This window comes from Lampetra fluviatilis, chromosome 6 (assembly GCF_964198595.1).
Source record: "Lampetra fluviatilis chromosome 6, kcLamFluv1.1, whole genome shotgun sequence".
In the NCBI taxonomy this organism is placed as follows: Eukaryota; Metazoa; Chordata; class Hyperoartia; order Petromyzontiformes; family Petromyzontidae; genus Lampetra; species Lampetra fluviatilis.
Window position 1 is genome coordinate 12,784,617 of NC_136280.1, and position 144,179 is coordinate 12,928,795.

The window sequence follows — 144,179 nt, forward strand, 5'->3', positions numbered from 1 at the left end:
TTAGGTCTAATATGCCTAATTTACAACGAGTCAACGCCTGCAAAGAAATTGCAACGACCCACCAACAAATTAAGTGGCAAAAGAAATGAACGAGATTGTGCAAAAAACACCATTTGAAGATGTTATTGCTAATTTTGCAATGAAAAACATCTTGAGATGTTCATCTCCAGCATTCATTTTTCTCACCTTATGAAAATAAACGATTGACATGACTCTGCCTCTTTTTATATACACTGTGCCTACCCTTACTATGTAAATATATTTATTGAAGAAGATATCTTGGTTAAAACATTTTTATCATACATACAAACAAAAATAACATGACTGCAGGGATTCATCTTCTTGGTTTTTTCGGTGAAGTCACGTAGAAGGGAAGTAATAAAATAATAAAAATAAAAATAAAACATAATAAAATAATTCTCACGACGTTTCGGCCACAACGCAAGCAGCCGTCTTCAGGTGAAGAATGAGACACTGCCAAGCTTGGGGCTTATATATAAGCTGGGTTGGAAGAAGAGCGCCTTAACAAAAGAATGTGCATATCAAGAGGAATTTAGCATTTTCCATGAATATGCAAAATTCCTCTTGATATGCACATTCTTTTGTTAAGGCGCTCTTCTTCCAACCCAGCTTATATATAAGCTCCAAGCTTGGCAGTGTCTCATTCTTCACCTGAAGACGGCTGCTTGCGTTGTGGCCGAAACGTCGTGAGAATTATTTTATTATGTTTTATTTTTATTATTTTATTACTTCCCTTCTACGTGACTTTACCGAAAAAACCAAGAAGAAAAATAACATGGTCAAAATTTGTTTGTGCAGGTCCTTTAATTTTCGTAGGCCCCAGGCACGGTGCCGACTGTTCCTATTGGATAATACGGCCCTGCCACTGCCATTCGTTCAGCTCGATTGGGACGAATCAAGGAGACGAGGGCACACTGTTCCACGCCGACCTGGACAGAAAAAAAATATATAAATTTAATAGGTCCTTGTCAATCCACCGCTGGATAAAGACCTCACAACATGCCGATTATAGGGGTTGTTTGAACATATTTCACCATGCTGGTGAGTGCGGGTTGGTAAAGCGGGCGCGCGCCCAGGTCTTGTGTAGATATCACTACTGACGTGAGCCATGGCGGAGAACTCGATCTCATGTGACCAGGTTTACAGCACTATGTAATCACCACTGCGGATAGCGGGACTTGATTGTTCCAAGAACACACGCTCCCGGAAGTTCTTCCCTGGAAATCCCAATCTCCCATCACGCCCCTGCTTTTATCCCCTTGATTACCCTCTTCGTGAACCTTCCAGAAGGGTTGCCTAGTTCACCTCCTCTTAACCAACCCCCTTCTCTCATCCTCTATCGCCTCTAACCACCCTTCACTTCTCCATCTCATTTTCCGACTCTTTTCCCTTAAAAAGAATAAACTCCGCCAATTTGGTGCGCCCTGTCAGCTGTCCGTACGACAGCGATATTTCTTTTATGAGTTCATGAGTTCTTTAACTTACTGACGGTACATGAATGGTCCCAGAGCAAGTTTTGGTGTGACTACACACGGTATTTTAAACTAGCTGGATGGGCACCACGTGATACGTTTTCTCCCTCACTTTGCATATACATAATTAGCATATTCTCGCTATTGATAAGGGGCCGTCCATAAATGACGTCATGCACCTAGAGGGGGGGGGGGGGGTCAGACATTTGTGACGATGTGTGACGAGGGGGGGGGGGGTGATAAATGTGATGTCACATCAAAATGCGCAACTTTAAATATATATAGACAACACGTTCTACTTAATTTAATAGACGTTTAAATAAATGTTTTCTCCTACAACATCAGAGTGCAGCGCCACATTAAATACGCACTACAATGACAATAGTTTAAATCGATTTGAAGCATGTTTAATATTTTTTGGGGGAGGGGGTGGGCAGAGCTTTGTGAGGTCATATTTGAGGGGGGGGGGGGTCTGACTTTTTGTGACGTCGTGTGACGAAGGGGGGGGGGTCAAAAATCCTTCAAAATCGCGTGACGTCATTTATGGACGGCCGCTAGGGTGGAATTTCCCCTGGTTCATTTGGTCCCACTCCCCCCACGTACATTTAGAAACGTATTTCCATATAGCTACAATACATTCACACGCTATGATATACGCCACTTCGATGAGCTATTATGCGTGACCAGGTCACCTCTGAAAAATAGCTAACAGTTCAGCGGACTTTACTTGATCAATTAAAGTTGACTTTTTAAAATGATGAAGTATTGACGAATAAACGTCTTTAAGAGGCAACACGCCGTTTATTGCTATTACTACAAGGTCCCTATTGCGAAGGGTATCTCGGTCCCTTCACCCGATACCTCGGGAGTTATGGCCTCCGGACTCTACGGCCTAACACTGGCTTCCTATCGTCCTCCGTCACGAGCCTCAGGGAGGCTATCTGACCCGGACCCCCCTGGTCCGTGGGTCCTGACCACTGGCCTCGCTGAGCTCGGCCCTTAGAAGGGCTCTAGATCTTGGGGCCCAGGGTCCTCTCTTCCAGCTCGGTCTTCTGTCCTCAGTGTGCAGATAACTGAGCCAGAGCTGTGAGCGCTCTGGCTTATATGTAGTGGTGATACGCGCTGGGTGTGTACGTCATGTGCCAGCGCGTATGTACGTGTGTGTGTGGTGACGCGCGCTGACGGGGAGGAGCAGGCGTCAGTGCGCGGGTGGGGGTAGTGCTGCTGATTGGCTGTGTGCCGGTGACGCGCTGAGAGGGAGTGATCGGGTGGCAGCGCGGTGTGATTGGTCGAGGAGTGGAAACACGCGCTGGGCGGAAACGGATCGTAGAGATAGCGCGTGGTGATTGGGTAACTGAGGAGCGGTGCCGACGTTGAGGTCCGCATCCGCTCCGTCTCCCGGGAGGAAGAGATATATAAGATGATGCACAGAGGAGTAGAGGGCAGAAGTGGAACCATCTAAGAATGAAGACGAAGGTGCAGAGATAGAGCCCGGAGAGGAGAGTAATGGAGAGTAGAGGAGAGTAAGGTATAAGTGTGTAGCCAGAGAGAGAGAACGGTCTACACGAGCTGAGTAATGTATAGTGTGTAGCCAGAGAGAGAGAAAGGTCTACACGAGCTGAGCGATGTATAGTGTGTAGCCAGAGAGAGAGAAAGGTCTACACGAGCTGAGCGATGTATAGTGTGTAGCCAGAGAGAGAGAAAGGTCTACACGAGCCGAGTATGCATACGGTGTAGCCAGAGAGAGAGAAAGGTCTACACGAGCCGAGTATGCATACGGTGTAGCCAGAGAGAGATGTAAAGTCTACACGAGACGAGTAAAGAGTGTAGCAGAGGCGTAAGGTCTACACGAGACGAGAGAAGAGTGTAGCCGAGGCGCGGAGTCTACACGAGGCACAGAGAGCCAGCAGCACAGAATCTACGAGAGTCAAGAGAAGCGTAGGGCGGAGAGAAGAGGTCACGAGTTGTACCGTTGTATGGTGACCGCATTGTGAAGAAGAGAGGCCACGCGTTGTATCGTTACAAGTCAAGATTTAATAAAAGAAGTGTGTTCCCGTCAAGGAGTTTCCTGCCGTCATTTCCAATACTTCATATATACCCGTTCGTGGCTAGCTCCGTCCTAGCCACGCCCTCTTTCTGGAACCCTCTGGGCCATCCTGGAAGGTGACGTCATTCCCCCCGGTTCCCCCCCCCCCCGTTACTAGGATCCGCCGTTGCCCTCTGTCTGACCCCACGGCATTTGCCCTGGCGAGGTGACGCCGCTGCATCCTATCGACAATCAGTAGTACTGCAGGGCTGTGGGATGTTGAGTGACAACCACTCCCACAATATGTAAATGCGTTATAAAAACCTCGTGCTGTTCCAAGAGTTGTTACTCAATATTGAGTCTCAGTTGTGAAAAAAAATGTTATTGGAGTTTGTGTTTCCTGTGTTCTGCTTTGTTTTTTTGTACACGTTTGGAAGCAGTTTTGCTGTACAGGGTGGTCCAGATGCATTGTGACCCCGATTTAAAAATTATCTAAATCTTTACACATATTCTTGAAAGGTTTATTTAGAACAGAAAATTAAAATACAAAGGGAAACAAATGTTAGGGGTCAATTAATTGGGGGTCACAAGACACCTGGGCCACGTTGTACAGCACAGTACTTTGTTTAAACCCTTGAAAAATACTCCTGGTGTCAATTACTCCTCCCTGTTTATGAACTTAAAACTGCCACAACTACAAACAACAACAACAGAGCCAATGAGGGCAATAACGTTGGCCAACTTGGTCAAGAGTCAAACAACAAGAAAACCCTGGCTGCCCGGATCATGATGTGATCTGCAATGCGCAACATAAGCCCACTTATTAAACCGCACACAAAGATCCCCCATATAGCCTTAACAGACTGTAGGGGCAAGTGCTGTTAGCGAGCACCTATGAAGGCCGGAACGGTACACGAGGGGGTGGGTGGCCAGCACCACGCTCGACCGCCTTTGTCTCCCTAGTGGCAATGTTTACACACCGCACCAGGTACTCATTTGAGGCTGAGTCGACCTAGGAGAGGCCCGGGACCGGTTCAGATAATCGTCACTGGTGTTGGCCGTGAGCGGGAATTGGAACTCGTGTCGCCGGGTTCATAGCGCAGCGCGCTAACCACTACACTACCGCACACACACACACGTACACATTTTAGTTAAAATCGCGCATACATGTCGTGGTGGAACATTGTGTGGTCGAACATTTCAGTATATCGTAAACAACTCTAGCTGGGGAGCACAAAACCTGTTTCTTCGCTGTAACTGACCCAGCAGGTCATGGATAACCGTATTCTCCTTGCTCAGCGACATTGCCATCTGGAGGTGCTGCAGTTTTGCCCGACCACGAACACGCACGAATTCGCAACGGGGGAAATGGCGCACAGACTCATCCAGAAAGACACCGAAGAAGAATTTGGTTGTATTTCTCAAATCCCCACGTGCGGTTGCACACATGCAACTGTGCTTTGAGTGCACAAGAGCGATATTCAGTGTCGAGTGTGACCCTCGTGTAAGATGGTATTCAATGTGTACATGGACAGAGAAAAAGCCAGTTTTCCAGGAGACTCCATGAAGTAATTTCAACGAGGTAATGTCCACGTCGTGCAGTTTCGATGGGCAAGGGGCCGTCCATAAATGACGTCACGCACCTGGGGGGGGGGTAAGACATTTGTGACGATGTGTGACAAGGGGGGGGGGGGGTTGAGAAATGTGACGTCACATCAAAATGCGCAACTTTAAATCAATATAGACGTTATACTTAACTAAATAGACTTCTTAATAAATGTTTTCTCCTACAACATCAGAGTGCAGCGCCAAATTAAATACGCACTACAATGACACTAGTTTAAAGCGATTTGAAGCATGTTAAATTTTTTTGGGGGGGGGCACAGCTTTCTGACGTCATATTTGAGAGGGGGGGTCTGGCTTTCTGTTACGCCGTGTGACGATGGGGGGGGGGGGGTCAAAAATCGTCCAAAATCGCGTGACGTCATTTATTGACGGCCCCCAAACCTATCGCCAGTATCACGTTCGTTGGCACTGTCATGGGCAGTGAGGTCGGGCTGCATAGTCGTGGGAGCATAGAGGTAGAGTACAACAACAGATGTCGCTGCACCGGCAGCAGCCCCACAGCGGCGTTGCTGTGCCTTGGTGGTCACCCACAACAAACACTGTCCAGGCTCAACACGGCGTAGATTTCTGGAAGGATAAAACTATTTTCCTTTTATGTTTATTTTTACCAGGTAAGGCCCGCTGAGATGTTACAGCTATTTTTTTTTTGCAGAAGCGACGACCTGGCCACAAACGATAGCTCAACAAAGTGGCCGATCGTGGGATAAACCAGAGGACCCGGAAAAAAAATCCACTCGACTCCAGGGAGAGCATGCAAATTCCAAATGTTATAGAGCAAGAGTCCATAGCTGCCAACCCATACGTGTTAACCCGTATTATTGCACAGGGAAATTGAGTTGTCAGGCCCATGCGGCGTACAGCCGTTTCAATACGGGCAAAAAAACATGTGTGTTGTCTGTTTCTCCTTTGTGATGAGCCTTTGCAGGATGAACGTTGAGATTTATAAGGGCCACGGGGTGACCAATACGGTCTGAATTGGCCTGTAACAAGATAGGCAACTGATAAGGGGTTGACCAGGTATGGGAATCAGGGATCGGGATCGAGCCCCACGGCCTCCTGCATAGCAGACGAGGGAGTGAACATCTCGCCACCGTGTCGCGCCCTCAATTATGATCATTATGATAATGATGTGAAGCGGACGTGTCATGCCCAATCGGGCTACCCTGGGCGTGTGCGCGTGGTCGCGTAAAGCGGTTACGGGACACTCGTTCCTCTGTTTCAGGGACTCGATCTGTCGCATCGCAGGGACATCGCGCATTCTACTTTGTCGGGGACAAAGTTCCCCCGTTTCTCTTGAGCTCTCCTTGGGGGTTGAGTCGCCGCTGCTGCGGCTTGGGCTGAGAGTTGTCTCAGCCACAGCCGTTCAGCAGTAAACGGTGGCCGTAGCAAGAGTGGGTCACGCGCGCAGTGACGGGCGACAATAAGTTACTGCAACGGCAGCGACAAACAAAAGAAGAAGTTGTGGCTTACGTCAACCGCAGCGGGGGGGGGGGTAACAACGACACAAGTGACAGCGCTCGGTCAGTTGGCCCCAGAAGTGTGTGAGCAATGGGTCTCCGCTCGACGCTGGTCCGGCGATGTCAACTGCTGATCGTCTTGCTCGCCCTGTCCCTGCTGATGACCGCGATTCCGCACCACCAGATATTCGCGAGCCTCAACGAGCTGCTGTGGAAGCACGCGGGACGTTTGCCGCAGCCCAGCGTCAACGCGGTTGCAGGTGGTGACGGTGGCGACGTGGGAGTCGATGGTGGTGGTGCCGATGATGATGATCGACGTGCTTTTGACGTCGGCCAATTGCACGCCGTTCGCGGCGACAGCGGCAGGGAACCGTCGACGAACATCCCCGAGTTTCGGTACCTGCTCAACGAGCCCGACACGTGCCGGCCTCGTGCACCCTTCCTCGTCGTCCTCGTCGCCTCCGAGTCTACCGAGTTCGAGGCCCGCGAGGCCATCCGCGAGACGTGGGCCAGCGAGAGCGTGGCGCTGCGCGGCGTCTCCTTCAGGCGCCTCTTCCTCCTCGGCACCGCGAACCCCGCGAGCGACGCGCAGCGGCGCATCGAGGAGGAGAGCCGACGGCACGGAGATCTCATCCAGCAGAACTTCACGGACGTCTACCACAACCTGACGCTCAAGACGCTGATGGGCCTCCACTGGGTGTCCGTGCACTGCCCGCACGCCTCGTACGTCATGAAGACGGACAGCGACATGTTCGTGAACCTGGAGGTCCTGGTCAAAGCTGTCCTCGAGCAGCAGGTGAACGAGGGGCAGCAGCAGCAGGAGGGGGGTGAGATTACGCAGCATGAGCGAGTCCCACGTCCCGACTACTTCACGGGCTACGTGATGCGCGGGTTCCTGCCGAACCGCAACCCCGAGAGCAAGTGGTACATGGCCGAGGACGTGTACCCGGGGGCAAGCTACCCGACGTTCTGCTCGGGCACAGGCTACGTGATGTCGGCCCCGTTGGCCACTCGTCTCTACCGCGCGTCCCTCGCGATCCCGCGGCTCCGGCTGGAGGACGTCTACGTGGGTGTGTGCCTGGACAGCCTGGGCGTGGAGCCCGTCTTCCCGCCGTACGAATTCCACTTCAATCATTGGCGGGTGTCCTACTCGCCGTGCCAGTACAGCCGCATCGTGACCTCGCATGCGTTCTCACCGAGTGAGCTGCGCCACTATTGGCATGACCTGCAGCGGCACCGGGACGAGCCGTGCGGATAGCGCGGCGGGGTGGGGTTGGAGGTGGCTTGGCTTGGATGGGCTGGGCTGCGTGGGTACTGGAGTAGAGTAATTTTTAAAAACATGATAAGGTATCGCTGAGTTGATCAGGGTGGCTGTGAGCTCGAGATTACACTGTGGTTGTTTTTTTTTACGACAATTTGCGGTTTGCAGAGCACAGGCTCAAAAGTCTATAAGGGAAATAATGAAATAAAAGAATACAAATTTAACATACTATAATCATTTTTTATTTTTATTCTTTTATTATCTCCCTTCTACGTGACTTTACCGAAAGAACCAAGAACATGAATACCTGCAGTCACAAAAGCTTTAAATCGAAAGATAGCACTATTGAATGTACAATAATAACCAGGAATGAATGCGTGTCTTGAATTGAGAGCAATGGTAGGGACACGGAGATTACAGTCGGTGTGAACTCGGGCTCGATGGGGTGGGCCGGGGGCTTGAAGTTAATACTGCAGTGGCAGCGGTCTCGCGACTGACTATTGCTATGGCGTACAACGTGGTTGACAGGCATTGGCCCCGGTACAACTAATAACTAAACGCCCCCCCCACCCCCCATCTACTTCCCCATTTACAAAGACAAATATCCCCCGTGTAACCTTTAACAGGCTTCATCTTCTTGGTTCTTTCGGTAGAGTCACGTAGAAGGGAAATGATAAAATAATAAAAATAAAACATAATAAAATAATTCTCACGACGTTTCGGCCACAACGCAAGCAGCCGTCCTCAGGTGAAGAACAGGTCTGTCGGAAAGACAGCGTCTGAATGAACACCACCAGGCTTGGCAGCGTATATTTAAGCTGGGTTGGAGGGGGAAGAGCGCCTTTATTATTTCCCTTCTACGTGACTTTACCAAAAGAGCCAAGAAGATGAATCCCTGCAGTCACGAAAGCTTTAAATCGAAACTTTAACAGGCTGTTGTGGCACGTGCCGTTAGCGAGTAGCACCTATGAAGACCGGCAGAGTGGAATACGAGGTAGTGGAGTAGTCAGCACCACGACCGGCCGCCTTTGTCTCTCTAGTGGCGATGTTTACACAACGCACCAGGTGCTCGCAATCGATATATACTCTATTTGATTGGATATTGAGTTCACGGGAGTGTCAACGATATTGATATCTGGAGTGATCGATATTTAAAGCCATTCGCGGTTGACATTGATTGGCTGTGCGCGGTGGAGGTGGTGCGTTGGGAGTCGAGGTTGGTGGATCATGCAAAGATCGCCGTTGGCTCTGAGACTCCCACGCAGCAGGTCGGGCCACGTCAGTGGTTCTCAACCGGGGGGGGTGGGGGGCACGCGTTCATTATTCGTACGTTGTTTTCTCAGAACGCTGTTGAGAAACCACTGGGCGACGTGCGATGTGAATTCACGCTTTCCCCGCTCGAGCCGGGTCATATCAACTGAGCCGCAGTGGCGAGGGGGACCGACGGACGGCAGAATTGAATAACGCAAATGGTTACGTCTTGTTTCAGCACATTCATTGCAATAACATAGGTATATTGATAAACGATTGTATGTATGGGAGATCGACAACGCGAACCACGGGCACATGTATAAATGATATCGATACTGTATACATACCTGTCAACCCATACGGTTTACCCGTATTCTTGTGCAGGGAAATTGAGTGAAAAAATGTTTTTGTAATGTTTTTGTGTTTCTCCCTCGTGATGGGACTTTGTCGGATGAACGTTGAGATTAATAAGGGGCACAGGGTGACCAACAAGGTCTGAATTGGTCTGTAATAAGGTAGGCAACTGATACGGGGTTGACAGGTGTGTGTGTGTGTACGATATAGGCTACCCGCCACTATACTTGTCGACGGTTCCTTTTGGAATGCAGTCGGATTTCAAAACCAGTTTACCACCACCACCACCACCATTGTCTGCTCCCACTCGTTCCGGTTGATTTCCACCACCCGGCCGTTCTGAGAGCCGAGGTGGAAATTCAGCATTCCTGTCTCGCGTTTGGACAGCCCGTTGCGGACTGTTCACACGTGCTCCTTAAATTTATCGACCTCAAAAAATGATGATGAGCAGAGTCAACCCTCTGACAGCGATTGGAACTCGGACACGCTTACCATTGTAAGTCAAGCGCCACAGCGCCACCACCAAGCATTTTAGTATTTTGTATACCGGCTCGTCTCGTATAACGAGCGTTCTTTCTACGAGAATTCGCTATAACGAGCACATTTTTTTACTAATTTGTTCTCAAAACAACTAAAATGTTCGCTTAGCGAGCGGAGACTGATCGATCAATATGCGTCCCGTGGCCACAAGGGACGCACGGTGGCCCGCAGCTGTTTGTTTACCAGCTGTGCTGTGCTGCGTGCCCGCGCGTTTCGTCGTGTGGAGGGACTGTGCCTCGTGGTGGCACTGATGGGTGGGTAGGGGGAGGGTGTTGGTGGCGGCGCTGAGGACAGCAAGTCGCACTCCGTATGTATGTTGAACTTCTTTCGCGCCGTACGTAGCCAACCGTGCTCATCGGATGTGCAGGGGAAGAACAACAAATTAAACACAAAAAGAAAAAATTCACATCCCCGCATCGTGGCTATGAATCCAGCACACGTGGTTCGATTTCCAGCCATTGGTAACATCAGTGGCGAGTGATATTTGAACCAGTGGTCCGACATGGCCCCTGCTGATCCCTGCACCCACTAACATTTACCCTTCAAACAACATAAATGGCAGGCACCTGCAAGCATTGAGTTTTGTTCATGTGGGGTGTTATATTTTACGTTTTATTACTTTATTTAAATCGCCTAAATTATATTTATAGTGTTATAAAAGTTGTTCAAGAGTGGAACATTTCGGGACTGAAACTTATGTCAACTTTTAACATGGGAGTCAATGGGAAAATGATGATTGTTGGACTGATGAAGTTTTGATCGGGTTTTTCACGGAACGTATATCGCTCGTTAAGCGAATCAAGCCTGTACTGTACACGTTTGCGAGGTTGTACAGTCCATGATAGTCTTCGTTGTACATTAAAGGCTGTTTAATTTTTGTTATACAATGTGCACTACCCTGCACCTCCGATTAGCACGGTTGGATACGTGCGGTGCATCATGCCATACATGATGTTTTAAACAAAGCTGTCCCAAGCTGCTTTCTCCTTACGAGTGAGCTTCTTGGGGAATTCATTGCACTCCAGGATCTTCATTATCTGTGGTCCGACGAAGACACCGGCTTTCACCTTTGCCTCAGACAGCTTAGGGAAGAAGTCTTGAAGGTACTTGAAGGCTGCCGACTCCTTATGTATAGCTCTGACAAATTGTTTCATGAGGCCCAATTTGATGTGCAGTGGTGGCATCAGCACCTTACGGGGGTCCACCAGTGGCTCCCACTTGACGTTGTTCCTCCCCACAGAGAACTCGGTCCACTGTGGCCAGTCCCACCTGGGCTAGTTCGCCTTGGTGTCCCTGCTATCCCAAAGGCAAAGAGAGCAGGGAAACTTTCTTGGAGACCCATCAGGAATGCCACCATTTTGAAGTCTCCGATGACCTCCCAGCCATACTCCTCACTCTTCAAGGCGGCCAGCAAGGTCTTGATGCTGTTGTAATCCTCTTTGAGGTGCACCGAGTGAGCCAGGGGAAGAGACGGGTACTTGTTACCATTAAGGCGTCACTCATTCTGGTTACAGGCGATTCTGATTGCCTCGAACAGACTGGTCATATCGTGGCAGAAGCAGAGCCCTTCTTAACGGGTGAAGAAGCTGCAAAAAGGCTGGTGACGCTTCCTCTGATCTGCGACTTGCACATTTTAATCCAACAAGTTCCACTGCTTGGGCCTAGACGTCAAAAGCTCGGCATTGGACTTGGTGATACCAAGATCTCTGATCAAGTCGTTGAGGTCCGTTTGGTTGGGGTAGAATGGGTTTCTCTCCTCAGCTCCACCTCTGAAATTTTCATCTGGATCTACGTCTTCCTCGCTCTCTGACTTGCTGCTTTCTTCTAAAGACGGCTGCTCTCTCTCCGGAGTAGTGGGTACGGGGAGCTCATGGCAGTGTGGCACCGGGGCGATGGATGAAGGATGGTCCAGATACGTGCTAGCAGGCGCATTCTTGCCAGTCCGACGTTTGGAAGGGTCCACCATGCAGAAGTAGCAGTTGCTTGAGTGGACAGTGGGTTCCTGCAAAATTCTTGTGATAGCGAACTTCATGGATCTCTTTTCCCCTCTGTACCATCCTACACAAATATATTTATTTCACCCATTACTAATGTGTAAGAGATTCTCGCACCATTTTTCATATATGATATATTTTTTCAATAACATTGAAAATTGTAAAACATCTTAAAATGTAAAACTTTTACAATTAAAAAAAATGTATAACATAAAATTCCGAGCAACAATTGTCCATCTTACCTTTCAGAGTTTTTTTGCATTGCTCGCAGGTGAAATGAGGTGCCCAGGGTTTGTCTTGATCCCTGACAGGCATGCCGAAATATGCCTTGTCGGCCTCACACATCTTAACAGATGCTTGCACAGAGTACTTTTTCGCTCTTGTCTTGATAAATTGGCCGCAGACATAGCAAAATGCGTCTGCCGGATGCTTGCAGCCTCTTGATGCCATCTCAGAAAAATGTAGGTGTGTATCCACTTAGGCAACTGCAACTAAACTGAACTGGTGGGCTTAAGGCCCCTGTATTTATACTAGTATTTATATTACTGTAAAGTTCTAGAATATTCTCGAAGTTACTCCAAGTTTACTCAGCAATGAATCTATCTGGAATGTTCTGGAAAATAGTAAAATTTCAAAATATCACTGTCCTGGTCACAAAAGCAAAGTTTGTGGGGAATAATAGCCATTTTCTGTACTTTTGAGGCATAAGAAATTGGGAAATAACACTACCCAGAAACAAAAAAAATGTGTTACACAGTGTTATAGAAGCATGTTTGTTTTGCATATTTTACCACAAGCATGTGTGGTTTATTATTCAGACTTGATGCCTTGCAACAAGTGTCTATCTGGTGTTTGAACATCTGCCGGAGAGGGTAAAGCCTATTATTTTTTCATCACCTTGAAACTGGCAAAAACGGTCCCATAGATAAGAGAACGTGAGTTTCACAGTTCGATGCAGCATGCAAAGTAAAAATAAATCAACAAAAACTCTGCTGCTTAAAATACGCATGGTACAGCAATTCGTTTTCCAAAGGTCACGGCGTTGGTATAAAACAGGTTCTCCCAAGCCTATCGGTCACCAAACAATATTGTCAATCATTGTGTTTGCGAAAGCTGCTGTAGGTCGCACCGTCACGAATGGCAAATACTGTATGTATGTTGAACTAATCCGCGCTTCCGTGCTCATCGGAGGTGCGGATCACAGACGCACAAAAAAATCACAGAGGCAAAGACAAAGATCCCCCTGATAGCCTTAACAGACTGTTGGGGCAAGTGTTGTTAGCGAGCACCTATGAAGGCCGGTACAGCGCACGAGGGCGTGGGGGATCAGCACCAAGCCCAGCCGCCTTCGTCTCCCAAGCATTTACACACTGCACGAGGCATGGGCGAGGGACGTGTGGTTTAACATTTGTATACATATAAAAATAAATAATGAAACAATACATATCCTTCATACATCTGTAGGGGTCTTACGGAGGGAATATGTGTCGAGCTGATATGTATGGGATCCAACGGGAAACTAGCACAGTGGGCGGGGCTACGTCAGTGCACGGGCAGGTGCCCTCTACGACGTCCGCGCTTCGGACGTTACGATCCCCCGGGGCCCCACCCCTCAGGGAGGGGGATGTATAAAAGGGAAATGTATCGGGGGGCTAGGGAGAGTTTGGTTAGCTAAGAAGAGAAGACGGAAGACGTCCCAGATAGAGCCCTGGTCTCCCCCTGCTACGCCGTCCTTGTCAGGACCGTGCAGGCATCCTGCTGAATTGCCTGTCCCGGTCTTGGCGGCTGCTGATGACGCAGCATCAATGACTAATTCTATCGCACAACAGGGTTCTGATTCCCTGTTGGGGTTGCCTGCTACGGAATGGGGCCGGTTGCAAATGGAAGATACTTCCCTCCTTGCGTTGCGCCGCCGCGTCGGGGACCGGGGGCGGGGGAGGGGTGATGCCGACGCATGGGAAATGCTCGGTGGGTTGTTAATGCATTGGGACGGGAAATCCCATCGCCACCGGCTAGTGGTCCCTTCGGGGTTACGGGGTAGGGTGGTGTGGGCCGCTCACGAGCGCCTCCTCCACCTGGGTACCCAAAAGACCCTGGCCTTGCTCCAACTTGATTTCTTTTGGCCGGGCATGACAAGGGATGTCGGGGATCTGCTAGCATCGTGCCCTAGATGTGCGCAGCGCAAACCACCAGCGAAGGAGTCGAACCCGCCCCTGCAATCTATCAGGGTTTCCCGGGTGAACGAACTCGTCGCGCTGGACATTCTAGGACCGTTCCCCGCCACCCCTAGGGGAAATAGGTATTTGCTAACCGGGGTTGAATATTTCACGCGCTGGCCTATGGCCTGGCCCCTGGCCAACCAGTCGGCGGCAGCCATCGTGGAGGCCTTTGTCCAGGGATACGTCCTTGACAAAGGTGCTCCCGAGAGGCTGCTGACTGACCAGGGTAAAAAATTTTCAAGCAAATTGCTCAAACAGGTCTGTGACATCCTTGGCACTAAAAAGATTCGCACCTCTCCATATCACCCACAAACCGACGGGATGGTCGAGCGGTTGCATCGTACCATCACGTCGATGCTGTCGCAGCACGTTTCTGACTCACAGACGGATTGGGATTTGAAAATTCAGGGGGTCCTGTCAGCATACCGGTTGGCCCCTCATACTGCGACGGGATTTTCCCCCTTTTTCCTTATGTACGGCCGCGAGCCGGAGCCACCTATTCAGGCCCAACTGCAGATCCCGGCGCCGCACGGAAAGACTCAATTGGCCGAACACGTTAAATTCAACCTGGAAAAATTAACGGAGGCTCGGGATGCTGCCATGCAAAATTCTGCCAGGCGGCAGAGGGCTAATGAGCGCCTCAGAATGGGTCGCGCGCATGTAATACAGTGGAAGCCGGGGGACAGGGCGTGGTTGCACTGTCCCCAGGTACCGCTCGCGTCCTCCTCTAAACTGCTGCGACCGTGGCGGGGTCCCGTCGAGGTGGTTGAGGTCCTGAGACCTCAGTGCGTGCGCATTCAATGGGGGAGGCGCCGGTGGTTTGTACACCCTGCCAGGCTAAAACCCTTCGTTGCGGTGCGAGATCCCACTACACACGCGCGTGGCCAAGCATGTGGGTGGGCGTCCGACTCAGAGGGGTCTTCTCCGTTGCTCCCGCCTAACGTGCTGCCGGCTGTCCCACCCCCAGGCGCACCGGGAGTGACGGGCTCACGCCCGACGACCCCCGCAGGGGATGCTGAGGGTCTTGCGACGTCGGCAACAGACTCGCTCTGTGACGAACACCTGCCGGCCGACGACCTGCCGGCCGACGACCTGCCGGCCGCGCCTGTCCCGTGTGACGGGCCGGCGGCGAGAACGCGCGCAAAAATGCGCAGACTCTTGTGAAAAAAAAGAGAGAAGAAAAAAAAAAATTTTTTTTTTGGGTCTTTTGTGCTTTCTCTTCCGGTGTACATTCGCATGTTGTGCTCACGGTGTGGGGCGTCCGTGCTGTGTTCCCGGCACGTGCCGCGCTGCGTTATACGATTAGTGTGTTGTGTGTGTTGTGTGTGTTGTGTGTGTTGTGTGTGTTGTGCGTCGTCTGTGGGGGGGCTGGGGGGGGACTCCAGGTAAAGATACACGTGTATATACGCTCGTCCTACGGTTTTCGTATTTATTCGCGGGGGGTGGTTCGTCGGATTATTTTTTTTCTTTCTTCCTGGTGTTATGCTCGTTGCGTTATTGTTCAAAAAAAAAAATGAGGCACACGCTGGGGTATCGAGGGCTGAATAAACTTTTATTGTCGATGTTGCAGCCGGGACGGCTGCGAGCTGTACAGGGGGGGGTGATGTAGGGGTCTTACGGAGGGAATATGTGTCGAGCTGATATGTATGGGATCCAACGGGAAACTAGCACAGTGGGCGGGGCTACGTCAGTGCACGGGCAGGTGCCCTCTACGACGTCCGCGCTTCGGACGTTACGATCCCCCGGGGCCCCACCCCTCAGGGAGGGGGATGTATAAAAGGGAAATGTTTCGGGGGGCTAGGGAGAGTTTGGTTAGCTAAGAAGAGAAGACGGAAGACGTCCCAGATAGAGCCCTGGTCTCCCCCTGCTACGCCGTCCTTGTCAGGACCGCGCAGGCTCGAGTCAGTGGCGTGGTGCCAGAGCCAGAGCCAGGGTTGGTCTGGACTCTGAGTACCGGGCCCGACTGACCAGTGTCGGGCCAAGATAGCCTCCCCTAGTCCACGAGAGGAGGACTCTGAGGCAGGCTAGGGTTAGCCTAGAGGTGGGTCCTCAGATAGACGGGTGAGGGGGCCGATACCCCCTCAGTGTGTATGTCACAACGTGTGGTGTTAAATAAACAAGTGTGCCTCCAACTCCGGTGTGAACGAGTCATAAGAGTACTACACATCTGTACGTCCACGTAAAAACTTTTTTTATACACATTCCATCAGCCACGATACATTTTGGGAAGGCATAACTTGGGCAACATTGGCTCAACACAAGCAATCTCTGGACTGGTTTCAACATTGCGTCCTATCGTCAGTCAGGCTTGCTTGAACCGATGTTGGTGAATGCCAGATCTAATAGGCAATGAGTTGTATACACAGCTCCATTTCCAATCTGACCTCGGACCATCACATTTCGAATGCCGCTCTGCGGAATTGCCTGTAAATTAGCATTTGCAAGGCTCAAGTGGGAGGGAGGGTGACTGGGATATGCGCCTAAAATTGTAAATGGAAGTACGTGTCTGTCTGTGTGGCAATCCATGATATGAACCAGATACACGCATAAAAGTTGAAGAAATTATTGATATACTGGAATGTACAATCTATGACACGCATGTTTTCTCCCCAGTGGCTTTTATTTTTTTAAATACGATTTTTACTGGTTACATTTATTGCTATCGTTAGCAAGGTGTGGTCCTATGGTTAAATGCCACTCGGCTACTTAGTGTCTGTGTCGTACATTTTGTGAAGAACCCCGGACTGGTCTTAACAAGTTGTGACCATGATAAAAAAATATATTCCAATGAGTATCCTGTTGGACTGATTTTGAGATACAGTAAGACTCGTGTGGTCACATTAGGCAATACCAATGAGTGCCCTGAAGTTATACGCACCCTTTTTACTGCCAATTCATTCACCAGTCTTGTCCTATGAAGGTAAAAAGTAAAGGTGCAGCCCTGCAATTTCTCACACCACTCTTGACAGAACATCCTCTAGAGGGAGCTCTAGAGAATGTTTGGACTACTCCTCTGCCACATTGACCAGACCTCTTGGAAGAGGTGGGCGTACATACACTTTACCCCGTCACACGCGACCTACCACCGATTAAGGTGTACCTGTGATGCCGCCGCCAAGAAGCCGCTCGGCGGGCGCCCCATCTACGACCTCGCCACCACCAAGCGACAGAGCCAACCCCGCTTCCCCCTCACCTCACCTCACATAAACACACCCGCACGCAATTCCCCCCCCCCCCCCCCCATAGAGCTCCGAGGGGAGGTCACCTGGCTGACCGGTTTTCACCCAAGAAGCCCTTACCGGGATAATCTTCACGGTTTCCTGCGGCCAGGGAATTGGACGACCTCCCCCGATGGTAATTCGCACCGCGGCGCTGTGACCGGCATTAAGATTACATGGTCGCGGCGAGGGGCCACTCGACCACCGCAGTTGAAACGCACTCCACACACACGCGTATCGGCGAGGCAGGCAGAGACCGCAACCACGAGCTAAGGGGAAGCCAGAAAGGGGGGAGGGCAGCTGGGTGGCGTGACGGTGTGCTCGGGAAGCGCCGCGGCGCGCCGCAACACGCAGCGCATCTTATTAGCATAACAAAGGCGCCCCGGAACCGCCGCACGCGCCCTGACTGGCGCGCGCCCATTGTTAAAGAAAAACTGGGAGTGCATAACAACAGGCGGTGTGGCATCTCTTTGATGTAGGGACGATAAAAGGGGGGCGCAAACGGGTAGATGGTCTCTTGCTCCAGAATCAGGCCACGAGACGCTCTCCAGCCCAGCGACTCGGACGTCCGTGCGACGCATCGAGGTACGCAGTGAGGACGGGATCAGCGGAACGCCGTGGGCACCTAATCGTAAGTGAAAAGGGGGTATTGGGAAAGAGACTAGAGAGTCCAGAGCCACCTAGAACATATCCCTCCGATAGATCGGGTACAGACCCAGGGACGATAACGTAGGCTTGCCACGCCGATCGATATCGAACCAACAGTAAAGCTTAGTCGCCGAGAATAAACCATTAATAACCCAGCGCAGCCTCGAGTGGTCTTACGAGTGAGTGAAGCGTGTGGTGCTGTGTGCAGGTGTGTGCGCTCGTCGCGTGGGGGGGGGGGGGGGTGTCGGTGCGTCCACAGGTACCCGCTCCGTCTATCGCCGCAGGGACTCGCGCGGTGTGAGGGCAGCGTCATTCGCCCTCCGACCCCTGACCCCCGTTCAGAGCGTGTAATTGGTGGAGAGACAACGCAGCGTTTACAGGTGAACGAGAGCGGGCGGCGAGCTATGCCTCTCACACGAGCTCGTGGAGGGGCGGACCAGGGAGGGGAGCCGTCGGGCGATGAGCCCAGCGACGGCAGCAGCTGGTCCCAGACCAGCGAGGGGTCGGCAAACGGCGGAGCCCCTGCCATCGGCACGCAGCAGGGAGGGACCTCGGGGACCAGCGGCCCCAACAACTTGGTGTCAGAAGTCGTACGAACCCTCACATCTTCACGGGAAGGTGGCGCACTACTCCACGCAAAGGTAAGGCATGTGTTCACCGGCCAGGGGACCCCTACATGGAAAGCGTTTTCCCACAATATCATAGGGGCTAAAGAGCTTAATGGCTGGTCGGACGCGCAGGCGTTACGACAACTTACGTTGAACCTGGATGGGCGGGTATCCGACTTTGTAGAGGCACTACCCGAAAGCGCGCAAACCCAACTAGAGGAACTAATGCGTAGATTAGACCTGCGTTTCGGCATGCGCAACGCGATATGGGCAAAGACGGCCTTAGAGGCGCGCCGACGCCAACCCGGCGAGGACTTCCGAGACTACGCCGAGGACGTGCGATCACTAACCCGGATCGCCCGTCCAGAGTTCGCGAAGGAGGTCATTGACGCGCTAGCTGCAGACAAGCTGCTCAGGTACCTAACTCGCACCGTGTGGTGGCAGCCCAAAAGGGGTAGCGCAGGCCTCCCCTTTGATACCCTGGTCGAGCACGCAATTGAGTGTGAGGAGCTCTCCAGCGAACGCGCACAGCTCCGAGGGTCGGGACAAGAGTGCACCGTGGCGAGCCTGATCCCAGACGAGGAGGAGGAGGATGAGGAGGAGCCCGCCAGCCCAATAAGGAGACGGGCAAGAGAGCCCCAGAGACCCCGCGAGACAACCCCGGGTAAACCAAATGGACGGTAAGATAACCCAAGTAGGTGAGAGGGTAACCCAAGTAGACGACAAAATGAGCCGGGGTATGACCAAGCTGCAGTCCTCCTATGAGACCATCCAGTCCGAGGTGGGGGAGTTAACTGGAAGAGTAGCCTGACTAGAAGCAGGGTCTGGGCAGTGACGTACTGGGGGGAGAGGAAGCGGGCAAGGGGCCCACTATGGAGCCGCCACCCTTCCCCGGGCATGTTATATGTGCAACCGTCGGGGGCACCTCATGAGAGATTGCCCTGAACTCGCCCGTTCTAGACATGCGCGGGGGTTAAACTCCAACGCCCCCTAGAACGCGGACCAACTAGGGGTGCAACCGACGTGGTCCCGACACAAATAGACGATAATGAGAATAACGGCGAGCGAGTGATCTCCACACAGATTCCAGCGGCGACACCCAAGAACGCGGCGACTCCCGGCGACTGGCTGCGGGAACTGGTGGCGGGAATTACGGGGGCCAAGTCGCTGGTGGAAGGGAAGGTAAACGAAAAGCGTACCCGAATCCTACTGGACACGGGGGCGGTGGCCTCGCTCGTGAGCGCAGCGCACTGCAGCATGATCGGGGTCGATGTGATCCACCTGCAGGCCCCGGACCGCGCGCTGCACACGGCGAGCGGAGCCGGAATGGGGCTACTGGGGAGAGCCACCCTAGAAGTCCGCATAGGCAGCCAGATGTGCACCCAGGAGTTCTACGTGTCGAGTGTGTTGTGTCACGAGTGTATTGCAGGTACCGACCTCCTAGAAAAGCTGGGACTGTTGTATGTGTTGGGTTATGAAATTTTGATAAAAAAATAAAAATTAATAATTTTCTGAAAAATGCGCAAATCGCATTATGTTAATGTGTGCATTAACATGCATAAATTATGATAATGTGTGTAATTATATGCATAAATTATGATAATCACGGAGATAATCGTAGTAATTTATGTGGATGCTTGCGATTATGTTAATGTGTGCAGTTGTGATAATTAAGCTTAGTTTCGTTTATCCAGAGTTGTATCAATCAGGGTAACACGATTATCATTGATTAAACGTTTACTGATTATCTTAGTGTGTTTATGTTATTTTAGGTCTCCATTTTCATATCTCATCGCAGGTAACAGCTCTTATGAATAAGACAGTTTTGCATGGACTTGGAAAGAAGCACTCGAACAGTTGGTGTTAAGCAATTTTAATTCTAAACAAACACATGACACTCTCTTATCCAGAAGCAAGTATACATCAATAAATTCATGGGCAAGATTATGCAATTAACGAAATTGAATTACTAAAACATTTCTTATTCATGTAACTCGATGGCAGCAACTGCTTTGCACGATCAGTTGGTAGTGAACGCACCACCTCGAAATGGCAACCCTTTTTGAAACGCAAAGATACACATTTTTTTAAGTCTTATTCGTGTGCGTGCTGTGTGTGCGTTGTCCCCTTGTAATATTAATTAATTCTTAGAGCCGGGAGTTGTGTCGTTAGCTTGTGTGGTGTGGGAGGATACAAACAGCGGCCAGAGGTTCCTCTCGATTGGGTGTGGCAGCCGCGAGCCCCTGCTGCTCCCTCGCTCGGACGTGTCTCTGCTTGTGCGCTCTCTCTCTCTCCACTGCTGGATGACGAGTTGGCACGACGCTCGGTGTGACGCCCGGTGACGTCCGAGTCGTGCTGCTCTTGCGCTCTCTCTCCCTCTACTGCTAGATGACGAGTTGGCACGACGCTCGGTGATGCCCGGGTCGTGCTGCTGCTGTGGCTCTCTCCTTGATCGTTGCCAACTTCACACGGACACTCGCCCTTGCTTCAGGCTGTGTTGGCTTGTGGCTCTGGACGACGCGGCTGTGCTCACTGGGTGGTGGTCGGTCTGAGTATCAAACACACTGCGCATTCGATGGCACTTTCTCTCTCTTGGTGGCAGCCCCCGGCTTCTCCACTGCTCGATTGATTGTTGAGTCGGCACGATGCTCGCCGTCGCTCTGGACGTCTTGTCTGTTTACACTGGTCGTTGGTAGGTGTGCCCTCAAACACACGGCGCATTCGATGGCGCTGTCCTCTTCCTCACAGCCGTTTGATCAGGCTTTCTCCACTGCTTCGCGCTCTCTGCTTTGCACGCTTGGTCGACGCTTGGCGATCTCCGCCCTTTTACAGGTTGATTGCTTGTCGTCACTCGTCACTCTCTCTGCTCCGTGCTTCCCTTGTTCGTGCAGCTGCCAGCTTCACTCGCACTTAACTTCGTTCTGCGCGAAGCGACACCTGCTATCGGCATCGGTGTTTCGTTTCCTCACGACGCTCCGCCAGCCGGAGCACGGCTGAAACCCAGCCCCGACCCAGGTTAAACTCAGACTTCTGCGACTCGAACGACCCCTCCTCGTTCCATCACTTCTCGAGGCACGATCTGTCCCAGCTCTCTTGCAAGCCCCATCGCAACGCCGCGTCGCACGCCGAGTTGCAAGACTGAGCGCGACTCGGACAGACTGCTCTCAGGCTTCCACTTTAACGATGTCTCATCGTCCCATCTCTTCTCGAGGCATGATCTGCCCCAGCTCTCTTGCGAGCCCCGTCGCAACACTGAGCGCGACTCGGACAGACTGCTCTCAGATTGTCACTTTAACGATGTCTCGTCGTCCCATCTCTCCTCGAGGCACGATCTGACCCAGCTCTCTTGCGAGCCTCGTCGCAACGCCGCGTCGCAAGCCGAGTTGCGAGACCGAGCACGACTCGACCCAGACTGCTCATTCGCTAAGCGCGCTTGTGCTTAACTTAAAAACGTGACTCCCCTCTCTGCGCATTCCTTGCGAGCGGGCAACAAAACAAAAACAGAGCAAGAAGAAGCAGACACCCCCGCGACCCCTCCTCGCGACCTTTCCTAACCCTCCAAGCATTCATGGGCCATCTGTTTGTGCTGCGGGGAGACAAAGACGGCCGTGTTTAACTCAAAACGTGAGCACCCTCTCCTCTCTCCGCGTCTCTTGCGAGAAAAAACAAACAGAAAAAAACAGATGTTCTCGAATGTCAGCACAACCCCCCCCCCCCCATTGTGACCTTTCTGCTCCCTTCTTGCTTGCCCCGCGTGGGTCATTCTGAGGTCAGACCCCGCTGGAAGACAAAGGTGGTCGAGGAGATGTATGCGATCCTTATGTGGTCCTGTGTGTTACATTTATTCTTGATATTTTTTTTTTATGAGTTCCTTCGGTCTTAGTATCATGGTAATCATTCGTCTATGTTTAATGAATATTTGTAATGATCCTCGTCACATCATTATTTTTGAAGGTTTCGCCAAGTTTAGTTCCCCAGAGATTGGTGTTTTATTCTGAGTTATTTTTTTTTTATGTCCTGAGGTTAAGTGTAACTATGTTTCCACTTAAGCTTTCTGGAATTCGTACTCTTTAGTTTTTAGGAAGGTCATGTAGGTAGGAAACATATAATTCTAAATAATATGTATGCGGTGAATATAAGGGAATTACTACTAATAATAAAAAACCTATTGTTTGTTGGTTAATTATCTTTGTTAATTTTCTACTTTTCGGTAAGGAAAACGTTAAGAAAACGCGAGTTGCAACCGTTATTTACTCTGCACCTTATCTGTACATCTCCAGATGTCTTGGGAGGTTAGTCCATCCATATTTTTGTCCATCTGGATGTCTATGACCTCTCTGTGACCAAATTCTTATCATTTTAAATTCCTGGTGTGCTTGTGAGGAGACGTGGGTTGTTTTCATTATTTAATTTAAAAAAAAATTATTATATTTTTTAATTATTCTTAATATTAATAACGGAAAACAGGGCATAGATACAACAATCTCAACGTGCAACCCTGCCAGCGATGCGCCACCATGGAGAGCAGTGGCGAGCGGATTCCGTTCCTGGGACAAGAGCCGACGCACCCCCGTTTCGCACCTGTGGCCACTATCCTGGCGACGAAAGTCACCATCGGGCCGCTCACCGAGATGCTGGTGCCGGTGGCAACATCCCCCACCGACCCCGCACTCCGACCATCAGGGGAGGTAATGCTAACTCCACAACCGGAGCTGCCAAAATGGTATGGGGTCGTGGGATCCGCCACATTGGTAAACGCAGATGGGGACCGATTGTTTATGCGGATGTTTAACCCTCACAGTACCCCGGCGATGCTGCGACGGCGCACCCCGATCGCCAACGTACACCCCCTGCACGCACGCCACTCTGACGACTCGGTGTTCGCGCTCTGGGCTGAGGACATCGGTCGTCCCGAGGGTGACCAGGACTTGGCCTGGCGAGTCGGCCCGACTCCCCGATTACAGGTGAACGAGAGTGGGCGGCGAGATATGCCTCTCACACGAGCTCGCGGAGGGGCGGACCAGGGAGGGGAGCCGTCAGGCGATGAGCCCAGCGACGGCAGCAGCTGGTCCCAGACCAGCGAGGGGTCGGCAAACGGCGGAGCCCCTGCCATCGGCATGCAGCAGGGAGGGACCTCGGGGACCAGCAGCCCCAACATACCCATTTATACTGCCGAGTGGACAGGGTTTAGGCCTTTTGGGGGAGAGAGGGGATTTTATAAAACTAGAATTTCGGCGGCCTATGGAATTTCGGTGGCCTATGGGAGGGCTTCTCTGTGCTTGGCGCCTCGCCCGTCGACTCACTGATGTCTTCTTCTGCCCTCGCACCCCCCCCCCAATGTGTGCAGGTACTACTGATTCTATTGTATATAGGGTGTGCAGGCATATACACCTATATGCCTACAAAATAAATTTCATTTTTTGGGGGAGGAGTGAAAAACATTTTTTGGGGTGGGGGGGTCGACATTTTAATAGACTTCCCCTCTGGATTGCAAGTCGAGTGTGTTAACCATTGCACGGTGGCAGTATAATACATGTAGGAACAACAGGTTCCACACTGCCCGCCAGGGATTATTTGTCTGTCTGTCGTGCATATTTGTCTGTCGTGCACGAATGCGCTGTCCAACCAAAGTTCCTACCTGCCCACTCCGAAAAAACGTGTTCAGTAATGGATTGCAAAGAACCGATCTATGTCACCTTGATTAGTGGAGACATTTTGACTTAAAACTTTCGTGACAGCAGGAATTCATATTCTTTGGTTCTTTCGGTAAAGTCACGTAGATAGGAAAAAAAAGATAAGCTTAAAACTTAAAACTTAAGCTTATCTTTTTTCTCTCTCTCTGGTTTTTTTGTTTTCTCTCTCTGCCTGTGTCCTCTCTTTGGAATTTTCACACTTATATTCTAACTTAGCTTTCTTTGAAATACGTAATCAACCAGGCTATGCGTTAATTGTGTGTTGACCGACTCTCTGTGTTGCATTGCATTACATTTCGATATTTTGCTAGGTTATTTAATTTTGGTGTGTCTTTCTCCTAATTTTCAAGCTTGCGTACCGTACCACGTTGTCGTCCACTCATTGACATGCTAATTTTTTCTCTGCCCCCTCCCTCTCTTCGCCCCCGCCCCCTCTCTATATTTAAGGCCTCGTCACAGAGACGATCTCTCTTTGTGCCGATACGTGTTCTCTCTCTGTGTATCTTTGTGATATCTGTCTGCTTACATGTCTGTCTATAGTTTTCTGGTTAGATGTTTGTTGCTATTTCTTTTATACCTGATGACGATTGCTTGTCTTGCAATCGAAACGTCGTAATCTATTATTTAATTTATTTTCGTTCTACGTGACTTTACCGAAAGAACCAAAGAGTTAAACCATTGGCCGTTTACGAAAATTTGTTATAGAGCTAAATGGGCATTACCTGGTAAAATACAATTAAGATTGAAAAAAGTAGCAGTGAACGTGTTCAGAATCGATTGCTGGTTCTGAAAGTCAGGTATTAGTAATTGTTTCCAGTGGAATTGTGTATTGAATGCACTGATTGACACGCACAAATCTACAAACTGTGTTGAGAGCTCACTCGCTCATGATTAACGTGTAATGTCGGTCTCACAAAGACTAACCAAAGATGCAAGACTCTGACACTAAACTTCTAATCAGACCCCAGTGGGCCGAAAGTATGATAAATTATATATTTTTACGATGTTATCAATGAACAGCTACACTTCAAATGTTCAACAAGTAACGCGAAAAACTTCAAATTTTAACACAAAATTGTATAATTCAAATAGCTAATCTATGGAGCTCCAAAATGCCCGTCTCTCTACGTTGTTCAAACCCAACAGTCAGCTCTTTGGGTCTTTTGGTAATGTCACGTAGATAGAAAAACTATTTTAAAAATCACGTTTCGATCGCAACAACAGCAATCGTCCTCACCTGACTTTACCGAAAGACCCAAAGAATATGAATTCCTGCAGTCACGAAAGCTTTAAGTCAAGATCAAACAGTCAGCTGTCAAACTGATAGCGCTCGGTTTTAGGGGCCGTTTCCCTCTGCCAGTCACCGCAAATTTTCTTACATGGATTTCTTATCTTGTATAGATGTGTATCGTGCCTTTTTTCCAGGGCGCTTAGAATGACACAATTGTACATACGCTTATAGTGTTTCAGATAAAGAGTGGGGTCATTAAACATTGTGGTTGTGGTGTAGTTATGGTGACAGGAAAACAGTTGGGAGTGGTTCAGGAGGGATTAGGGTAGGCCTGGTCGCATCTGGGGGGTAGGGAGTAGCAGAAAGGGTAGTAGTGATAGGAGCAGTGGCGGCTCCTGCAAAATCTCTCAGGGGGGGCAAATGTCTGGATGATTTATAAGGATAAGGTCCACCCATGCAAAGGATAAATTAACAGCTTAAGCATGTAAAGGCAACTTCACTTCTTTAATATTAATGAAAAATAAAGTGACTCTTACAATACATCTTGTTTGTTTCTATACTCACTATTAATACAATCCACTCAAGTTTCTTTTATTAAAGATTCCACTAGGTGGCGACAAATAATATTGTTGGATGCAACGTGCTTACGTATGATGACGTAAGCACGTTAGTGCGAGCCCTCCCGGAAGCCATAGAGAATGCGTTGCAGCGCCCCCCGTTCGAAAAAAAAACATCTTTGAATGTAAGTCTATGGGACCACTCTGGGCGATTCTCAGCCGGAATGAAATCGCCCAAAAAGAGGCGGTACTCCACAGAACGGGACATGACGCTGATTGGACTATATCCAGAGGCACAGTGACGGCTAGCGTGACTCTGTGGTTGAATGACATTGGTGGTGCGTCGCCCAATCGCCCTAATGAAGAAACCGCCCCTGGATAGGAGTAGTGATGGGTTTGAGGTAGTGATGTAGGGGTAGTGATAGGAGTTGGGGTAGTTATAGGGGTTGGGGTAGGGCTCATTGTTGCTGGGGGGTGGGGGCAGGGAGTTTCAGTAACAAGCTGAGAAAATTTTGATTTTCAGGGAAGAACGGAAGGAGGTGAGTGAAGATGAGGGAGAATAACCCTCGTATCATTGGTAGCCAATACGTGGATTTCGATCCATGCAATTGATGTTTTGTTGATATCAGGTCAAATGAAAACACATAAGTATATAAGAGTGGCCCGTAGAGTGCTGGGTCACAATTGGCTTGGGGCAGATTGGCGACACTTTAGGCCCCATCCCTTCCTCTGGACACATGAAGTGGGGCACGTGACTCAGCCCAGTGTCACGTGGTGCGCTGAGAGGTGAGGAAGTCGGCACGCGGAGCTTGGATATTTGAATTGTCATCTATAACCATGAGCGATCACAGAGTAACTTCACTTACACATTTAGTTTTATAGCGTACATCTAAAGATAAAATGGTAATTATTTGCTACTTGTAGCCGGTCTGCCCTGCCCCCTCTCCTCCCATCGTGAATCTTTGCTAGGGGGGACAGGTCGGCTAAATAGACAGCAACAACAGCGGTAATAAGTAATATTAAAAAAAAAACTTTTTTTTAAAACACGTTTTCATGAAATGTACCGTACTCGTAATGCAAGAACTCCACGACTCCAGGAAGTGGCCCCGAAGCTTGCCATAACGTAAGGAACCGTGGTCAATTACAGCCAACGTCAGTTTACCGTGGACAATTAGAGCCAAGCCGAAATATAACATATAAAAAGAATGTTTAAAAATAAATATTTTTTATGATAGAATATAGTATTGTCATCAGTATGACATAAGTACTGTATAATATTTGAGGATACAACAACGACAACAACGAGAACAACAGAGTGAGTTCAATGAAAGCGTGTAAAAAGGTGACAAGTTTGTGCAATAGATTTCAACTCACCGTCGCCACCATGTGGACAACTGCCAGTTGGCAATGCCCCTAGGAACATCGACTTTTTGTTTTTGCTCAAGTTACAATAAATATGTAATGCGCCAGTTTCAACATCTCCAAGTTTAAACGAAATTGATCAAATGCGTTGGCATGAGTGAAGTTGGCTGCAGGGTTTGGTGGTACATGTTGTTTATGTCGTTTATTGTGAAAATTCGGTCACAGTTCCTATGATCACTGTTACATTGCTTTTATGGCTTTATTTTGGTGATTTCGAGAAGTTTTTTGGTTTGGCCATGTTTGTTTGTTGGAGTACAGAGTTAGACTGATGGCCTTAATCTAAATTGTCTTGTGGTTGTTGTTGTTGTTGTTTGACTTGCATCCCACTGGGATTTTTGCACACAGCGTTGGTGTGCGGTGCTTTTTCTGCAATATTTTGCTGTCTTTTCTTGGATTTTCTGTTTGCACATAGTCACGTAGTCACTTTAAGATGTTTTCTTGTTCATGTTTTTTGTTTGTTGTGGTTGCACCCGATTCAAGAGCCGAATGGCTCACAGGGCTATACCTAATAAATTAAACTGAAACTTGTGATGTGCTACATGTCATAATCCAACGTTGCTGCAGTGCTGGCCTTGAAATCATTGAAATGAATACGACTATGATGTGTGCCACAGCAGCTGTTATCGCTCCCCTCTATAAAGCAGTGCAGTATGTTCTCCTTGAGCACAAAGCTTCGCGCAGTAAAAGCTGTCACAAATTTCCTACGCTTTCAACTACTTCAGAATTCATTTGTGTATTATCCTTAAATCAGAATCTGCCACTGATGAGTTTTCTACATTGAGCACGAGGAGAAAATGCTTAAATAGATATTCAGGTGTCTTGTCACTGGAAGTTGATTTCAGATCTGGCTGTAAAATTTCTGATTTTGTGGGCCTTTCTCTAACACCAAGGGTTGCACTGCTTTACAAAGAGAGCTGATGGACACTTCGACCATGACACAATAGCACAATCCGGATAAAATTGGGGAAACTATACGCAAATGTACATTTTTTTAAAGGTAGTTCTGGTATCAAAAAATGCGATATTTTACCTGTTCCAACACCTGTTTCAACAGGTGTTGGGTGACCTAATTGTGGTTGACTACAGCAACTGTGAGGTCATTGTCATCGGACCTTCAGATGGCTATCAACATTGCTCAGAAGTAGGCATCGAAGGAGCAGCAGCATCAGGCTGAGAGATTCGACCAGAGAACAAGAGGCCCATGAGGGTGACCGCGTACCTCTGGTCAATAAAGGGGAACGGGGAAAGAAGAAACTGGCAGACAAGTGGGAACCGGTGGTTTACACAGTAATCCGCAAGAACCCTCAGACGCATATGTACGAAATCGGAGACCCAGAGGGTAATCCCCAAGTACTGCACAGGAACATGCTTTTTGGGGTTAATTTCTTTCCGAAATCGTGGAACAGCCCTCCGCGGACAGTGGCCCGACATCATTTTGCGATGTGATATCCCAGGATGAGGAATCCCGCATGGATGCCATGGGTAGTCAGCTATCCACGGAGTTTGAGGGACAGATTGGGACCATCGAGAGTATGAATCCCAAAGGTCCTGGGTGTTGCGGAGTTCACCAGATGCTGTGACCCTCTACACGCAGACTTCTAAGGAAGGCCCAACTGCAGAGCATGATGAACGTGGTTGTGCCGGACGTACTTCTGGACATGGTGATGGAAATCTGGATGTTCCCGTTGCTCATGTGTCTCTGGCCCGTCCTGCTCATTTCAGTCTGTCAGGAGACAACCAAATGCGACTTGTGGCAACACAGAAAATGGGGACATCGTATCAGACTAGAGCAGGAAGGTTTGTGAAGCTTGTGACATGACTGATTATGAACATGACTCAGCACCCCACGAAGGGGAATACTGTTCATCCATGGGTCGTGAGGGCGCATTCACTGTTCAGCGTACAGGTGCGCTCGGAGTAATACATTGCAGGAATCTGATTAAATGAAAGGGAACTCATTTGACTAGTTTCTGTGTAGTACAGAGCAAGGAGAAGGGGCAAGTGCTGTGTGGTCTAAACGGTACCGCACTAAACTAAGGGGGGGGCACGTGAGTTGGCCGCTCAGGATGTTCTCTGAACCTGCAGATGCAGGTGGCTCAGAAGCTGTTTACGGAGGATGGTCCTTCGGCGGATACTTGTGCCCAGATGCTGGAATGTCCCAGGAGAGACAAAAGGGTCGTGTCCTCAATAATGTTGTGGTCCATAGTAATGGTTGGGATATAAATTGCCAAGTTCAGGTATCGCTAAATAAGGACCATTTAGGGTGGGGGGGGGGTGTAACCAGTGTGGTTGTATTTTTCGATTTAAGGCTTTCGTGACTGCAGGGATTCATCTTCTTGGTTCTTTCGGTAAAGTCACGTAGAAGGGAAATAATAAAAATAAAACATAATAAAATACAATTCTCAGGACGCTGTCTTTCCGACAGACCTGTTCTTCACCTGAGGACGGCTGCTTGCGTTGTGGCCGAAACGTCGTGAGAATTGTATTTTATTTTTAATTTTATGTTATTTCATTATTTCCCTTCTACGTGACTTTACCGAAAGAACCAAGAAGACAGTGTGGTTGTGTTACTAATAAATGGTGCATATATTCGCACTATAAACTCATTAGTTGTTGAACCTTGTCAATGTTACTGGGTCACGATTGGCTTAGGGATAAAAGTGTGGTACGTTCGACAACGTCCTTCATTAACCTCTCAGAATAGGCAGGCACCTGATTCAATTGCCAAAGTGACGACTGGAGAATGATTTTGAAGAGCGGGAGACCTGTATCGGGCGGCCAATTGTGACGCCAGAACGTTGATATTGCAGGTCCGTTGGCGTACCCGTGTGTGTTGTGAGCGGGACAAATAAACCGATGCCATTTTGGACTCTCGTCAACCTCTCACGTGACCAGTGCCACAGTTGACAAGGAGGAGGATCACGCAGCAGAACCAAAGAGTAAAACGCAAAGCGCTACCAAAACTTTTATTTCATCATTTATTGATGACCGCCCTGTGTCCTCGATAACGATCGAGGCACAGTGGGCACGAGTCACATAAGGGAAACCCAGGGGTATGGGGAGAGGGTGTAAAAGGGAGAGAGGGGTGGGCGGTAACGAAAAGCTCTACGAATCGTGTAAAAAACACGCATCATGGGCGGATGTGACAACCTCTCTTCGCTCCTGGGTCCGTCTCCATTAGACCGCCGAAGGGTTGTACCGCTCAACCCTTGATCTCATTTTATAACTCATTAAGAAAGGGGGGTGTACTTTTTGTCTTCAAAATATTTAAATGAACGAATGCCTGAATGAGCCATCGTGCACATTACAAGACAAAACTTATGCTGGTGTATAACATCGTACCATGAGTCGCCCATAAAAGGGTCTTCAAAGTACAAGTATGGTATAAATATGACAAAATCATTAACTCGCATTATTGCATACTATAGTAGTAAAACTGGCTTACTCTTTAGTGGAGAACGGCAATAAATTAACCACCAAATGCATATAGAGGGAAGCTCAACCTCAACAATTTCAGCTAAAGGTTCAATTGGAAACTTTGTTTTACGATGATAAAACTCGTGAGAGTTTTACCATTCATTTGTACTCGTTTCCATGCCTTCATTAGGTATGCATTGTGAGCTTTTGCTGAGAAGCCCGCAGCAGAATTTCACTCTGCAATGTGGATGCAGAGCATTGCAAAGGTCTGACCATGGGGCTGCCGGCATCTGATCTACCTCCTGTCTGCATTCTATCTGGTCGCCATTGTCTGCATGACTTTGTCAGGGTGGTCTGTGGAGCCTCAAGACTATAGTTTGAGTCGTTGGATTGATAGACGTCGTGGTTCAAACACAACTGACAGGAATTCAAACTCAACCACGGCGAGAAGAAATCTTGAAACGTCGCTGAAAAACAGTCATGACAAAGGTGAAAATCTGGACAGTGACCCAGAGTATGAGTACATCCTGAATGAGCCTGATAAATGCCAGATTAAATTTCCGTTCCTTGTGGTGCTTATCACTTCTGTGCCCAGATAACTGGAAAAACGCCCGGTGATCCGAGAGACTTGGGCCAATGAGATGCTGTTACACCAGCCCACAGGGGATTATTGTGTCCGTCGTGCAGGGAGGGGCTGGGTGCGGAGGGAGGGGCTGGGTGGGGAGAGGAGGGTGGGGAGGGGCTGGGTGGGGTGAGGGGGTGGGGGAGGTGGGGCTGGGTGGGGAGGGGCTGGTCACCCCCGTGGTGCCCTTATAAAACTCAACGTTTAACCTACTCATGCCGGCTTGTGCCCGCCCTCACAGTCGGGCATATTTGCGGAATACACCACGCCGCCGTTGACCCTGGCCATTGTCCGAGCAACCCAACGTTCCTACCAGCTCCATCCGCAGGAATTGTTAAACTGAATATTCAAAGAGCAACTCAGTTACATGTGGTACAGTACTATTGATTAAATATATTTAACAGTTTAATGTTGATTGCATTTACATAGAACATGGCCTGATTGATTTGCTTTTTCATTAATATATATACCTTCGTAACAGAATTATACGTTGTACTGACCACCGGGTGTGTATTAATGACTGGTATTCTGGCTTTTAATAAAGAAAATACTTGCTTGGATTAAAGTCCTGTTCCTGTGGCTGTGGTTTACCAGTGTGTACAACCATGTATGTTGAACTTCTTTCGCACAGTATGTACAGCCAATCGCACTAATCGGAGGTGCGGGGGAAGCACAACAAATTAAAGATAAAAAGCAGTTCTAAAGAAATGAGTTTTCAATCTATATTTAAAAGTGCATAGCTCCAGTGGCTTCCTAATATCGGAAGGAAGAGTGCTACAGACAGCCGCAGAAGCGCATCTGAAAGCGCGCGATGCAGTGACCGTTTTTGTTCGATGGCCAGCCAAAAGCCGCTATGAGGATGACCGGAGTTTGCGTGATGGTTTATGCTCCTTGTTGAGGTCAGCAAGGTTTTATGGTTCAGTTGTGGGGGAGACAGCGTCGTCATTAGGACGTTCATTAGGACGCTGTCTTCCCGACAGCCCTGTTCTTCACCTGAGGACGGCTGCTTGCGTTGTGGCCGAATTTTATCTTGTTTCATTTTTATTATTTTATTATTTCCCTTCTACGTGACTTTACCGAAAGAACCAAGAATATGGACTCAATAGCGGTTAAACGTGTCGTGAAAATTGCAGGACCCGACGATATTTTGCACGTGGCGATAAAACGACATTCTGGTCTCGTATGGTGCAGAGGCACTTTTCGATGACGAGAAAACAGAATCCTGCAGTCTGCGAGCGCCACGCCCGATCCTCCCACAAATGTTTTCGCCTAAGCCTGAATGCCAGAGTAAAACCTCCGATTTTCCTGGATTAAGCAGCATCTAATTTTTTGCAAACCACACGTGGACCACTCGCGCACTAATGGCGAGATGCCTCCATGGCGCGATGTTAACTACCTCGCCTGGTATACAGGTCGTGGGTTCAACTCCAACTGACGCCTGCAGATTTAGAGTTTGCATGTTCTCCCTGTGCTCGTGGATTTTTCTCCAGGTCCAACAGTTTTTCTCCATACATTTAAAAACATGTTTAAGAGTATTTGGCTGCGATAAATTTCCACAAAAGCCACTTCGTTGAGCTACTATTTTTTGCCAGGTAGCTTCCGAAAAAGAGCTAAATAGTTCAGTGGGCCTTGGTAAAATAAAATGTTCATACTTGATTTGTTAATAGTTTTAGTTTATACATGTTGTTCATCTGTTTAATTCCAAGCTACATGCTGTTTTACGCAAAATTCATCCTTTATTTTCTTTGAGTCCATATTTTTCTCATCTGTACGTCATAGCAGGTAGCACGCACACATTCAAAACTTTCTTTAGGCATATTGGGATGTAGCTTTTCATGTGTATGACAGAACATATTTGCTGCACCATTGTACATGACTTCACCGTGTACGTACTCATACACCAGAAATCTTGTGAAATATTAAATCTACAGCGGCCAGGAGAACAAGGTATTATTTGGTGAAAATAGTTTTATTGCCAAATATCAATATTTACATATATAACCAATAATCACTTTTTTTAAAGATGTTACATTTACTGCATTTTATATAATTTAATTTGTTAAATTCAAAATTAATGTTCCTACAGAAAACACTTCCATCGAGATCAACGCAACAAACTCTTAATGCCTCGATAGTTAATTAAGGAGGGGGGGGTGTAAATTTTCTGCAACAGACCTCAAACTCAACGGTGCCACCATGTGGACAAAACTGTTAGCAGTTCTTGCCCCTCGTCGCAAAGACATTTTGTTGTTACAGCTCCAAGTCACAAATATTGCAGAGCCTTTGATTCCTCTACTTTCAGCATTTCAAAATTACAACGAATCTGAGAGAATGCATCGGCCACATGGAGGTTGTGATGTACCGCGGGAGATGATGTAACGTGGCTGTACTGGCCTTAAAATAATTCAAATGAACACGACCGCATGGCAAGCTGTTGTCACTCCCCTCCACAATGCTTCCCACGGGTAAAGGCTGCCACAAATTCCTTCTGCTTTCAACGGAGCAAAATTGATTTCTCAAATGAGGAAAAAAACTGCCTCAGAATGCAACTGCTTTAGAATTCTTAAATCTTGACACTGCGACTGAGTGATTTTCTACATTGTACACCAAGAGAAAAGGATACAATAGGTAGTCATGTGTCTCGTCACTCTAAGGTGATCTTGGATGTAGCTCTGAAATAAGGAATTCTGCGAGTCTTTCTCCAATGCGAAGGGTTGACTGCTTTGTCAAGAGATATGGATGGGTATGTCACATGACACGATAGGAAAATTGGGATAAAATTGGGGAAATATTACAAAAAATGTAATAGATATTTTTGAAGTAGTCCAGTTATTGTATGTGGGGCTGTTACCTATTTTTTTTTTATCAATCTTTCAATATTATGGTTATAAAACAGGGAACCAAGTCATATTAAACAATCGATTCTGTGGAGAATACTAGGAGGAACTTTAAAGCATGATATTGCATTATCATTATCTCCTGTAAGCTTATTCCCTTTGCAGCAATTTAGTGTCCATCACCCACCAAGCTAAATCGAGGAATGATGTTACAGCAAGCTTTCAGGTAGAGACAGCAGTAATTTATATCTTGTGGGCAATTCCACCACAACACAGGCAATGGCCTACTTCTGCAAACACCGTGGGTTGTTTTTCATGAGCACAAAACATCTTGATGTTTTCGTGCAGTACACCTTAATGCCGACATTGCATCAATAAAGAATAAACCTGCAGATTGAGGCCATGAATTTCTTGGCCTTGATCATTTGATCCCAGCGCGACGTCCATGAAATGTGCTCAGAACGAGAACATGACTCATAATCACGGCTCAATTTATACACCATGGAATCTTGCCAAATCACAAAATATATAACTGAACCACAATGCGCAAGAATTTACCAATATTTTAAATATATTTTTTCATTTTTTCTTTAGTTGCAGGATAGACGAACACAAAAAAAGCTCCAAAATGGCAGACTGGACTTTAAGGCAAACAGTTAAATTAATGCAAACAAATAAACACACGCTAACCAAAAACCATAAAGTGCTTGTAAAGAATGCTGACTTTAATAAAAAAAAATCTAATAATACACTGGTTCCATTGTAAATGTCCCATTAACTGTGGTTCCAATGGGCTTGGAAACTTGTCATCCACCGAACCGGTAACCACTCGTACAATAGCCACAACGGTTCAATGCCAGTTCAGGATCCACATTGTGCTGCCTAAATGTAAATGTTAACTACTTGAAATGTTTGCCCAAGAATGCAGTTACACTGCAATCAACCCTCCCTCCATCTCTCCCGGTATGTTAAAACGGACATAAACACAAAAGGTGTGCCCCACTTTCAAGCTATATTAGCTCATATCTTTGCAAAAATAGGTAGTGTTTTTTTTATAAACTCTCCTAATTTTGCCCATGAACAAGAGAACTGCTGTAAATATATCCCCCTCTACATTACATGTGCGTTGGTCACAGGAGCAATTCCAGGACACGGTAAACAGCGGGACCACCTTCTTAAAGTGGGACCACCCATGGTCACGCCCTCAAAGTAAAACTCCCTAAGAGAGACCAAGACAAAGGGCTGAATTTGGCAGTCAGATGTCAACCATGTAACCACTGCAGAACATGGTCAAAAAAAATAAGCGGTTGTGAGATGCGGTAGCATATCAGCAGCACTGGCTGTGATGAAATCCTTCACTTAAGCTCGAGTGCTTCCACTGCCATCCCGAGGAGCTGCCTCTAGAATGGGGGGCACAAGGCAGGGGGGGGGGGGGGGGGAAGCGGGGGGCCACTATCATTACAGGGGCACAGACAACTCCACTCCCCTGTGGAATCGCCAAAAGTTGGTAATTTCCTAAACACGACAACCAAATGTTATTAAATGCATCACACACAATGCACGTGTTATCTGCATTTGCGCACAAAACTACCATTTCTTTTGCCTTGCCCTCATCACGTATTGCTCAGCTGTAGAAAACAGCTATAAAACACATACCTGTTTCTTTGTAGGAATAAATAAAAGTAATAAAATACAGTAACATGAATTTTTTTTCTACCCAGAATTTCACTGAGCATTCAGAATTATTTTTCCTACCTGTTTTTCTCACACCTCATTCACCTCCGATCTGCTTTTCACTTCCGGGTTTCACAGAACACCAACATTGAAACTGCAAAGCAACTCGGTAGGGAAATGGAGGCCAGGTTAAGGGTTAGAAGTGGAGTTAAGATCAGGGATTGGGGTCGGGCTAGCATCTGGTTGGCTAGTGTAGTACGTCCCTTAACAGTCTATCCTTCCCTTATTCCAAATATGGCATTTTCACTTTTGGTGTCAATAAGCTCCTGCCAATCCAACCACCCACCCCGTTAGTGCGTCCCCTGGCAAAATGGTTGTGCCGCACAACACCGGTGCGGCACCACTTCTCCCGTCACACCCACCCGGCTACCAGACACGTTCTTGGCGAGCGCCAGTGCCAACGAGACCATTCCCGCGGGACTAACGAGGCTGGGCCTCCCGGCGTCGCCAAAAACTCCTCCGCCGCCGCCGCCGTCGGCCGTGATGAGTGGGCCTCCGGCTGGCGCCGTGCCCCCCAGGCCATGCGAGAGCTGCGTGTTCAGGTCGTTGTGCACCAGCACAAAGGGGTCCGTGCGGTTGTTGAGTGACACGTTCGCGAGGGGAGTGGGCGAAGGAGGATCTTTTGTGCCTCTCCTGTGTGGTGTGGCACTCAGACCCAGCTGCGGCTGTTGCTGCTGCTGCTGCTGAAGCAACTGCTCAGGCGGCTGTTGCTGTTGCAGTGGCTGAACTGGTGGCACATGTTGCAACAAATGCTGCCGATATGTCTGATTTTGCTGCTGAAGTTGCTGCTGCTGAAATGGATCCTGTTGCTGCTGCTGCTGCTGAATCGATTGCTGTTGTAGCTGTTCAAGCAAGGACTGCTGCTCTTGCAACAGCGACGCGCCCGCTGCATCGGCCTTGGGCGGGCATGACGGCGCGATAATGAGCTGCTGCGCAGCGATCGTTGCAAGCTGCGCAGAGCCCAGCAGGGGCTGCTCCACGGTCGACGTCGCCTGCGGAGTCTGGCTGGGGAGACGCTTCTCCTCGCTCGGAGGCTGTGTAGCCACGAGCTGCTGCACGATTGCAGCGAGTTGTTGCTGCTGTGGCGTGGATGGAGAAGAAAGCAGCGGTGGTTGAACCGTCGCAGCAGGGGGCTGCGACGCAGGCGTGCCGGCTGGAATCGGTGCACCCAGTAGCAGCTCGTTCCCTGTGTGACAGCAATGGAAAGAGCGTAAGGATTAAGAAAGTGACTGACCCGCTGCCTTTATAACTTAAGCCGTCCAGATTGTCCAGATTTGGGGAGTCTGGATTGTTGAAAAGTGTTGGGAAGTTTTGATGGATTCACTTGTGCACTTTTGAGATGGTGCTGTGTTGATGCGAAGTGTCACATTCATGAAGTCATTGGTGTTGTGATGGAGTCGTGAAGGTGCAAGGTTGTTTTCAGGTGAGCCTTGATATCATGTCCATGTTGCGGTCATATCGATTTTGTCAGCATTTTGTTGGCTGTGTTGATATTGTGCCAATATTGTATTCTCATGTTGATGCTGTGTTAATGTTTTATTCTGTCGCTTTGAGTTAATGTGGTAACAACATTTGTGCGGGTTAGAGGTGTGGCACAGCAGTTAGCATGCTGGAATCGGAACCTGGCGACCTGCGTTTGATTCCCGGACACAACTAATATCAGGAGTGAGTAATATCTTAACGGGTGCGGATCACCCACCTACCACCTTCACCAACCTGCACTACCAGCGTCGTGAAGTATACGATCAAACAACAAACCCCCAAGAAGAACAAAAAGCATACAGTGACTTTCATTGAGCAGTGAATTGACAAAAGGCAGAAAATGAAATATTCTAGTGCATTTAATTTGTTGTGTTAGGGGTACCAGTCACACTTCTTGCTTTAAATAACTCTTAAAACTCGTGGCCTTCAAATCCCACACTGCACCTGTGGAGGTGCAGAGCAGGAGTGAGGCATGACGCGAAGTGGTAAGGGGAAGAGAAAGTGGCGTGGGAAGAGTCACTATGAGAGTTTCCCACAAAAACCTCTGCATCCTATCAGGCCAGATAGAAAATTGCAAATGGTATTCATAATAACAAGAGCGTCCAGAGGATGGTGACACACCGATATTCAAAATGAAATGTTTTAACGTCTTTGTGTTCTTGCGTTGGTGTGCCAGTATTGTCTTGACACAATGTTGATGTTGCGTTGCAGTCATGATGAATGAGCACAAGTAATACTGGTAGGAACCTCCTGGTTACACCATCCCACAGGGGATTATTGTGTCCATCCGTCGTGTAGGGAGGGGCTGGGTGGGGAGGGAGGGAGGGGCTGGGTGGGGAGATTGGGGAGGGGCTGGGTGGGGAGGGGCTGGGTGGGGAGGGGTTGGTCACCCTGTGGTGCCCTGATAAAACTCAACGTTTAACCTACTCACGCCAGCTTGTGCCCGCCCTCACAGTCGGGCATATTTGCAGAATACACCACGCCGCCGTTGACCCTGGCCATTGACCGAGCAACCCAACGTTCCAACCAGCTCCCTCCGCAGGAATGTGTTGTATTTCTGTCGTGCCGTGCCCCATTGCATAGGCATCAAACCGACTTGGTGTCAGTGTCCTGCATAGGTGTTGTGGGGCAGCTGTCATCAGAGGAGCAGCCTGGCGTGTGTGCGATTCATTTGCAGGGTGTGGTCACCATCACCCCAGTCGCTCGGTTTCTGCGATGGGGGTACTCCCGGCTCCTCGGCGAGCTGCTCCGTCCCGCCGGCTCCGGGCTGCGGCGGCTGGGGCGCCGCGGGGGCGTCACGACATGCGCAGTGACACTGGCACGACTCCTCCTGCTTGATGATGATTACAGGCACCCTCAGCCCCATCACCTGCGCCGTGTTACCTGCGCGAGCCAACGGGACGCAGTCACCAACACACACCGTGCACGAGCAAGGCACAGGGAGACAAAGGAAAGCCATCGCATATTCTAAGAGCCGTAAAAATAAAAGTCAGAAGTCCCATTACGGTGTGGGGTCACCTGCTCAGTTTTCTCCATGAACTTCTATTCTGCAGCTCTTCTCTCATCACATGCACCGTCCTCATAAGTCGTTCTACCACATACCCTCACTCTCCCTCTACTCCAGTATTCTAAACCGTAGGCCACTGGCGGCCCTTGATGGCCTTTAGTGCAGCCCCTGACATGTGTCCCCTGACAATACACAAATGTGAAAACATCCCATCATTCTGTCAAACCCAAAGGTTTCAAATGTGTGGCGGCCCTCACACCGATGTTTTATGGGGAAAAGTAACCCCCCCCCCTCTGAAAATTAGTGAAGAACACTGCTCTACTCCTTCCCTGCACCCCCATCATCCTTATCATCTATGGGTCGATGGGAGTCTATCGGTCGCTCATCTCCAAAATCCTTCTGCTTGCAACTTCTTAAGTCTTTTCACCACACAAGCTCAAACCACCTCACCTTCTTGATTAATACTAGTAATCCCTTCATTAGACCTCCTTTGCCAGTACCAAAATATAATAATAGGGGTTTTCCCCTTTTTTCTGGCAACAAAACTGAAACCTTTTTACAAGTATTCATGTCTGCATTAAAATCACAATACTTGCAGTCAAAATGCAAACAAAAACGCACTACTGGCAAAGGAGATCTAATGATGTAGATGCGCTCACCCCGAGCCCTCATTACTTTGATAGTGCATTGTCTTTGAGCTGTACGCCTTTTGGCGTCCTCTGGTCGAGCACCAATTGGGTCGAGGCTCAAAAGAAAGCCGTCCCTTGGTGTGGACCAATCAGTTTCAAGGACAATGCATATATTATCAGTGTGTTTTTTGTTTGCATTTTGACTGCAAGTATTGTGGTTAATGCAGACATGAATTCTTGTAGAAAGGTTTCAGTTTTGTTGCCAAAAAAAGGGGAAAAACCCGATTATTACGAGTAATCCCCCTGTTTAGACTCATTCATTCTCCTTTCCCTTAACTATTTCCCCACCTCAGCAATCTCATCTGTCCTTTCAAGCACTTGCCTTCCTCAGTGCCCACATCTCTGGACCATCGAAACATTACTACTGCTTGTATCAATGTTCTGTATTTTCTATTTCAGTTTTTTTATGGACTATTTCTATCATGGGCAATTCCTGTAAATAATGATAATCTTCATTTAACGATGCAACCCAAAATAAATGGCTATTGTAATGTCAACAGATACAGAGTCTGTGTCCTGAGCTGTGAGCTGTTACACAGATGCACACACACTTGTAAATACAGCGACTTTCAAGAGCACCACCATAACTATAACTTTTAATACATAAAACAATTCACCTTTCAGGTGAAAGCTACGATGCCATTCCGTGGTAATGCGTGACATTATCGCGTGACAAACTCATGGTGAGGTTTAAAAGGCTACGACATCACTAGTAATATACTACTTGCTCTATAACGAGGAATGTACCCTCACCTCCGAGTTGTGCGGGGCTCCCAACGGCCGTGGTGAGGTACACTTTCTCCACCGTCACCTTGTCCTTCCCGGCAACCTGGAGGGAGATGGCCAAGCAGGACTTGTGATACTGTGTGTACGGCTGTACATCATCCGTACCGTTCGATGTTTAACCGAAATCACAGCCACCTGAACCGGAGCGATAGTTACCCATGAGCCCGGCGGCGCGGTCATGGCGGCGGCGCCGATTCCGCTCGTTTCCAGGATCCAGCGCAGCTCTTCCTCGGGCAGCCCGCCGGGGTTGATGCTCTCGGCGGCGGCGGCAGCGGCAGCATCTTTGTCACCCGTGGCGGCCGGCCGGGTCTCACCCACCTCCATAGACGCCTCGTCCATGACAACGCCCGCGCCCGCCGAAGCGGGGGCACTCTCCGTGGTGGCCCTCGGCTGTGCCGCTAGGCTCAGAGCCTCTGAGAGATCCAGCACAATCGTCGACGGAGGAGCGGCATGGCCTACGCCACCGCCGCTAGCGCTGCCGCCATCCACCGACGGTGCTGGTACGGCCGCTCCGTCAGGTCCACCTGCGCACTCGCTTCCCTGCTCAACGATGGTGGCGACGACGCCATCGATGGCACAGCTGCCTTCCATCCCCTCCACCTCCATGACGCCAGAATCGCTCTGCACCACCCACTTATATGGGACGTCAATGCCCTCGTCGTTGTTGGCGCTGGTGCCACCGGCACCTCCGGTACTGCCGCCGTCCGTTTGCCGCACTACCACGAGCTGCTGCAGGGAGCTGGCACTCGGTGGCGGTGGCGGTTGAATGACTCTGAGCACAGGCAGCGGGAAGCCGGCGTCTGTTGGGCTGTCCGCACTTGTCGGGTCTGGAGTGAGCGGGTGGGAAGTGGCAGAGATGGGCACAACGTCACCGGTTAACGTGTGTGTAGTGGTGATGGCATTTTGCCGCATTGTGGGAAGCAGAGGGCAGTGCAAAAAAAACCCGTTACACTGTACTCCTACACTTTCACATCTTTGCTCCCCGCATTCTCTAACCCGCACTGACCAGCATGGTGAAGCAGTCAAATAACCCCCATGAACGACGTGGCTCAGGGAAGCCTTCATCCAGCAGTGTAATGACATTATTACATGTACATGTAATACCTGCACAAGACACCGCTACAGATATGGGTCTGAAGATAGCCATACCAGGGCCACGTTTACTTATCCAGGATGATGAAATGTAATCTTCAAAGGAGAGAGCTGTTGGGTAGTGTTGCTCGTCCGTTAAGTGGCCCTGGAGACTCCACGATTCTATGACGGCTGTCAGTTTTCCACAAAATAAAAAAGCATTGAATTCCCGCTGTCTATAAGGCCTTATACTTATCCATGCATAGAGGTCAGCTGTATGCATGTTGAACTTCTTTCGCACCGTACGTAGCCAACCATGCTAATCGGAGCGGCGGTTCACTCAACATAAGTCTGCAGCATAAGTTTTCTAATCGTTCAAAGTTTACCATCTATAATCCTCATCAATTTATCTTAATCAGCTCAATCCTCCCATAAAAACGTTCATGTGGCCACCCAACCTTTGAAACCATGCAGCATCGAGGCCATTATGTTCACCTCCTCTCCTTATCATCTTTCCTAAAACACGAGTCCCATTTTCTATTCCATTTCCATTATTTTCCTATTATTTCTCATTCTTTTTCTTCTCCTTTTACTTTCCCGTTCATTTTCTTTTTGGTATGCATCATATGCTTGACTCTACTTCAATTCCCGTTGTGTGCCATGGGTAAAGATTTGCCAGTAAGGCACAAAAAAAACGATACAAATTTTGAAATTCACTTTTAAAAAATTTCGGGAAACTAACAACATGATAACCGTCTTGTCGCGCGTTGTTAAGAACGATATTACGGCAACCTGAGAGCCAAATGCCGACCGACGCAAAGGCACTTTACCGTGGTCTCTGTCGCCGCCCGTGGAGCCAGTGTCTTCGGTTTGGAACATGGAGTCGAAGATGCTCTCCACAGTCACCGTCGTCAGGTCCGGTTCCACCGCCTGGTCCACGAAGCGGCGTCAAAATACGCCAACACAACACAAGCGGAGTGCTCATAAAAAGGCGCGTAGCGCACACAGCGAAATCGGAGACGAGGGGGCACGCGACCATCCAAAGTAAACCAGATTCTTTGAATTGTCCATATTCAAGTGATACAGCTATCGTGCTGTGACGGTTCCACAAGTGATACAGCTATCGTGCTGTGACGGTTCCACCTGAAGACGGAAGCTTGTGTTGCCTCCGAAACGTCGTGATTTTTATTTTTATTTTACTTTTATTAATTTTAATTTTTTACCTATGTGACTTTACTGAAAAAACCTAAGAATATGAATCCTTGCAGTCACGAAAGCTTCAAATCTAGAATGAATTGTCCATCTTGAATATACCATCCCTGTTTGCCCCCATCTATTTGAAGCCATTCAACGATACCTTTTCATAACATCAAACTATCGACAGTTATACACACGATTCCAAATGTGCATCTAAAGCATACGTGACTTTACCGAAAGAACCAAAGAGTATGGATTCCTGCAGTCACAAAAGCTTCAAATCAAGAAAGAATCGATCTTAATGTCATCATTTGTTCCTAATTGCTATTACCGGCCGCAAGAGCCAAAGTTCAGAGCTAAGGTGCATAATGTTGTTGTCTGTGTGTGGAGTGGGTACCAGGCACTTCTGCAGGGTCTCCTCACTGATGTCGGAGGCTGGGGTGATTGGGTCGAAGTCGGACAGGTAGAATGCGTTCTGGCTGTCCTGTCAGGGGCACAAAGCACCACCAGTTGTGATCACAATTCAAAATTCACGAGACAACTGTACGTCAGCCTTTGACAAAATCACGCGACGCACCCAATCTCGAATGCAGGGCTGAGCCTGGATAGTGCTTGGATGGGTGGCCACCACATACAGAGAGGTTTTTATAGGCTGCTGTGGGGCTAAGTGCCGAGATGCAGAGGGCAGTGCAAAAAAATACATTGTACTGCATATCTATGCTCTATCTATACCCCCCTCTATCTTTACCAACTAAAACTGACCAGCATAATGAAGCATGGTCAAATAACCCACATGCCCCGCATGGTGTGGGAAGACCCTCATCCAGCAGTGGATTGACAAAAGTTTTTAAGTCTTTTCAGATTAACAATTTAAATCCATGCCACACAGCCTCGACTTGGCATGTAAGGACAATCGCTGTTTGTTTTCTGGGTTGCGCCCCTTCCTGTAAGCCATTAAAGAGGTGGAATTTCCACTTTTTTTTCTCTAATACTTCCTCATTCATTTCAATTCTTACTCAAGGACACGGCCCTGTTTAATGTACAGTTGATGACATTCTGCGCTGCTGCTCTAAACAAACACCTTCACGATTGCTCCCGCGTAATCTCCCTGCTGGATGGAATGCCCTTTACGATGCTCCTACACAAAACGAACCCGGCTACTGTAGAAACCTGTATTATAACGTTTCTGCATATAATATCCCTGCTGTATATAATTATGGCCTTATCCCATTATCCATATCCATCATACATATCATTTATTTGTTGATGCTGTGTTTGCAGAGGTGCACAAGAACAACAAAAACTCAACATATTCGTCAATAACACTAGCCTTAAAAGGAAGAATAATGCTTATATACACGAGCAATACTATAATTGCTGCTATGTATAGTGATCCATTCACAGGCAATTAAATATTGTGAATGCAATGGCTCCATATCTCACTCGGTGACGAGAGTATTGAGACTGACAGGAGACATGCAAGAGGCTTTCACAGGTTGAAAATAAATTATATTAATTTTCTTATTGTTTTGGTTGGGTATCTATAAATGGATCACCCTCTATTTCCTTCCCACTCAACAATGACCTTGGGATTGTTATTGATTAAAATATTCCAAGTACAAACTCCCACAAGATGAAACCCCTTTGTTTGAAAAGGTGTTCACAATGACACATACATATGTCCAACCAGCCCTCATCTCCCCACTATTGCACAGCATCCTAAGATACAAATTCACTCAGAGGTATGTATGTTGAACTTCTTTCGTACGTAGCCATCCGTACTAATCGGAGGTGCGGGGGAAGGCCAACAAACTAAACATAAAAAGCAGTTCTAAAGAAATTATATTCTTTGGATCTTTCGGTAAAATCACATAGATAGGTTCAAAGAAAATAACAAAAAACTGCGACGTTTCGATCGCAACACAAGCGGTCGTCATCAGGAAAAGGGGGTTTAGCCTCTAAAGGCAAACCGTTTATGAAGTCTTCTTGGTTCTTTCGGTAAAGTCACGTAGAAGGGAAGTAATAAAATAATAAAAATAAAACATAATATAATATTATTATGTTTTATTTTTATTATTTTATTACTTCCCTTCTACGTGACTTTACCGAAAGAACCAAGAAGATGAATCCCTGCAGTCACGAAAGCTTTAAACCGTTTATGAAGGTTTAAAGATGGGCATAGCCCAAGTGTGTCGGCAGCATGGGCGGGGCAGCTAATGTTAATGTAGGGGAAAACAACGACACCGGCAGTGGGTCTCCACCAATCAAAGGGCTGCCAGGCAAACATTGCACCTCGCTCCACACACCCACACTGCTGACGGTGGAGGTTGCTGCTAGAGGTGATGGTAGTTGTGGGTAATGATGGTCCTGGTGAACCTATCTTGATGACTTTACCGAAAGACCCAAAGAACATTAATTGCTGCAGTCACGAAAGCTTTAACTCTAAAGAAATTAGTTTTAAGCGATATTTGAAAGTGCATAGCTCCAATGGCTTCCTAATATCGGATGGAAGAGCGTTCCAGACGGCCGCAGAAGCGCATCTGAAAGCGCGCGATGCAGTGACCGTCTTTGTTTGATGGCCAGCCAAAAGCCGCTGTGAAGAAGACCGGAGCTTGCGTGGATTATGCTCCTTGACGAGATCAGCAAGGTTTGTCTTTAATCTTTGGCAAGCACTTTATATGTAATGAATGCGATCTTATAATGTATACGTTCGGCAACTGCCAATGCAGCTCAGCGAGCAATGAACGGACAATGGTCAGATAGATCTTGCAGTACCCGCCATGCCACATGACTCGTATAAGAGCAGTTCGAATTCATCTGATGGGACTTGGCAATGAATGGATGACTTATTGTTGTTGGTGGCTGGAGGGGGGCTGATGTGCAGAGTACTGAACTGCAGAAATATATTTGTTTAAACCTTATGATGAAACCACAAATAATTTACAGCCGTTTGGTCAAGCCACTGCTGAAGGTATACCCAAGCGATGCTAGTCATGGGGGTTGTTGACCACACTTCCCCATGCTTGGCAGTGGAAGATGACAAAGCCGGGCAGCATACACGCGGAAAAATAATTAAGAGCACAAACACGGCTATTGTTACACTGCCCTGAGCTAGCCACAACGTAGCACCGCACCAGCTGACAACGTATTTTATGTGCGGTGGTTTCTCATTCCTAGACCTTACCAAGCTCAAACTTGCTTAGCTTCCTAGATTCGACGAGATCGGTCACATTCAGGGCAATTTGGTCATATCCTTACATATGGGTCTGTGCATACGTGTACATACATATACGGTGGGGAGCAGTAGTGTAGCAGTTAGCGCGCTGCGCTACAAACCCGGCGACTAAGTTAAATTCCCGTTCATGGCCAAAACCAGTGACGATTATCTGAATCGATCCTGGGCCTCCACCAGGTCGGCTCAGCCTTAAATAAATGCGTGGTGCATTGTGTAAACATCGCCAAAAAGGTGACAAATTCGGCCAGACATGGTGCTGGTGACCCACCCCCTCATGTGCTGTGCCAAACTTTATAGGTGCTCTCTAACAGCACTTGCTCCTCTCGTCTGTTTAGGTTATAACGAGTGATGTTCTTTTTACATATACAGTGATACCTCGGTTCACGAACGCTTCGGTTCACGAACAACTCGGTTCACGAACAGAAAATTTCATAAAAATATGCTCCGGTTCACGAACAGGAGCTGCGGCCATTTTTATGCTAATTCCAGGCTGTCACATGGTCGTGACTTCCTGTAGGAAGATCGTGGAGAGAAGCAGAGACACAGAAAGAAGTACTGTGAGTACTGTGAAGACACTTTCAGTGACTTTTTGATTTTTGGTGTGCTTTTTAGCACATACAGTAATGTACTGTACTACTGTACTGTACAATACTGTACTTACTGTATTGTACAGTTCACCCGTTTGAGTGCTTACTGTCTCCCACCCGCCTCCCACCTGCCTTCCTCCATGCCAGAAGTCATCTCAAGCAAGGTTAGTGTTCTCTCTTTATACATTACTATACTGTACAGTACTACAGTAATGTGTATTGTCATTTGTTTCATATTTTTGTGCTTCAAAAACCAAAAAAAACAGGTCAGAATGGATTAACCGGATTTACATTGAACCCTATGGGAAAATGTGCCTCGGTTCACGACCAATTCGGTTCACGACCAGAGTCAGTTCACGAATTAAGTTCGTGAACCGAGGTATCACTGTACACGTATGTTTGTCATATTATATTAATGAAGTTACTGCTTCAGAACACTCATACATAAAGTGCTCGGGCTGTTTACAGGACAGCAGTGACTCTAACTAGTCTAGACAGGGGTGACTGTCCAAGGTAGGCAGATGGGGAGATACACGCAGTCCACAGACAATCAAGTGAAGCCCCCACTCTCCTGCAGCGAGGTGAAGGTGCTCACCTCTGACTTGAGGCTGGCCCCAGATGGGTGTCCCTTCATGTGGCTCTTGAGGCTATGCTGACTGGAGAAGGCCCTCTCGCATCCGCCGCTGGGGCATGGGAACGGCCGCTCTCCTGTCATCAGAATCGTCGTTTATTATTTATACCACACCTCCCATGCAGTGCAACTTGAGGCGCCCAGCACAAAAGGGTATTTGGGATCGTGACTCGGTAAGGAAGTGATTTGCAGACCAAATACAATGTTCCAAATCAATTATATTACAATTCAGTACGAATAATTAACAAACGAGAATAAACATTGAAGATGAAAATACGCTACTCTACTTGTTTTTGTCCCCTCCACAAGCGCGTGTGCGCTTCCCACAGCAACAACAGAGTCAGCGACGACAAGAATAACCAGCTGTCATTCCCAATTAAATAATAGTGTGACCCACAGCTCCCACCTCGTAGAGACACGTCCTAAGCTATGCCCCTCGGGCAGTCCGCCACAAGTTTGAAGCTTCCTAAATATTAAAATATGACTAAAGTAACAAACCACGTCCTCTAAGGCACCCTAGTGACATCAATTGTAATTGCAATTAGAGCAGCATTGTCATCTGAAATTGCAATTACATTCTGATGCCAATTCATTACGAATTAAGCAATTACATGTGCAATTAACCCCAGGTCGCCCTCATCCAGCACAGGATTAGCAAACAAGGTTGTACGTGTACATCGTGAACGCCTAAGGCTCAGAGGCAGCCTAAGGCATTCTTATAATAATTATGGTTCAGTGCTAATTCCAGAAAACCTCCCACATGAATACTTGTTCTATGATTCACTCCAATAAAATCCTTCCTCTTGATGAATACTGCAAGTTGGCAGTGATGGGAAAGAAGAAGACTTGATGACTATAGTGTGTTCTGAAACGATAGGTTAGGTACTCAAGGGTGACTCTCCAGGCTGGTCAGAACTTAGTTGCTTTACCGCTTGCCGTTCGGGTGTGGGTCGGATAACATCCATCACATCACCTTCATGTCATTAGCCGACCCACACACTCACGGCAAGCCGAACAAACGACTTGAGTTCCGACTCAACTTTACGGGTACCCGCCTGATGCACGACGCAAGTGTGTATGTGTGTACAAATACTGCACAAGCAAGTGCGAGCACCAGGCCATACCCGTGTGCGTGCGCACGTGCATGCGCAGGTGGTGGCTGACGGAGAATGCCTTCCCGCAGCCGCTGTGTTTGCACCTGGAGAGGAAGAAAGATGATGGAGTGGGGGGGGGGGAAGGCCAGGTCAGGGGGTCAACGTCTCATGACCAGAGAAATATGCCCAGAAAATCATATTCTTGGGTCTTTCGGTAAAGTCACGTAGATAGGTTCAAAGAAAATATTTTTTGTTATTTTCTTTGAACCTATCTACGTGACTTTACCAAAACTTCACCGAAAGACCCAATAATATGAATTCCTGCAGTCACGAAAGCTCTAAGTCAAGATTTATACCCAGAAAAGGCACCACAGAGTTACATTTATTGGTCACCTTTACCACCACCACGTTTACCAGACGGCGCTCCCTCTGAACCAATGGAACCATTAAAAAGTATATTACACATAGCCCTGCTCATAACAGCAGCAAGACTCTCAGCCAGAAACTGTCATCATCATTATCATCATCCCAGTGTGATGAGCAACTTTGTCAACTGCATGTATTGGTGCAGGGAAGTCAGCAGCGGTCGGCCTACCCACAAAACGGCACGCGACTTCAAAAGCAGACGAGGACTGGCCAATGCCAATTTAAACGTGGCAGGGAGCTCAACTCTTTCGTTGTTTGATTTGGGTCAGTTTAAATTTGACAAATGTGAGCAGATCAATCACTTTTAAGTGATGAATTGTACGATTTTTATATGTCTCGTAACTACGGCTCAGCTGATACAGCAGCGACACCCTTGGAAAGGAAATGTCTTCGTTCCTGTGCAGGTGGTATAATGAGGACCAATTTGGTGAAGGCAAGTCAACGGTAGTCACCCAACAAACTGGAACACGACCCTGAATGTAGGCGAGCACCAGCCAATCAGTGAACCCGACTCTTCCACTGCTCAGTTTCAGCAGCACACACGCACTCACTGGAAGGGTCGCTCTCCCGTGTGGGTGCGCACGTGCTTGCGCAGGTCGCTCAATGTCGTGAAGAACTTGGTGCAGCCCTCCGAGTCGCAGTTGAACGTGTTCCCCGTGTGGATCCTCTGGTGTGCCTTGAGCCTGCGGGAGGCACATGGAGGGAACACCAATAGGTTCACTTCCCCACGAGTTCCCCAGTTTACACGATGTAATGTGGATTTTCTTGATTTGAAGCTTTCGTGACTGCAGGAATCCATACTCTTTGGTTATTGCGGTAAAGTCACGTAGGTAGAAAAATAATAGATCACGACGTTTCGATTGCAACACAAGCAATCGTCATCAGGTGGGACAACCACAGCAAGAAAAAACTGCTGAAGTAGGCTTACTTCAGCAGTTTCTGATGACGATTGCTTGTGTTGCGATCCAAACGGCGTGATCTATTATTTTTCTACCTACATGACTTTACCGAAAGAACCAAAGAGTATGTGGATATGCGTAGTGTCTAATTGCTACCAGAGCTTGCTAAGATTCGTCAATTAGTAAGATTTATCAACTAAGTCTGAAATGTGTTGAGTCTTTGTTTTGTGGTCGTTCACTCCGGTACATTTTAAGTTGGCAGCTGCACCCCATACCCTGCCTGCTGAAAGTGATTTACCCCCTACACACCACACTCAGCAGAATGTAGCTGACGACACAGATGATGTCATCAAGCCCCATCTAGCTGAACACGTGGGAACAGAGGCGAGACATTTCCCACTATTTTAGTATTATCCTTATTAGTCGAGGAATCTAAACAATTGGTATGGTGAGCAATTTAATTAATATCCCAGCTCTGAATGAAGCTGCATCTCAAAACGCTGTGCAGAAATATTGCGCGTATTTATTTTATAGAGGCAATCAGTCATAGGCAAAGGGAAAAAAAGGAAGATCTTCGACTTAGACTTGAACAAGAGCCCAGAGTCTAAAGCAAAAACAGTTGGGCAAAGGAGTTCCAGCCTACGGGGGACAGAAGAGGCAAATGAGTGACCTCCCACGGTTTGAAAGTTGACTTGAGAGCGAGCTTCTCCAGAAACCCTTCTTTGCTAGAGTGGAGTCATGAGATGAGCCCCTTGAGGATCTTTAAAAGTGTAATCTTGCAAATGAAAAGAAAGCTCCAGTGCTAGAGCTGAGTGTCATCATTTAGTCTTATTCTAGCCACCAAAAACCCGTGGAATTTTTGTCAAGTCTTATTCTGGAATAACAAAGGGTGGTAAACTATTATTTTCCGAATTCTGTTACGACAGACTTCACACATTTGTAAAAATATTTAACTCGCATGGAATCACATGACATCCAAATGAAATGCAGCCCTCATTTCAGCCCATCTTTTTTCCAATCGTGCACTCGCAAGGGAGAGCGAGAGGATTAGCTACGAGCTGCTGTGGATGCTGTCCATGCACAGCAGGCACTGTGCGGTTTCACGAGCAGCAATAATAGCAGCATGTTAATTCACATCAGCGTTCGTGTAGGCGGTTGTCATTTTCTAGCCAGCCTGAGAGTCAGAACTCAGGTTTTATTGCATCCCGTTTTAAAAACCACACGTATGAAAACCGATGAGTGAATTACATCATCTTGACTTAAAGCATTTTTGACTGCAGGAATTACATCATGTTTAACAACCAGGATCTAGCTCCTTTCATAGTGGCGATTAACTCCAAATTGAAGGGTTAGGAGTGCCAATTTGTGGAATTCCAGCAGTGGTCTGCAAACGGGGAGACCGCTGTCTACCATAGGAATATATAATTTTCAGAACTGGTTGACAGCTAACGAAGAACACCTTTCTAATGCTTGTTAAGAGCAGTGACACAGTTTACGGGTTCTTAAAAATTGTTAAACCATGTAAATAAAGTGTGTGACTGAAAAGGGTTATTCAGTAACCTGAACGATATGTCTAAACACTGTTACAACCTGGAAAAGACTTAAAAGGTTAATTGAAACTCATAAATGATATGCAAATATTATATAATCACGGCTCTAAACGCCCCCCCATGTGGAAACACACGTTGACACTTTGTTCAACACCGCACTCCAATCCAGCTGTTCCGTTGCAGATTCAAACCACGATACTCCTCCTCACAGGGTATTTTTAGTCTTTTTGTGCCAAGCGATAACAACGTGTTCCTTCCAGACTGTACATGTGAGTGTGCGAGTCTGTGTGCATAAGTGTGTGAGTGAATGCGTATATTTGAAAGCACAGGCTGTTTCTGTCCGCTCGTGCCGACACCACGAACAACGCGACAACTGAAATTGTACAAGTCTTGGTCTGTGTGCGTGTGTCTGCGTGTGGGTGTGTGAGGAAGTGGCGCTGTGGTTTTCATATAATGTTCTACGATCAAGGCGACCTGAGTAATATTCCTGGTCATGGTCATCAGTGACGTGCAATTACCTAGCACGGTGCAAACACCAGCATAAGGTAGAAAAAAGGTGATCGGCAGTGGTACTATCCACACCACCCCAATGTGCAGTGTAAAAGGCAGAGGTGCCACACCGCACTTTCTTGCTCATGCCACTGTTGGCAAAAGGGCCTCCCCACTAGAGTCCTGGAGAACCCCGATAGAGGTAATTGACCTACTCTTCCATACTGGCCAGCCATCTTGGAGATGGGTTTATCCACATTTTACTCCACGTGTGACCTGCCAATGGACTGTGGAGTACCCATTTATACAGCTGGGTGAACAGAGTTGGGGGGGGCATTTAATATATTTTCCCATTGTTTCAATTGCCACACCGGGATATCAAACCAGCGGCCTCTGGATTGCAAGTCCAGTTTGCTAACAATTACATCTTGGCAGCATCAGTGTTCTGATACTGATTAAGTACTCGATAACAGCACTTGTCCCAACAATCTATGAAACTAAATATAAACTCATTGGCTTTACGTATGGAGAGGTATCGAAGCCGTCCCCCCCCTTTCCACATGGGTTCAAAATCCTTGCCATGACCGAGGACTAAACCTAAAACCAGAACGTGGGACAATGTAGGAGCAAGCTTTGGAAGTCGGGCGTTGACAAGCATCTCCCCGTTCAAGCAGAAGGCAGCGCTCATCTGCATTGGTGGCAGCGATCTTTAGTAACGCGATTAGCGTAGCTCTTCTATCGCACGGTACATCCTCCTGTCGCCATTACAACAGCACCCCAGCGCACCGGTAAAGGGTGTTGAAGGATTTCTCGCAGCCGCTGACGCCGCACTCGAAAGGCTTCTCGCGCGTGTGCACGCGCACATGGATCTTGCGGCTGTAGGAGGTGAGGAAGGCCTTGCCGCAGCCCGTCTGCTCGCACACAAACGTGTACTCGCCGCGGTGCGTCTTCTCGTGCGTCTTCAGGTTGCCCGCCGTGCTGTAGGTGCGTTCGCAGCCCTCGTAGGCGCACTGGTAGCGCTTCACCTGCATGAAAAAAGTGCACAAGAAGACATCTCAGCGGCTGCCTGGGAACAAGATGGTAATTATGCCAGGGTTCATGTATGGCTCGGAGTGCTAGACATTCAAGAAATGGCCGACCTACTAGTTACGAGGCTGCCAGTGATGGGAATGCGGAGAAGAATTTATGAAGTAAGTATAAAAGATTATGTGAGCAATAATGAATTGAGGCGATGGCTGAAGGTAGCGTCGAAAGAGGAAAAGTTGAGCGAGACTAGACTAAGATGGTTCGGATATGTGGCCAATTCGGTAGACTATATTGAAAAGGACGTTCAGACAGAGGTTGAGCAAGAGAAAGAGGGGAGGCAGACTAAAAAAGATAAAGCGAGAAGTTGTCAATGAGAACATGCGAGCATGCAGCGTTGCTGTGAAGATGGCAATGGGTCGGAGCCTGCAAAGAGAAGACTGAAAGCAGATCGCAACTTGAACAATGAGCTAGCACTACCAAGATGTTGGGCTTGGATCTGGGTTAGTCACCCGTGATTCAACGACATTCTCATGTGTAGTGCGTTGATGGTCTCAGCCTGGACAACAATCACTACATGTAATAAACTTACGTCAATTCTAATTATCCACTTAAATGTCACAAAATTCCACCCGTGAGAATCAAGATTGGGTGGGAAGATTGGCCCCCTAGTCACTTGAAGGACTATCACAGGTAGTCCTGTGATATGCGCTTCCGTGTGCCATGCTTTAATACAAAGTAAGAAAGGAATGTACCGCGAAAGATCCTAATGGAATCTTTGTCTCATGGCATGATATAAATGGCGAATGACAAAGGTCAATCCACTGCTGGATGAAGGCCTCCATAAGCCACCACCCATCTATCCACCTAGCACCTGCACATTAGCCACTATCATCGCTCCATCTCCTTGGTGGTCTCCCTCTTGGATGTATACATTTCTTCGTTCCCATCCATTTCATCATTATTCTTGACCATCGACCATAGTCCCTTCTAGCAATGTGTCTTGCCCAAGAACACTTTTCTAAACAGTGTCAATGATGCCGTTCCAAATATTCAAGGGCCAGCCAAACTTAGAGATGAATGATTGTTATCATATCTAAGACAGAAATATATCCGGCTTTTGCTACTTTTGCCCCAATAAACCCGAGTACATGGACTAAAGCATCAACAATTGTAACTATGCTCTATATAAACTACCCTGTCAACACCAAATGAATATGCCTGTAAAAAACTGTCATAAACTAGCAGTGAACTGAAACTAAAATTTATATCACGAGCTAACATTCTTGGCAGTGGTTCCACTTCAAAACGGAGGAGAGAAGGCAAAAAACTGTGAATGAATGTTGCAGGCATAATGTTGCAATCCCGCATCTCAAATATAGTACAGTATAACCTCAATGGCCACAACAATGTGGGGAGACCCTCATCCAGCAGTGAACTGGCAAAGGAGACTGTACATTTACTGTCCGTGAAATGTCTTGCCTGTCAGTATCCGTGTATTGCTCTCTCGTCATACACAACCAATGAAACCTTCAAAAGCATGTAAATAAATATAAAAACACAGCTCTCCTTGCTCAAAAATGTTATGCGGCAAAAAATAATTAACAAACATAACAAACAGCCTGGCCACGTTACCACTAATTACATTTGATGAGCGTGGTACATAAGAATGTTCAACAAATGACCCCTGGCTTGGTGCTAATGTTATTACAAGGAGGGTGTCACCTGTGTTGCTAAACGCTGCCATTAGTCACACAGCTGGAATCTCTACGTGCTTGGATGCCGAGCTGCATTACACGGGAAAAAGTCACAATGTTTAATATCCATTAGAAATGTTTTTTTAAATAAACGACACCACGACGTAGGTTTTCAGCCATGCTGTACAGCTCTCTCTCTCTCTCGTGTGACTGCAGGCTGCACCACGTGTTCTTGGACAAGTCTGACGTACAGCTCAACATTCTGGAAGCTTCTTCATGAACTGATTTGGGAAGCTCAAATTCTTCCTTCATTATAAAAGGTTGCCACAAGCTGCTTCTGCTGATGTTGCTGGCTGCTGGTGTTGTAATTACACCAGCACCAGCAGCTGGCAACTTGATAGAATTGAGAACGTGACCTACCTCTACTTGGCTTCTGAAGAAGCTCCCAGCACATGAGCGAAACGTCAGACATCATGCACAACAACACACGGTTACTTCAACCCAAAAACCCATGAGAGAACTGTTTTCATAAAGGGCAAAGATTTTGTTATTTATTTTAGTTTAGTTGTCTATTTATATTTCATCACCAAATGTATCCCAGTTGTGCCATCAACAACATGACATCAGGAAGTGGTGCGCAAGACCATGCCTAGTCAGTCACTTCACAACGCTTACAGGCTTTTACGTGTTACAATAAAAAGTGGTTAACACCCTGCAGAAACTAACTGTAAATGTTGTCAAAGTTGAATTTGGTGAAAATATAAAGGCTCAGTTTAACACGTAGGCTTTCGCGATGACGTCACCCTGCTGCTACTCTATTTAAGACCGGGAGCAAGAGCAGAGCCTCACCATTCTGGCGATTTGCCCGATTATGCTGGATGCAATTACCAGCGAAACGTCACTCAAAAATTGTAAATGTTGTGGTTTCACGCTTCAACACACCGGTGGGATAAAGTAGTGAACTATTTGTCTTTTGTCAACGTGACACTTTTTGCTGATAACGCGATCTAACACAAAAACGTTGATTATGATTATGAATATAAAGGCTATTATATTTTTCTTGTACAGTCAATTTACGAACGGGTGGTTGCTTAGACTTGAGCCTAGAATCTCACGAGTGCTGGCTCGGTGTTTTGACAGTGCTATGAGCCACCCGAGTCAACCACTTACTTTCAGTTTATAACTGTACTGTATTTTAAATGCGTAACCATTCACATCCCTATTTTATTAACATTTCTCGGGTTAGACAACCATAAGTCCTTGACTAAGGTGATGTCAGACTCTGACATCACCTGTTTTCCAAATTTGAGGTGATGTCAGACTATCTGACATCACCTCAAATTTGGAAAACAGTTTAAGATGATAATCTTATCTGAGCCATGGGGGGAGTTTATAAGCACTTTGCTTATGCACGTTATTTCAACAGCAGTCTTTCCCGTATTGCCCATTTCTGGTGAACCGTCAATTGAAATATTGGCTGTGTGGTGTTTGCCCAGCACAAATTAAACATTTCCAACTGTGATACAAATTCCACTGACAAAACAAATGGAAAAGCCCAGATGGCTAATCTGGGTTGCTATGGTTTGGAGGCTTTTTTGAACACTGTATTTGACAGCCAACCGGCTGTTTATTTATTTTCAATTGTCACCATCATTAACCCATCGTTGTGATTTAGCGTCTAGTTTGTAGTGAAACTGGAATCTGTTAAGTGAACTCAATGAGACGCCGCCCATCAACCACCACACCCCAAGATGCCACCATGGACTTTTAAATGAACCCCCAGCCCACACTCCCAAGCTCTGTGATGGTCTACAGTTTGAATTTCAGGAACAAATAAAAGCAAGGCAATGTTTTTTTTTCTTTCAACCAATCTCAGGAAACTGACCAAATAGGAAGCATTCTCTCTTGGCAGGACAGAAACTTATAATGCTTCGACAGGTGACCACTCTGGACACAACTTCTATGCTCCTACGCATACCGGCAAAGACAATCGCGAAACATGTGTCACAAATCACCTCCACGGAGTGCAGATGCCGTCACATCCATAAGTAGAGTATCTAGCCTCGACATTTACATGAACACATTTATTTAAATTAAAGAAACACCGACTCAACCAAATTATTCCGCAAAGCTCTGTGCATACCACAAACGTGTCCTCTCAGGAACGTCTTCACCGCAACAACCCATGATGCTCTTACATTCTCCTATCCCGCACCTCGACCACTCCACAATGCCCTTCTCTGCCCTTTGCAGTGTCCCTCATCAGTGTCCCAACCACTGGCTCTTTCATCTCCAATGCACGTCCCCTCTCCTCCCATGTTCCTCTGCTCAAAACCCATACCACCCTTTTCAATTGCCTCTCATGACATTCCCTCTTCTCTCGCCTCTATTCCTCATTACTTTCACCCATAAGGATAATTAAACCATGCATTTCTCCTCTCACCCATGCCCCCTTCTCTTCCCTGACATACCCCGACCCCGCTGTGAAGTAGCTAACCCCCCTCTATTCCCCCTATCACTTAACTCTCCCATTCCCCACTCATCTCGCCGATGCCCCCAACCCGTGCCCTTCTCTCCTCCCCACAAGCAGCTAACCCATGCCCATCGTCAATGTCCCCCCGCATGTTGTATTAACGTGTACCCCCACTTTTCACCTTGTCACTGTAGCCCCCCCCCCCCACACCGTCCTCAAATCCCTCCTCTGTTGTGTAGCCCCCCACTCCATGCCTTCTGTGCCCCCCCCCCACACCGTCCTCACCTCCCTCCTCCGTGTCCGCGGGCACTGCGCGCTCAGCGTGAGCGTGGCTCCCTGGATGTCGGCGGGCATGGGCGTGTGAGCGCCGGGCTTGAGCGTCATGAGGATGCGGTCCTGCGAGATCGTGTGCTCGATGTAGCCACCGATCCCGTCGTCGTCGTCGTCCTCCTCCTCGTCGTCGTCGTCTCCACCCTCCTCGTCGTCCCTCCCCTCCTCTCCCCCGCGCCGACTCCCCGACGCGCGGGCCGAAGCCTCGGCGTGGCCTAGCGGCCAGGCGCCGCCCTCGATGAGCACCGTGGTGCGGTCCCACACGGGCGACGCCGAGGCTCCGCGCGGCCCCGCTCGCCGCCGCGGGCCCGACTCGGTCACGCCCCCCGACCCTCGAGCCACGCCCACGAATCCCCCGAAGGACACGCCCCCCGAGGAGCGCGCGCCGCCGCCGCCGCCAGCACGAGCGCGCATGACGTCGTCGTCGCGCATGCGCTCTCGGCGCGTCTCGTCGTCCTCGCACTCGGTGGCGCGCGCCGCCAGGAAGCGCTCGAGCGCGAGGCCCGGCCCGCCATCTTGCTCCTCCTCGTCCTCCAGGTCGTCGTCGTCTTCATCGTCGTCGTTCATTCCGTCCGTTCCGTCTCGGCGATCGCGCTCCTCCGCCTCGTCGTCCTCCTCGTCGCCGTCGTCGTCGCGGCGCAACGCGTCGTCGCCCAGCGGCGGCCGCGGTGGTTCGGCCGCGTCGCTCTCGTCGCCGAGCGCAAGCGGCGGCCGCTCGATTCGGCCGCCCGCCATGTTTACAGAGGAGGCGCCTATGCACATCGGCCCCGCCCCTCTATAGGGACATGCCCCGCCTTTTCCGGCACCTGCCCGCCCCCTCCGCCACATGCCCCGCCTTTTCCGCCACATGCCCCGCCCCCTCCGTCACATGCCCCGCCCTATCAGAGAGGCCCCGCCCCTCTGCGCGCGTGGTCCCGCCCATTCATACCGCGCTCCTTAAAAATCGAATGATTTGAGTGCTAAATCTTGACTTAAAGCTTTCGTGACTGCAGGAAATAATATTCTTGGGTCTTTCGGTAAAGTCACGGCTTTTAACCTATCTACGTGACTTTACCGAAATACCCAAGAAAATTATTTGAGTGCTGCACGAGCACAAACACAAATTCACACATTCGTCAATAGCATTGCCTTAAAAATAGAAATGTATATAAGAGGCGACATATTGGGCAATGTCCCCTTGATAAATAACTGCCCCTTAATGAAGTAATTTTCTGTAAAACAACACGCACAAAATAATTTACACTTCCCGTCAATCACAAGACCTGGGAAGGAATCATTCGATCAGCCTTAGTTCTTGCATCCCACTGGGATTTTTTGCACTCAGCGTTGGTGTGCGGTGGCTTTTTTTCTGGAAGACTTTGCAGTTTTTTCCTGGATTTTTATGTTTGCGCATAGTCACTTTAAGATGTTTCTTGGTCATGTTTTTGTTTGTTGCGGTTGCACCCGATTCAAGACCCGAATGGCTCACAGGGCTATACCAAATCAATGAAATAAATCAAACTGAGTTCAATATCGTACAAGCAAACCCTGGACCGGTTTTGACTTACGATGCCTCATAAGAATGGCCAGGCTAGATTTGAAGTTTTCCTGACTGCAGGGATCCATAATCTGGTTCTTTCGGTAAAGTAACGTAGATATAATGACGGATGCTTGTGTTGCGCCTGAAACGTCGTGATTTAAATTATTTTATTTTATACCTACGTGACTTTACCGAAAGAACCAAAGAATAAGAATGGCCAGGCTTGCTTCAACCAATGCGAGTGAACTGCCAAATGCTAGAGGCAAGGACAGCACTAAAAACTCGTTGCTCATAGCGTTGAACGGGTTCCCATGGTTTATATGCAGTGTATGTGATAATCCGACAACATTTGTTTGACAAGCCTGACTGCTGACGAGACCCAGAAGATTGAAACTGGTCGAGATTTTGATTGCTTAAACGCGTGATGTTGATATTGTTGGTCTGGAGAGCCAATACAGTAGTTGATGGACTGCAATATATTTGTATTTACACATAGAAACAAAACTGAGTGACGCTTATATTGCCTTTGAAACAAAATTCAAGTAGTTTTGAAGTTTTCGTGACTGCAGGGATCCATACTCTGGTTATTTCGGTAAAGTCACAAAGGTTAAAAAAAATTGTAATCACGATGTTTCGGGCGCAATATGACGGACGCTTGTGTTGCGCCCGAAACGTCGTGATTTTTTTTTATATACCTACGTGACTTTACCGAAAGAACCAAGGAGTTTCATATAAAATTCAAGCATACTCTCAGTCTGGTCACCAATGACTGCACGCAATATAAACCCCGCACATTAAACGTGGTCTTAAACGGAATTTGGTGAATTCGAGGTTTGACTCGCGTCGTGAACATTACATAGCTGCCCTCCTACGGTGTAAATTTCCGAGAAACTGATCAAGTTGATATCGTATGGTGTAAAATTATACCGTGGCAACCCTATACAGTACAGTGTTCCAGACAGCTGCATGCAGTTCTATTCTTTTGCTGTGGTGACAAACAGGCGACGGAGATTCGCGAAGACAGCGGTGTTTCGATCGCCTGTCTTGCTTTGAAAAAATAGACATTCCTACATTGTGGAAGTGAATTACGATGCAGCGTCTTTGTTGAAAAAAATATGATCGAGTGGTAGATTGGTAAAAAAGTGCGTTTTTTTTTAAATTATTAGAATAGATCTTGACTTAAAGCTTTCATGACTGCAGGAACTCATATTCTTTGGGTCTTTCGGTAAATTCACGTAGATAGGTTAAAATAAAATAACAAAAAACTACGACAAGCGATCGCTTGTGTTGTGATCGAAAACGTCGTTATTTTATTTGAACCTATCTATGTGACTTTACCGAAAGACTCAAGGAATATTATTAGAATAGCTTATAGATAATTGTGCATAACCCTTTGTCGTGCCACTGCTGAATGAGGGTCTCATACTGTGCTGATCATGAGGGTTGTTTGACCATACTTCACCATACTGTGTGATGCATGGTGGAGCCCAGGTCCAGTTCAGATATCACTTGCTACTTATGTTAGCTGTTAAGTGAATTGATTCACACGTCATAATTGATATGAAAAAAAACAGTAATTAACACCTTTAAACACAGACAATCCTGATGATATTTGCCCACATTTAAATATAAATTTACGTGAAAATACTTCCCCTTTAATTAACAGTTATTTTTAACTCGCTCATAAGCTATGATATATATATTTTTAAATACTACTCGAAAGGAACATGGACAGCATATAAGATGTCCTTTTACCTTCACAACAAAAGCCGATGCTGAGAATCGAATTCATGCCTTTGTTTTTGCTAGAATTGACTTCTGCAAACCTGTGCCTTACTGGAGTGCCCAATAAATGTATTTTTTTAATCTGCAGTATGTACGAAACTCAGATACCCGGGTTTTAACAAGATCCACGATTTTCGAGCACATTGCTAATGTTTTATCATCCTTGCACTGGCTCCCGGTGGAATTCAGAAAAAATGTAAATGCTGCTACTAACCTACAATGTTCTAAATGGTCTTGCACCCCATGTCACCCCAGCGACCTGCCTTTTGTTTTTATGCACAAAGCTATTCCCATCCACATCAGGAAATCCGACTCTCGTGGTTATTTTAAGTCAAGCCTAAACACCTTTATTTTATGCAATGGATTTTCTTCCGGACTGATTTGATGGAGATCGTGACATTTTAACTAGTTTGTATACTGCAGTAGCTCGCGTGGATTCCACCGATAATTGCATATGTTTCTATTTAGTTTTTATCTTTCGTTTTATTTGATTTTGATTGGGTTTTACTGGTGTGTCAGTGTTTTATTTTTATGTCATATATTTTTTGACCTTTGATGTACATCGCTTTGAGATTCTCGTACCAATTTGAAAGGCGCTTTATAAAACCTAATTTCATGTTCGAAATGTATTTAACACGCCCCCTGCTGTTTAAATAATTCGCCTCCAGGTATATGCCAATCAAATGCTTATTCTATCTTCAAATAATATATTTAATCATGCCGAAAATAAGCACGTAGAAAAACACCTTCAAACAAATGACTGAAACCCACCACCTGCCATCTCCAGCTCTGGGTTCCATCCTACGTACAGATCCATGCCCTGCTTACAGATCACAATCAGAATCTTTATACTGGAGAAATCCGATGGGCTATAAAGCTATTTTCACAGTAGGTCCAGTAGGGGCAGGTCAGTAAAAACTTAATTTGGAGCTTTCGTGACTGCAGGAATTACTCTTTAGTTCTTTCGGTAAAGTCACGTATAAAGAGAAAATAATAAAGTAAGTAAATAAACATTTATTTTTAAATATATTTCTTTATTATTTTCTCTTTATATGTGACTTTACCGAAAGAACCAAAGAGCAGGTCAGTAAGTTTCAATACCCTTCTGTAAGACTGGAGACCTCACTCACAGTGACACGGACCCAAACACTGACAACACACAAGTCACCGAAGCTTAAGAGGAGATAGTGACACTCACAAATAAACGTCTTAGGAGAGGGAAATACACTTTATTTGTTTCCATATCTGTCACTCCTTGCATCTCATACGCTCTGTATCACTTTGTATCTTTGTGCCTCTGTATACTGTTTTGTAGGGAGGTCTTGTTAATGAATCTATTATTCGTTTTTTTAGGGATTTTATCGACACACCTCATAATCGGAATTGAGTTGCATTATATACGGGCACCAAAACCTAACTCGAGAGTATGTCTTTCAACTATTTATTCTATGAAGGAAATCACAATAACACTTTTCTTACAATGCAAACATTTACAAAATCTGACCCAACAATGCAAAGAATGCAACGTCCACACGGAGGAGGCAAAGGTTAAGAGTTCACTTAAAAGTGGTTCTGTTTAGCTTCATCGCAAGTATCTTTCAGTATGGTGATTTATTTAACTTTTGATAGCTTTAGTTTCGAGCTCGTCAGGTTTGGTGAGATATTGAGATGATATTTTCAGTGCAAACAGTTTGCTCAGATTCCTTGTTGTTGATGTTGACAATGCACGATACTCAGCCGGACTGCACAAATATCTCTTGCCAAAGCAAAAGGCAATACAGGTAGTCCCCGACTTACGATGGTCCGACTTACGATATTTCCATCTTACGATGGCGATATCAAGTTCAAGTTCATGTATTAGGTATAGCCCTGTGAGCCATTCGGCTCTTGAATCGGGTGCAACCGCAACAAACAAAAACATGAACAAGAAAACATCTTAAAGTGACCATGTGACTAAGTGCAAACAGAAAATCCAAGAAAAGACAGCAAAATATTGCACAAAAAGCACCGTACACCAACGCTGTGTGCATAAATCCTAGTGAGATTATATGAAAATATTGTAAAATATTTTACATTTCGCGCCGGGATGTTCTGTACGCATCTCACACCTTGTGTGGTGATGCCTCTCACTCTCACCAGCGGTCGACGAAGTTAAGTGGTCACGGTGTTAGCTTGTGTATTTTTTTCTGTGTTTTTTGTGTTTCAGAATCTTGGTGAGTACAGTACAATATGATACGTTACGATACATTCAATGCATGAATGATACGTAGCTTTAGCGATTTCATTTTAGGGTTACCGCGATACGATACGTTCAATGCATGTTAAACCTTTTTTTAGCAGATAGGATTGTTTCCCGAAAAAACTTTCTATGAAATTGCAGTTCATATAGGTAGGCTAAGAATTTACCTTGTTTTTTGCTTTAAAATGTACTGTGCAATACAGTATTGTAATTAATAAATACATACAGTATATAGTGTATGCAGTAAATTGCTCTGTTTTGCTAAATTATCACCATTCTTTAAGACTCCTGGGTAGACGAGGCCATCTTCGACTTACGATATTTTCGACTTACGATGGGGTCGTCGTAACGCATCTCCATCGTAAGTCGGGGACTACCTGGATTCATGTTTCGCGTGCTCGATTGGTTTACCAGGGTGCAACCCGGAGACGTCGGACAGTGAGTTGCGCGTCTGTCGAGGCTCATGCTCGCCGTTGTAATTCTCGGTGTCACGCACAAAGATGTCTCTGTTGCACTCGAACCATTTCTAGAATCGCAGCTGTGTCGTGGGCTTTCGAGGGATGACACATTCGTGTCATTTTATATTTAAATTGCTGGGCATAAAGTCAGTCACTCACAAATGAAAAGTTACTATAATATTTATCTGGCAAAAAGCTTTTTATAATGGTCCACTAATGGTGCAATGTCCAAAAATAATGCAAATAAATATAAAAATGGAAGGTATCATTAACTAAGCAGCCAATATTTGATGGACAGCAATTGCATTTTTTTTGAAAAACACAGGTTAATAGCCAACGAGCATCTCCTGAACAAGCCAACACGCCTCCTTTAACAAACTGATATACATCTTTAAGCATATTATTAAATATAAGAATTTGCATTTCGTTCGCGTTTAAATACCTTGCATTGGAAAGCGCATTGCATCTCATCTCAACCATTTAATGCAGAGTTGTCGTGTATTCCTTTTTATGCCTAGGAGAATCTCTGATGACAGTTGTCCTTGTAAGATACAAGGGGATGCAGCACAAGCCTGTAAGTGGGCATTAGTCTGTCAGTCTGGGGCAATTTTGCTGTTGCTTTTTTTCAATGCACTTGTTTGCGAGTATATTTTTTATTGGTAAATTTGAACAATGACTCCAGCACACATGGCCTGCTGCTTTTCGAATAATGTCACAGGATCATCAATGTCCACTGTGATGCAGACAGTGCCTATTTATGTTAATACACCCTCAGTATTAACCAAGGTGATTGGGGCCTTTAACCACACAAATCTCTGCAACAAACAGCAAAACGTTGCTATTTGGCCATGTCACCAAAGTACAGATACGGTGCTTGAAGCATGCGCTTAAAACAATGCAAATTATTTGCTTCAACGCTCTACAGTTTTTCGTAATCATATCTGCAACGGTGAGCATAGAGACTGGACTCTACTCTGGGAATGTCGACTATGCACTGGTTCAGGGCTGCCAACAGACATGAACATTGCTCCATTATCTTTTGCATGGAAAGATATTTTCACTTTCACACTCAGCCCAGATATTTCTGAAAGGTTACTGCTGCTTCGATATATAAGGCCTAAATAAATTGGGGTCTGTGATCGGATTGCATTCAATTGCAAGACAGCCACAAGCAGTCAACCTCACTACCGAGTAGTGAAGCACATTGGGATAATCTTGATTTGAAGCTTTCGTGACTGCAGGAATCCATACTTTTTGGTTCTTTCGTGACTTTACCGAAATAACCAAAGAGTACACATTGGGACAAGTTTATTCGCATTCCCTCCTCTGTCCACCAAGCAGTATAATGGGGTTTCTGCACTTCGTTGATTGAAAGGGTTTCGTGCGGTGGGTAAAAGTGTGGATACACCGACCTCTTCCAACATGTCTGGTTAGCGTGGAAGAATAGAACAGATCTCCTTTAGAGCGCCCTCTATTGGAGGTCGTTCTGACAGCAAGCAATTGCAGGGTTGCACCTTTAGTCTTATACCTTAACTGAGAATCGAACTTAACAGTGTGTGGATTTAATTAGGCTGCCGTAGGTGCTACTAAAGGTTGGTGATGGAGGAGCCTAGGTTTTTAAGGGTGTGATTGACAGCTATTTGAATAAAGTAAATGGAATGACATGTATTTTTAAAAACTTTCCAACGTCAGTGGAAAGCTTTAATACATTAGTTATGACCATGTGTCCGTAACATTAACAGTGAGATGTGGAGAGGGGTCACGAAAACTCTCAAAAGAAATACCGTATACATATTATTGGGAAAGCCAGGAGGCGGATGGTGTTAGCTGCAGTAGCAGCAGCAGGTACAAATACGTAAATCACTTTATATGCCAACGTCCTCTGATTCCCTCCCTTTTGCAACTCATCATGGTGAAGTATGGTCAAATTCCACCCTCCCCTACCGCAAACATGCACGGCATAATTTAGGTTCCCATCCAGCAGTAGGTGTCAATTTTTTTTCCATGAGTTTTATATTGAAACAATTAACCTTGAGAATTACTTGCAATGGACCATGTGGCTTGCAAGGGTTGTTCATGTACACGTGTAATCCGTCTATAGCAATAGCATACTAATTCAAGAAGAGTACGTTCTCGTGTTAAGAAATGAACACTAAACATCACCGGAGATGAGTACATTAGAATGCAGGTGGGATTTCACCCTCATTGGTGGTCGTGGTGTTAATTCATTCGAAGTGGAGTTGACACCGCCACCACCACCACCAAGTATTATAAAACATCCCAATCGCATACATTTTGTAAATTATTTTAAAAATAAACATCCCATAATTCGAAGTGGAGTTACATAAAATTTGCGCACGCATTTACAACAATTGCGCGGTTGTGTTTATTCCTCGGCTTCGTGGGGGGTCAAATGTATTATTGTGATTACTGCGTATTTGGTTTTCCGCCCCCCCTCCCTCCCCACCCCTCCTTCCACTCCCCTCTCTCCCATCCCCTCCATCCCTCCCCTCCCTCCCCCCTCCCTCACTCACTCCCTCCCCCTCTCCCTCCCTTCCCTCCCCTCCCTCCCCACTCTCCCTCCCCCCTCCTCCCTCCCTCCCCTACCTTCCCCTCCCTCCCTCCCTCCCCTCCCTCCCCCTTTCAGTCTCCAACAGGCCGGGAACAGAACCCAGATCGCAGGGTTCAGAGCTTAGTGGAGGCGAACCTTTGCGCCATCACTGCGCCGCCAGCGCCCCCCCCCCCCCGCCTCCTTTCAGGTTTATTTATTAGGTATAGCCCTGTGAGCCATACGGCTCTTGAATCGGGTGCAACCGCAACAAACAAAAACATAAACAAGAAAACATCTTTAAGTGACTACGCGCAAACAGAAAAATCCAGGAAAAAACAGCAAAGTCTTCCAGAAAAAGCACCGAATATCAATGCTGTGTGCCAAAAATCCCAGTGGAGGGATGCAAGTCAAACAATAACAACCAGAAGACAATTTCGATGAAAGTTACCAGTCTAACTCTGTACTACAACAAACAAATATGGCTAAACCAAAAACGTTTTCGAAATCATCAAAATAAAGCTATAAAAGCAATTTAATCCTCCGTCTGCGTGGCGACCGCTTCTGCGCAGAGCTTACGAACCCGGTGAACCCGAGTTCGATTACCGCCCCAGAAACAATAAATCACTTGCGGGGGTTTAAAATGTTTGTGTTGGGGGGGGGTTAAATCGCGTAACATTTACACGCATTTATATTTACGCGATATAACCCCAAAAAAAACTTTATTACGGGGGTATTTAAACCGGTCCTGGGCACTCCCCTAGGTAGACTTGGCCTTAAATGAGCACCTCTTGCGGTGTGTATCAGCTGTTGGGAGACAAAGGTGGCCGGGTGTGGTGGTGGTGGTCACCACCGTGTGCCCTGCCGGCCTTCATAGGGGCTCGCTAACAGGACTTGGCAGTGTTCACGTAGATTTGTGCAACATTGTATCGCTTAACCAATATGGACATCCTTTGACGTCGCTGTAATATGCGGTACAGCAAGTAGGTTGTCGCCAGACTAGGTATATAATGGAGTTTGAGTATATGTATAGGGATTGTTTCATTTAAAATGAAAAATATATCCTGTATATATAAACATTCAAGAAGGGCTCTTGAAAAACATTGTGAGATCTCAGGCTTTCCATCATCTTATCTTGGATTTTCAGCCATAACCAATCCACTGCTGGATAAATAAATAAAAACCTTGCCCAAGCCATCTCCCTGCCATGTAAAGTTCTCCCATGCCTCGTCTGCCACTCCGAAGTTGACAAGAAGGACATTAAAATTATTTTTGAGAAACCTTATCCCTTGTGGATTGCAAGGATATCATCGCTGAAGGTGCTCACATGGTCTACGAATTCTGATCGCATTGTCTCCAAGGTGCTTATTAAGTCTATGAGTTATAGGAGCCGGTTCACAATGGTTCACGCCAATACGATCAATGAATTGTATCTGTATTCTTAGGTTTTGTCGGTAAAGTCACGTAGGTAAAAATAAAAATTATAGAAATAATAATAGAAAGTAAATAATAAATCACGACGTTTCGGAGGCAACACGTCGTGATTTATTATATTATTTCTATTATTTTTATTATTTATTTTCACCTACGTGACTTTACCGAAAAAACCTAAGAGTGAATCCTTGCAATCACGAAAGCTTCAAATCTAGAATTGCATCTGCCCCGTCTCTCCAACGCGCGCTCCTATACAGTCTACGAAATCCAACGTCTCGGTCATACGGATACTTATGCGGTCTATGAATTACACATGCATTTCACAAAAGCGCCGTATCGTGTCATGTTTCAACCGGCTCCTTCACAAGCGCCCCAAATGCGGTCTACGAATTTGTAATTTGTATCAGCAGCCTCTCCCACAAAGCCGGGTTCATAATTTTGTGCGGGGTTTTCATGAGAGCCGTGTACAATGGCGCGTTCTATCGATCTCCATCGTGCCAGCCGTCTATGCAGTCTGCGGATTCCATCGTTGACGTCACAACTCTGCTTATGCTGTGTACCAATTCGAATGGAGCTCCGTGACAAAAGCTGCTTATGCGATCTACAAATTTTATCCGAGCCGGTCACGGAGCTACTTATCCGCTCTATACATTCTAGCGAGCCCCATCACAAAGCCGCTTAAGAGGTCTATCAATTCAGTCGGTGCGTCATCGCATGCTAATACGTGTTACGAATTCTAAAGGTGGGGGGGTGGGGTGCAAGACCTATGTTGTGTGCGGATTCTACCGGTGACGTCACCCCTATGCGCATCCGTGGTAGTAATTCCAAAGGCATCCTGACAAAGGCGCGTATCCGCGCTACGAATTCCAAAGCCGCCGTCCCGGGCTTCTGCGTCTCCACCGAACCGCGCGCGATTTGCGAGGTCGCAACGCACGGCAACAACAACAACCAACAACAACAACAGCAACAACATTGAGCGACAACGCCAAACGATAAGAGAGCCGATTGTGCAAATAGCCTCGATGAAGATGTTAAAGATGCGCCCAAAGAACTAGCGGCCGTGGCTTCTTCCAAACAAGGAGACGGAGCCGACGGGCCTAGGCAGTCGAGCTCTGGATTTGCACGGCTATTGTGGAGCTGTTGATTGTTATTATTGTTGTTGTTTCGTGGTTGTGGCTTGAACGGGGAGGGGTGGTGGGAGGAGGAGGCGGCTCTGACAAGGAGTGCGGAGCCCGCATGGAGGCGGGAGCGAGGAGGGGAGCATCGCGGCTGGGAGCGCCCTCGGCGGAGAAGCTTCGCCTGGAGGGAGCGGTGAGGCGGAGATCGGGGACCGTGGGGGAGGTGGTGGTGGATGATGGGGGGAGGAGTGATGGTGGTGGATGGTGGTGGATGATGGTGGTGGGAGTGACGGTGGTGGATGATGGTAGTGGTGGATGATGGGGGGAGGATGGTGGTGGTGGATGATGGGGGGAGAAGTGGTGGATGGTGGATGATAGTGGTGGGAGTGACGGTGGTGGTGGATGGTGATGGTGGTGGTGATGGTGGTGGTGGATGATGGTGGGAGTGCCGGTGGTGGTGGTGGATGATGATGGTGGTGGAGGATGGTGGGAGTGACGGTGGTGGTGGGAGAGAGGTTATGGTTATGTTGGTAGAGGTGATGATAAAGGTGATGGTTTGGGGGTGATGGGAGGCAGAGAGGTGATGATTTGGGTTGTGAATCATTGGGGGAGTGATGGTGATGATAACGGTGGTGGTGCCTGGGAAGTGATGGAGATGATTGCGGGTGAAAGCGGTATTTGGAGCGATACTAATGCGGGAGGTGATGATGTTGATTATGGTGACAATTGTGGTTGATTGGGATGACCGGATGGTGGGGTTGATGGTGAAATTGGGAGTGATGATAATGATTGTGGTGCTAAATGAGGGTGGTGATGATGGAGGTGATGGGATCGGTGACGATGGGTGATGTTATGCTGATCATGAAAGTTATACTAATGTGATGGTGACAATTAGTGGTGTGATCGTGGGAGGGATCGTGTGGGAGCGATAAAGCTGATGGGGTTGATGGTGGTGATGGGGCTGGTGGTAGTGGTGGGAGTTGTATGTTGAATGTGAGAGTAATGATGGGTGAGGATGATGGAACTTTTTGGTGATGGGATGATGATGGGGCAAATGGGGAGGTGATAATAGAAGTGATGTTCATATATTAAGTTGTCAGGGTAATGGTGAATGTGGTGGAGGGGTAATGGAGAGCTATTTGTGGTGATGGTGATGATGGAGAGGTGATAGTGTTGATGATGATGGGATAATAATGGGAGATATGGAGTTGGTGACGATGATAGTGATGATGGTGAGGAATGTGATTTCTCATATTGGTGGTGGTGGGGGAGCACTTTTGGTAATGATGGGGATGATGATGGGGTTAGTGATAATTAATATGGAGGTGATTATAATGGTGATGTTTCTGGTGATGATAGACGAGGTGATGATAATGTGATGGTGGTAATGCGATGAGGGTTGTGATGAGCTTGGTGGTTTATGGCATGGGGTTGGAGGTCGCTATCGATGATCATCGTGATGATGATGATGACGACGACGGTGGTAATGGTTGAAGAGATAGTTGTGTTGGTGAGAGGGAGATGGTTTGCATGGCAAACTAAAACTAAACACATTTTACCTTTTAAGGCCCACTAAGCTATATAGCTCTTATTTAGAAGCGACCTGACCACAAATGATCGCTCAACGAAGTGGCTTATCATGTGGCAATTTATAGCAGCCAAATACTCCAAACGCATGTTTCTAAATATGGAGGGAAAAACCGGTGGACCCGGAGAAACATCCACGCGACCACGGGGAGAACGTGCAAACTCCAAATATACAAGCGTCAGGGTCGGGCCCCAGGTGGTAACTAGGCGGTGATAATTGAGGAAGTATTGATTGAGGTATTTTGGCGATGGTCATAATGTGAGAGATGGTGATAATGGCATTGAAGGAAATCATGATTATGGATTTAGTGGTGAGAGAGTTAATGAGAGGGTAATGTTGGAGAAGGCAGTGATGGAGTTTTCGGTGATGATGGGATTGGATGCAAATGGTGATGGAGTTGATGATGAAGAAGGTCATGGTGGGGTGGTGCTGATAACGATGAGGAGGAACATGGTGATGATTAGGGTGGTGATATTAGTTATTATGGCAGTGCTGATGGAGGAGATAACGGTGGTGGTAAAATAAAATTGTGCTTGTGATAGTGTTGATGATGGTAGAGGGGGTAGCGGAGGTAATGTTTGAGGGGTGATGATTTGTATACCCTACCACAAGCAGCATTGATACAATCACCACTACTTATGGCTACTCACTACCAAAAACAACATAAACCTTTTCACCTGACTCCATCCCTCATTGAAGTCCAGGCTTAAAACCTTCCCTTTCATCTCCGTCTTTAATTAGTTACGTTCCAACAACATCACCTTCTGCGTTCTTATCCCTCCACCATCACCCTTTCTCCGAGCGTGTCACTCACAATGTACAGCTTTACCACACATACCACTCATACAACCACCTCCATTAACACTGCTACTACCACCAACATTGCTACTAATGTCACCATTACAGCCACCAACAATAGCACTGCATCACCCCTATACTACCACAGTCACCAACAATATTACCTCCCCAACTGAATAGCTACTCGGCCACCCACACCACCACAAGTACCATCATCAACACCACTGCCACCTGAAACTACCAAGACTAACAATGTCGGTTCAGTGCAGTGCCAAAGCAAATACATATTCAATGACTGCCATTTGTGCATGTATAGTACAGTACCGTGTATTCTATCGTCTTCCTGTGGGGTGGAATGATCTTCTCTTTGTTTCCATAGTGCTATATTTCGAAGGCTCTAATATTAACACCCCCCCTCCTCTCTCCTTCATATTATTATTCACATTGGCCATAATTGCATGTCTCTGTGGTTTTATATATATAAACACACAAACATAAATAAGGGGAGTGGTAGTGTAGTAATTACCACAATCGGTGGTGAATATCTGAACCTGTTCTGGGCCCTCCCCTCGACCAACTCAGCTTTAGTTGAGTACCCCGTTGCGGTGTATAAACATCACCGCTGAGGAGACAAAAGCAGCCGGACTTAATACGAGGCACACCAGCTTTCATAGGTGCCCGCTAACAACACTTTACACAAAATCTCCAAAAAAGCGATATTTTGGTATTTGTACAGTATTTATATATTGTTCATCCTCTTCACTAACCCTCAGTGTATATACTGTAGCATGTATTGTTATAAGAATATGTGTTTACATATACACAGTGGTGCAATAGTTTGTGCACAAACTTACAATTCCAGTCAACCAAGTTCAATTCCTCACTGTGATGCTCAACAACCAGCTGGCTTAGGGAACCTGAAGCTGGCCTAGACCTCCGCTAGATCAAATTAGCCTAAAATGAATGCCCGGTGCATTGTGTTCACATCAGCAATGGGGAGACAAAGGCAGCTAGCAGCCATGATGCTGGTGCCACCTACCCTTTAGGTGCTGTGACAGTTGTATTAGGTGCTCGCTAACATATCTGGCCCTAACAGTATATCATGCTTAACTGGGGTGGTCTCCGTATATACTGGTAGGAACCTCCTGGTTACACCAGCCCACAGGGGATTATTGTGTCCGTCCGTCGTGCATCCAAAAATGGGAGGGGTGGGGCTTGGTGGAGAGGAGAGCGTGGGGAGGGGCTGGGTTGGGAGGGGCTGGGTGGGGAGGGGAGGGTGGGGCTGGGTGGGAGGGGTGGGGCTGGGTGGGGGGTGGGAGGGGTGGGGCTGGGTGGGGCTGGTCACCCCGTGGTGCCCTTATAAAACTCAACGTTTAACCTACTCACGCCGGCTTGTGTCCGCCCTCACAGTCCGCCATATTTGCGGAATACACCACGCCGCCGTTGACCCTGGCCATTGACCGAGCAACCCAACGTTCCTACCAGCTCCCTCCACAGGAATGTGTTGTATATACCTTCATTAACAATTATTTACAGTCCTTTGTCAATCAACTGTTGGATGAAGGCCCTCGATGCCATGTAGGTCATGGGGGTTGTTTGACATAAATCGTAATGCTGTTCATTGCAGCTTGGTGAAGGGTGGGGGGGATGTCGCCCACCATTGGTTCAGATATTGCACGTCAATGACGTTAGCTGTGGTGGCCGGGAATCGAAATCAGGTCGCCAGGGTCATAGCACAGTGCAGGAAGCCACCATCACTCCACCACTCCTCCCATTTCTTCCACATAGCTTGGACATAACTGCATGGTTAAGTGATACCCGTAAAACAATATGCCCTTTACAGTGTGCGTGTTATATATGTATGCAAGGCACACCTATACAGACTGGTGTTTTCTACTACCATGGCAAGTCGATGGCATTTGTGGGTTGGATTCACACCTCTTTCTCTAGCAATGCTATTATCAAATCAATGCCTACATTAAATTGTCTTGGTTGTCGTGCACTGCTGTTATGTCAAATTAAAAATAATCCATAATTGTTTGATTGTATACTCTGTTCACAATTTTTTTATAACAGTTCGTCGCTGTTTTGATCACTGCTGGGTTTGGATTCGACAGTGGGATTCCTGCTCAACTGCCTATTAATTTGTGCTGGGGGAGATTACTGTAATTTCTATAGTACACCGTCCCGCTGTAAAGTGGACGTTAATGGTGACCCTCTGTGACATTAACATTCTTGAGAGCATGCCGTTGAGTGCCGCCTATTTCATAGCTCAATGCATAAATTGGAAAAATATTAGCTTTGCACACATGAATCGTAAATTACGTGAATTGTGAAGCGAGCACATAAAATCCAGCTATGCATCAGAGACCAGGAGTGGCACATTTGTTCAGTGGCTTTGCAAATAAGTAAAAATGTTTAGATATTAGCCCCTGCCATAGAAATATGGAATTTGCACCACTGCATTTTCACCACCAGTGTAAATTAGTGATACCCAAACATATCATATTTTAGCATGTGGATACTATTATGTAATTATCTACATAAATTTCGAGTAGCTGTTTGGCTTTAACTCTATTGCACTTGATTCAATGATGTTCTTCGTTCACTAATATTTAGCATGAGGCTTACAGCTGATTACAAATTTAGGCCCAGCCTGCCCGATGACAAGAAACAAATCAACCTTAGATTCAATTATTGAGGACCAACAAAAAATTATATTTGATTTGTCTATGAAAAGCCTTGACTTAATTGTTTTTGTGGCAAATGTCAGCAATCAAGATCTTCTATAATGGCATTGGATTGTATCTGTCGGTGAGTTTGTGATGGTCTGTTCATATTTGATAAGTGAACTGCACTGTCTCTTTAATGAAATTCCATTGGCTTGCTTATGTTTCAGTTGTGATGGAGCAATGACCGTGACAGGATAAATTGCTTTAAAAGATGTGAGATGGACCAATCAATAAGTCCGATCCTTGATTTAAAAACAAGTAGTTACATGTCTGTAATCCATAAACTTCTAGATTGGTTTGGGATGAGAACGATTATAATGATAGCGGTGTATTTGATGCTCGACTGCAGGGCAGTGATGTGCTTGTTGTTTGTAGTGAGCCATGCTTAGAGGGTTTGAGTATTATATATCCTCATATGTTGTGTGTTTCTTCCACGAATATTGTTGTTTATTTCCAGAATGATACCAAAAATGAAATCTCCTAAACATCCAAAGCAGAATCCCTTTAAAAAGTCTGAAGACTGAACATTTCCTGAGTAAACAAATGACAGCATTATTATTATTAGGCATATTCATTTAAAAAGATATATTTAAATGGCATTGCATTGAATGTCATTTCAATGATCTTAAGTATTTTTGTGATGTGGGAAGAAATTGGGTGCCTGGAGAAAAATCCACACACGAGAACACTTGAAACTGTGCACGCATTGGTTGGAAACCTATTTGCTATATCGCTGTTGGCAAGCGCCAACAAATGGCTGGGTCATGGCGCTCCCTAGGTGCCCACCAGCCAACGCACTGGGTTTCATATCAACCGCTGCCTAAAGGAACACCGTTAAACATTGGTTTGCTTCCACAGTGCTGGCAGGCTCATTGCTGCTGTGCAACCCCATGCTCGGAGCCGAACAGAGCTGAATTAAATGAAATTACTAGTTTATTATGGGGTGGGGAAAGGCTATCCAGTCAACAGTGACCAAGGCTGAGACTGGTAAACTCGTTGCACATGGAAAAGGTTTTTTTTTAAGCCCTCTAGGTCAACTCCTCCTTCAAACTCAGCATTTCAGCCATGTTGGCTCAGTGCCTTGACATGAACAATGACTCCCAGAGAGACACCCGCCCCAGAGTTTGAACCTAGGGCCTCCAATATTCTGGCTCCGTGCCTAGATGCAGGCACCAGCTGCCTTAAAGAGAGGAAGCTAGCCTTAGGGCTTCAACCCAGAAGCTGTGTTGTCTCAGTGCCCTGGCAACGGCAATAGCGACGTGAAGAGGGAGTGAAACACCCAGCCATGGGGCTTGAACCCAAGGCCTCAGAGGTGTTGGCTTAGTGCCCTAACGAGGGCATTATCTCTTGACAGAGAGACCCAGCCTCAGAGTTTAAACCAAGGCTTCAGAAGAACTGCTGTCTGATTTATATAATATAGGCATCAGCCCGTGTCGTGTTTTCAGAGCACAGTTTTGTACGGTGAACATTAAAAACTCGGCATAGTTTTTCACAAATAGCGTGGAAAGCATTTGTGGCAATGTAAAGTTTAAAGGAAGGGTGCTCGTATAAAGACATGAGGGCACTGACAGCAATAACAGTAAAGTGAAATTCCTATCACTTTTTCATTGGAAGCTACACAAGTTTCACTTCTTCATACTCAATTCAGCTGAGTTCAACCTCTCAATAAAATCGGTTCTTACAGGATTTATAATCCCAGGTGGATGGACATGGGGGTCAGGATTTATAATGTTCACATAGATAAGTTCTACATTTAATCCGCTATCGGTGTTAACCACCACTTCAACCAAAATAATCATTAAACGTTTCTCCTACAAAAGCCTCACTGAGCCATGAATTTGTTTTTAATGAGGATTATTTGTGGGATATTTGTCCAATTCCTATTTTTAACACTTTCTGACTAATGTTGAAAGTGTTGATGTTTTAGCTGTGCTTGTCTACCTTTCTGTTAAATATGCAGGAGGGCACAATATTGATTGTAAATATAATCCAGTACAAACATAAATTTCGTATGAAGTTGTGTTGATTTTAGGGACTTGGCCTCTATAAAATCGGCCAAATTGATCAAAGCGTTACCTAAAACCTGGCTACAAAAACCAGTACTGAATGGATTCACTTGGGCGTTTGCACCATAATGGCTGAGGCGCATGCACCTCCTTGCTGCCTCCATTCCCGATCACATGTTATGTCATCATGCGATGTCATACGCCGCGTGATGTTATCTCCTTGTGCGGCTTGAAACATAACGTCAATGTTCAATTAAGTATTTTCATCGCGAGTGCATTTTGGAAAGATTTACAGAATCTATGCATACTTTTTTTCCTTATTCTAGTATCCTTTTCATGGCGTGAAAAATCTAGACCTAACAGAGGGGAACACTTAAGCTTCACTACACAGGCATTTCATTGTAACAATCAAAACATACTTGCTGCACTGCCACTGCATTAAGGTGCCACTTCATCACGTAGCAGATGTGTGCCTCACATCATCGTAATGGATTGAATCCTGGTATGATCACCAACCCCTCCAAACTACTGGATTAAGAGAGTGTGGCATGTTGGGATTGACATCCCGTCCTGTAAATTGATTATGGAAATGTTTAAGCTTCCGATTCACCCCAGTGGACACTCACTTGACAAGTAGTTGATCGGTGTTGCTGTTTCCTTCTCTTTTCTTTATTTATTTCAATCAAATGAATATTCTTCGTCTCCACTCCCCCCCCCCAAAAAAAAATTGATAATGCCAATAGTAATATTGGCATTATCATGCAAGATGATGAATTCCATGCGGAACTCTTGTAGCCAGAGAACGGACCCAAAGGATCATGTCACCGAGCTACTTCTGAATTCACACTTTGGTATGTCTCTATCCACACCAAGAGCAGACTTAAATATGCCCTGCAAGAAGTGGTCATTGTTATTTCAACATACTGATTTTTTTAAATCTCAGAGCTGAAATAAGAATAAGTAAGTGACAAACCATCATGTAAATATTATGTTTTTTGTGTGTAGTCATTGGTGACCAGGTTGAAACTATCGCTAATACTTAAGAATTTGGTTTAATCATGATCCAAATGCAGCTACTCAGCAGTGCTGGCTTCGTGCCCTGATAGAGTGGTATAGCTCCTGAACCACCCAGCCACCACTATGCTACTGTTTGCTTCTGCCAGCTGGCCAGCTTAAAAACGCACGACTGCTGCCACCACCGCTGTGCCGTCCGTTGCACAACTCTTACCCTGTGATGCAGCTCCCTGATAGTGCCTCAAGCCTGGACTATCCCTTGCCCCCTCAGTCCGAGGGTCATGTCACCCAGGTGTGCACACTCGCCCCCACGGGTAGCACATGAATGTCAAGGCTTTTAAGCGCGCGTGGTGGTGGTGGCTTCGTTACAGTCTTCCGGTTTCATGGCTGTACCGGAGGAATTTCCATCTGGTACAGATACAACGGGAGGCTGATCGATGTCCAGGTGCGGTCGAGGGATGGCTCCTTATTGGTCAACCTTGTTATGTATGCTGATGATCTGGTGATTGCTGCTCACTCAGAGGAGGAGTTGAAGGTGCTGCTGCTGAACCTGGAGTGTGCCACTAAGAGATATGGGGTCTTACTATCAGTCCCACCAGCACTAAGCACCTGCCTGGGTATTTTGTGCTACCAAACACTCCACCCTTCAGCTCCCCATTGGTGATGGAGCAGTTGTGGAGAGAGTGGAGAGTTTCTCATACCTGGGCAGTGTGCTTCTGACAAGCTCCGGTTTGACAGCATAGGTCTCACTCCGAATCATTCGGGCGGCATTATCTTTTCATCGGCTGTGCAATGCTGTGTGAAAGCTACCTGGTTTGTCACTCCGCATGAAGCTTTGGGTCTTCTCGTCCACAGCCATGCCCTCCCTTCTCTATGCTTGTGTACGACATCTGCGCCAGTTAGAAAGGCTGGCATGCCCACGATTCAGGCTGGCATGTCCACGATTCATCCTGGGTTTAACCAGGCTGGATTGTGTGAGGAGCTCACAAGTCCTTGAAAGATGTGGACATTTTCCCATCAGTGAGCGCCTCTGACAGGCAAGGCTGCATTGGCTGGGTCGTGTAGCCCGCATGCCCAGCCACCACATCCCCAAGCAGCTTCTGTTTGGCTGCATAGAGGGGTCTAAACGGGCACGAAATGGGATAAAGAAAAGATGTCCTGATGCTGTACGGGAGGATGTGGAGCTGAGTGGACTTGCCGACGACTGGTATCAGCGATGTCAAGATCGGCCTCTATGGAGGAGGTTCGTGAGGGACGCTACTGGGCAGTTTGAGGCAGTCACCCTCCAGCAGCAACGGTGGGCAGAGGAGCGACGCTCACAACAACAAGCGGATCGCCGGGTGGCTAAAATGCAGCAAGTTGGTGCATCTACCAGTCATCTCAGTCAGCCAACCCATGGTACCTGGGTCTCTCCCGAGACCTCCTGTCAGCAAGCCTTTGACACTTTACGTGGCCTAAATTTGCACCTGGCCTGGCATCGGCGCCGTGGTGATGTCACTGTCACTTAGTGGTGAATGCCGGGTATTGGTATTGTTGGCTTCGGTGCACACTCGCCCTTTCTGAACCAGTACCTCTTTTCTATTGTAAAACCAAGCCAGGCCAGGGTAGTGCCAATCCAGCCCAGTGTAGCTTAGGAGTCGCCATGTTTTTACACTGCAGAAAGCAAGCTGTGACATCAGTCATGCATAGTGAATGGACCAATGGACCATTCGCCGTGGCCCTATCCTTGTCCATGATATTTGCCCTGATCTAGATTGTGATATCTTCGGAGGTCAGCAAATCGTGGTCTGGTTCTGGCTCAGCCCCTCACAAGTGGATAAACCACTCGTACATTCAGGGCCCCATGCTGGCTCAGCTTGGATGTGTCAGTGGAAAAGGGATGTGGGAGAATGGGTTGACTGGTGAAGAATTAGACAGGGACGCTGATCCAGTATCGCTGCTTCTGTGGTGATGATAATGACGCCTATAACACAACTATGTTGATCCTGTAAAAGGCAATAAAGAAAGTACGTTTCTAACCATATGTCCGTGTAATTTGAGTGTTCTTTATTATTTTTTAATCCAGGAAAATCTTAGATTATCAAGGCTTATTTTCAGGAGAGTTCTGCACTAGTATGTTTGGCCAATTACATTTTAAGGAGTGTTTTGGTGTGTGGGAGCAATTAGAATTTGTGAAGAACCTAGACACACGAGATTATAACACTCAAAGGTTCTGCAAAGTCGGGTGTATGAACCCATGTACCATACTGCCAACTAGGGGTCGGCACGGTTTGAACCGACTCAAACTGGTTTCAAATTGAGCAATCCAAACCAAACCAGCGACGACTGAACCAAACCAAACCAAAACCAAACCAAACTAAGCTAAACCAAACCTCTTAAGTTGGCTTGAACCAAACTAGTTTGAGCCGGTTCCACCCTATCCGAGCCAAACCGAGTCGGTTTTCGTAGCCCCAAACCAAACCGAACCAGTTCAAACAGAGCCAAACCAAACCGATTTGGTTCGGTTCAAACCGCGGTTTGGTGGTTTGAGCCAAACCGTGCCGACCCCTACTGCCAACTCATGGCCACCTCACTGATGGCCACCTTGCAGCCCAGTGACTTTGGGAGTGGCACATATCCACGTGATCCCTCAACCCTTCTCTCCAAGTTATTGTGTTTCAGGCGTGTGCCACCTGGTAGTTATCTGTGGGTTTCCTCTGGATACTCGGGTTTCCTTCCACACATCCACACAAAAATTTCATTTAAACAGGGAGCTGGGAAAAGATCCCACTTTGGGACATTCCGCGAAAAAAGCACTTGAAAACGTGGTGAAAATTTGTATATTTTTTAGTTAAAAGTGAAATCATGTAAAAGCAGAAAGTCATCACATGCCTATTGGTCATCCTGTGGTGAGATTGTTCGCCTGCCATTTGTAATAGACTGACGGTGTCGTCTCATCCTTGAACCATCATGCTACAGGTCCACATCACGCCTCTTTCACTTCTCTTTCTGCTTCTCCCCTCACGCTGCTCCACTTTGGAATTCCTCCCCATCACTACTTTTCTCAAGTTCTTATAACCTCGCTCAATTAAATTTAACGTATTCACTCTTATGTATTACAACTTTTTAATCGTCCTGTTTGTTGCTTTCAGCTTGGCATATTAGGCTTGTACTTAGCAACTGTGATTTATATTTTTAAAAATGTAATTTCCGGCATTTGCTCAGAGCCGCCCGTGGAGAAGATTGCCGCCCCTAGAGCTCGTTGAATAACAGGCAATGAAACCCAGGCGGTAAGGATGGTGGCAGTGGCTGTGTCCCCTCCTGGGGACCGGGTCATTCGGCCAATCCCACGCAGAAGACAGCCCAGGGAGGCACCGAGCTCCCTCCCAGCAATAGAACATCCTTTGTGTCCGCAGAGAGGGCAGGCGTGAAATCGTTATGGTGATGGGTCGATCATTTACCGTGGTTCGTTTGTACGAGAGGGTCCCATTGTGAACGTATGTGCTGTTGCATGTACAGAGCAAAATTAATTGCGGATTAAAAAAATATGCTTATGTGTGCTTTATGTAAGTTTGAGTTGAGTACTGTACATTTAAAAGCTAATAGTTTTTATTATGAGCTTTGGGCAACATTCTTTTCCATTGGTGTTCATGAGCAAGGAATGAAAATTCCACATTCCTGGCACAGGCTGGTTATCCAGCACTGTAGCGGCAAGCGGTTGGTGGATCGCCCAAATGTTGCGAATCTCCCTCGGGCATCAAGGTGCCATTCCCTGGCTTGCCAAGGCAAAGCAATACAGCACAAATGTGGACTCCATCTGTTCAATCTGTATGGGATGGTGTTTCCCTCCTCGCACATGTGTCTTTTCTCTTGGTGCTCCGGTTTTCTCCTACATGTAAACACTCATGAATTGAACGATAACGCCTTAATATATAGAGGACTGCAGAGCTTGGCCAATTGTTGGCACTGGCTCAATGCATCGCTGCTCTCCTGCTTGTCTGTGGTCCATCACGCCTCCTCTGGGTTTGCCTCTCTCTATGAGAGTGAGTAAATACTGTGGGCATTACAAGTTGAAATTATTCTTATTAAAGGGTCGGTCTGTACATAGGAGATTCACTGACAATGTGGTCGTTAATTTTATCGGCTGTAGAAGTGTGATGAGCACAGTTATCCCTCTATTTGGATTGGAGCACATGAAATTCCGGTTGTGAGTCATATCATAATGTAATTACATATTACACTTTACAGTGTATAATACATGTGTTTATATAATTGTTTACGATTATCTGTACATTATTTACACAAATAATAAACACCCAATCCACCAGAATGCGCCCAATCTCATACAATCTCAGAAACTAATCGGGGTTGTCTGGACAATGCTTTGGTGAGTGACCATAATGGATAAAACAGGTTTCATAGGCTGCTGCAGCTATATATTTTGGTTAGCAGAGGCCAATGCAGCAAAATCCAATATTGGTCAGTACTTCTATGCTGCCACGTTAATACTTCCCATCTTCACCAACCTGCATTAACCAGCGCAGTGAAATATGGTCAAATAAGCCTGACGACCCACATGGATTGGGGTGGCTGTCATCCAGCAGTGGATTGACAGAGGGCTGTTTAATGCACAATTTCACATGCGCATACGCTGCATCTACAGATCGTGGAGCATACAATGTAATATGGCTTGAATGTTGATCACACACACACAAGACAAAGATCCCCCGTATAGCCTAAACAGACTTTTGGGGCATGCTGTTCGTGAGCATCTATGAAGGCCAACACGGTACACGAGGGGATGGGAGGCCAGCACCATGCCCGAATGCCTTTGTCTCCCCAGTGGTGATGATAGGGAATCATGGTAGCAAGATGTGAACTACTTCGCCTAGTTTACAGGAAGGTTTGGATTTGATCACGACCCTAACGCTTGTATAGATGGAGTTTGCATGTTGTTCACGTGGTCGTGTGGAAATTTTTTCTGTTTTTCCCTCCACATTTAGAAACATTTTTTGAGTGTTTGGCTGCTATATATCCACTTGATAAGCCACTTCGTTGAGCTATCATTTGTGGCTAGGTTGCTTCTGAAAAAGAGCTAAGTAGCTCATTGGACCATACCTGGTAAAATAAAAAATAGTTTACAGTTAGGTACTCATTTTGAGGCTGAGTCGACCTAGGGGAGGCCCAGGACCGATTTAGATAATCATAACTGGTGTTGGTTATGAGCGGGATTCGAACTTGGTTTACTGGGTTCGTAGCATAGCGTGGTAACCGCTACCCTACCACTCCCCACAATCACACACACCCCTCCCCCCACACACGCATGTTTAATTAGGCATTCCTGGCTGGCCTTTATGGCCAGGAAGTAGCTCAGTTGGTGGAACAGCAGGGCTCCCAATCATGAGGTCATGAGTTCAAATCCCGGTCAGGGTTGACTCAGCCCCATCATCTTAATCATGCCATCTCCATTCCTTGGGGGGTCACTAAAATGAGCACCATCTGGCGGGGCTGCACTGCTTGGCAAAGAGGCTTTTATTACGTCGAGGAGGTAATGGTACCAGCCACGGAAATGTAGAATTTCCACCACTGGCTTCGGACCAATGAAGATGGATGAGTGTGCCTCGGGTTCATTGATTGAGCCAGTGGGCGCTGGTTTTTGTTGACGGGTTTTATTTACACATGAATGTGTAAATACGAAACCAATCCACGTTCGTTAAATAAAATGAATCCAAACGTTGCATATAACAATACGTATATGTATTTTATAAATGCAAATTACATGTAATATACTTTATCCTAGAACATAAACATGGTGTAGTCCTTCAATTTGTATGTACTATATGTGTTGTACGTATCATATTGAACTTCTTTCGCACTGTATGTAGCTCTTTCGCACCGTACGTAGCCAACCGTGCTAATCAGAGGTGCAGGGCAGAGGTCGCAAACGGGTTTCGATTCCTTACCCGTACCCGGCCGCACCAGGGTCGCAAATGGGTACCCGTTCCCTACCCGTACCCGTACCCTACCCGAAATGAGTGACAAACGGTTACTCACCAGTGACTCACGGCCTACCCGTACCCATACCCGGCCGCACCAGGTTCGCAAACGGGTACCCGTACCCGTACCTGGCCGGGTACGGGTAGCCGGGTATCGGGTATGGGTATCGGGTACCCGGTTGCGACCTCTAGTGCAGGGTAAGGACAGCAAACCCTAACGGGGATGTCTTGCTCAAGCAACTGCTGACGGAAGGGCCTACACTAGAGGGAGTTCTACAGGGTCCTCTACAGGGTGTTTTGGTCTACACTACCACGCTGACCAGTGCCTCGGAAGAGGTGGGCGTATCCACACTTTACCCGACTATGCTCCCTACCAGTCAACTAACTGCAGAGCGCACCCCTTTATACTGCTGGGTAGACAAGAGGCGGGAGGGGAGGGATTAAATAAACTTCCCAATTGCTTCAACTGCCTCACCGAGAATTCAAACCTGCAACCTCTGAATTGCAAGTCCAGTGTGCGCTAACTAGGGCTGAACGATTTGGGGAAAATATCTAATTGCGATTTTTCTGATAGATATTGCCATTGTGATAAATGTTTTTTTAAAGTCAAGCTCCAGTTCAATATTCACTGTGTAATAGATTTAAAACATGTGATGGAGCATTACCACATGATACCATCAAAATGTGAACTGCTCGAAATATTCTTATGCAAGGATGAGAACTTAAAAGATATGAATTGCTTCCAACATGTATTTATTAAAATGTTTTAATTGAAATAGAACAATCAAACATAGAACAATTGTTAATTTAAATAAAAAAAAAGTTATAATAATACAAAATAAAACAATTCCAATAAGAAAGTAATAGGACTTTTCAAATCACTAAAAATGGCAACCTTTGCGATTTGATAATCGCATTGTTTCAAATTGCGATTTCGATTTCAAATCGATTTATTGTTCAGCCCTAGCGCTAACCATTACACCACGGCAGCATCACAGTTAGAACATGCGATACAGATTGCTTCAACAAGACAGCAAGAGCGAGATGACAAACAATTTAACCAAGCATCAGGGCGGTGAATCGGTACGTGCCTTGTAAATGCAGTATACACATTGAATATATGTCCAGTGTGAAAAAACAAATCATCCGGAATGCATCCAAGCTCATCATAGTGTAATGAGCGACTTCCGCGACACGTCGTGTACAGGGTACTTCTTTTATTTCTCACACTGGGCACAACACAGGCCAACCTTATTCTTCTCACTCGGAGTACAAAACTTAGATATTAACGTCTCTACTGGCTACACACAGCCGATCATTCGGCGTGGTCCCACCGCCCTCACTCGGCTACGCCGCTGGCTGGCGGCGTAACGATGATGGCGATGGAACCCCCGCAGGAGATCTTCCACTTGACCGGACGACGGAGAGAGATGTCGGCGAGCAGCGACGCAGCCAGGACCCAAGAATCCACACACGAACCCCGAGCCCCGGGTCCGCTCCCCCTTATGTCCCCCCAGGCGTGGCTAGGCCCCGCCTCCGGCCACGCCCTCTCGTGGAACCTTCGAGCAGCTCCCCGGAGTATCTCGGCTAACCCCACCTGTTACCTTTGCCCCAGATACCTCTCCTTCTCTGATTGGTTGTTACTTTAACCGTGTCTGTACCTGTGCTTCCCTTTCCCGGCCAGCAGATGTCACCATGTCATTACAATAGCTTGGAAGTTAAGCAAGGCTGAGCGCGAATTGTACTTGGATGGGTGACCACCATGCACAAAAAGGTTCATCATAGGGATGTGGGACTAAGTTATGGGCAGGAGAGTGTAGGTGCAGAAAAATCCATTGTTTTATCGTACTCTTATGTTCCCACGTCCATGCTCCCTGCCTTTGCCAGCCACCACTAATCGGCGTGGTGAAGTATGGTCAAATAACCTTCACGACCCACGTGGCATTCATAGGCCCTCGTCTAGGAGTGGAGTGACAAAGTGGCTGTACATCTATTTATTTCTAATATTTAATAGACACATGAAGACGTTACGTTTTAGCTACCGTGTTGGCAGTGGTGTTGAAGCACAGGTTGCAAACACTGTACCAGTGTCATTACTAACACTGCCTTATAGCTGAAACATACACAGCACAATCAGCTATAGTTTCAGGTCGAGTAGTTTTTTTCATAGGAGCGTTTTACACATTTACGTAGACACATACAAACACAAACCACCACAAAGTCAGGTTTTTCCTGAAGCAGGTCTTATTGTGTTTATTAATAAAATCTCACACTGGGGGAAACGTGAGCATAATAGGCGCTCACTAACATTAGCCCACGTACCGGATCTGTAACCCGGCCGACGGGGTTTAACTGGTGTAATGATACGTGTGGGTGTGTACACACATGTACGTGCTTGCGTTGCGTGTATGTTCTTGAGCGGGAGTATAGCGGTCACCGCACTGTGCTATGAACCCAGCAACCTGAGTTCAATGCCCGCTCACGGCCAACACCAGTGACGATTATCTGAACCAGTGCTGATTCTCCCCTAGGTCGACTCAGCCTCACATGAGTATATCGTGCGGTGTGTCAACATCTCCACAAGGGAGACAAAGGCGGTCGGGCGTGATGCTGCCCACCCACCCCCTCATGTACTGTGCCGTCCTTCATAGGTGCTCGCTACCAGCATTTGTCCCAACAATCTGTTAAGGTTATACGGGGGGAGCGGATCTTTGTCTTTGTGTTTTTGCGGGCTTTGTGCTCACGCATCTATTGCTCTCGCCCTCGCACAGGTGTGACGATGTCAGAAATGGAGGAACACTACGACGGAGACATGGACGGAGAGACGTGGGAGGGGGCGAGCGTCATCCGCGCCGCACAGCGAGCGGGATATGCGAGTGAGTCACGGTGGAAAGGCAATACGCCTCTAATCTAGAACTCCGCAGGCCAGATTTGGTGGATTGTGCAGGCTTTATTAAACTTAAAAAAATGTGTTTTCCCACTTCTGAGCCCCCACCCTCCTCAATTACAATGAGACACTGGAAGAGGAACACGTTTATTTCAAAACATTAACATGTTAATTCTATCTTTGAAAAGTTTATAAAAGTAAGTGAGCTCCAATGGCTGGACGTGTCGCTGGCAGGAAAGATTGCCAAGGGTTGGGAATAATGAGGGAGCAGCAAGTGCTGGGTAGATTATTACATGGCAGGATTGTGAGAGATGACAGTGAATTGGGGAGGCCTTGACCCTGACTGATGATGATATTCCATGGGTTGGAGCACTGGTTCAGTGGTTCACGGACTGCGCTATGAACCCGGCAACCTGATGTTTATCACTTGGAGACAACCCGGCATATTTGGTGCTATATCAAAACAAATCATTATTATTAACCTGTGTTCATTTCCCAGCCACAGCTAACATGAGTTGCTTATTAAATGCTGAATCAACCCACGCTAACCTGCCTGGTGAAGTATGGTTATAAAACCCCCATGACCGACAGGGCATGGGGAGCCCTTTATCCAGTAGTAGGTTGACAACGGGCTGAACAGATACATATATATTTATAATTCAATTGTGCTATCTGCATTATGTCCTGAGATGAAATTTGCAACTTTCATAGAAAGTGATGCATCACCCCACGTTAGAGAGCAGCTTCTGGTCTGACATCTCTTGAATTGTTTCTTATGGTGACTCGGTGCATATTATCACATACCTGCCTGAGAGCTATATTTGTCATGGTAATCAAACATGAAAGTTTTAGCTTTCATCAGCCAAATTAAGTAAAAAGCCAGATTTGATATGATGAATTTACTGCACTTAATCTGGTTTAGTTATGGATGGCTGAAATGTGGATTTGAACCTAGGATCTTAGTAGTGCTGGCTGTGTGCTCAATATTAGGCCTCTGACCTACCCAGGCACATTATGCAAATTAAAAAGATCAAACTCACGGTGTCATGGTGGCCAAAGCTGTTGATGTCACCACACCTCGTACGCTTTCTGCCTTCTGCCAGACTACACAGCTGTTGCTGCATAGTAGACACGCGACCTCTTAGATCAGCCCTAACAGGATCGCACCGTCTGGTCTTTCCCTTGGTCGCTGGACTCATCGAAACGACTCCATTGTCTGTCTCGGCAATCGGCTCTCCTCCATCCTTGACATATGTAGTACTCCGCTCAACCATTCTTTAATATATTCAAAGGCAAATTTGGGAGCTTCACAAACGGCTGGAAAGCAAGGTGGCACTACTGCAAGTGGACATTTGCGTTGGGCTGCCTTAAGTGAGAAAACCCATAATTTAATAATGAAAGTGGTGCTTTTTTAATTCTATTTGCACTTATACACCACTGCCACGCAATCCCATAGTGTTTAATTTAATTAAAACTGATTGTCAAATATTAATGAGTTGGATAATATTAACCTGGTCACCAGAGACTGCACGCTAAAAATATTATTTCTATTTGGATTTGCTCTAAATGTGGCCTGCACAGGCTTTGCAGATACGCTCAGAGATAAGCGCTTACTCAGTACACAGCCAAATTTCAAAGTCTTAGCTTTGTCGTAAGATAGAACCCTTGGATGACAAAAATCAATTAAGGCCACAGATGTGACTAACAGTGCCGTTCGCCAATGTCATGTATGGTGCTGCAGTTTGTACGAACATTTGCAAATGAAAATGCTTTTCTCAGCGTGTGGATGCTGAGCATAATCGAGGTGTCGAGTAATTTCTGCCAATTATAAGAAACACAAAGTAAAACTGAATGACCACAGTGTTGCCTGTGTGAAGAGCTGCCCTTGCTAACACGAGCGAACGAATGACGATAACCATGGTAATGACGATGGTGTATTCATGTTCCTACAGTCAACGCTGAGATGGACAACTCCTCCTCGCCATCACTGTCGCCAAAATACGAGCAAAAACCAGAGGACGACGACATTGAGAATAACAACGGGGAGGAGCTGGAAGTGGAGGAGGAGGAAGAGGAGGATGAAGAGGACGATGAGCAGCAGCAGAAGGCGGTGCACATGTTCCGCTCACGCCCCAAGATGCTCCCCTACAAGACGGTGTCGCGCTCCACCAACGAGCGCCCCTTCAAGTGCAAGGAGTCGCACTGCGGGAAGACCTTCGCCAGCAAGTACAAGTTGCGGCTGCATGCGCGCATCCACACGGGCGAGAAGCCCTACGTGTGCGACATTTGCAGCAAGGGCTTCACGCAGGGCTACTATCTGACGGTGCACAAGGCGACGCACAGTGGGCCGCCGCCTAAACCGTTCGTGTGCGACGTGTGCGACAAGACGTTCGCCAAGAAGCAAAAGCTCGTGCAGCACAAGCGGCAGCACACGGGCGAGCGGCCGTACGTGTGCGAGGTGTGCAAGAAGGGCTTCGTGTCATCCAACTACCTGATGGAGCACAAGGCGTGTCACTCGGACGTGAAGCGCTACGTCTGCGAGGTTTGCGGCAAGTCGTACAAGCACAAGCCTGCGCTGCGCGCGCACAAACGCCTGCACTCCGACAACAACCCATACATCTGCAAGGAGTGCGGAAACATCTACGCGCGCAACGCTCAGCTCGTGGCGCACCTGCGCTCGCACACGGGCGAACGGCCCTTCCAGTGCGAGCTGTGCGGCAAGGCGTTCATCCACCGCTGCTCGCTCACCATGCACCTCAAGCGCCACTCGGGCGAGCGCAACTTCGTGTGCACGGACTGCGGCATGGCGTTCCTCGACGCGTACACGCTCAATGAGCACCGGCGTATCCACACGGGCCAGAAGCCGTACGTGTGCGAGACGTGCGGCAAGGCGTTCCGTGTGCAGCAGTGCCTGCAGAAGCACCAGCGGCGACACTCGCGCAAGCGGCCCGCCATGCCCATGCCCGAGGCGACGCTGGAGTGCCCCGTGTGCGGCAAGACTTTCCGGCGCCTGTCGAACCTGCGGCTGCATGAGACGGTGCACTCGGGCAGCATGCCGCACTCGTGCGAGGTGTGCGGCAAGTCCTTCCTGCACCGCGCCTTCCTCAAGAAGCACGAGGAGATCCACGAGCGTGAGCGCGAGTACCGCTGCGGCGAGTGCGGCCTCATGTGCCTGGCGGCGGCAGCGCTCGCCGCGCACAGAGACACGCACAGCGCCCATCACCCCTTCGGTAGAGAGCACTCTGTGTGTGTCGGAGTCTCTGTGGTGGTTTGTGTGGATGAATGTGTTTGTGTGTGTGTTGCGGTAGTGTAGTGGTTTGCACACCACGTATGCGAACCTGGCGACCCAAGTTCGGTTCCCACTCACGTCCAACATCAGTGACGATTATCTGAACCGGTCCTGGGCCTCCCCTAGGTCAATTTATCGTAAAATGAGTAGTGTATACATCACCACTAGGGAGACTAAGGCGGCCGGGCGTGGTGCTGCCCACCCACCCCCTCATGCGCCGTGTCGGCCTTCAGGTGATCGTCAACGGCACTTTCCCCAACAGTATGTTAGGGCTATACAGGGGGTCTTTGTGTTGGTGTGGATGAGCATTTGTGTGTGTTGGTTTGGAGCGGTAGTGTAGTGGTGAGCGATACTGCGCTACATACCTGGCGACCCAAGTTCGATTCCTGCTCACGGCCAACGTCGGTGTTCAATATCTGAACTGATACTCGGCCTCCCTTAGGTCGACTCGGCCTAAAATGAGTACCTAGTGTGGTGTGTAAACATCCGCATGGGAGCGACAAAGGCGGCCGGGCGTGGTGCTGGCCACCCACCCCCCATGAAGAAGCCAGGGCTTTCATTTGAGATTTGTGCGTTCTGGGTTACTGACCTGCTCACAATCGTTAAAGACCTTGATGTTAGTGAATAGGCCTGGGTGAAGCTGCATGGCCACGAGTTTTAAACATTTTCTGTTCACATTTGGGTGTGACTGAAATATGACTCCTATACTATTAAAAAAAATGTTTTTACTATTTCAAGAAGCCGTCCATGGCTGTTGTAATAGAATATCCATATGGTACAGATACATTGGGAGGCCGATCAATGACTAGGTCCAGTTAAAAAGATCTCCCTGTTGTTCAGCCATGGTTTGTATGCTGATGGCCTGGTAACAGCTTCTCACTGAGAAGGAGTTGGAGACTGCTGCTGAACCTGAAGCTTGGAACAAAGAGTTGAAGCGTGCCACTTTGTTGTCAAACCCTCCACCCCCTCAACTCTCCATGGGTAATGGGGTGGTTGGTGAGATGTATGTTGAAGGAATGAGCAAGAGACAGAGATGTATTCAGAAGAGATATAAAAACAGAAACAAGAGATGTGTTATGTATAAACTTAAAACCTCGGATTTCACCGCCGATACAATAATTTTTGTATTTTTTTTTCTTCAGCCACGTGGTAAACGCGTGGCAACATTCTTGTAATTCTTGCCAAACGTCAAGTCTCGTCTTTTCTGTTCATAAAAAGACTTCTATGAAGGTCAAATACAGATTAAAAACCCTGGGCAGATTGATAAGAGAACGAAGAGATTTAATGGAGGTGTATTCAGAAGGGATTGAAGATGTATGATGGAGATGTATTCAGAGGCGACACAAGGGAGAGAGATGTAGAGAGATAAAAACACATGAACACCACTGAACAGATGTCACATTGTTTGTATTGAGTAGTGTCTTCACCACCCAAACCCCATATCACATGACTCAGGCATGTTGAGCTGAATATCTTAATGATTTTACATTGTTGTGTGGGATAATTGAATTATTAGACTTAATATGAGTTAAACATTAATTTAAATTATTTATTTTGCTCCTCTTACTGTTCATTAAGAAACAAATATTGAAAAATAGACCAGATGGATACTGGCCGCATCCAAATTCCATACAAATTCCATCCAAATATTCTGTGCACCCTGAGCGTGTAGTTTATCTGAAGATTTGTCGGCGGGGTGTATGTATACATGTGTGTGCATATGTCTGAATGTGTGTAGCCGTAGTGTAGCGGTTAGCGCGCCGCGCTACGAACCTGGCAACCCGAGTTGATATCCGCTCACGGCCACCACCAGTGACAATTATCTGAACCGGTCCTGGGACTCCCCTAGGTCGACTCAGTCTCAAATTAGTACCTAATGCGGTGTGTAAACATCCCCTATGGGGAGATCAAGGTGGTTGAGCATGGTGCTGGCCACCCACCCCCTCGTGTACTGTGCTGGCCTTCATGGATGCTTGCTAACAGCACTTGCCCTTCCAGTCTGTTAAGGCTATACATGGGATCTTTGTCTTGTGTGTGTGTAGATATGTACGAGTGCGTGCATGTCATTTGTCCTATGGGATCATTCTTTGCTGTTGTATTTGCTTCACCAAATGTTACATCCTTACTCCAAAGGGATGGTGTTTGCAAAGGTGAAACTGAGTTGGGTTGAACCTGGATGGAAGTTTTTTTACATTTGCAACCTTATGATTGGGAGCCATGCTATGCCAGTCTGATCTGCATTTGTCCACAAACACGACCTAATTACACGTGTGTTTTTGTGTGGTCGTGTTTGCAGTTTCAGTCATGTCAGACCCCGAGTTAACAGATTTATTCCAAATGAAATCCGAGGAAGAAGGATTTGGCCTGGATCAAGCTCCAATGGAAGGTGAGTGAGTATGTGGTATCTGTGTGTAGGTATGGAGCGCGATTTGCGTTTTTAGTAAGGGTGTACTGATTTGTGCTTTTTATTATTCTGCCGAATAACAAATACTTTATGGGACCTCCTTTGCCAGTACCAAAATATACTAATAGGGTTTTTTCCCATTTTTTCTGGCAACTGACACCTTTTGCAAGGAATCATGTTTACATTAACCACAATACTTTCAGTCAAATGTAAACAAAAAACAATACTTTGATAATTTAAGCATTGTCCTTGAAACTGATTGGTCCACACCAGAGACAGCTTTCTTTAGAGTCTAGTTTCATATGGTGTTCGACCAGATGACGCCAAAAGGCGTATAGTTCAAGAGTATTGTTTTTTGTTTGCATTTGACTGCAAGTATTGCGGTTAATGTAAACATGATTCCTTGCAAAAGGTGTCGGTTTTGTTGCCAGAAAAAAAGGGAAAAACCCTATTAACAAATATCTTCTCTAGGTATTCGGAACTCAAAACCCAAAAGTTTTTTTGGTCATATTTTTTGTTTTTAATCACATCTTTCCCTCCCTCTTTATCTCGGTCTTCTCCTCTGTCTACAGTACTGCTGTCTCTAAGTGTATTTTGTCACGGGTCTCTCGGTTTCCCTCCGTCTTCTTGTCTCTCCGTTTCTTCCTCTCGTCCCGTCTTGCTCCATCGCTGTATCCTTTTTCTTCTCTGTATCTGTCTCTCTGTTGATCTGTCATTCCTCCTTTCTCTCGATCTCCCTGCGTATATTTTTTATCTCTCTCTCTTGATCCCTCCATGTTACTTTATGTTCCCCTCTCTCGCATGTCTCTATATCTTTTGTTCTCACTGTGTCCCCATCCCATGTGTGTGTGTCTCTGTCTCTCCCTCACCATGTGCGTGTGGCCGGGGCTATAATTGTTGCTGTCACAGCTATTGTCCCCGGTGGCTCCTTCCTTCCTGCCCGCACCCACCTCTGGCGTGGTGGTCACATGGTCTCCGGCAGCCCGCAGTTCTCAGCGCCGATGCTTTGATTTTCATTTATTCTTCCTTCGATTCGGCAAATTAAAACGTGATTGTAGGCACGGCTTTATTCGCATGTCTGCATTCATGTGCCAGTGCGTAGATAGGTGTGTTTACTTGTAAGTTGTTTGTACACGTATTTGTGCGCGTGTGTTTGTTCGTGGGTTGCTGCAGTTTAGTCATTTGTGCCCAGTATTATATGAACTGGGAAACCAGAGTTTGATTTCTGGTCTCGGATAACATCGGTGACTAGTGACGTGTTATCTGAACCTATCATGGGCCCTCCCCTAGGTTAACCCGGTCTCCAATGAGTAAGTGGTGTCTTTTGTCATCATTATTAGCAATAGGAAGACAGAGGTGTGGACACAGTGCTGGACACCACCACTCTTGTTTGCCACTTGGGCTAATAGACGCTCACTAACGGCACTATATATATAGATTTAAAAAATAGGGGTAATCTTTGTGTCTACAGTTATGTGTGGATAGCTGGGTTTGATTTGAATGTGTCCTAATACATATCATCAATTGTCTATATGTGTGCATGCCATTTTTCAGAGGATGAAGACTTTGGCTTGGATCACGCAGACGGGGATGGGATACCTGATATGGGTGCGTCCAATACCTCTTCATTCGCTTTTATAAAAGCCACTTGTTTAAGGGCATAAATGTTCACTCTTGTATACAAGCCTTGTGTGTGGTACTCTCATATCAACGTCCTGTCCATCTTACTAGAATCTGCCAGCGATTGGCAATCCAAAAGGTTCAAGTCATAGTATCACGTTACACGCTTCCACATGTAATAACATTTGCCTCGTGTATTAAGCTCCCTGACCTTTTCAAAATGTATCCGCCTAATGGATAATTCATACAATGGTTCCTGCTGTCGAGGCGTGAACATCTGTAAAATGAGATGGAAATTTTCAGCACGTTTCCAACACCGTGACCAGATGTCACCATACATGATAGCATACACGCCACCTTGTGGCGAAAGAAAGAACAGAAGGAGAAAATATAACGAGCAGTAAACATTTAAACGTTTTAAAATTTCCATTGGCAGACAAGGCGAGGACAGGCCACTGGGGATACTAATCACTGCACATATTTGCTCTACATTAACTAAGTTAAATATAAACGGCACGCATGCAGAGAGCGCACACGACCCATGTGACGACCTGCTCAGAATGCACCGATTAATTTTTTTCCTCACAATGGGACATCAATTTTGATTTGAGAGCTCTTATGAGCTGGGAGTCTTATTAATTTGTTTAGCCATTTGTGGGTTACGGGCTAGCTTTTATTAATCATAGCACACTTGTCCACAGCCCTACCCTGTGTGTCTTACAAGTGCAGTTTATTGTTATTAATTATGTACGATAATGGAATAGGCAGCAATGGCGGAGCCAGGATTTTCAGGTAGGGAGGGCAACCCCTCCAGCAATTAAAAATGACAGGAGTTGTTAATAAGGACTTGTCCCTTGCTTTTTATTCGACGCGTGTGCGACGATGGCGCAGCCATCGATCGAGGGTCGAATTTGAACCGTGTGTAATCGGCATCGCGCTCGCTGAAGGTGAATGCCTTCAGGGAAGTCATATACGGTATACGCAACTGCTTACTTATTGCCAATTATGGACTAGGACTATTGTCCTATCATCTCATAGAGTCCCTGGCACATAATAATATGCTACACAGTGGCAGTGGGGTTCGCAAAATGCCGACTTATTACTAATTAACCCCAATGATCCGATCGAAATTGGAGATTTCGATCGGATCATTGGGGGGGCACGTGCCACCCCTCCCCCCCCCACTGGATCCGCCAGTGATAGGCAGGTGGGGCTGTGAGGGGCTTTTATGGTTATTGGAGTTGATGGTGATGATATTATCAAATTATTTACAAACTGTTGCTCACCTTATTTAATTGTAGACCCTTAATTTGAAAGTGTTTTTTTTTGTTTATGAGAAAAATTGTGGGAGTTGTGGTTGCCGAGAAATTACACTGCACAATTAGTTTACAGTGGATGTTTTTTTACATTACGGTCAGGCCACGACATACGCAAGAGTTATATTCTTGAAAATATGCGCAAAGGTAGAATTTGCGAATGTAGACGCTATGTTTATACGGGAACAGGTGGTTAGGTTCCCATGTCCGACTGAACTTACAGGAGAAAATTAAAATGCTTCATCGTGTGGTGGGTAATTGTCGGGCGTAATAGGCCGCCACCACTGCGATTAAACATGTACCACCAGTCAGGGCCCAACAGGGGGCAATAGCGGGTCCGGTCTGTACTTAGTAGGACTCGTGGGTCAGGCAACCTGGGGGGCGGTTAGGAACCAGAGGGGGACACCGCAGGCCCCCAGTGGGGGCTGGGGGATTACGCAACAATCTAGGTCCCTCCAGAAGCTTCCAGAGAGTGGGCGTGGCCAGGGGCGTCGTGACCCTGGGAGCCCCATAAAAGCCTGACCCCAGAGCAGCTCGAGTCAGTCAGCGTCAAGCCCAAGACCCAAGAGGTCGCCTGAAGATGGGGCCCTGGACCCCAAGCTACGCCGTCCTTCTAAGGGCCGGAGCTCAGTGAGGCCAGCGGTCAGTAGGCTCGGACCCTGAGGATCCCCGGACCCGACGTCCTTCTCAGGGCCGGGTCTGAGTGGGCCAGTGGGTCGGGTCAGCTTCCCCTAGGTCCCGTTAGCCGGAGGGCGAAGAGTGGTTGGTCCCAGTGGCTAGGGCACGTTAGCCCGGCGGCTGTACCTCCCTTAGGTTGTTGGGTAGAAGGGGTCATTACCCCTTCGTGTTAGGGACCTTCTGTGTTACTGTTAAATTAATGCGTGTTGCCTCCTAAGAGGACTCCGTCTCCATACAACCCACTACAATCGCATTAATCCTGTACTGTGCACATAAATAACAGCCATATACTTAATTAAATAGTACAAAAATAATACAAATTTATAACACAAACGATACAACAAAAAATACATAATACATTCCAGTGTACTGTAAATTTAGAAGTTTTATTTACCTTGGATGATAATGGGGGGGGTGTGATTATGATGCTACTTTGGCAGTCATCTGTGCACTTTCCGCCACACTTTCCCTAATTGCCTTCTAGTTTTTTTTATTCCTAAATCCAACCGTTGACTCGTTTACAATGTAATGGCGGCCAACACCAGACGCACAAGCAAGTCTTTCCATCGATTCCACTTTTATAGCTAAACTCGTTCATTTGTTTCTGCCTTTTGCTCTCACCTCCTCCACTCACTTGACGCTTAGATCCCATGATCGAAATAAAAAGGACCCACCACAACGAAGGCAAACGGAGTGCTAAAGGCAGCGGCACTTGAAGAGTAAAAAGCTTCAGCATGTTTATCACGGCACACAGGCCACAATCCGCTGCTGTATTTCGCGAGCACAGTACCCCCTTCCCCACCCCCCCTCCCATGATGCAATGTTTTCAAATCGCGAATAGTCAAAGGAAAAAGGTGTGAAAGTTAACCTGGTATACGAATATTTAATCGAATTTCGTGAGAGAAAAAATTATTAATTAAGATATTTCACTGTATTTGTATTACAATCGCAGCAAGCCGGACTTTTCAGTTGGCTATCTGGGGTTTTATTGTATCGCTGGCCCAGGTAAAAGTTTTTTTCTTCGTCCTTTTCATTGTACGAGTCGATCTATAAGCGATTTCATCTGGTATCGTCTGCATTTCCATATAGCAACATTCAGAGTGAAACCACCAACCACTAACTCGCACACTTTGTCAGGCCCTCTTGATTAGCACGTAACTGGTCGAACAAAGGTTATTTTTCACCTACCTTGAGGTAGGAAGAGTCGCATTTCCACAATTCACTGATCCCACTAAATCCTGTTAATTTCTCCCTTGCAGACATGGCCGATCGGCGCTACCGCAAGTACTCGGGATCCTTTGTGCCGACAGACAGGCGTGCGATGACCCCTGTGAGGCGCGGCTCGATGGTCATGGACGACGGGCCCAACCTTTCTCCTGAGAAGCCTCCCAAGGCTGAGAAGGCGCACAAGTGCACAGAATGCGACCGTGCTTACGTGCATCTCTCCTCGCTTCTATCGCACAAGAAAAAGCACGAGCGCGCGGCTGAAGCCGCGGCAGCGGCGGCTGCGGCAGCTGCGACGGAGGAAGAGGAGACGCCCGCTGGCGACTCGGGAGCCGAAGCCCCAGGCTTCCGCTGCGAAGACTGCGGAAAGAGCTTCACGCGCGCCGCGTACCTGGCGAGCCACAGTCTGGAGCACGAGGCTGCGGCGGAGGAGGCCCGCTACCCATGCGAGGTGTGCGACAAGTCGTACTCGCGGCGCGACAACCTGCGGAAGCACCAGCGGATGCACGCGGCTCTGCACGGCTCGCCGCGGAAGGGCGGCCGCGGCGCAGGTTTCCTCGACAAGCTGTGCTTGAGCAACGCCGACGCGCCCAGCAGCCCGTCTTCACCGCAGCCGCCGTCGTCGCCGCTTTCGTTGCTGCCGCCGCCCCCACCGCCCCCGCCACCACCACCGCCAGAATTCGAGTGCGAGGTGTGCGGCCGCTCGTTTCGCCGCAAGTCGCGGCTGCGCAGTCACCAGAAGTTACACATGGCGGCGCTGTGATGTGTGCGTGCGCGCTTGATCTCTCCCAAGGTGACACGGAATACATGGGGAGAATCTCCTGTGAGGCTCGGAGTGGAAGCTTTTAGGAATTTACGAGTGTGACACAGTTTGGCTGCTGTGAGAGGAATTGGTGGTGGTGGTGGTGGTGGTGGATGCGAAAGGATGAAAATTGTGCATCGGTGGTTTAAGCCAGATCTGTTATCATTTTATGATGATCATGATAATGTGTTTAAGACATTCGGCTGCATAGATTTCTGGTGGTTCGGTTAGGTGGTACAGCCAGCAAGTTTATGCCCCATTGTCGTGGACGTTTTCAATGACAGGCGTAATGCGTGCGGTGGAGTTTGTTCTCTTGAATGCTTGAGTTGTTTTCCCCAAGCACTGCGGTTTCCTCCCACACACTAAATAACAAAGTACTTTTGAGCAGGAATTATCCAATTCCAAGCATCCTATAAAATAGTACTTTCAAACTTAGTGAGTCTTTTTGAGTAATGAATTTCTAATTCTGTGTTATTACGTTGCTCAAAAACCCACCACGCTCCTCCCATCATCTTTCATTACAAAATATACAAACGGTGCACTGTTGTGTGTGTGTTTGTGTACACACTTTGCGTTTGTGTTCGCATTTGTACACAAACACACGTATGTGCGTACACATACACCTGTAGAAACACTGGCACCCAACAGGGAGGGGACTGCATTGCTACGTTTATGATTTCCACAAAAAGTAAATCGAGTTAGTTGGTGAAACGCAGCATGCAATCTTGATAACTCAAAGATGATCATTTTGAAAGGAATGACAAAATCCTTTTATGTTCCTGTTATCATTTCACTTAGCTAGGTTTTACTATGAATTGTTAAACACTTCACCTTCATTATAAATTGTAATGAATTGCCATGTCACACATTTTGCAGGTAGCCGGATGTTATTTTCATTGTCGCGATGATTTAACACTGACCTGCCAATTGTTTACCCTCACGGGAATTGCACACCAGTCGTGATGTTTTGTTGTGTGTGCACGTGTCTGTGTGTCTGTGTGTGCGTGCATGGGTGCATGTTTGTGGAAGTACGTGACTGCATAATTAGGGGATCATAGTTAAACCCAGCACCAATGTGTCACATTCCCATCCATCTGGATTAACGATCTTGACACGAAATGCATCAATTACTGGATTATTGATAGCCTGGGATGCTGCCACAGCGTAATGGTCAGTACAGGTAGTTCTCTATTTACGATGGAGATGCGTTACGACGACCCCATCGTAAGTCGAAAATATCGTAAGTCGAAGATGGCCTAGCCTACCCAGGAGTCTTAAAGAACGGTGATAATTTAGCAAAACAGAGCAATTTATCGTGGTAACCTTAAAATGAAATCGCTAAAGCTACGTATCATACATGCATTGAACGTATCGTAACGTATCATATTGTACTGTACTCACCAAGATTCTGTCCGTCGTCTGCATACTTGAACGATGTTAGGTTGTTTATGGCAATTTTGTCGAATCGCCATCATAACATCGAAATATCGTAAGTCGGACAATCATAACTCGGGGACTACCTGTACACAAGACTTGCAATCCAGATGTTGTCGGTTCGGTCCCCAGGTGTGACAATTGAAAGAGTGGGCAAATTTCCTTATCCTGGCACTAGCCTCTCCTACATTGACTCTGCCTTAAAAGTGAGGTACCACCTTGTTGTGCTATTCATCATCAGCACTGGGGAGACAATAGTGGCTGGGGCATACGTGATGCAGGTCATACTGCTCATCCGTGTACTGTGCCAGCCTTGAGAGGTGCTTGCGAATATTATTTGCCCTGACCAGACTATGTAGGTCAGAAGGGGGGTGGCGTGTGTGTGTGTGTGGGATGAGTGCGATTGATAATTTACCCACTGGAAAGTATGAGAATGTTATGCTGTTAATTGTATTATTAGTGCATGCGTGGGTGTTTTGATGCTGATTAGCAGGTGCATGTGTGACTTGCCCAAGAATGATTCACTTGAGTGTGGTCTCAATGTTAATGTCAAGGTTAGGCATCAATTTTACTTGTGAATTCTGTGGGCCATGGGAAAACTGAAACTCAATTTGCCAGGGGCACACGTGGATGCTCCCTCTTACTAACCGTGATTAGATCTGGCTGCTCTTTCATGCAGCTTGCAAAGTATTGTGGGTATTTCCCAGGATACCCTGCAACCTAAACGCCTGTCAACTCGGCAGGCATCTGTAACACTGGCGAAAATACGTCATTCTAATCGGCATCTGATGCAATTATCAAGATTGCACGTGTCGTTTTCACACCCTAGTAAGGTTAGCGACTGGGACGACATACATCAGCCATGCAATTCGGCGTGGAAGTGAAAAGTCAACGTAAGTGCCATGCCGATCAGTGCTATGGATTATAAATGTGTTATAAGTGGTTTCTATTTGTTATGGAGTCCCATGTGTGGTGTGCTTGATTCTCATAACGTCTTAACTGAGGGGCAATGTCCCTTTTGTTGATTGGCACCATCTCGTGACAGCAAATCTGTCGCTTGCGTGTGGCTCGCTATTGCCAAAGGAATAGCTGGCTCAGGCAAAGAGATGTGATCGTGTATGCATACTTACAGCGTATAGTTTGTGTGTTTTTATGTATGTATGTGTATTTACTGTATATGTATGCATGTGTGTACTGTATATGCATTATTTATACTGTATATACACATTGTACGTGTGTAGAAATGTGTATATATGTACATTATACATATATATTTGCAATATATGTGTGTGTGCATATATAGTTGATGCACAGTATTTGCTTCACGCATGGGTACACGTGCCCACATTTTCATCCCCTTTCAGAAATGCGTGAAAGCTCTTTCGGTAGCACAATGGGATCACATGTTTGTTACCATTGTTTCTGCTCAAACATGAGCAGTTTAGAGGTAGAGTGGGGTGACCTAATACTGGTGCCCTGGGAAGTAGTTTCCCCACGGGATGGGCATGAAGCAGCTGCCCACTGAGGCTGAGGACTTCCATCACTAAACGTGGGGATGGAGTGGTGTTTCCCAGGCTGGTCCGGCCATTCACTTAGCTGGTGATCCGCAGAGGCGGATTCAGCAATTCATGGATGAAATGAAAAATAATTAATCAGAATTTTGGCTGATCATGTTTGTCAAATGTAAAAAAGTGTACTTTTTTCTCTATCTGGCCTCATTTCTGATGTTTAAGATTGCAGTATTTTTTGTGAGTTAATTGCGACGGATTATTCGATGACGTTTACGTGTAAACTGCGTTACGCTCGCAGGTAGGTCGGAGGACGTTGTAACTTGAAAATGGTTTGGGTGGCAGTGTGGGCAGCGAGTCCTGAGCCGAACCAGACCTCCCTGCGCTTTGTGATGCGTTTGAGTGCATTTCGTGGATAATAACGACGCTCCAATGAAACAACCGTTAAGCCACAATGCATTGTGGGAGAGAAACACAATACACTGCATGCACACTTTGGCATGCACGCACAAAAAAGTTACATTGTCTTTTCCACTTGATATTTTTATTAACTTTTATACTTTTAACTTTTGGTAATTTTTGTCCGTCCAAGCAAAGGTCCATTTGTTTATCTGTAAGGTTTTTTTTATTTCTTTTGTGTGTACGAGTGCGTGCATTGACAGTCAAGAATGAGCAAGGCGCTAGCGCGAGCCTCGTGCTTTGTCAATGAGTCAATGGATTATGTCTAAGTAACCTTCCCCACCATGGTGGAGTGTAGCGTGAACTCATATACACTTTAATCTTCATTTTTGGAGCTTTCGTGACTGCAGGAATTATTCTTTGGTTCTTTCGTGACTTAACCGAAAGAACCAAAGAATCATATACACTTTGCATGTGAAGTTAGTCATGTTTTGGCTAAAAGGAGGTCAGGATGGTATTGTCACTACAACCCCAACAGCACCGCCACCATCACTACTAATACCACCTTCTCCAGTTTCATGTACTGTACCTTAACACTAATGGGGAACTTAACGCTAATTCTAGATTTGAAGTTTTCGTGACTGCAATGATCTATACTCTTTGGTGCTTTCTTTAACGCTAACCCTATTCATAACTTTAGCTCTAAACCCAGCCTAACACTAACTGTAGCCAAATATGACCCTCACCTTATCCCGTTGCAATGTAATCCTTAACCTAACTTTACTCTGTCTTTAATTCAGATTCTGTCTCCACTTTAACATTTCCTAAACACTCAATTTAACCCTCATCGTAACATTATCGTATTCGGAAAATGTTGCTCAGATCGTTATCAGGAACAGCAAATTCCTCAACTATGCTTTTGCTTTGGGACGAAAGAGAACTTCCTCCTTGTCCACAAAACATGTGAACGTACGAACCTGTGTATGTTTGCATCACACACACATCGATGTCACCAATGAATACCCCCTTCTCTGGAATGAGCGCGGTCAAGCGTGGTGACGCTATAAACTCTACAAACATTGGTCAAACACTGAGAAGACTTGCATTGGGGAGGAGCGAGACAGTTGCGTGGCATAACACACTAAACATCCAAACGCTATTCCTGACCCTGAGCCAACCAGCAGTGAGTATTATCCCACTCACTGCCCCTAACCCTGGCCAACCAGACGTCAATAATAGCCCTCTCCAAGAACCGTGCGCCTTTTGGCGTCATCTGGTCCAACCCATGTGAGACTAGGCTCTAAGGAAAGCTGTCTCGGGTGTGGACCAATCAACTTCAAGGACAGTGCACATTATCAGAGTTATTATTTTTGTTTGCATTATGACTGCAGGTATTGTGGTCTATGTAAACATGACTCCTTGTAAAAAAGGTGTCAGTTTTGTTGCCAGATAAAAGGGTAAAAAAACAATTATAACCGTGGTTTTCTCTCGCATGCAATTTTATGTACTCATTGAGGAATTGGACTAACATTTCACCGTGGGACCCTCCCAAGGAATCATGTGACGCAGTGTGCCTTCACTGGATACCATTTCCGAGTATAAAAGTCCCTGTTTTCCCATGTTGGAAAACAACACCCAATTTAAACAACAATTGCTGTTCTGCAGAGGTGTTTAAAGACATTGCAGGTATACATAGAGAGAGGTGCTGTAGTTTTCCACGTCAGCTACGAGAATTGGCTTGGTTCTGTACGAGGGTCGCTGCAGATTTCGTCGTCTGCCAATTTCGTCACAGGTATGGAAATGTGCACTGGAGATTTGGTGCTTGTTCCACCTGGCTGCTGATGCTGCTGCTGTTGTTGTTGTCCAGTGTTGTAGTAAAGTGTTGCTGTATTGAGGGCTGCACTCATGGAAGACACTTAACTTGGCAGTGATTGGAGAACGACTGACGGCGGTACTTGCCCCACCCCTTGTTTTGGTTTAACTTATTTGAGCAATACCTTTAATGACGTGGTGTTACAAATGATGACTCGATGTGAAAGCCAAGACTGTGTTCGTGTCGGATTTTAGCTTTCGATTTGGTCGCAAAGAGACTTTGCCCGCAATTTCAGTCCCGCAATGACAACTTTATATAAGGAATGGGGACAAATTTAGATTAGGAACGGAGGGGATGATTCAAACGACGACATTGCGAACCTGTCGGTGACACTTGCATTTCAATGCCCGAATAGTACCACAGTTAGTGATGCTTGCACACAAATATTTACACCACCCATGCATGTCGTGTGTGCATCTTGAAGTTAAACTGAGCGACTTTAGTACATACAGTTTTGTTTTGGGCTCGCAACTTTTTTTTGTTAAACTTTGTTGCTTATGTTTTGCAACAAACCTGTGCACACTATTAAAACTATATTAGCCAATTAGTGAATTTATGTAACTAATTACAAAAGCTATGTTAGACCTGGACCCCACCTCTCTTATCTCGATAACCCCAACCTAAACAACCTACTCAATCTTGGCAGGAGAACAGGATGAGAAATTGCAGCCGACATGCGTTATGAAAACTCAAAATTGTTAGCAGTTGTGGAACAAAAAACATTAAATTTAACTTGCCATGTATTATTTGCATCGTCGCGTGTATCGGTTGACTTGCTAAAGATCGATGAAGGTAGCTTTGATTTTGACATTCATTATGAAGTATTAGCAGAGCCTTTCCACTGAATTTGCAGCCCGATTCCGTTTGTTGGACTGGCATTGGCCCTTGACAGAAATTTCAAATCTGTTTGATCCCAAAATCGGTGTCAGCATTGTGTCGTATGCCATGCAGATATATTTAGAACTTATTTTAATCTTGACACACATCTCATCCAAATCAACATTACTTTCACGGTGCTCCAGTCCTGTGTGAAATGGAGCAACATGGATATAATTCCTTTTGAAAGTGATGTTATTCCATAAGTTGTTGTATGACTTAACTTTGCCATGATGGATTCATTTATAAACTGAGAATACCAAATATCAGATTGTAGAGTCTATCCATGTCCATTTGCGAGTCTGTTGTTAAATCAAGGGGAGTAATGTGCATAAATTACTGACGATGCATAGTCGGACACTCCATGTCACACCACTGATCCCCATCTCAGCCCACTTGTGTGTCAGAGCCATGAGACACATTAACATCTTTCCTAAGCTCCATTTGCTAGTGAAGAGTCTTATTGTGTTCCAGGAAAGGACCCCGGACGATACCAAAACGACTTGCCAAGTCGCATCGGTGGGCTTCTGTTGTGCAACTTTGGACATTATTCTTTGATGTTGTGACTACCTACATTGAAAAATATAGCAGGCATTCGGCATGTGGTGAACCACTCTTTATAAAGGATCAAGGATAAAACCCATGCCGAGTCTTGCGTACCTCCGCTCTACCTTCTTAGTCTATGGTAGGGAGACCAGCAAAGTGTTTTTGAAATTGGGTGTCCTAATCACATTTTTATTTCGTAATGCCGCTATTGAAAAATGCAGCGCGTTTAAGTTATTTGGCCAAAAATTTTCAATGTCAGCTATTCAATAAGAGCAACCTGACCTGATTTTCGATGTTATCAGGTATTGTTTACGTATCTAAATTGCAACGCCAGACAGTGTTACCACATCGGAGCTCTTGCTTTCAGATGCTCTTTTTCGTTCATTTATTAAAATATAGGTGTAACAGAGGGTATTTTAATTTTTTAAAAGGGGATATTCCACAGGGATATTTACTAGGCTGGAAAAAATACTCTGATTGGTGCAAACCGGGCTCAAGAGCAACCAAACTTAGCATTGTTTAGTGATGTTTTTCCTCAGAATTCACGAGACAATCTTGTAAATCAGCAATAATGAAAACTTGGAAAAGATTAGCAGCTTATGGCAAATGTGCACAGTGCTGTTCTTTATTTAAGTTTTAAATTCGATTAATTCAGAAAATCAATTTATCGTTTGTAAAAGCTATGAAAAGTGTCAAGTTGTCCTTAATTGGCACTGCTAATCTCCGTGTATAGCACAGAGTCAGTGGTGTATACTGTATTGCAAATTCCTATGGCAGGGATCAGTCGATACGAATACGACTTGACTTCGCCCAAAGTGGGGTACACATTCCAGCAACCCCAGTGAGGCGGTAAGAATACAACCGAGTTAACTCCAGACTGAGATTCGAACTCGTAAACTTGGAACTGTAAAGTGGTGTCGTCGTCCACGTTTCACCGTTTTATCGTCTTGCTTTAATTCCTGATTTGCTGACACTGTTTCGTGGATCCGGTGTGCGTGCTAGTATCGAGACAATGCTGGGGTACGGACCACTTTGGTAGTCCCAGGAGGGACAGGTGGAACTTACCTGGCTGTGGTCACAAACCAGAACAATTTCAAGATGCAGGCAGAAAATTAAACGACACCACTGAAATTACCTCCCCGTTTGCTTTCCAAGGTCATGCCCAGATGAGTTTTGCAACCAAATCTCCCATGCTTATGGAACCAACTGGGAGGTGTAAAACAATACCAGTGATGCAAGTAACACCCATGGTGGGAAACCGATATCCATTTTCAAAACTATATGATCGACCCCTATCGAATATGATTGTGTGGTCACAAGCCCAAATCCCAGTTTAACATTAGTATAAATAAATGTTTAGTCAATGTTTTGTGTGTGTGTGTGTCGGTAGGTATTGGACGAGCTTGTTAATGTAAACTTTTAACGATGACCGTGTGCGTGTGGCTGCCTGTCGCAGTCTGCTGAATGCACCTACACGAGCTGCTAAGCCGTGGGGCTTTGCTGTGGCCCTGTCTCAGCGTGCTCGTTTCGTTAGGTTGCTGAATAACTTGTCTCAATTTGTACAACTCAGCGTGTAAACGCCACTGCCCTCTTAAGACATCCGGTTTGGGTTTCATGTCGAAAGTGAGCAACGGGGTCCTCTGGACCTTGTCCGCCTCTAAGCCGAGGTGTTGGAGCCCTCGTCAGTAACGATGAAGTGAAGGTATGCTTCTACTGTGTATATAGCGTGTAGTGTGCGCAGCGCTGAGACGCTCGCAGGACGTCAAGGATGTTAGCTGAAATATAAACGTGTACCCCGATATGCTCAACGTTATTTATTTTAAACACTTTTTTTAAAACTGACCACTGCCGTGTGCTCGTTACGAGTGTGCTCGTTACGAGTGTGCTTGTTACGAGCACACTCGACTAGTTTCTCGAACACCACAATTAAGAGTCCTTGTCAAGGAAACTCACATGGGCGTCTTGGCTTTGACACCCCCCCCCCCCCCCATGGTTTGTTCCGATAAAAGATGTAGCATGGAATTTAAAATGTGCTTGCCAATGGGCGGATAGTCCTGGGAGATACCCGCAAATGTCGTATGCAAATGCTGGCATGTAATGATTCGGTTCGAATAAAAAGTCGATTCTTACACTTACAATCTATATATCGATTTGTCCACTTACAATTTGTTCTGACAAAATAATCTAGCTATAAAGTAATATGATATTACATTTCTGCCAGTGAAGTGAACAAAACTATACAAACAAGAAAGAAAAAAACGTTTAAAAAAACCAATGCGAATAAAATGAAAACAATACAAAACATAAATTATTGAATGACATCGCCATCCTAAATTTGTAACAATTGAATCAGGCGCAGGGTGGAAATGTGAATTGTTACATGCCTATGTAATACCCACCACACAAATATAGATACAAGCATTGCGATTCTGGAATTGTTTTTGCTATAATGCCCTTATCAATACTGCTGTTTAACATTGCCGGGTTATTCCAGTATTGCAATACATGGGGAGTGGTTGTATCACAAGATATTGCCCAATGTAGGCAATAGTTGCTATTGTGCTATACAGAGGTGTTGCTTGGTACCATATTCATTATGTTTTAATCTGGATTGTCATTGTGAAAGCAACATTTGGTGGGAATTGTGCATACGATAGAATGTACGTTTACCTCTGCACAAGAACATTTCAAGTGAGCCTGTAAGTACTGTGGATCGATGTGGCTGAGTTCATTTGCAAATACCTGTAATGCAGTGGCTTAGGCGTTGGTGAATCATGCAGAGATGGAGCAATAATGTGTGCTTGGCTCCTGCCTGCAGGACATTAGGTGCTTGTCAGGGGCAATGAAGCAAGTAGGTTTCTGGATCATGTACATGACAATTGGAGTGTTACCCCAGTATGTGCATACATTTTCTTTGGGCACTCCATTTTCCTCCCACACGAAGCAAGAATACAGTGCTGGCGAAATGCACGAGCAAGCGGACATCTCCATGTCTGTCTTCAACCTCCTTTGAAATCTATATTATGACAGCGGCCCAGAAACATGCATTGACATTAAGACGTTGGCAATGTCCATGCCATGTCGCATTAACACTGGTTCATAGGGTCATGTGTTGTAATCTATGTAACAAGAAAACAATGAACCTTGTTAAATTAAGTTGCATGTTGGGGAATCCCAGCCCTTGGGAATCTGATGGCATGTTACCAAGGGTAGCCTGTATGGAATCCAATAGCATTTAGCCAGGCCTAGGTGTATGCAATCCGATTGCATGTAAACAAGGATAACCATGTGGACTCCGTCATCATGCCCTCAACAAATGCAGCTGCAACTCAATATGGATTGTAGCAAGAGTGTAGCTGCTGAGCATAATAACATGGGATCAGATACAATGGGGTATTTTTATTGTTTATTTTAGTAAATGCTACTTATTTGCATCACATTTTGCGAAGGTTCTCCTGCTTCAGTCCGTGTATAAACTGAGACTTGACCAGACTACATTCGCGGTATTGTGTAACACATATTCACCTACTGGAAAAAATGCTGAAATGTACATTGTAATTATATTTAAAGTTCTTAGTAGCCAGTATGAAACGTATGACCGTACCATGTTAAGACGTAATCTTTAAAGTATTGTATCTATACAGGTAGAGTTGTAATTGGAATAGTTGAAATAAAACCAGTTTAATAACCTTTTGTGACTTGAATCTTTTGCTTATGTGTGTGCATGTGTGCTGGTGTTTGTGTCCACTCGCGCAGTGGTTCGCACACTGCTATGGATCAGGGGACGGACCTGGGTTTAATTCCCGGCTATGGAAAACGTCATTTGCAAGGTGACTGGGCGTGATTTGCTGGCCGTATACCGTGCCAGCCTTTGTGGGTGCTCACAAACACCACTTTCCCCAGAACCTATACTCAAACTTATTGTATTGCACCATCTCCTCAGTGGATGTTCTCTTAGATGCCTTCCATTCTTTGGCTGCCACTCACTCCATTAAATGGGGTTGCACGGTGGCTAGGAGATGTTAACTACCTCGCCTGGTATACAGGAGGCCGTGGGTTCGATCCCGACCCTGACGCCTGCTGTATATTTGGAGTTTGCATGTTCTTCCCGTGGTCACATGTATTTATCCCCAGCTCCTCCGGTTTCTCTCCACATTTAGAATCAACGTGCATTTATAGTATTTGGCTGCTTTAAATTTCCACCTGATAAGCCCCTTCGTTGAGCTATCATTTGTGGCCACGTCGCCTTACGAAAAAGAGCTACAGTATATGGCTAGGTGGGCCTTACCTGGTAAAATAAAAAAAAAACCTATGATAATTGTTTTTTTACCCTTTTATCTGCCAACAAAACTGACCTTTTTTTACAAGGAGTCATGTTTACATTGACCACAATACCTGCGGTCGGAATGCAAACAAAAAACACAACTCTGATAATGTATGCACTGTCCTTGAAATTGATTGGTCCACACCCGAGACAGCTTTTCTTAGAGCCTAGTCTCACATGGTGTTGGACCAGATGACGCAAAAAAAAACCTACTCTTACTCCCCACCCACTCACTATCCCATGCCCTATCCAACCTGGTGGATGCGTCCGGGCTCGCGGCTCAGCACCTGCTTCAGGAGGTAGCCACGGCGCTGCAGTTCTCGGCCCGGGTACTCGGCCACGATGTACTTCCTGATGGCCACCACGTGCTCAAGAGACCCGCACGTTAAGCACACGCAGTCACTGCACGCATAGTATGCGTGGAGGTACCATGCACCCTGACTACACACACACAGAGCAAAGACATGCATATACAGCGGCAATGCATGCACATTGGTCGCTTCTGGGCAGGCTCTCCTTGCACGAGCTCGGAGAGTGGCATCCCTGCAGCGCAGCAGGTCCTTGGCCACCGAAGTCCCCAGCCCGTGATGTTCTATGCCAGAAACCGTTGACGAACGCCCCAATCGTTCTGCTGGTTTATATAGTGAGCATATTACCACCAGGGCAGAGCTATGACTCGCATCACTTTCCAGACTTCCCCTGGACTGACAGATTCTGCCATTCGACAGCTGATTAAAGTGGCAAGCGAGCCACCGTGTTGGCTCGGTCATGACTCGGCAGTGGTCGAATGTGTGGCAAGAAGGTTGTGTGGAATGAGCGCGACTCGTTATAACATATTCGTTTAGCAACCGGAAGCATGGGGATCCGGACGCCGTTGGACTTCGAGCAACATCATCACCACCATCATCACCACCATCAACTACCACCATCACCACCACCATCACCACCACCACCACAATCCATGAGCAGGTGCTCACTGCACGTTTTGTCATGTGTTTCCACTTTCTTCTTTCTTGTGTCAACATGCTCAAGTCGTGCACATTTCTAGAACCAATTATAATTGGCTAGCTTGACTACCCGGCTTCGCCCGGGACTTGGATCTGCTCCTGTCTTCACTCCTCCAAAGGAGGAATGGGGCGAGATTCATTCTGCTTATGAACAAACAATCGAGTGGATAACATTCCTGTCAACCCTTTATCGGTGTGTAATCGAGGACTTCCAGGACGACTCTTGAATGGTGCTTCTTTATTACCTGAACCGCCGCTTCCATCTCCGGGTTATTTCCCTTTTATCAAATGCCATGGACGAGGCGTCCTCTCTGTCCCACCGTCGAGGTTCGCCACTTTCTCTCTGATCCCGCCACTGGCTGGCGGCGTGCCGGGGAGAAGAGGCGAGCTCCGCTGGGCGATCTGCCACGTGGTCGATGGTGAGGAGAGGTGAGGAGAGGATGAGCAGCGACGCAGTCCGGACCAAGGCTTCCCACACCGACCGCAAGTCCTCCCCTGCCTCTGCTTATATTCCTCCTGGGCGGAGCTATGCTAGGCTCCGCCTCTAGCCACGCCCCTCGTGGAACCTTCCCGATGGTTCCCGAACATCTTCTCCGACTCTGCCCATCACCTTTGGCCCAGATGTTATCCCTGCTTAGGATTGGATGCCAATTACCCGATCGTGCCCGTACAGTTACCCCCTGGCACCCACTAGATGGCGCTCTCTCATTACAGGTGCATACCTTATTACAGACCAATTTAGACCTTATTGGTCACCCCCGTGCCCTTATAAATCTCAATGTTCATCCTACAAAATCCCATCACAAGCGAGAAACACAAATAGACAAAAACAGTTTTATTTATTGTTGCTGGTATTGAAATGGCTGTACGCCGTATGGACCTGAAACTCAATTTCCCCGTACAAGAATACGGGTAAACCATACAGGTTGACAGGTATGGGATAACATTTAAAATCACATATTATAATTTGCTGTTATCCATACGAAATAAGAAGAAAAAATACTTAATCGAAGCACCTATAATGTTTTTGTATCGTTTGTTGTTGAAACGTTCCGAGCTGCACCGACTTGACATATGTGAAAAAGAGCTGCATTACTCCAGGATAAATAAAGATTCTGATTCTATCACACGCACACAGTCATTCACATGCATACTGTTAAGCATACAAAACACTAAATCACATACAGTCGTATATATTAACACTTGCATATATTAATTCAAACGCATAATGTTTCACTCGAGTGGTAACAGTCACACGCGGGCACAGATGCCACCTCTGACGTTGATGGGGATACACAAAGTGAACACCTGCTAAGTCATTCCATTCCAGTTGTATTCCCGCTCATGGGCAACATCAGTTTGAAAAAAGAGCTTTATAGCTCATCAGATTCGTCATACAGTCTCAAACACATTCCTGCGGAGGGAGCTGGTAGGAACGTTGGGTTGCTCGGTCAATGGCCAGGGTCAACGGCGGCGTGGTGTATTCCGCAAATATGCCCGACTGTGAGGGCGGGCACAAGCCGGCGTGAGTAGGTTAAACGTTGAGTTTTATAAGGGCACCACGGGGTGACCAGCCCCTCCCCATCCAGCCCCACCCCTCCCACCCCCCACCCAGCCCCACCCAGCCCCTCCCCACCCAGCCCCTCCTTCCCCACCCAGCCCCTCCCTGCCCGACGGACGGACAGACGGACACAATAATCTCCTGTGGGCTGGTGTAACCAGGAGGTTCCTACCAGTACAATTGTTTGTGTTTCTCCCTTGTGATGGGACGTTGTAGGATGAACGTTGAGATTTATAAAGGCACGAGGTGACCAATAAGGTCTGAATTGGTCTGTACAGGTAGGCCTCGGCAAGGTAAGGTAAAAGTTAAACGGAAAAAAAAAACAAGAGAAACGTTACCCTACCTTTTACCTTACCACAATACAATCGCGCTACCCTACCTTTTACCCTTTAGCAGGTAAGGTAAAAGGTAAAAAAGAACGGACCTACCTTTACCTTACCTTATACCCTTATCCCATACAAATTTCGCGAGTACAGGGTAATTACTGGGGTAAAAAACATGGAAATGTATTTTTAACGATAAATGCTAGTTAGAGCGCTTTATTCATTTTTCGATTTAAAGCTTTCGTGACTGCAGGGATTCATCTACTTGGTTCTTTCGGTAAAGTCACGTAGAATGGAAATAATAAAATAATAAAAATAAAACATAATAAAAAATTCTCACGACGTTTCGGCCACAACGCAAGCAGCCGTCCTCAGATGAAGACCAGGTCTGTCGGGGAGACAGCGTCTGAATGAAACAGCACCATGTTTGGAGCGTATATTTAATCTCGGTTGAAACGGAAGGAAAGGGCGCCTTGACAAAAGAATGTGCATATCAAGAGGAATTTAGCATATTTATGGGAAATGCAGGTATGTGATTAGTACTACTTATGCCCGTGCATTATGCAGGATTAGCAGTATCAAAGGGAGGGGATATGGGAAATGCAGGTATGTGATTAGTACTACTTATGCCCGTGCATTATGCAGAATTAGCAGCATAAAAGGGAGGGGATATGGGAAATGCAGGTATGTGATTAGTACTACTTATGCCTGTGCATTATGCAGGATTAGCAGTATCAAAGGGAGGGGATATGGGAAATGCAGGTATGTGATTAGTACTACTTATGCCCGTGCATTATGCAGGGTTAGCAGCATCAAAAGGAGGGGATATGGGAAATACAGGTATGTGATTAGTACTACCTATGCCCGTGCATTATGCAGGATTAGCAGCATCAAAGGGAGGGGATATGGGAAATGCAGGTATGTGATTAGTACTACTTATGCCCGTGCATTATGCAGGATTAGCAGCATCAAAGGGAGGGGATAGGGGTAGCATTAATAAAGGGAAGGAGTGTTAATAGTATGTAGCTGCAGTAACTAAAACCACCACGTAAACAACTAAAGTATAAACTACATAGTATCATCAGTATACTAAATATGCTCTACAATAAGCTGAGTTACTAACAGTAAGTAATACATGACAATTCTACGTCGTAAAAAATATAATATGCTTCCATCTAAACTTTATTCTCTTATATCACACGAGTCTACACCGTACTATATACTGCCATAGACAAACCCAACATTAAATTATATACTGTATTGCTATAAACCACCCTATACCTTATACATTGTAATATTACACTATGTATTATTCTACCCACCCTAATGTATATCACACTGCTGTATATGATACAGTGTATAATAACAAATAGTATACAATTTATATGATTAATACAATGTACAAAGTAATATATAGTATCGTAATTGTACAGTGAAGGATGTAGAGTGGAGGTTGTCTGGTACCAGGATGTTGAGTGGAGTTTGTCTGGTGCCAGGATGTAGAGTGGAGGTTGTCTGGTGCCAGGATGTAGTGTGGAGTTTGTCTGGTGCCAAGATGTTGAATGGAGTATGTCTGGTGCCAGGATGTTGAGTGGAGTTTGTCTGGTGCCAGGATGTAGTGTGGAGTTTGTCTGGTGCCAGGATTTAGTGTGGAGTTTGTCTGGTGCCAGGATGTAGAGTTTAGTTTGTCTGGTGCCAGGATGTTGAGTGGAGTTTGTCTGGTGCCAGGATGTAGAGTGGAGTTTGTCTGGTGCCAGGATGTTGAGTGGAGTTTGTCTGGTGCCAGGATGTAGAGTGGAGTTTGTCTGGTGCCAGGATGTTGAGTGGAGTTTGTCTGGTGCCAGGATGTTGAGTGGAGTTTGTCTGGTGCCAGGATGTAGAGTGGAGTTTTTCTGGTGCCAGGATGTAGAGTGGAGTTTGTCTGGTGCCCGGATGTAGTGTGGAGTTTGTCTGGTGCCAGGATGTAGAGTGGAGTTTGTCTGGTGCCAGGATGTAGAGTGGAGTTTGTCTGGTGCCAGGATGTAGTGTGGAGTTTGTCTGGTGCCAGGATGTTGAGTGGAGTTTGTCTGGTGCCAGGATGTAGTGTGGAGTTTGTCTGGTGCCAGGATGTTGAATGGAGTATGTCTAGTGCCAGGATGTTGAGTGGAGTTTGTCTGGTGCCAGGATGTAGTGTGGAGTTTGTCTGGTGCCAGGATTTAGTGTGGAGTTTGTCTGGTGCCAGGATATAGAGTGGAGTTTGTCTGGTGCCAGGATGTTGAGTGGAGTTTGTCTGGTGCCAGGATGTTGAGTGGAGTTTGTCTGGTGCCAGGATGTAGAGTGGAGTTTGTCTGGTGCCAGGATGTTGAGTGGAGTTTATCTGGTGCCAGGATGTAAAGTGGAGTTTGTCTGGTGCCAGGATGTTGAGTGGAGTTTGTCTGGTGCCAGGATGTAGAGTGGAGTTTGTCTGGTGCCAGGATGTAGAGTGGAGTTTGTCTGGTGTCAGGATGTTGAGTGGAGTTCGTCTGGTGCAGGATGTAGAGTGGAGTTTGTCTGGTGCCAGGATGTTGAGTGGAGTTTGTCTGGTGCCAGGATGTTGTCTGGAGTTTGTCTGGTGCCAGGATGTAGTGTGGAGGTTGTCTGGTGACAGGATGTAGTGTGGAGTTTGTCTGGTGCCAGGATGTAGAGTGGAGTTTGTCTGGTGCCAGGATGTTGAGTGGAGTTTGTCTGGTGCCAGGATGTTGAGTGGAGTTTGTCTGGTGCCAGGATGTAGAGTGGAGTTTGTCTGGTGCCAGGATGTAGAGTGGAGTTTGTCTGGTGCCAGGATGTAGTGTGGAGTTTTTGTTTGGTACCAGGATGTAGAGTGGAGTTTGTCTGGTGTCAGGATGTTGAGTGGAGTTTGTCTGGTGCCAGGATGTTGTCTGGAGTTTGTCTGGTGCCAGGATGTAGAGTGGAGGTTGTCTGGTGACAGTATGTAGTGTGGAGTTTGTCTGGTGCCAGGATGTAGAGTGGAGTTTGTCTGGTGCCAGGATGTTGAGCGGAGTTTGTCTGGTGCCAGGATGTAGAGTGGAGTTTGTCTGGTGCCAGGATGTTGTCTGGAGTTTGTCTGGTGCCAGGTTGTAGAGTGGAGTTTGTCTGGTGCCAGGATGTTGAGTGGAGTATGTCTGGTGCCAGGATGTAGAATGGAGTTTGTCTGGCGCCAGGATGTTGAGTGGAGTTTGTCTCGTGCCAGGATGTAAAGTGGAGTTTGTCTGGTGTCAGGATGTTGAGTGGAGTTTGTCTGGTGCAGGATGTAGAGTGGAGTTTGTCTGGTGCCAGGATGTTGAGTGGAGTTTGTCTGGTGCCAGGATGTTGTCTGGAGTTTGTCTGGTGCCAGGATGTAGAGTGGAGGTTGTCTGGTGACAGGATGTAGTGTGGAGTTTGTCTGGTGCCAGGATGTAGAGTGGAGTTTGTCTGGTGCCAGGATGTTGAGTGGTGTTTGTCTGGTACCAGGATGTTGAGTGGAATTTGTCTGGTACCAGGATGTAGAGTGGAGTTTGTCTGGTGCCAGGATGTAGAGTGGAGTTAGTCTGGTGCCAGGATGTTGAGTGGAGTTTGTCTGGTGCCAGGATGTAGAGTGGAGTTTGTCTGGTGCCAGGATGTAGTGTGGAGTTTTTGTTTGGTGCCAGGATGTAGAGTGGAGTTTGTCTGGTGTCAGGATGTTGAGTGGAGTTTGTCTGGTGCAGGATGTAGAGTGGAGTTTGTCTGGTGCCAGGATGTTGAGTGGAGTTTGTCTGGTGCCAGGATGTTGTCTGGAGTTTGTCTGGTGCCAGGATGTAGAGTGGAGGTTGTCTGGTGACAGTATGTAGTGTGGAGTTTGTCTGGTGCCAGGATGTAGAGTGGAGTTTGTCTGGTGCCAGGATGTTGAGTGGAGTTTGTCTGGTGCCAGGATGTAGAGTGGAGTTTGTCTGGTGCCAGGATGTAGAGTGGAGTTTGTCTGGTGCCAGGATGTAGAGTGGAGTTTGTCTGGTGCCAGGATGTAGAGTGGAGTTTGTCTGGTGCCAGGATGTAGTGTGGAGTTTTTGTTTGGTGCCAGGATGTAGAGTGGAGTTTGTCTGGTGTGAGGATGTTGAGTGGAGTTTGTCTGGTGCAGGATGTAGAGTGGAGTTTGTCTGGTGCCAGGATGTTGAGTGGAGTTTGTCTGGTGCCAGGATGTTGTCTGGAGATTGTCTGGTGCCAGGATGTAGAGTGGAGGTTGTCTGGTGACAGGATGTAGTGTGGAGTTTGTCTGGTGCCAGGATGTAGAGTGGAGTTTGTCTGGTGCCGGGATGTTGAGTGGAGTTTGTCTGGTGCCAGGATGTAGAGTGGAGTTTGTCTGGTGTCAGGATGTTGAGTGGAGTTTGTCTGGTGCAGGATGTAGAGTGGAGTTTGTCTGGTGCCAGGATGTTGAGTGGAGTTTGTCTGGTGCAGGATGTAGAGTGGAGTTTGTCTGGTGCCAGGATGTTGAGTGGAGTTTGTCTGGTGCCAGGATGTTGTCTGGAGTTTGTCTGGTGCCAGGATGTAGAGTGGAGGTTGTCTGGTGACAGGATGTAGTGTGGAGTTTGTCTGGTGCCAGGATGTAGAGTGGAGTTTGTCTGGTGCCAGGATGTTGAGTGGTGTTTGTCTGGTGCCAGGATGTTGAGTGGAATTTGTCTGGTACCAGGATGTAGAGTGGAGTTTTTCTGGTGCCAGGATGTAGTGTGGAGTTTTTGTTTGGTGCCAGGATGTAGAGTGGAGTTTGTCTGGTGTCAGGATGTTGAGTGGAGTTTGTCTGGTGCAGGATGTGGAGTGGAGTTTGTCTGGTGCCAGGATGTTGAGTGGAGCTTGTCTGGTGCCAGGATGTTGTCTGGAGTTTGTCTGGTGCCAGGATGTAGAGTGGAGGTTGTCTGGTGACAGTATGTAGTGTGGAGTTTGTCTGGTGCCAGGATGTAGAGTGGAGTTTGTCTGGTGCCAGGATGTTGAGTGGAGTTTGTCTGGTGCCAGGATGTAGAGTGGAGTTTGTCTGGTGCCAGGATGTAGAGTGGAGTTTGTCTGGTGCCAGGATGTAGAGTGGAGTTTGTCTGGTGCCAGGATGTAGTGTGGAGTTTTTGTTTGGTGCCAGGATGTAGAGTGGAGTTTGTCTGGTGTAAGGATGTTGAGTGGAGTTTGTCGGGTGCAGGATGTAGAGTGGAGTTTGTCTGGTGCCAGGATGTTGAGTGGAGTTTGTCTGGTGCCAGGATGTTGTCTCGAGTTTGTCTGGTGCCAGGATGTAGAGTGGAGGTTGTCTGGTGACACGATGTAGTGTGGAGTTTGTCTGATGCCAGGATGTAGAGTGGAGTTTGTCTGGTGCCAGGATGTTGAGTGGAGTTTGTCTGGTGCCAGGATGTTGAGTGGAGTTTGTCTGGTGCCAGGATGTAAAGTGGAGTTTGTCTGGTGTCAGGATGTAGAGTGGAGTTTGTCTGGTGTCAGGATGTTGAGTGGAGTTTGTCTGGTGCAGGATGTAGAGTGGAGTTTGTCTGGTGCCAGGATGTTGAGTGGAGTTTGTCTGGTGCCAGGATGTTGTCTGGAGTTTGTCTGGTGCCAGGATGTAGAGTGGAGGTTGTCTGGTGACAGGATGTAGTGTGGAGTTTGTCTGGTGCCAGGATGTAGAGTGGAGTTTGTCTGGTGCCAGGATGTTGAGTGGTGTTTGTCTGGTGCCAGCATGTTGAGTGGAATTTGTCTGGTGCCAGGATGTAGAGTGGAGTTTGTCTGGTGCCAGGATGTAGAGTGGAGTTTGTCTGGTGCCAGGATGTAGTGTGGAGTTTTTGTTTGGTGCCAGGATGTAGAGTGGAGTTTGTCTGGTGCCAGGATGTTGAGTTTAGATGGAAGCATATGATATTTTTACGACGTAGAATTGTAATGTATTACTTACTGTTAGTAACTCAGCTTATTGTAGAGTATATTTAGTATACTGATGATACAATGTAGTTTATACTTTAGTTGTTTACGTGGTGGTTTTAGTTACTGCAGCTACATACTATTAACACTCCTTCCCTTTATTAATGCTACCCCTATCCCCTCCTTTTGATGCTGCTAATCCTGCATAATGCACGGGCATAAGTAGTACTAATCACATACCTGCATTTCCCATATCCCCTCCCTTTGATGCTGCTAATCCTGCATAATGCACGGGCATAAGTAGTACTAATCACATACCTGCATTTCCCATATCCCCTCCTTTTGATGCTGCTAATCCTGCATAATGCACGGGCATAGGTAGTACTAATCACATACCTGCATTTCCCATATCCCCTCCCTTTGATGCTGCTAATCCTGCATAATGCACGGGCATAAGTAATACTAATCACATACCTGCATTTCCCATATCCCCTCCCTTTGATGCTGCTAATCCTGCATAATGCACGGGCATAAGTAGTACTAATCACATACCTGCATTTCCCATTAATACAGTGATTCCTCGGTTCACGAACTTAATTCGTGAACTGACTCTGGTCGTGAACCGAATTGGTCGTGAACCGAGGTACATTTTCCCATAGGGTTCAATGTAAATCCGGTTAATCCGTTCTGACCTTTTTTTTGGGTTTTTGAAGCACAAAAAAATGAAACAAATTACAATACACATTAGTACTGTACAGTATAGTAATGTATAAAGAGAGAACACTAACCTTGCTTGAGATGACTTCAGTAAGCACTCAAACGGGTGAACTGTACAATACAGTAAGTACAGTATTGTACAGTACAGTAGTACAGTACTGTATGTGCTAAAAAGCACACCAAAAAGCAAAAAGTCACTGAAAGTGTCTTCACAGTACTCACAGTACTTCTTTCTGTGTCTCTTCTTCTCTCCACGATCTTCCTACAGGAAGTCACGACCATGTGACAGCCTGGAAATAGCATTAAAATGGCCGCGGCTCCTGTTCGTGAACCGAAGCGGAGTTCGTGAACCGGAGCATATTTTTATGAACTTTTCTGTTCGTGAACCGAGTTGTTCGTGAACAGAAGCGTTCGTGAACCGAGGTATCACTGTATGCTAAATTCCTCTTGATATGCAAATTATTTTGTCAAGGTGCCCTTCCCCCCCCTTCCAACCCAGATTAAATATACGCTCCAAGCATGGTGCTGTTTCATTCAGACGCTGTCTCCCCGACAGACCTGGTCTTCACCTGAGGACAGCTGCATGCGTTGTGGCCGAAACGTCGTGAGAATAATTTTATGATGTTCTATTTTTATTATTTTATTATTTCCATTCTACGTGACTTTACCGAAAGAACCAAGAAGACGCTTTATTCATATAGAATACTCTCAAATCGGGCGTTTAGGCTGTCAACGACACCGTCCTCCATAACCTCCTCATCCCAGTCATCTTGGTCGATGGCGATCTCATCAACAACCTGATCAAGTTCGTCATTGCCATCATCCTTGGACGGACGACAGGCAATAAGATCCTGCGCCGCTTAAGCCCAGTTAGACGGAACCTTCAGGCAGCCGGCCGTGATCCATGAGCGCAAGCACATGGACTTTATGAAGAGCGTCGTTGACAGCGACTGGCGAACGCATGTGAACTCCCGCCCAGCTCCGCTATTCACACGTTCACAGGGAGTTGACGTCGCCGGCGCTCCCAAGTAGTCGCAGGCCATCTTGTAGTGGGCGGGGAGCAGCTCTTTGCGGAGAAACCACCACTGCATTACGTCAATGAAGGCGCTGGCGGTCGTGACGCCCATGCTCAGAAAACAATTGACTTCATCGCCGTCGTCTATGGAGTTGCCGACGTTGCTGAACAGGGTGCTGAACAGCGACCGCTCCTCCATATGGGCAGCAACGAGATCGTGAGCACGTCCGAGTAGCGATGCTGCAGGGCAGAGCGGATCGTGGCCTTCCGTGTAGCCAGCTCGTCTTGGTTTGTCGCTTTCGGCAGCTGTGGATTCAAGTAGGATGCCACAATGGCGGGTTCCTGAACCAGTAGGTAGCGGTACTGCACCAGTTCGGCCTTCATCCCCGTCGCAGTCAAGGGCTCATCGATCGCTCTAAGGGCGGCTTCACCGTGATCGCAATGACGGACGAGGTGCTCCATCGTCACCGGCACGAGATCCAATGTCGAATTGTGGTCCGTCGACAACGAGGCCATGACCTGGCGCGGCATTCGCAGGAATGCTGTCACACCCTCGATGTTTGCCCACTGCAGTTCAGATAAAGCACCGACACCAATCACATCCTGGAAGCGCGCCATGATAATGTCCAATGGGACACGCTTCTTGATGGCGCCGTCGCCTATGTCAAACGTCGAATGCCACCTGGTCGGCGAGTCCTGGTGCGTCGGCTCCTTGCAGGCGAGCTTGGCGATCTCAGCCTCGCTGTGGTACGACTGCCGGACAACCTTGCTGCACCTGATATTGACGAGCGCCTTGCGCAGTTCGGCATTTGTTTTAGAACTTGGACGACACCGATCTGGACAGAATGATCCGCACATCGAATATGGTGGCAAGCCCGCAACTGCTCATATCCGGCGTCCACGTTGACCAGGGCGAACAACGTCTTGACAGCACTGTTCGCATCGGAGCCATTGTCGCTGGTGACAGCGAGCAGCTTGGTCGAGATATTGTGTCCGAGGCTTTGGAGGTGCTCAAACAGAGCGGCCCCAATGCGCTTGCCGACACCCCTTCCGGACTGCACATCGAGGATTGTCAGCAGCATGGATTTTGACGCACCAGATTTGCTGTCGATCCAGTGCACCGTGACCATCCAAAATCCCTTCAGGTTGCGGTTCGATCACTCGTCGAGCGAGATGGCGACGTCCAGGTTGGAGAAGAACGCCCCGACGATGGGCAGCATGATGGCGTGATGCTCGACAATCCTGCGAATGATGGTGCGGGTCGATGGGCCCCCGTATCCCTGCGTCAATGTGTTGACGAAGGTCTTGAACTTGTCGCTGCCGGCGGCTCGCAAAGAGATTCCACCTTGGATAACAAAATCCACCACCGCGTTCTCAAACTTTACCAGGAGGCGATCCGGGATTGCTGGCCGGCTCAGCGTTTGCTGTATTAGGCGGCTCGCCGACGCCGACGTCCCGACCTCGCTGCCTGGGGCGAGCACGTTGTGTTTCTTGAGGTGGGCTTTCCACCCCGACGCGTTCGTGTGGGTGGAAAACCACTTGCGGCAGTGCACGCACTGCCGCTTCCCTTGCTGTGCATGCGGATCACCCTCCATCCAATCGTGTGTGTGCTCCCACGGGAACGATTGCTATTTGCAGCAACTCCAAAAAAGCCGTTGCTGGCATCCTCGTTCTCTAGTACCTCGACCTCAAGAACGTGGACCGTCTCCATGTGCTCCGCCATCACTTTAAAATGGAGGCCACGGACTGCGTCACTGCGCCACGGAACTTTTAGCGGTAAACAAGGTACTGTATTTACCGGGTAATTATTCGCCCTACCCTTACCCTACCGGGTAATTATTCTGAGCTACCTATACCCTACTCTTTACCTTACCCCTTGGCATGTCGAAACCTTTACCCTTTTACCCGGTAATAAAGGTAATTTACCTTACCTTGCCGAGGCCTATGTACAGGTATGTGCTGTACATTTAGTGGGCGCACTCTTCTGGACTTTTGTCATACAAAAAACAAGACCAGGATATTTTTTACGGAGATTTTTAGTTTTTGTTCATTGACAAACTCAAGTTCCTTCACTTAAGCATTATTTATAGCTATACTAGTGGGCGTTTTTTTTGGGAGGGGGGGTGGGACATAGAGACCCGGCGGGAAAGTAAAACATTTATGGACAATCCGCGAATTTAATAAAATTTAAAAAAAATGTTAAAATTGAATTTTTTTAGACAATCCTCGTGGGATCCGGGGGATCCGGATTACACTTTGACGCGAGACCCTCATTCGCTTAACGCAGGGAACCGGATCCCACGTTACAACATGGGGTGGGGGTGGGCTTGGTGGGGGGTGGTGGTGGTGGGGGGGTTGGTGGGGGGTGGTGGTGGGGGCTTGGTGGGGGGGGGGGGGCTTGGTGGGGGGTGGTGGTGGGGGGGGGGTTGGTGGTGGGGGGGTTGGTGGGGGGTGGTGGTGGGGGCTTGGTGGGGGGGGGGGCTTGGTGGGGGGTGGTGGTGGGGGGGGTTGGTAGGGGGTGGTGGTGGTGGGGGGGTTGGTGGGGGGGGAGGCTTGGTGGGGGGTGGTGGTGGTGGGGGGGTTGGTAGGGGGTGGTGGTGGTGGGGGGGTTGGTGGGGGGTGGTGGTGGTGGGGAGTGGTGGTGGTGGGGGGGTTGGTGGGGGGTGGTGGTGGGGGGTGGTGGGGGGTGGTGGAGGGTGGTGGGTGGTGGTGGGTGGTGGTTGGTGGGGGGTGGTGGTGGTGGGTGATGGGGGGTGGTGGGGGTAGTGTTGGTGGGGCTGGTTGGGTGGTGGGGGGGGGCTTGGTGGGGGGGTGTGTCGTTTTGGCGTGATCCGGATCCCATTGATAACCAGTACGATCCGGATCCTCACTCCTGCAAGGATCCGGATCCGCGGAGCGCTCCTGCCCCAGGTAACGGCGGCCCCCGTCTCCTCCACGACTCGCCGAAGGTTCCTGGCGCCCCGCGTCGTCTCCTCCTTCTCGGCAGCGCCGTGCAATCGTCGTCGGCTGCTGCTGCTGCGGCGTTCGTTGTGTGGGGCGAGGTGAGGGAGGGATGACGATGAGGAGGAGGATGAGGACGAGGCGCTCGCCTCGCACGGGGGAACATGGCGGCTGCGTCGACAGCGCGCTTCGTCTCTGCCCCCCCCCTCCTCCTCATCTCTCTCTTCTCTCTCTGCTAGCCTCCCTCTCTCTCTCCCCTCTCTCCTCAAGTCACGCCGTCGTACCGAGTTTTAACAACAATAACAACAACACCTCGTCGGGTTTGCGACGCGTTAGCCCAACGGTGCCCCTTCACTTTTAGCCCCCTAGGACGGCCGCCGTCGCTACGTGTGTCAAACACCATTGTTGGGGTTGACAGAACAACGATGATGACGACGACGACTGTAGTCGTGGTGGTGGTCGGGGGGAGGGGCGGTATTTTCTAATTTCTGTATTGTCAGAGGCCGCGCTAAAGCCCCCCCCCCCCGGGCTGTCAGTGGACCCCGCTGCGTTAGCAACCTCCTGCCCCCCCCCCTCCCCACCACAACACGCCACGTGTAGTGGGGGGCACCGTGGTTTTGTGTTGGATTCTTGGATTTTCTGTTTGCACATAGTCACATAGTCACTTTAAGATGTTGCTCGTTCATGTTGCAACCGATTCAAGAGCCGAATTGCTCACGGGGCTGAAACCTAAATTACTGTCCTGTAATTGTTGATGCTCCCAAGTCAATTGACTTTCTGCCATCAGCAACCCACCATTGCCCAGCGTGGTTAAGCCATTGTCAAACAATTCCCCATTGTCAAACAATTCCCCATTGGCCTGCGAGATGGGGAAGCCCCCATTTTTCAGTGGCTTGACCATGGTTTGGGAGGAGAAAATTAATCAAGAGGCATGCCTATTGGACTAAACATTCAAATCAATGAAACTGAAACCGTTAGCTAAGCGAGAGGTGGGTGGAATGCATCCCCACCTCGGATGGTGGAATGACGATTCGTGGTCGATGATTCGATGAGCTGGATTCGATTAGGCGGGATTTTTGTTTCTTAGGGCGAGCGGATGTTTTGGGGTTTGGTTTGCGTGCTTGTGGGATTGAGGGGAGTCGATTACTCGGGGTGGAAGCGATTAATCGGAGGTAATCGATAAATACATCGATTGGCCTCGATGCTTTAATCGAGAAGGGAAATTGGCCCTTGACATGGGGTCAACTTAAGCTGAGCGATTGGGGTTGAAAATGGCTGATCGATGGAAGTGATTAATCGAGGGATTCGTACATTAATCGTGGCAAAATTAGTTGGGCAGATATCAAGAACGGTGCAGTAGTTTGGTAAAGACATATAACTTCGAAAAATGGGCAAGACATTCGAGATGGCAGATAATCGAAAATGATCGATTGATCGTGGAGATGGAAAGTGGAGAGGGATTGTCTATGAGAGGAATTGTCTGGGATTAAGTGAAAATAATTGGCTAAGAGAATGCATTGATTGTGAAGGAGTTCAGTTATCACAGGAAGGGAGCAGTCGGCAAATAATCAAATAAGATTAATATGAGAACCCCTCTTGAGCAAATAACCCTAAATGCACCCAAATCGCGTCACATCTCGGAAGCTAAGCAAAGTTGAGCCTGGATAGTGCCTGGATGGGTGACCACAGTGCAAAAAACATGTTATAGATCGTTTAAGGGGCTACATGGTGGTCAGCAGAGGGCAGTGCGAAAACACAAATTATTGTACCGTACTTTTATGCTCCCAAGTCAAAACTTTCTGCCATCAGCAACCCACACTGCCCAGCGTGGTAAAGCCATTGTCAAACAATTCCCCATTGCCCTGCGAGTGGCTTGACCATGGTTTGGGAGGAGGAAATTACTCAAGAGGCATGCCTATTGGACTAAACATTGGTCAATGAGACTCAACTCGTAATTGAAATCGTTAACATGTCAAAGATGTATGCAGTCGTGTGCAATGTATTGTGGGGTTTTTTTATTGGCCAAGTTGCACCTCTCCGATGAGGCCCAATTTGGTTTCGACTCATTTGAGACGTTTGTATTATTGTCATCAGCAATTCACAACTGGCTGAAAGGCCTCGCATCGTCATCATCTCACATGGTCTTGCGATGCCACAAGTCATCTTGTTTGTGTGCATGAGTTGATCTAGCCACGCAGTCTATGCTGTGGCCTCTCTATCTGTCTGTCATGTATTCTTTGGCTGCCAGTCCATCAACGGTCTCGCCCATCTGCTATCATTCCCTCCAGCAGTGTATCCCACTCGAGACACGATATCTCTATTTTGCATTTATTCTCTGATTTTCATTTTTTTTTTCTACTCGGCATACATCCCAGCATACATTTATCCATGATTACTTGCATACGTTTTAGCTTTTGTTCCATGTTCACTATTGTTGTCCATGTTTCCGCTATAACATCATCACAAGACATCCCCCACTGATCGGCAATCTTAGTATGTTTGTCATTCCACCTTCAGCTGTGACATGTCACCCCACAATTAATGCTTTTCCCCCACAAGCTGTTCAGGCTTTAATAAGCAATCTTCACCCTCTGGGTTTGGTAATTTCATTAACACGGTAATTGTGTATTTTACATGTAGTCATGCCTTCTTTGAAGAAGAGACAAAAGCAAGGACAGTCCAAAGCAAAAGGTAAATGCTGGCATGCACATACACTGCTGTGCAAGTGTGTCAGTGTGCTCAGGATTGTGCCAACCCATAACCACTTGGTTTAAATAGTGCTGTGGCTGAAATATTACGTGTGTGTACACACACCTTTGGTGGACTGTAGTCGTAAATATTAAGTTCGTACGCCAACTCAAGTGTTCGCTTCTGGCAATCCAACAAGTGGAGCTCCCTTAGTTGTCAAGCTGCTGCAGACAGGAGGCTGGTGACCATCCTCATCCCCCTGGTCCAGCAGACAGCATCAGGATCAGTATTAGTGAAGAAAGAAGTGCTACACGATGCCCAAATTGTTACCGTTGGTGCTCCCGCATTACACAGGCAATTTTATCACGTGCAGGGTACCATGCACACTGCCACACTTGCGTTGCACTCACCGGCCGGCTATGCACATGTATGTAATTGTAGCTGAGGCTGAATGAAGCTTTTGAGCCAGACGTGGTGATGCACGCTATTATGTGATCCAGCGGTTTGGAGGCAAACCGTTATGGATCGTGCAGATTTATAAAACTCCCAAATCTGCTGGGATGCGAGGTGGGTTTGTGAACCCATCTGTGCAAACCTATGTTTTTTGCTTGTACTTATTAGTCTTCTCTGGATACTCCGATTACCTACAATCCAAAAAACACTAATTTTAAAGGTATTGGTCCAACATTCTCATGCATGATCCTCTTGAACAACTCAGGCTTTGCTGGATACGTTAATGCCATTTACCTGAATAAATTCTCTGCCTTCCATATACTTTTAATAGAGCAGGATTCTTCATCTATATGTTCCAGCTGGCTATGTAATAAGATTAGCATTTGCTGGTGGGACCACGTTACGTCATCTGTTATAACATCGAATGGGGTCCGGGGCATCATAACGTCTGCACATGTGACCACTAATCTTTATCCCTTATCTACAGCTGTCTCATTTCTGTTGTTTATATCTCTTTCGTCTCACTAATCTGTACCTATTTATGTCTCAGCGAGCCATATATCTCGGCGGTCCACACCTTGGTGGACCACTCCAAGAGCCTTCACAGGCCACCAGTTGAAGAACCCTGCAATTGAGGATCTGTAGTATATTTAATAAATGACTGCACAGCCTAGTCCATGGAGGTTACCTTCATGTAATTTTCATAAAATAGATCTGGAAAAGTTTTCAAGTAAAATGGCAGGAAATAAAGGGTACTAATAATTGAGGTCGTATACAGTCATATAGTGATTTGATGGTGTACGGTGTATTACATCCCAGATAAAGAATTTTGGATGGATGACCACCATGCATAAAACAGATGTTGTAGGCTACTGTAGGGCTATGTTGTCAACAAAAGACAGTGAAGCAAATCCATGATGTACTTTCTCACCGTCCATGCTTACTGCTATTTGCCAACCCACACAAGCATAATAAAGTATAACCAAATAACCAACATGACCTGCCACAAAATGCGGAAGCCCTCATCCACCAGTGTATTGATAAAAGGATTGTGCATGTACATTACCAATATTAATAATAACGCCTTGCTATTGTCGTCCCAGCCGATCGTGAAGCGACTGTGCCCCCATCTGACGGAACTGAGCCACTCGGGAGCATGGACCCCAAGGCTGCCGACGCGGTCCCCGACGCAGACACCGATGATGCCGCCAACACCGCATCCACCGCCAACGACGAGGTGGAAACCGTGGACAAGGAGGCGGGGCCAGAGGGAGAGGAGGCAGGGTCTGCCGCAAAGGGGGCAGTGTCTGGGGCCAAGGGAGTGCAAGCAGCGGGTGCGGGGAAAGATGACGGCAAGCAGAAGTGAGCGCGCCTCGCCGATGTTTGCCATCATTTGCATTTTCATTTTGTGCCGCTGCTGACGTTCTTTAAAAATGTACTGCACGGTGCGATTCCTTTGTACCCGAAGAGATTCATTGTCACAGGTCCAGGTGTTATTAAATTTTGTCTTCCTGAAATGAGAATTTGTAGCACGCAAAATAGAATGTTATGGTTAATTAACATTTCCGGCTATTTGGACTTTGAACAAAACTGTGTGCCGTGTGCGGCGCACACGAAGCCCATGGCTGGCGTTATCAGTCCCCTCCACATTGAGCCCAATATTGACAGGAAGCGCAGCAGAGGTGCTTTTGAATGCATGTGCTAGAACACACTGTAAACTCTACTGTAGACCCTTAATGCAAACGCTGCACAAAGTCAGTGAATACATGCGTGTTTAGTAACAATACATTTTAATCCAAGTGTTATCTCCTTTTGGTAATTACTATTGGTGGTCTCAAGCCGGTGTGAAAATTGAACTATTTTACTTATGGTTGATTTCATGAGAATTCTTCACACCAACTTGCACTGATGAGCCTGGTGAAATTATAGTAAGATAACCTCCACGACCACATGGCATGGGGAGGCCCTCATTCAGCAGTGGATTGACAATGGGCTGTTCACACATACACGAATGTCTGACCTGCAACTTATCCACGTGTTTCTGCTATAATGGCTGCGAAGATTTGGCTTGTAAAAATGGTGAGTTTGTCATCTATCTTGCGTGCAGGCGCCGCATCATTCCTTCCTGGGCCAGCCTCACGAACTCCCAGAATGCGTTGGTGCAACGCGGCACTTGCCGCGTTGCGTCCAACCGACCTAAGATGGCTGCCATCCTGACCGAGGCGCTGCAGGCACGAACACGCATACACGTACACACGGACAATTGCTCATAACGCGCACACAGTCGGCGCGTCCATAACATTAGCATAACATGCATGCATGCGAGCTTGGACTATACATACATTTAGAAAATAGGGTCACGGCAGTTGATTAAAAGAGATTCCTACCCTCGGAATATTCTCTATGCATCAAAGCTTGCACATAAGACACGATTTATCATGTGCCATTTTTGTCAATTACAATACAATTTGGATTTATGTAGCATCTAAATACGACCGCATCTCAGAATGTATGTACTTGTTTACTATAAGCTAATGGAATGAACGAGACAGAGCATACAACACGGCAATATGAATGACACCACAGTACAACCCAGTCAAAAAAATATATTAAAAATTTGAATCGCGACACCGATTTGTGACAAGTTCTCGCATGCGTGCTCATAGGCATGTAACGATTTGTCAATTTAAATACATTCCTACACTTGATGTATGCATTGAATAGTGTGTGTCTGAGAATTATTTATTTGCATTTTCTACATTTAATTAAAAGCATATGCTCATGTAATATTTAAACTCGTGGGACAGACAAGACTCCAAATGAGACTGGGAAAAGATAAACAATCCAAATAATATGGTAAAAACGGCACAAATTAGATTATTCAATCAAATCGCAACCTCGTATTGTGACAATTCATTCAATGTGTATGCATTACCTCTATGCATGGTCGCTGTATATACATGCCTTTGCTCTGTGTGTGTGTAATCAGGGTGTAGTTTGAGTGCGTGTGCATGGTACCTCCGCACATGGACTACACATGCAACCACTGCGTGTGCTTACGTGCGGATCTTTTGTGCACGTGGTTTTGTGTGGTGCGCGTCACGGCTGGTGGTCCTGGTCCATGCGGGGTGTGAGCAGGCTTGCGCGCAGCGCGGCGGGGCGTCCGTGGTGGCCCTCAGGAAGTACATCGTGGCCGAGTACCCGGGCCTTGGACTGCAGCGCCGTGGCTACCTCCTGAAGCAGGCGCTGAGCCGCGAGCGTGAGCGCGGACGCATCCGCCAGGTGGGGTGGGGCGGGGGTGCGGATAGCGTCAGGGAGTACGAGTACGTGTTTTTTATTTGACTAGGTAAGGCCCATTGAGCTATGTACTGTAGCTCTTAATCAGAAGTGGAAATGTGAAAGGGAAAGGGAGGTTGCGAGAGTGAAAGAGTGATGGGGATGAAATTGAGGATTCGGCAATGGGTGATTTCATGAGAATGAGTGAGTGTATATGGGAGTTCGATTCCCGCTCACGGCCAACACCAGTGAAGAATGTCTGAACCGATCCTGGGCCTCCCCTAGGTCGACTCGGCCTGAAATGAGTACCTCGTGTGGTGTGTATTCATCCCCACATAGGTTCTCGCTAACAGGACTTGCCCCAACATTCTGTTAAGGCTATAGGGGGGGTCTTTGTATATGTGTTTGTGTTGGTGGTGTATGCTTGTTTGTAGAAGGCAAGCTGGTGCGAAATGCTTGGACAGTGATTTCTGTTCATGTCCAGTGTGCTTATGTATGTTCATGTGCTTGTGTGTGTGTCTGTGTGCCTTCATGGAACGGTAGTGTAGCGGTTAGCATGCTGTCTACAAACCTGGCCACCCGGGTTCGTTTCCCGCTCACGGCAAACACCAGTGACAATTATCTGAACCGGTCCTGGGCCTCCCCTAGGTCGACTCAGCCTCAAATGAGTACCTGGTGCTATGTGTCAACATCGCCGCTAGGGAGACAAAGGCGGCCGGGCGTGGTGTTGGCCACCCACCCCCTCGTGTGCCGTGCTGGCCTTTATAGATGCTCGCTAACAGCACTTGCCCCTACAGTCTGTTAAGGCTATACGGGGATCTTTATCTTTGTGTGCCTTCATAGGCGCTCGCTAACAGCTCTTTCCTCAGCAACCTGTTAAGGCTATATGGGAGATCTTTGTCCTTGGGGGAGCAGTGCCATAGTAGTTGGTGAGCTGCACTGAACCTGGCGACTGGGCTCTGTTTCCTGGCGTTGGATAACATGAGTGGAAAACCAGTCCAGGGCTTCACCTAGAGCCACTCGGCTTTAAATAATTGCAGAGTGTGCGGTGTGTAAACAGTCCACGTAGGCTGTAAGGGGGAATTGTTGTGTATGTGTGTGACTTGTCATTTTTTGTTCCTTCCCCCCCCAGCTCACAGGCAAAGGGGCCTCTGGCAGGGTTGAGCTGTCCAAACCAAGTGCCCGTGCAAATGGAAAAACGGTAACGCACCAAGCAGCGCCCATCGCACACCCCCCCACCTCCAGCCACCAGTTTCACTCGGCCTTTATTAGAACCTCGTCGCGTGTACCAGAGGTCGCAAACGGGTTTTGATTCCTTACCCGTACCCGGCCGCACCAGGGTCGCAAATGGGAACCCGTACCCGGTCGGGTACGGGTACCCGTTCCCTACCCGTACCCTACCCGAAATGAGTGATAAACGGTTACTCACCAGTGACTCACGGCCTACCCGTACCCGGCCGCACCAGGTATCGGGTAGGGTACGGGTATCGGGTACCCGGTTGCGACCTCTGGCGTGTACCCAGGTGAGCGTACACGAGGGTTCGTGGTCCATCAAAAATTCCATCGATAGGTTGCACGACGCAACTGAGCGAGCTGACGAATTTATTTTAAATATGTAGCAGTGTGCAATCATTTGGAGAGATCTGAGAATGCACCGTGTATCTGGGTACATTGAGCACTCCTCATTGAACTTTAGTCAATGTATATTAACTGTTGCGATGAGATTAAAGATTAAATACGTGCGTGATGTTGTAATAGGTTTTTACCCTTTTATCTGGCAACAAAACTGACACCTTTATACAAGGGATCATGTTTGCAATAACCACAACACAAGCAGTCAAAATGCAAACAAAAAGAGACAACTCTGATAATGATATGCACTGTCCTTGAAATTGATTGGTCCACACTCGAGACAGCTTTTCTTAGAGCCTAGTCTCCACCAGTGGATTTCTTGCAACAGACAACGACTTGGTGTCTATAAACTTTGGGTGAAGGGAGTCACATTTCATTGCCCTAGCCATGAGAAGGACAGAACATCAGCCTATCCGCCTGTCTTGTAATGTACGCAACCGGCTGCAGTGGGGGATCGGAAACACCGAACCACGTGGCCTGTCTGGATCGTGGCTCCCCTTAGCAGTAGTCACATCGTTCTTCCATCAACATTTGTGTGTGTTCTCACAATGTGCGTGTGCATGCCTTTGCCTTGCTGCATTTATATACACATGTGCTCAGTGAGTGCATACCATTGATTCGGTGCAAAATTTTGTTTAGGAGCTTTTTTGCATCGTCCACCACAAAAGTACAAACTTAAAGGATTTCAAAGGACGTGTTGCTGCCGAGTGCATGTTTGTGTATGCATAGGTCTTGTATTTGGTGGTGTGCGTGCACTTGTGTGCGTGCAGTCGTTGGAGGTGTGAGCGCTGCTATTTGTGTGCAGTGGTTAACAATCTTCGACCCAGGTTTAATTTCTGGGCGTGGATAAAATAGGTGGCAAGTGGTATCATAAGCTGTCGTAGGCTTTACCCAGGCTGACTTGGCCTTTCATTGAGTACCTGGTGCAGTGTCTGAACATCAGCTCAGGGGAGACTAAAGGTAGCCGAGCATGGTGCTGACCACACCACTCTCTCTTGTTCCGTGGCGGTGTTCGTAGGTGCTGGCTAATAGCTCCAGCATAGCTGGAGCCGCACTGAGGAGTCCTAAGCAAGCTCAGGAAGTGCCAGGTTGCTTTTCCACTGCAGAATCTGAGCTGTTCCCCATGCAACGAACGAGTGAAGATGGTTTTCGATGACTCGACGACATTGTGTCCTCACAGTGTACGGACTGACAGACCTCACATGCAATAGACACGTCATTCGTTTCACCCCTGGCCCTGCTTTGCCCCCGAGCGAGATTCAGACATCTTGTGAGGCAGGCGTTATACAGTTTCGTTCCAGCTCGGCATGCCAAATAGCCGGTGTAAAACAACCCCTACCGTGAGGGCCCTGCGCTGGCTCGGCTTGGACTTGCTGGCGGAAGAGGCGTGTACGACTAAACAGCGGATCTTTTTGCATGTGTGTGTGCAATGGGGAGCGGTAGTGTAGCGGTTAGCGCACTGCGCTATGAACTCGACGACACGAGTTCGATTCCCACTCACGGCTAACACCATTGACGATTATCTGAACCGGTCCTGGGCCTCTCTAGGTCGACTTGACCTCAAATGAGTAACTGGTGCAGTGTGTGAACTTTGCAACTCGGGAGACAGAGGCGGCCGGGCGTGATGCTGGCCACCCCACCCCGTCATGTGCCGTGTCGGCCTTCATAAGTGCTCACTAACAGCATTTACCACAACAGTCTGTTAATAATAAAAAGGGGGCCTGTCCTGGCTCCTCCCCCCTCAACAAGTATATATACGGGGTCAGATCTCTTGGAATTTCTCATTTACTTGATACATCAAGCGTGCTGTGACGGTTCCACCTGAAGACGGAAGCTTGTGTTGCCTCCGAAACGTCGTGATTTTTATTTTATTAATTTAAATTTTTTACCTACGTAACTTTACCGAAAAAACCCAGAATATATAGTCTGTTAAGGCTTTACGGGGGATATTTGTCCTTGTGCAATCTCCAGGGTCCCCAGGCAGTCGTTCCTCCCACCAAGCTGGAGGATGCCCTGCCATTGGCGTTTACGCGCGTCTGCGTGCCCAAGGAGGCATCGGTTGCCTTTATCCGCAAGTACCTGCTGCAGCACTACCAGCACCTGCCCGTGGGTGACAGGTGAGCAAACTGGACTTATCCGCCTCCAGCACATGCCGCATCCAACTACTGCCGCGTTCACCCGTCCTCATTCAAACACAAATGACGTGTTTCCACAGTGCTCAGGTCTCTCTGCTGGGGAGAGATAAACATGCGTTGTGATCTTACAAATGACTCCCTGGGTTTTTCGCTTCTGCTCTTCGGGAGACTGCATTCTTGATTAGCGTCCTGTATTGCAACGGCTGAGGTGGAAGTTGATGTGCCAAGCCCACGCAATGCAATTTCTGAGCGGGCACTCTTCAAGTTAGGGAAAGCAGCATTAAATGGTTGCTCACCAAAGTTATTTGTGTGAATTGCATTGTGCATATGCAAACCTGCGTATACACACACATACATACATAGGTATGTGTGTGTATACATATGTTGAATGTGGGGGAATCGTGGTGTCAATAGTTCGAACACTGTAATCTGTGGTCCTGACCACTCGGGTGTGAAACCTGAACATGATTCACATTGTAATCAGCAACTGGCAACTCAACTTGGCCTGGGCCACCCATAGGTAAACTTGGCTTGAAATGAATTCCTGCTGCGGTGTAGTCTGCATGCTTGTGTGGTGCATCTTTTTGGTTGTGTCCAGAATTCCCTCATTTGTGTTCTGTGTATTCCTTAATAAGTGTTCCCTAACAGTACCGTTCCAGATAGCCTGGAAGGCTGGGTGGGTGGGGAATGATTGTGTTGTGTGTGTGTGTGCTTCTGTCTAGACCCACCATGCTGAAGCAAGCTCTACAGCGCTGCGTTGGGAAAGGGCAGCTGGAGCAAATCACAGGCAAAGGAGCTTCTGGGACATTCCAGGTTCCAGCCTGCACACAAACCACACCAATCTACACTATGGGAACCTCATTTGCCAGTAAAAATATGATAATTAGTTCTTTACCCTTCTATCTGGCAACAAAACTGACACCTTTTTACAAGGAGTCATGCTTGCATAGACCGCAATACCTGCAGTCATAATACAAACAAAAGAACATAACTCTGATAATGTGCACTGTCCTTGAAGTTGATTGGTCCACACCCGAGACAGCTTTCCTTAGAGCCTAGTCTCATATGGGTTGGACCAGATGACGCCAAAAGGCGCACAACTCAAGGACAATGCACCATCAGAGTATGAGAGCTCGGGGCAAGCATCTACACTATGGGAACCTCATTTGCCAGTAAAAATATGATAATTGGTTCTTTACCCTTCTATCTGGCAACAAAACTGACACCTTTTTACAAGGAGTCATGTTTGCATAGACCGCAATACCTGCAGTCATAATACAAACAAAAGAACATAACTCTGATAATGTGCACTGTCCTTGAAGTTGATTGGTCCACACCCGAGACAGCTTTCCTTAGAGCCTAGTCTCATATGGGTTGGACCAGATGACGCCAAAAGGCGCACAACTCAAGGACAATGCACCACCAGAGTATGAGAGCTCGGGGCAAGCATCTACACTATGGGAACCTCATTTGCCAGTAAAAATATGATAATTGGTTCTTTACCCTTCTATCTGGCAACAAAACTGACACCTTTTTACAAGGAGTCATGTTTGCATAGACCGCAATACCTGCAGTCATAATACAAACAAAAGAACATAACTCTGATAATGTGCACTGTCCTTGAAGTTGATTGGTCCACACCCGAGACAGCTTTCCTTAGAGCCTAGTCTCATATGGGTTGGACCAGATGACGCCAAAAGGCGCACAACTCAAGGACAATGCACCATCAGAGTATGAGAGCTCGGGGCAAGCATCTACACTATGGGAACCTCATTTGCCAGTAAAAATATGATAATTGGTTCTTTACCCTTCTATCTGGCAACAAAACTGACACCTTTTTACAAGGAGTCATGTTTGCATAGACCGCAATACCTGCAGTCATAATACAAACAAAAGAACATAACTCTGATAATGTGCACTGTCCTTGAAGTTGATTGGTCCACACCCGAGACAGCTTTCCTTAGAGCCTAGTCTCATATGGGTTGGACCAGATGACGCCAAAAGGCGCACAACTCAAGGACAATGCACCATCAGAGTATGAGAGCTCGGGGCAAGCATCTACACTATGGGAACCTCATTTGCCAGTAAAAATATGATAATTGGTTCTTTACCCTTCTATCTGGCAACAAAACTGACACCTTTTTACAAGGAGTCATGTTTGCATAGACCGCAATACCTGCAGTCATAATACAAACAAAAGAACATAACTCTGATAACCAATCAACTTCAAGGACAGTGCACATTATCAGAGTTATGTTCTTTTGTTTGTATTATGACTGCAGGTATTGCGGTCTATGCAAACATGACTCCTTGTAAAAAGGTGTCAGTTTTGTTGCCAGATAGAAGGGTAAAGAACCAATTATCATATTTTTACTGGCAAATGAGGTTCCCATAGTGTAGATGCTTGCCCCGAGCTCTCATACTCTGATGGTGCATTGTCCTTGAGTTGTGCGCCTTTTGGCGTCATCTGGTCCAACCCATATGAGACTAGGCTCTAAGGAAAGCTGTCTCGGGTGTGGACCAATCAACTTCAAGGACAGTGCACATTATCAGAGTTATGTTCTTTTGTTTGTATTATGACTGCAGGTATTGCGGTCTATGCAAACATGACTCCTTGTAAAAAGGTGTCAGTTTTGTTGCCAGATAGAAGGGTAAAGAACCAATTATCATATTTTTACTGGCAAATGAGGTTCCCATAGTGTAGATGCTTGCCCCGAGCTCTCATACTCTGATGGTGCATTGTCCTTGAGTTGTGCGCCTTTTGGCGTCATCTGGTCCAACCCATATGAGACTAGGCTCTAAGGAAAGCTGTCTCGGGTGTGGACCAATCAACTTCAAGGACAGTGCACATTATCAGAGTTATGTTCTTTTGTTTGTATTATGACTGCAGGTATTGCGGTCTATGCAAACATGACTCCTTGTAAAAAGGTGTCAGTTTTGTTGCCAGATAGAAGGGTAAAGAACCAATTATCAAACCACACCAAGTTACACACAACCAAGGACAATCATACACAACCGCGCACAATGATGCAACACCATGCACAGTCACACACAATCGTATGCAAAGACAAAAACCACAAAAGCAACCACACAAAGAAACAACTGCAAAGACAGATCCCCACTATAGCCTTAACAGACTGTTGGGGCAAGTGATGTTAGCGTGCACCTTTAAAGGACAGCATGGCCCACGAGGGGGTGAGTGGCCAGCACCACGCCCAGCCACCTTTGCCTCCCCAGTGGTGATGTTTATGTACCATACTAGGTACTCATTTTAGGCTGAGTCTACCTAGAAGGGAGCCGCAGTACTGGTTCAGATGATTGTCACTGCTGTTTGCCGTGAGCAGGAATCAAACTTGGGTCGCCGGGTTTGTAGCACAGCACACAAACCACTACACTACTGTTCCCCCAACACAACTGCACACAACCGCACACAATCACACACCAACAATTTCATTTTTGCAGGCTTTGAGAGCTTGGCTGCTTTAGAGAGGGATTTACCAATCACATTACAGGGGAGGGCTTTTCACGAGGTGGAGGACTTTCAAATCATTGTTCTTATTTATCGGAGACTAGCGGGAAGTACCCGGCGTTTCCCGGGCGAAAAAGACACACACACACATCGACTTCCACACACACACAGACATCGACCCACACACACAACTACATCGACTTCCACACACACACACACATATGGACTCAAACACACAGAATCTACTTACACACACAAGTGGAGTAACACACAGACATCGACTTTAGACACTCACACACATCGACTCACACGCACATACATAGTCACACACACATACATAGTCACACACATGGACCTACACACACACATGGACTTACACAAACACACATATCGACTAACACACACATGGACTCACACACACACATATCGACGTACACACACACACATCGACTGACACACACACATCGACTTACAAACGCACATGGACTCGCGCAGACACACATTTCGATGTACACACATATCGACTGACACATGGGCCCACACACACACATACACATCGACTTAAACTGTGATGAATTAAATTCAGACTATTACACAAACACCTGCACACATAAACAATCTTGTGCGACATGCGTGTTGTTTTTCTGCCTTGCCCAAGCTTGGGAATTGGTGTACATGTGCAATTTTAACTTATTTACTTGTATTTATTTTTTGTAATTTGCTTACAGTTACCTATACTTTGCACTCTTATCGTTGTTTTATATTGTTTGTTGTAACTTTGTCCTGCCCCTACTGGACATCTGTAAAAAAGAAAAGAGCTTCATAGCTCATCAGATTTCTCCAGGATATCAGAATAACTGCATACTGCAAATTGTCAGACATACAAAATACTAAATCACACAGTCATATACACACACTTGCCTCTATTCACACGCTTAACGTTACACTCAAGCAGTAACACAGTCACACGTGCAGACACAGATGCAGCTGCTGACGTTGGAGATAAATACACGCAGTGAGCACCTGCTAAGTCATTCTCCACTGACCTGTCCGTGGCATTTTCGCCTCGAATGCACATCTCTGGAAGGATGCCAAATTCCTGAGTTCAAACGTTGGAGAGTCCATACTGCATTTATGATGTTCGCTACAAAGCGGTACATTTCGTTGAACAGCTATACCCCAGGCCCTTACTGACACCAGAGGGAGGGATGCGCTGGGAGTACAACTGGTGCTGCCCCCCATCTTAGTCCTTCTTACTATCAAGGAGATCTGTGAAAAAGGGCTTTATAGCTCATCGGATTTCTCCAGGTTAAATAAAGATTCTGATCTCCCCCACCTCCCACGTCTGTCCCCCTCTCTCACTCCGCACCGCCCCCAGCTTTCCCCCAGGTCTCCGTTTCCACGGCAGCCACTGGAGCGCGCCATTTCAACGGCGATTGTGGCGATGAATGAGCCCAAAACGGCGTCCGCCACGGCACTACGCAAGCACTTCGCTGCGGATGGCGTCAAGGGTAAGGCTGCGTGGGCGTTGCGACGAACAAAAAAAAAAGATTGCAGATGTGGCCCCGGTTGTCACAGAGGGTTAAATGTTGTCAAGAGCACCGAGCCGGCAACGCTGCTATCCTAGTTTTGAATTCAGGTGTCAGCCTCCTATCGTCATTGAACTAACTTCGCAAGTGTCGTGAGTTGGTTGTTTTAAGCCTAGTCACTAATGACTCTCAAAGACAATAATCCCCCGTATAGCCTTAACAGACTTTTGGGGAAAGTGCTGTTAGCAAACACCTATGAAGGCCGGTACGGCACACGAGGGGATAGGTGGCCAACACCACGCCCGGCCGTCTTCATCTTCCCAGTGGCGATGTTTACACACCGCACCAGGTACTCATTTGAGGCTGAGTCGACTTCGGGGAGGCCCAGGACCAGTTCTGATAATTGTCACTGGTGTTGACATGAGCGGGAATTGGACTCGGGTCGCCGGGTTCGTCGTGCAGCATCCTAACTTCTACCCTACCACTCTCCATACCAATGACTGTACACACACAAATATTGTGTTATTATTTCAGCCAGATGCTTCTTGGTCTTACAATTAAAATGTTTGATTTGATTGGCATGTGACAAGCGCTTTGCTGTACATGTATACGGCTAGGTTGGATAAAGAAGAGGCCTATTGAAGAGATCACAGAAGCAGTTCTGACGTAATCTTCTGGGAAGAAAAAATCCAACTTATATTAAAAACATTAACAACCACGTGAATAAAAACATTCTGGAGTTGGAATGGAACTGCATTGCTGCAAACATTGGAGCTTTACCTGGTAATATAAAAAATAGTTGAGTTTAGAATGTTCCTTCTTCCACTCTCATTTGAGCTTGGAAAACTGTAAAGCATGAAATAGCAATGTACTTTTGAGTTACTTCCTATCCAATTAATTGATTGACCTTAATTATTGGAGATCTGGTCTTGTGAAAAATATGGTGAGTTGTGGGAATTGAACTCTGTGACCAGTGGATATCTACCTGCAATGAGCATGAATTTCAGACTGTGCTATTCTGTATTTCTGAAAACACAAAGACTAAACCAACTTAAATTGTGCCTTTTTCCTCTGAAGTGTGTTTTAAAAGTTGTATTCAAATTTCCATTGTATGTTTAATAATAATACTTCAGTGGAGATTAAAGTGGAAAAGTATTAGCTATATGAAACATAAACATTGTTAAAAATGTTACTTTAAACTTTCGTGACTGCAGGAATTATTTTAATTTATTTTTTATAAAATATAAATTAAATAATAAACAACAACAAAATTCTGATGTAGACTGTAGCCTGGTTGTTAATTGGAGTGAGTGTACTAGCAGTCTATAATGTAGACTGTAGCAATGGTTATTAAGCTGGGTGAGTGTACTGGCAGTCTATAATGTGTATTTTGTGTGAATCTCTTGTACTGTCTTAATGGCAGTGATTCTTGCACAAAACTACGTCACAAAACACCTCACTTCATGCCACTGTAGCACTGCATTTAACTCCCCTTCAATTAGTTTAAAATCACTGCCTTGATACTTTATTTTCTTCTGCTTTCGCTCGCTGGGGTTGAAATCAATTTGAATTCAATGCAATGTCTGGAAAATCAGAGAAATATTTATATTTTATCATAATTTAGAAGCAAAAATTTGACTTTCCTTTTGTTTCAGGTGCTAAAGAAATAAATAAAGACACCAAATACACTTTGTTGCTGCGTATAATTATTTATTTGATTAACTTTCAATAAAGAAACGTCTAATTTAAAGCGAATTTGCGTAAATAAATGTCTTGCTTATGATAGTAATGGGGGGGGGGGGGCGCTTTTGCAGTGACGTCACGTATGGATGTAGCAATGTGCTGCGTATATTAATTTTTTACCGTCACTTTCTGTAAAGAAACATGATATTCGAAGCGACTTTGCGAAAAAAAAATCTTTCCGCTCGACCTTCCGCGTGAGTGAAAAAAATTTACCCGTAAAACAAAGTTTTTCACTATAAATCCTTTATATGCGTGGCATCGGGGCGGCGAGAGTCCTCTCGTCCTCTGACTTGAGATGGCTGCCACCTATGGGTCAGATGATTGTCTGGCAGCATTAAACAATTGGTAATTAAACATTTAAAAAAATTTCCCTAAACAGTGTAAAATTTTGGAAATTTGTTTTCACGAAAATGCATTGTCACGCACAACGAGTCTGTGTGCAAAATGTCAGCTCCATTGGATCACGGGAAGTGGGTTAAAAAACGACCGAAAGATTTGCACGGTCCTAAGCAAGCAAGCGAACTTAGTATAAAGAATTTAAAAATCCACCTGCGCGTGATTATTTTATTATTAATGACGGGGGGGGGATCGGGGGGGTGCGGCATGTGGAGTGACGTCACACACGTTACACATTTCTGGGCTATTGTAGTAATGGGCAACATCACTGAAAAAAATAGCTTCATAGCTCATTAGATTAATCCATTATCAATAAAGAGTCTGATGAGTAGCAAACATCTGCACTAGTGTTAGGTCTCCCTGAGGATGACTCGGCGTTGAATGAGTACTTGGTGAGGTGTGGAAATATTGGGACTTGGAAGACGAAGGTGGTCGGGCATAGTTTTGGCCACACCAGCCCCTCGTGTGCCAAGTCGGCCTTCATGGAGGTGCTTGCCAGAAGCACTTACTCCAACAGTATGTATGACTTAGTTGTTTTAAGCCTAATCACTCATTACAGTCAAAGGCAAAGATCCCCCGTATAGCCTTCACAGAACTGTGGGGGCAAGTGTTGTTGGCGAGCACTTATGAAGGCCGGTACGGCATACGAGGGGGTAAAACCTATTCTTATTTTCATCGTATGTATGGCCACTTGAGGAATCTTTATCTTTGTTTTTTGATTGATGTTTTTTTTTGTGCGTGTGTACTTATGTTTGTGTACAGCCCACGTGCTGAAGCGCGTGCTGCATAAGTGCGTGCGTAACGGCTGGATCGATCAGATCTCGGGTCACGGTTTCAGTGGAACCTACCGCCTCGCATTTCCGTACTACCCCAGGTGCCCCACACACCTTTACCCTGTGCCTCACACAACCACACGATGCATGCACACACCCACATCGTACATACACAACTACACTGCATCCACACACCCACATCCCACACCTTACACAACCACACAGTGCCTCCACACACCCACATCCCACACCATAAACAACCGCAAAGTGTATCCACACACCCACATCCCACACCTTACACAACCACAGTCCATCCACGCACCTAAACCCCACACCTTACATACACAACACACAATATCATATACACCGCGTATCTGCACGTATCTGCACGTACCCACATGCTCACACCTCATACGCACACTCGCGCAGCACCTCAAACACACACACGTCACACTTCGTACTTCCACTCACGGTGCACCCACACTCTAACCCTGTACCTGTGCATCTCTGCAGCCCCCTGATTCTCTTCCCAGAGGACAAGGATATGCTGGAGGGCCGAGCCGGCCGAGACACCGATGACGACATGGAAGATGTCAACGAGGATGAAGAGGAGGAAGAGCACGATGAGGAGGACGACGACGATGATGATGACGAGGAGTCTGAGAGCGACTACTCTGAGCCAAGGCATGCTCGGGCACGCAAGAGGTGCGACGGCTCATCCCCTGTCCTGCACCTGCTGTCGTAACAGTATCATCAGCACAATAATTATCTTAACAGTGGGATTAGCAAACCAGCGCTCAGCCTGTTATATTAACAAGACCTTTAGCACTAACATTAAGGTTGGTGTAGCAACCAAAGGACGAATACACTCGCCTTCAAGGCTGCTGTCATAACAATAGCTTTAGCACCACAATCATTCATCGCGTGTAGTCGGCGAAGGACTGTTGCGGCATTCACCCGTGTCCTCGGTGATTTGTCTGATCCACGGATCGGGGTGGGGGGGTGGCGACCACGGGGAGCGGCACCATTCCTTTGAGGGTTGCAATCCACTTGGAACTTCAACCGCCAACTGAAGTGCGCAATCTGTTGGAGTTTGCGCATCAAGAGTACTCACAGCCCTGACCTTGTACCTGTGCCCCCAGACCTCGCTTGGTGCTCGCCAAGAAGACCCCGCGTCGGTCCTCTGCCTCGTCGGGCCGCGCCGCCCACAGTCGCAAGCGCAGCACGGCCGCCAAGGCCCGCGCGCCGGCCAAGCGCGGAGCACGCGCAAGCCGCTCCGCCGCTGCCCCGCCAGCTGTCGTCGCGGCAGCCCCCGCCAAGCAGGCGGCGTCGCGAGGCAAGGCTGCCCCTGCCTCGCGGCAAAAACGCGGCGGCCGCGCATCTCGCAGCTCCGTCGCCGTGCTGGCGCCCCCCCCCGTCGTCGTCGTCGCTGCTAAGACTCCGACCAGGTTCAAAGTCGCTTCGGCGAAGGTTCCGGCCAAAGCCGCAGAGCCCAAGGCTGAAGCCGTCGCCAAGAGCGACGCGACGCCCAAAACCGCCGGCAAAAAGCAGGCGGCAGGTTCTGGGGTCGCTAAGGCGAGCAAGAAAGGATCTCCGGCCGCGCGCAAGGCCGCGCGCAAGGCCACCGCCGTGAAGGGTGTTGTTGCGGCATCGCCCGCACGAAAGATGAGGCCCAGACGGCACTAGGCCTGTACGACGGCGCAGGCCCTAGTTAGGAAAAGCCTTGAGGTGTCTTTGATACAGTTTTTTGTTCTTCTTTAACGTTTGTTTATTGGGCCTTCATGAGTGATATTAACATGTCCGGTCTCGTTGCGTGGGTGTCGACGCTAGTTTAGCGGCACAACGATGGTATTTTAAGTTTTCTTATTTTTTGAGCCCGGCGTGCTTTACGACGTACACCGTGGCTCGCCGACGATTGAAGGTGCTCTGCGTGCGCGCGTGTGTGCACGCGCGTGGATCTCGCGCGCGTGCACATATTTGTTAGGATTCCTCGTGAGTGCCTGGTTTGGGCTCCCGGAGCTTCGTGGGATTTTGTGCCGATCCAGGCCTCTAGTCGTAGCCACACCACGACGAGTAATCGAGTAGTAACACAATTTTAATCATGTATATGTAGTTGAGATGTCCTTTTCCCTGAGGCTGTGTGAATTCCTATTAGTTACCAGTGCCCCATCTTTTTAATGCACTCCCTCTCTCTAACCCCTTTTTATTTGTCACAGTATACAGTCGTTAATCTTCCAGGCAAATTTAGTTTGCCTTCCGCCGGCAGACATTGGCCCACTTGTCCCAATAGTGACGCAAACATTTTTTTTAATGTTCATTCTAAAGTCGGTGGACAACATAATGTCCCCTCTAAAAAGACATGCATTCACCCCTGACATTAACAGTGAATGTATTGTCAGCAAGGCAGTGTTAGAGATTGATATTGGTAGAACACATTGCCAGACAAATCACTGCTAATTCCTGGTCTCTTGTGTAATAAAGGACTATGATTGAAGGGGATCCTATATAAAATAGTTTTGTGTAATTTTATGCTGCCACCCCTCTAGCCTCTGCTGATTATAGGAGTTCTGGAATTACTTTTTATTCTCTCTGTTACATGACTCCTATAACAATACAAATTGTGATATCGCAATCGGTGATGAACATACAAAATACGTAGATTCTTGCATCGCATTTATTTGTTAACCTAACATGCCAACGTTGATCCCTTTTCATAAGGTGGGTGAACATGGAAGAGTACACAAACATCTGGAGAAATATTTAGTAACAGAACTCTGGAGAGTTTGGTGTTCATGGCCAGGGTTGTGGCTCCCTCAAGTTAATCGTGGCACTCGGTCTAATGGTTTAGTTCAAATCCCACCACCCTTCTATTACCACCGCATTGTGCGTGTCCTGTGCAAAGCAGATGCTAAACATACTCTTAGTTCTTTCGGTAAAGTCACGTAGGTAAAAAATGAAATTAATAAAAATAAAACAATAAAAATCACGACGTTTCGGAGGCAACACAAGTCTCCGTCATCAGGTGGGACCGTCACAGCCAGATTTGCTGCATCAAGTGAGGCAAGGATTCAAGATGTAATCCCTTAAATGCAAGTTGAGGGGGGAGGAGAGGGGGGGGCTCATCAGAATGTGGAAGCCAATGAATGGAACGTATCGGGAGGGAGGGGGGCGGGGCTAAAAGAAGGCACGAAGTGCTACGTAGAACGTATCGGGAGGGGGAGGGGGGCGGGGCTAAAAGAAGGCACGAAGTGGTACACGAGAGTCGGCGATGTGGACGTTTTATTTTTATTAATTTAAATTTTTTACCTACGTGACTTTACCGAAAGAACTAAGAGTATGAATCCTTGCAGTCACGAAAGCTTCAAATCTAGAAGATGCTAAACACTCTGTCACCATCTGCCGTGCAAGGCCATCATATGCAGGCCCCCCCACAAGCAGAATTTTCTCAATGTGAAAATGTCAATCTGTTTGATAGTTTAGTTTTTAAAAGTAATCATTTTCAGTTACAATGCTTATACATTTTGTATACTCTTGTTATTTTAAGTATGTATTGCTATTAATAATACAGCTAGCATTTTGTTGTAAGCTTCACCTAGAGAAGTGTTGTAGAAGCTTTCTTGCCAGCAAGGCAGAAGAACGGTATCGATAAGGAATGTCTTATACCACCCTTGCTGCGTTACGGTGTACGATTTTATTGTGCGTGTGTAGACAATGACTTAGTTTTGGCATTGACAACATGGCTGACAGGTTCAAATGTGTTCACACAGACAACGAAATGGTTGAAAGTTAAATACGAACATCACAGTCGTGATTTTGTGTGGCTTGAACTTCCCGGTATGTTCCTGTTGCAGAGTTATTTTTGACCTAATTTTAGGTAGGGATTTTCTATTGGAAGGATATTGTTTTAGCCAACTCCAATTAGCACGGTTGGCTACGTATGGTGCGAAATAAGTTCAACATGCATACATACAGAAACATGAAAATACGCTACTTTGGTTTTTGTGGTGTCATTTTGATAACCATACCTTAATTTTGTTTGCCGTTCCAAAAAAATGCCATTAAATAGGTAATGAGGTTCGATTTTCGAACAGAAGTAAGTCGGAGGGCATTATTATCTTGATTCGCTTAGGCATGTTTTTAATAAAAACACAAGTCAAGCATGGAATGGTTTTAAACTTGACTAATCCTCGTCAGCTAAGTTTGACCACATAAACCAATTCCAGTGGATGCCCCCATTTAATGGGAAACGTTGAACCAGTTTCAAGTTCCAACTTCTCGGTATCATCAGCAAAGACATAGCTTCAAAAACCAACACGGCATCCGTAATGTGGAAGGATCCTAATCAAGCTGTTGTTAGAGCGGTTATTAAAGCGATCTAAGATCATGTTCTGTATTCATCACTGTTTGATATACCAGTGATTTAAAAGGGAAAGGCTGATTTCTTTAACAATGGTCGAGAAGCAACTGACGTCCACATTTGACTAATTGTTCAAGCTTTAAGAGGGGGACCTACTCCCATTGCTCTGCGTCCACTTCCAAACTGGGCGGTTGTGATGACTGTTCAAATATTCTCACTTCATTTCTACACGTCGTGTGGAAGCATCTGAACAGGTGTCAATCACATCATTTCTGGGCTGCATCTTGAGTCACTGCTTATGCGACACTGTCCTAAGTATGAAACATCATGTTTTGGAAAAGGGTATGATCATGAAAGAGGACACCACAAATAACAATGGCTTGCATTGCTTCCAACAGCTATTGGCATTTCAGTGCTCAGCAATTTGTATGGATTTTTTTTTCCTCTTCGCTGGCAATATTTGAAGGGGTCAGGTCTGCTGGCAGAATGTTATTTGCATTGCGTGAACGTTCCAAGTTTGGCATTCGGTACCTCTGTATTTGCGTAA

General features: G+C 46.9%; 4 protein-coding genes across 8 annotated transcripts; 3 read left to right on the plus strand and 1 right to left on the minus strand.

Annotated features, from left to right (window-relative positions):
• Positions 1–6,693: 6,693 nt before the first annotated feature.
• Positions 6,694–7,860, plus strand: LOC144932916 (beta-1,3-galactosyltransferase 2-like). Its single transcript, XM_078857313.1, has one exon. It carries the CDS (start codon positions 6,694–6,696, stop codon positions 7,858–7,860), a length of 1,167 nt encoding a protein of 388 aa, XP_078713439.1.
• Positions 7,861–33,576: 25,716 nt separating this feature from the next.
• Positions 33,577–58,345, minus strand: MTF1 (metal regulatory transcription factor 1). Of its 2 annotated transcripts, none has more exons than XM_078857755.1 (11): positions 57,330–58,345; positions 52,638–52,876; positions 49,465–49,596; positions 48,518–48,591; positions 47,358–47,470; positions 43,338–43,424; positions 42,574–42,673; positions 40,829–41,499; positions 40,640–40,715; positions 38,879–39,073; positions 33,577–37,394 (listed from the first exon to the last, which is right to left on the minus strand). In XM_078857755.1, exons 1-11 carry the CDS (start codon positions 58,221–58,223, stop codon positions 36,499–36,501), a joined length of 3,477 nt encoding a protein of 1,158 aa, XP_078713881.1. In that variant the 5' UTR covers positions 58,224–58,345; the 3' UTR covers positions 33,577–36,498. The 2 variants fall into 2 exon arrangements, with proteins under 2 accessions (XP_078713881.1, XP_078713882.1); XM_078857756.1 differs by having other exon boundaries at positions 38,885–39,073; positions 57,330–58,344.
• A 9,763-nt stretch (positions 58,346–68,108) lies between these two features.
• On the plus strand, positions 68,109–107,127 carry LOC144933158 (uncharacterized). Its single transcript, XM_078857757.1, has 6 exons — positions 68,109–68,668; positions 85,360–85,464; positions 87,428–88,705; positions 91,061–91,150; positions 92,723–92,776; positions 96,042–107,127. Exons 2-6 carry the CDS (start codon positions 85,368–85,370, stop codon positions 96,767–96,769), a joined length of 2,247 nt encoding a protein of 748 aa, XP_078713883.1. The 5' UTR covers positions 68,109–68,668; positions 85,360–85,367; the 3' UTR covers positions 96,770–107,127.
• A 13,926-nt stretch (positions 107,128–121,053) lies between these two features.
• HP1BP3 (heterochromatin protein 1 binding protein 3) lies at positions 121,054–142,378 on the plus strand. 4 transcript variants are annotated; one of them, XM_078857759.1, is made up of 12 exons: positions 121,054–121,151; positions 123,822–123,872; positions 125,426–125,684; positions 126,430–126,553; positions 127,461–127,604; positions 128,731–128,799; positions 131,202–131,347; positions 132,088–132,178; positions 136,213–136,345; positions 139,265–139,376; positions 139,789–139,980; positions 140,418–142,377. In XM_078857759.1, the coding sequence occupies exons 2-12, from the start codon at positions 123,824–123,826 to the stop codon at positions 140,959–140,961; spliced, it is 1,863 nt and encodes a 620-aa protein (XP_078713885.1). In that variant the 5' UTR covers positions 121,054–121,151; positions 123,822–123,823; the 3' UTR covers positions 140,962–142,377. The 4 variants fall into 4 exon arrangements, with proteins under 4 accessions (XP_078713885.1, XP_078713888.1, XP_078713887.1 ...); XM_078857758.1 differs by lacking the exon at positions 121,054–121,151 and adding an exon at positions 121,158–121,282; XM_078857762.1 differs by lacking the exon at positions 123,822–123,872 and having other exon boundaries at positions 140,418–142,378.
• Positions 142,379–144,179: the final 1,801 nt, after the last annotated feature.

Bases quoted from the DNA above. Each gene is read 5' to 3' on its own strand.
- LOC144932916 (XM_078857313.1), top strand. From the start codon at position 6,694: ATGGGTCTCCGCTCGACGCTGGTCCGGCGATGTCAACTGCTGATCGTC.
- MTF1 (XM_078857755.1), bottom strand. From the start codon at position 58,223: ATGTGGCGGAAAAGGCGGGGCATGTGGCGGAGGGGGCGGGCAGGTGCC. The intron at 49,597-52,637 runs GTGCGCTGGGGT...TGCCTCCCGCAG, and splicing joins TCCTTCAACACCCTTTACCG to GCTCAAGGCACACCAGAGGA. The intron at 43,425-47,357 runs GTGAGCACCTTC...TGCCCCTGACAG, and splicing joins GGGCCAGCCTCAAGTCAGAG to GACAGCCAGAACGCATTCTA.
- LOC144933158 (XM_078857757.1), top strand. From the start codon at position 85,368: ATGTCAGAAATGGAGGAACACTACGACGGAGACATGGACGGAGAGACG. The intron at 88,706-91,060 runs GTAGAGAGCACT...TCGTGTTTGCAG, and splicing joins CAGCGCCCATCACCCCTTCG to TTTCAGTCATGTCAGACCCC. The intron at 91,151-92,722 runs GTGAGTGAGTAT...GCCATTTTTCAG, and splicing joins GGATCAAGCTCCAATGGAAG to AGGATGAAGACTTTGGCTTG.
- HP1BP3 (XM_078857759.1), top strand. From the start codon at position 123,824: ATGCCTTCTTTGAAGAAGAGACAAAAGCAAGGACAGTCCAAAGCAAAA. The intron at 125,685-126,429 runs GTGAGCGCGCCT...TCTTGCGTGCAG, and splicing joins AAAGATGACGGCAAGCAGAA to GCGCCGCATCATTCCTTCCT. The intron at 128,800-131,201 runs GTAACGCACCAA...TGCAATCTCCAG, and splicing joins CCCGTGCAAATGGAAAAACG to GGTCCCCAGGCAGTCGTTCC.